Source organism: Tinamus guttatus, unplaced genomic scaffold (genome assembly GCF_059628265.1).
Source record: "Tinamus guttatus ecotype Peru unplaced genomic scaffold, ASM5962826v1 Tinamus_guttatus_pri_ptg000240l, whole genome shotgun sequence".
In the NCBI taxonomy this organism is placed as follows: Eukaryota; Metazoa; Chordata; class Aves; order Tinamiformes; family Tinamidae; genus Tinamus; species Tinamus guttatus.
In genome coordinates, this window is record NW_028288774.1 from 14,256,781 (window position 1) to 14,400,959 (window position 144,179).

The following is a 144,179-nucleotide window of genomic DNA, read 5'->3' on the forward strand; positions in this document are numbered from 1 at the left end:
TATACTTGTTTTCTAAAGAACACAAGGAGCTATAAGAAGACTTGTTTGTGGGTCAGTTTGTTTTTATGGTTATGTTTTGGTTTTTTTTCTGAGCAGATCAGTGTTGCTACTTGCACTTGCAAATGGCAGGTAGAATATTTGGTTCAGTGCTGTAGAGATTAGAAAGGTACTGTTACATTGTTATAAGGGTTCTTTTTTTCTTATAAACTTCAGGTTTCATAAACAGACCTCTTGGTCTGTGTAGAGGGCTGGATGGACTCTATCAAAGAAATTAGATTTCCACACAATTAAAAGGATGAGATTCTAATTTCAGTTCGCTGACCTCCATACTGAAATTGTCTGACAACATATATTTGTTATATTCTCAGTAGAAGTTGTGTAAATATGTATGTGCACGCATGCACGCATATTATTGAGGATTTGACTGTCTGAAAAGTTTGGTATGCATTGTGTTCTGGTATAAAATTATCTCTGCAATTATGTGAGGTGAAAACTACCTAGTTTATGGCACTGTTCACAATCAGTATGCAGTTATTGTACATACCAATTATGTTGAAATACACAATATTTATCTTTTCTAAATTCTATAGTGCTTTTGTATTACCATAAAATTAAGAGGTAGTCATGAGTATTAACATGAGTGTGTTGTATTTGTGTATTTTAATTCATGGGTATTCTTGATATCATTCTGAGAAGTGTTTTCACGTCTCTCTAATATTTGCAAGAAAATCAGCAAATTGGAAAGTCCAGTTTAAGACAAATACAGGGATTCTGGGCATCTCATATTTACTGGTTATAAAGATAATTTATGTATGGCTTTTAGTGCATACTTCAAGCTCTCTGAATTCGTTATTCATCTGTAAAATGGAATTAATATTTTTCTTCCTCTGTCTTGTTTCTGATTATGTAAATAGACTACCTTGTATAAAGAGTTTTAAATTTCATCTGATGTTTAGTAGCTATTTATATGTTTTTAATGGTATGAAATAATACAACTTTTAAAAACAAACTGACCATAAGTAGTGGTTTTTTTTCTTATTTCTCTTAGAAACTGTGAAATTTTGTGGAATTGAAACTTTGAATAATGATACTTTACTGGATAAAACTCCGTGTGTAAAGCTTCTCAAGCCTAATTTCGATTTTTACTTCCAAAGAAGAATGGAAAAGACTGATTCGTAGTGCAGAAACCAACTGCAGACCAATACTGAGGGGCTGCTTCTGAAAGGTAGGCCAGTCATCTTCCCATATAGTAGTGGTAATAATAATAATATTTCATATTGTGTATGAATGCCATTGACAACAATCTGCAATATCTCAGGTTTATTTAAATTTAATTCCTCTCTTTGTGCGTGTGTGTTTAGAAAGATCTAAGAAGATCTGTCTCTTCTTTAATGTTTCTGCCTGCGTCTATTTAGTACCAGAAGAGTCTTTCTTTCTGTCTGCCTTTGAACTAGCTTGAGCATCATTTACATCATTCAAAGTGTAAACAGATTATTTTTAGAAGTAAAGCCTGGATATGTTGTGAGGGTTTTTTTGGTGGGGTGTGTGTGCTGGGTTGTTTAGTTTATTGGGTGCTTACTGCGATTATATGATTGCTGTTTGTCTGAGTTCCACTAGTTTATATGTAATAGCTTTCTCCTGACAGGTAGTCAGCAGTAACTCTGGTTCTATATTTTCAGTCTTATGGCTGTGAGATTTGTAGTTAATGAAGTAGCATAGCATTGTTCCCATTAGCAAACCATTACAGTAGTTATGTGTTTAAGAACTGCAGCTCTTCTTTTTTTCCTTCAGATTCTTAATTATTTGTGTTGTTGAACTACATAATGAAAATCAGAACACTGATGTATTTGCTCTCTGAACGCTGCTTTTCATTAAGCTTTATAGAAATGGAATCCAATTTATGGACTTTCGAAACCAGCTTTTAATGTTGACATTTTTTACTTTCCCTTTTCATACTGTGCTTCAAGCACCCTGGAAAATTTAAACTGCCAAGGAGAGGCTTAAAGAAAGTTAGTGGAAAGGAGCAGTGGACCAGGTTTCGCTACCGCTAGGCGCTCCTCAACAGCGATGTCTCTTCCTGCTGAGAATGACAACATCACTGCTGTATTTGGAATCACTTTTATCGACTTTTATTTGAAGAAAACCAATCTGCTTAGATAGGCAATGGCACAATAATTCAAAGAGGTGGAAATGCCCATGTGGCCCCTGGGTCTGTGTGCTGTAGTGGGTGTCTCTCCTGTTGCGATACTAACTTTTTCGCTCTTCCTGAGCGCTCAGCCCTTTGACACTGGGCAGGGTAGGTGTTTGGCTTTCTTGGGTTGCATTATTAATTCATCCCATGGCTTTGCTGTGCCTGCGCCTTCTAGGAGGTCCTGGTGGACCTGCAGCCCTGCCTCGCTCTTCACACTGGATTACTTTTCTCATACATGTGAATTTTAATTATTTACTCAACTACTAGTCCCTTGGTTCTGTTAATTATTTTAAGCTTTGTTCTCTTTTGCAAAGTTTTGTCTCATTGAGAAGCTGAAAATAGCTAACATTTGGGAAAGAAAGAACTGTCAAGAAAAGACCCGTGTTCTTGCTCTGTAATGTTCTTCTGCGGGAGACTGTTTACCTCTAGCAACTGCTTCTCCACAAGGGTAAATGAGACTCCCTCAAGTGGAGGCTGTGATTAGTTATAAGCAAATGTCAGACAATCTTATAAACTCTTGTTAGCTGATCCAACTTCTGATCCATTTTCTAACTTTCTGAGACCTTTTTTTTCTGGCTCTATTGAAAATCAGCAAAATTAAAATGTCTTCAGGAGATAGATGGTTTGAAGAAGGGGGAGGGAGGCGGCTCTTTCAATACATGTGTATAATCCTACCGAGCTCTATGCAGTTAGCACAGTTTATGGGATACGTTTGCCTGCTGGTTGAACAATTCCTAAAAAGTGATTCATAGTACAGTTCTCAATTTTTTTATGTCCCTGTGGTTTGCCGTGCTATTTTGGCGCTGTGCAGGGAGGAGCCCCTTGAACAGTTCTGCAGCATGAGCAAGCAGATGAATAAAATGGAGTGTGACACACAGTAATGCACATGTTTAAACTCAAATTAGCAAGCGTGATTTCAGCTTTCTTAGCCAGTGTTACAAAAAAAGAATAACTGTATAATCGGAGAGTTTATAAATTGTATGCTTAGAGCATCAATATGTTTTGGGTTTGCCAAAAGCACAGAATTAGCTTCCTGGCCCCCTTTTTTTTTTTAATGGTTTTTGCTTATGAGTGTTTAGGTTTTGTCACTTCTCGCGTTTCCTATAGGTCTGTGCCAATATTTGAACAGAGCAATGAAGTATTAGCAGAGTGGGAGTGTACATAATGATGAAAGGTGGGGGATTGATCCCGCGTTTCCATGGCAGTAAAGCAATAACTCAGAGGATTGTGCTCTCTCGACAGAGTATTATGGTAACAGTGATATATGTGAACATTTGTGAAACAGCTTCCAAGAAAAACTTTAAAGGAAGGGGCATTGAAATGCTATCAGAAGCAGGGAATGAGTTCTCCTAAAATAGCTCTTTTCAATCGCTAGCTACCACCATCGTGGCATGGAATAACTCAGAGGCTCCCAGTTCAATATGTGCTTGAGCTCATGCCCCTTTTTTTTCTTTTACTAAAATACTGTTTTTGCAACCATCACACAGTCAAATGTTGGCGAATGTATTCTTTCCCCTGAAAGAAAGATAATCTTTCAAGTGCTTTGTTCGAGACCAATGTTAGAGGATACCAGGATTTACTTTCAAGTTGTTGTTGGTTTTTTTTTTTTTTTTTTAATTGGCATTTTTCTGCCAGACACAGCTGTTATTTTGTGAGAAATGTATTGATCAGAAATAACTTCCTTTCTTTCAGAAAGAACAGCCGTGCCTCTTTGCTCAGGCTGAGGGATAGGGTGGTTTTAGAGTAACAATCTGCCATCTTTCTTCCTTTCTGTCCTGCCTAACTTTGGGACCCTTTGTTTACTCTGCAGACTGTTATGTAGAAACACTCATCAGAGTATTTCAAATACGCTCTAGAGGTAATGCTTCCTTCTATCGCATAGATCCTATTCTGATCAAGATCCATTCCAAGGAAACTTGGAGTAGGAATCTAAAGTGTTATGTACTGTTTGTATGTACAGAGCAATCAGATTACTTAAATTCAGCAAGGCATCAGAAAGCAGCAAGAGAACCTGAAACTGTCTGATGCATCTTCCTGGGTGGCTTTTGGCCAGCACACCAGTCCTAACATTTAAGAGCAAAACTTGGAAGATTTTCCCATCAGTTCATTTTATGTGATCTGTTGTGCCTGCACAGTCTGAATATATCAAAAGAAGTAACAATACTCAAAGTTTTGTCAAGGTGATTCCTACTGCTCTAGCACTGAAAGTCTTTTGATGCTATTTCAGCTAAACAAGCAAGACACTTGGGTGGCATGCTAAGATGTACTCAGTTTTACTAAGATGTGGTGGGCCACCCACTAGAACTTAAAGTGAGGACTAATTAACTGACTATTAAATGCAAATAGCAGTTTAACAAAAAACACCTAACTACATAAATGTGTACGTAGGCATGTAGTAGGATTCAGAAACACATCTTTAAATCTTGCCCACATTATCTAAAATTTTCTCTGAAACTTTAGAAATTATTTTCTGAAGCTAGGTATCTGTTCAGTTAAAACTCAGGACTTCCCTGGCAATACAGAACAGCACAAGTTGCGCTGAGGGTAGAAAATAAAACACAGTATTGGAAAGTGGGACGGGTGTGAGTAGGTGGGGAGTTACCAGTCTAAAATGTGTTGGGCCAATGATAGCAACAGTTCATGGCTATTGCTTCTGCTTGCCTTGCAAAAGAGAGCACTTTCAGTGTGCCTTTGCCCTCTGGTGCTGCGGTAACATTGATTTGGTTAGGAAGAGAATAATTTTCACATTTTCTTATTCATCTCCTTATCTGAGTGATAAAGTGACAATGTCAGAAGACCGGGAGTAGGAGGTTTAGAGGGCTGCAAGCCATGCCTGGAAGTGCTTCTGGCTTTGCCATTAGTGAGTTACTTTTTTGCATATGAAAAGTAGTTCAGGGATAGCAAAAATATGGAATCTGTTAGATATTTAAATCTTGCCTTTTCAGTGCCTTTTCGGTTTGAAAGCATCATTCTGTCCTCTTCTGTGTCCAGTAGGCTTGAAAGTGTGTTTTGTTGGGTGTGCTGATATAGGAAGACAGCTTTTCTTTTTGTTGCTTATTTGGCTATGTACAAGACACAAGTAATACTGGCACAGTCATTCTGCAAATATATGAAAATCTAAAAACATACGTTCCTAATCATATGCTGTGATATCGATGGAGAGGGCTAGAAAGAAGCAGCACCATCTACCGACTAAAGTGCATCATTACCAACCCAAAGGAGCCATGGGGAGAGTCGCACTGCAATCTGTGCTCTAGCCATGTGACTGTAATTCCTAGACCTCCCTGGTTTATTAGCTAACTAATTGACTGTAATAGCTTTGCTTATGGGTTCTTACCGCTTAGACTATTTATCCATTTATTTATTTTTTTTTAACCTGCTCTTTTGATCTGGTGCATATTTAAAAGCTGATCTTGCAAATTCAGTTGACTGTGAGAACTTTTAAATAGCTACTTTTTAATGTTACATATAAGTTCTGTGTCAGCAATAGTCTTTAGTGACAGGAAAGCACTACAGTATTCTTAGAAATCAGTGAGATGGTAGCTAAGATAACGGCCAGAAACATGAAGTCTCAGATCCTCAGAGGTGTTCAGGCAGTTCATGAGTGATTCAGAGCTCATTTCTCATTGAAAATACTGGGAATTAGCTACCTTTGGGGAAAGGGGAAAGTTCTCATTGGCTTTAGTGAAGGTTTGAGACAATCAAGAGGACAGATTTGGCAAAATACTTCTGCAAATGCTGTCCCTTGCAAGCCAGGCTTATTCAAGTAGCAATAAAATTGTTATATCAAAACAGTAAAATATGAGAACTAAGGCAACAGCTTATTTACACGCCAGAAACTGGAGGCTAATCTGCAAAGTTTGTTAAAGCTCCCAAAGCTTTCAGCAAAGCCTAGGCTGCAGCTTGGGAAACATCTGAATCTGTTTAGCACCTTAGGTGGAAACCATAAGGAGCAAAGAAACCATGGAAAATGTTTGGATTTCAACTTCCAACATTTGATTTTGCAAATAGCAAGAGATGAGATGCAGCTCTAAATCACAAATGTTTCTGAAGTGTTCGAATAGTGCGTTTATGGACTTCTGAGATGAAAAGCAAACTCATATTAAAGACAAAAGATGAACGCAGTCAAATTCCTGAGAAGATGTCTTAGAAGAAATATTTTGGGGGTGATTTTTAATATACACACCTGCATGCTTCTTCGATAGGCACCTGGGAAATACTCTGGATTTTAAGAGTAGAAAGCTTTTGTTTCCATTGAGCTGAGCCACTTGTTTTATTAGTTTCTGATTGGCATAATGCTGAATTAGTGTAGGACACAATTTCCCAGTAACTGGAGGTGGTTGTCTCTTGGTAGAAGATTTACTAGCTGTATGAAATTACCTCATTCATTTAGTGACATTAATCATTGCTAGGCATAATGGCAATACAGCAGTAAAAATCTTTCACTATGAATAAGCCATTACCATTTCAGTGAGTAACAACTCAGAGAGCTGTACGAGTCTCCAGCAGCAGAGCAGTTCCTCATTTTAAAGCGAGATGTGCCACTTTTGGGCAAATAATTGTATTTTAATTTAAAAATTCTAGTGTGATGTGACTCCCTGGGACAATCTTTCCTCTCCGATGAAAACATTCTCTCAGTGTATTTTATAGATGAAGGACTTGTTTAGCATAGGTGAATATATCATGGTGTTTATTTTATTTCAAAGACACAAGATACCTCAATTGATCTTTCTGTCTTCCGCTTTTAAAAGGCCTCTTTTTTATGATATTTGGGATATTTGGACTTCTTGTGTCCATGATCCCAGTTTCTCGTTAAAATACCTGTGTATAAAGCAGTGGCAGTATATACCGTGTCCGAAAACTGGAAATCAACCTGACCTAACGTTACTTAGTGTTGCAGCATGTATTAATCCATTGGGCTGAGTCTTATCTGAACCCAAATAGTTTATTATGCAATTAGATTTTAAGGGTTTTATTTTTAGCAGTGCTCTCTGGCTGCACAGAGGAACAGTTTCTTGTAAACATTAAAAAGCTACTAAGAAGTATCAGGTGTTAATAAGTGGCACAGAAGAGACATTTGCATGATTTTCCCTGTCAAGCAAAGTACACGAAAATTTTGGAATGATTGCTACAGCGCTCAGCACGCTCTCCGGAGACCTGTGCGAGTCACGAGTGCAGCATGGCAACTTTGGAGAGACAAGCAGCAATGGTAACAGGTAAAAAAAAAAAACTTAGTTCACTGGTGTCTCTAGGATAACTTCCACTGACTCCAGTAAGAGCAAGAGTGAGCTCCGAAGCTAGGGTGGCCTTGCCTAAAGCTTGATCTGTTCCTTGAAAATTGAATAACTTTTTTTTTTTTTTTTTCCCCTCTGATTATTTCTTTCTTCATGGCCTACCTGGGGTTGAAAGTACAAATGCTAAAATGCAGTGCTGTGAAAGGAGTTAATCTTGTAGGTAGGTATTATGGTTCTGAACAAAAACTGAGATTATTTAAAAGCATATTCAAGCAAATTGTGCAGTCACTTTTGCAGGCTGCAGCTCCAGATGAGCTAGAGGAGTGTCTTGGCGCACATCCATAATGTTATCTGTCCGCTTAGGACTTTTTATAATCGTCAGCTGAATGAGCCAAGCACCGCTCTCCTCTGCTGTTTCTACTCTGAGCACAAATGTCCTCAGAATGCCTCCCCTTTCTCCAAATAGATTTCTTTGTGGGGTGAATCAATGGAAAGGGCTTCCTGCGTATCTTTTTGTGATGAACAGAATCAGACTGAAGTAAAAATATGGTGGAATTCTGGCAATTCAGTGCTTTGCTCTTCATCTCAATGCTCATACGTGTAGTTTGATAGCCATTGGTATTCATAATTCATTTCAACAAAGCATGTTGAGCGATTGGGAAAAGTGTAAATTACCGTACTAGAGAATAACATAAAACTACATATTATGAAATACAGAGTAATTGCAACTAATGGTAGCAATAAAAATACAAGGGCAAATTAATTGTTATTACAATAACACTTTATTTTTAAAAATGCCTGAAATATTATGGATATATACTACCTAATAAAAACACCACATTTCTGAACTATTGTAATATAAACAGCAATTTAATATTCCAGCAATAAGATGGGATAATAACTAGAGCACAAAGAAGCTTAAGTGATTTGGACATGCCCCATCTGATATCCTGGAAAAGGGTAATATTCCCTTCTGGGTAGTGACTTGAATCTCTTGTGGGTTTGTTTGTATTAATAGCCCAGGGAAGTATATTGACCTTATGGGTAGTCTGTTTGGAAATAAATCATTTATTCAACATCGTAAACTTTCAGATGGTTGAACTGAAGATTAGCCCCTTCATTAGCCCTGTGTGCTTTCATCTGTTTTCTAATTTGTACAATTTCTATTCAGTCCAGGGATACCAGAATCACATACAGAGTTGTCAAAAAAACACAAATTTGTTTAAATAGAAAATCATGAGGCTGGCTTTAAATACTTGGTATTGGTTGGCATTGCATCTTTTTCTGAAAAATTTCAAAGATATTACTAAGAGCATGTAAATAAATAGAGAAGTTATTGTCTCTTCCTTTTATTTAATTAAATATGTTTAATCTATGCAGGGAATATTTTGAAAAATGGATTAAGTTAGGAGAAAATACATGTACTTAGCTGCTTTTTACCCTTTTAAGAGTTAAGTTTTCCATTTAATTTTAAAAATCATTTTATCTAACCCACGATCCAGTAAAAAAAAAAGACTAATTTTTGTGTGTCTCCGCCTGCCTTTACTATAGTAAAAGGGTTTTTCATAATCATCATTCTACATTTAAGACTATGCATTCTATCATTTGCTCTTTATTTTATACATTTATGGCCTATATTTTCCTCTAGGCTTGGCTGGATGTTTCTTCATGCCATAAAATTGTGCAAAGTTGGATACATACGTTCCAGGCTGCTGGAAAGGGGAAGAAGTGCCAGCTGCTTTGGTTAGGAGCTTGCGCTCTAGTGTCGTTAGAATCTGCTCTGATCTGGAGTTTGTTCATTATTCTGCCTTGTTTCTCATAGGCATCAACTAGACATCTTTAATACTGGAAACTTAAACATCTGATGGGTAGGTGGTACTGGCTGAGGATTTTAAGAATATATGTATTTTAGGCACCGAAGCACCCATGTGGATTTAGCACTGTTTGTATAGGAGTCTAATGTGACAGAGCCCATAAATAATGTTCAGAGTTATGCATTACAGCATAAGGAAAAAAAGGGTTGCTTCCGATGAGGTATGCATCATTCTGCTGTGTATTGAATGCAGCTTAAAAATTGCTACGCTGTAATTAGAGATTGTCTCATAAATGCATATGTATTATTTCTACTTAAGTGCTGCCTAATGTACAGCTTACAAAGGGTACATTTGGACTATTTTTTAAAAAAATCTTATGATATTGGTTGGATTTTTATTGAATGAAGAATACCTATTTCAGTCTGAATGATGAGACTTATTTTAATCCAGAAATAGTTCTTATACAAGCAAAGAAATGTGTTATTCCTGCAACCTAAAGAGGCTCTTTCCAGCTGAAATGCCAGGCAGCTCTGAGCCAGCATGCTGGTACTGGGCAGTGTGGTGCTGCTTCAGCCTCAGCGAAGCACCAAGGAGACTTGAAATGCTAAGGAGTTCCTTCTTAACCGAGCTTTTATTTAGTGTTTTATATACATATCTTGCACATATTTTTAAGAACAAAACCCTCATTCTTCCCAAATATTTGTTAAATTCTTTAAAAATATTCAGGGTGCATTAAACATTTCAGCGTGCACTCTAAATTTCCTGCACTATGGCTGTGTTAGCATCTACCCTGTAATAGTGCAGCATTTGCCCACCATTATGCCCCCAAATGGGGCATTATCCATCTTTGGCAGAACAACTTTAGCAGATCAACTGTTCAGGGAGGAGGCAAGACCTACAGAAATCTACATGCCTGAACAAGAACTAAAACAAGGAAATGTAATTCATTAAAAATAAGAAAAAAATTACTTGGGGCACCAGTTACTCTAATTTCATTCTGCTTAGTTTTCCTCCCAGCGGAGTCTTTCTCTGGCAGCATTTCAGGGCAAGACTCCTGTTTTCACTACGAGGAAATTTTTGCAAATAACTTCTTTTTCAAATAGGTCAGAACTGACTGCAGTGTCTTTAACACCAAGTCTACCAATGTCACCTTAGATTTTTACTTTCTCAAACTGTTCATTAGTCATTTACATTAAAAAAAAATCAGAAAAATGCTGGTAAAATGCAAGGAGTTGATTCAAGTCATCTGATGACTTGGAGACTGCCTATTTTGCCTCACTACTTCTACAGAGTCATAGTTACTTTCTGCCCTTCAGCTTTCATCTTCTAGAAAAGAAATATTTTTCTTTAGCTTTGGGAGCATTCGGTAGCATAATCTATCTTTTTACCTCAAAAATGTGCAATGCTAAAATACTGGAAGTACCAGGGTGTGGGGTTTTTTGTTGTTGTTTGTTTGTTTGTTCTAACAAAGCAATTTCTCCTGGCCTTCTCTTGATTCCTAAAACCTAGATCAAATGAAAAAAAAATGAAAGCAAACCACTTTTAAATGCTGAATTAAGTTTGCCGGTGTAATTGGTAGTTAAATGAACACTTGGACATAGTGACCAGCTTCTACACTGGCCTGCAGCCGTGTAGTAATTGCTGATGTCTCTGCAAAGTGAATCTAAAAGGCTGCTATACATCTTCATAAAAATTGTGAGACTGCACAGGTGTACGAGTGAGTAATACAACATCTTGTGTCAGGTTAAACAAACTGGGGGTAAAAATCACTTCGGGACCACAGGTGCTAATCACTGAATAATGGAGCTGAGAAAGGGAGAAAAAAAAAAAAAAGAGAGAGAGAGAGAAGGGTGGGTGTCCTAATTCTAACTCCTAGTTTATAATTTTCATGGAATAAACTACTGACATCCTATTTACAGTTTCAGGTGCTCAAGTCTCATCCTGCTACCTTTCATAGCCATGCTACTTGGAGCAAGTTTTGGGGTACTTCCTCCTTAAGCAATATTCATAAATAAGCTTTAAGTAGCTGAAACTCTTTTAGAGGGAACTTTAAAGGTATTTTTATCTTTAATAAAGGTATTAAAGGTCTGTTTCACTTACAGCCACAAGCTCTAGGTACATTGCTATGAGTTACTTACTAGTAAGTTATTTGTCGTTAGTTATTATCAGTTTCTGATTCATTTTTGAATCAGAAAAGACTATTTGAATTTGTCTTGTGCTCAGTATATGTTAATGGTTGTAATTCAGTAGATGATTTTCTAAGTGTTTTCTCTGCACCTTCATTCCTTACATAAATTAACTAAATTGTGAGGAGCTGTATATGTGATCTTAAATTCATGCAATCAGTACCACCAAGGAATATATTAAGTTTCCACTCAAAGCTGAAATTTTTTGACTAATTTTCTGACAGACAAGCACTTTGCGGCTGACCACTTTTGTTTTCAGCTGTCTCCTATGATGTGAGATACACGGCTTTTCAAAATGCTTCATGAGCTGTGTCTTTGCAGAAAGAATTTTCTAAATGATCCACAAAAGTGTCATCCTTTATCAAATATTATTCAGATTCATCCTGTGCACAATATATTTCAATTTCAATAGTGTGTTGTCTTTTTAAAGGCAGCTTTCTTATTACAGTGAAAGAATATGTAAGATGTAGGCGGATCATTGTGCTTTCAATTAGGGTAGAATAGACCCAATCAAATATAAATCAAATATAAAGGGTCCTCCTTTTAATGTCCTCAGGTACAAGAGTGTTTGAAGAAGCCCAAGTGAAGCCATTGAATTTGCATCATAGGTGTAGCTCTAACACTTAATCTCAAATTTAAGGAAAAGTGGTTTGAATCTCTGTGAAGCTAAAACTGAGCGTTTTAATGGAATTTCTTGTTGGGTGGCCTCTTGCAAGGTGTATTGAGAGAAGTTCGTGCTGATGACTTCCAGAATCCAACCCTGCAGGGAGGATGGGCTTAGGTAGAAATTTGGGACTTTGTACCTTAGTGGAGTTTGCTTAGGGATGCCCATCATTTATGCTGGCTCCTGTCCTTGGAAGTGTCAAAGTACTGAAAAAATCTTAACAATAAAGATTACAGTAAATAAAATTGCATTTAAGACACCGTTTACGTAACAGAGGATCATTTTTCTGTTGACTTTAATGGAGTGGGGTTATAGTCATAACATAAAGGAATGTTATTTCCCCAGTTCCAGGTTTAAAATGGGTTGGTATTACCTGTGTACATCTACAAATATTTTTAAATACTTGCAAATTTCAAGTAGTTTCTGAGGATGAACTAACACAAATGTTTTATAGCTATCAAAGCTCCTGTCTGTCCAGAATTTATGTTCTGAAATCATGCTGTAGATATTTTTTTCTTTATAAAGAGTGGAAAGCCATAACACTGCACTAAGCTGACAGCATTGAGTTAGAAGCAAAACAACAGAGGTGTTTCTAACCATGCATTATATACAGTAAGACTTAAAAATAAATAAATAAATAACAATAACTGGAAGATTTATGTATTACACAATGTATTTTCTGCTATAAAATTTCATAGACTTTTTCCAGTGCTTAAGTCATAGGCATAAAGAAGGTGTTTGTCAATAGTTGCCTTGGCTATTTTTTCATAAATTGAGTCCACCATGGAACTGAGAGTTAACAAGTTGCATGTCACTAAGTGAAAGAGCATGAATTCCTTCATTCACTAGATATCCTGAAACTTCACTTTGCAACTTCCGAAGTCTCCGATCAGTAATAGTGAATACAAGAAGTAGATGATAATAAGGAGTTCTTACGGTGGATCTAACATCTCAGTAGAAATGAAAATTGGAATAGAGAGGCATTTATGTCGTTATTAAAAGATACTAAATTAGACACTGGCATGGGAAGACTATTTTTTTCTTTTATCCCCCATGTTTTTATTAATAAAATCATTTATATGTACTTATTCGTACAATATTGTGGAAGATTATTGTGTAAGCTTTATGAAAGGTCAGATCAGGATTTTCATGATCTTCATTCGAATAATTTAAGTGGATGTGATATCGCTGTATCTATCGCTGTACTATTTTAGTACAAATATACTTGACTTACAAGTTTAGATCCATTTCCTAACAACTCTAAAGATGTAGGGGAAGTTCAGCCTACATCAAATGTTTTGATCTTATTTTCATTAAGTTCTGACTAAAACTCTAAAATGAGCAAATTGATCAGAATCTGTTTATAATATTGCAAGAGCTGTGTTGAATATGTGTCTTGTTTTGCTTGTGGATAAGTTAATGGAAATCAAAGATGAACACAAGTCAAAAATACACGTGTTTGTAGGGGTGCAGATTATACAGTGCGTGTAAGGACAGGAATTGGTCAGCAGTGGTTTTGGAATTTGTGCTGCTGCCATGGTACATTTTCAAGGACTCTTTTAGCCCTGTTTCCTGTGCTTTCCAATATTTTATTTCTAAAACCTGAAAAGGTGACTCAGAAAGGTGATGCATGAAATGTGTGACCCAGAAAAAAGGCAAGTGGACTTCTGCTCATTCCGATCTCATGTGTTGCCCTTTCGTGTTACAATGGCTTCAGATGGCGAGTTGAAGCGGCAAATGGCATGATAAGCTAAACTCTCACAAACATAGTACGTCTCTCCCTGTGCTTTCTAAATTAAACTGATGAAAACACTTAGACCAAGAAAAAACTTGTTCCAAGTCAGCTTGACAGGAACTGTACAGTTTGGGGAAGTGTGTGAGAGTCCAGGGAGATTTGGGAGTGAAGGTGTGGGGATTTTTGCTTTCTTCCGATAGTTGTGCATAGTCTACTCTCTGTACTCTAAGAATCATTTCACATTTTTTCACGTAAGAGAGGTGTTGTAGAGGATATAGGGAGTACAGGTTTATGCCCTGCACATTTAATATTCTCCCTGGTGTCCTGCAGCTTTTGTGTTTGGTTTTCAGTTCTCTAGTTTTAAGTTTCTCTCAAAATATTGGAATGTATCTTTTGGCTTATGGGTGTAGGTGATGTAATAGAGAAATTTTTTTTGAGTTTTTTGGACTAAAAGCTTCCATTGCCTTTGTTGCTTAAAATTACATGGGTCGGAACTTAATGATGAAGTAGCTCTTTCCGGTTATATGTCCGTCTCAGGGCACAGCTCATCAAGTTTATGGCTCTGCATTATGCACAGTCTGTGGTGTTAATTATTTTTTGTCAAAGAAATGAAGACTGATTTCCTCAAGTATTTTGAAGTTCTTGAGTGTACAGCAGTTTTAAAAGTGTAATCAGTCATGTTAGAGTTTCCTTTTAGGACTGGAAGTTTTCCAAGCGTGCACCGCTGCCTCCAGATACCTTTGTGTCCCCATGCTGTCTCTAGCTTATGCGCTGCAGTTGTCAAGACTCCTTCTGCTCATCATTAAATCTCCAGATTTAATGAAGAGCATCACAGAACTCCTTCCTACCCCACTCGTCTCTTCAGATCACTACTGTCCTCATAGCTACTGTTTTTATAGAACTTTGAACCACTACTTTTCTGAGTCAGGTAGCCAGAGATAGCTTAAAGGCATTTGCTAACGTGCATATGATGATGCAAGGTAATGAGAAAGAAATGGTAGTGATGTAAAAGAAGTAGGTATGTGGAGTATTTTGCTTTTGTTAGTAGAAGGCAGAACCATTGACAGTCTAAGTCGTCTCTTGCACTTTGTCACCTCTTTCAGATGCTCTGAAGGCAGTGACTGGTGAGGGAGGTGCAGTTTGAGGAGACACAATCTAGAAGTCGGTGCTCAGGGTTGTGGTGATGTTTTTCTGGAAGTCAGTGAGGCCCAGTGTTAGGTCTGGTGATCTGGACACCGTTTAACTTCAAAGCTCTCGGGAACCCCAAAGACAGCTCATGAGACTCATTGTGTGATTAAAAAGGAAGAGATTTTTTTTAAAAAATTGTTTTCCAGTTTTAGAAATAATCCTGAGTTTAAATATTCCTGGCAACCCAGAATCTTTCCTTAGAAACCTCCTCAAAATAGACCGAATGTGGAAGACAAGCTCCTGTCAACACTTGATCTCTGAAGAGCCATTTGAAAGCAGCCTTTGTTGAGATCCTGTTGTGCCTGTGTCACGAAGGGCACTCTGTGAGCTGTTTTTGCCTCTCTGCTGTCTCAAACATACACACTTTTTATTCCATAGTTTTCTTAATTCAACCTTTTGCCCAGCAAAGCCCCAAGGAAACCTTAAAGGTGTATCTTTTTCCCTCTCTCCCTCCCTTTCAGCACTGCGGTGTTTCTCTAATAACATGTATGGTGCTCTGCTCACAAGGCTGTCCTTGCTGTGTAAATGAGCATATTTCTATATGATATTTCTGTTAATGCATTAGAAATGAAAACTCCCTCCACTGTCAGTGGAAAAAGTACATTTCTGCCATGCATGGCTACCCAGGCAAATGTAATTGAGCTGCTGGAAGCTTGGTGCTGGCGCTGCCTTGCGCGGGCTAACAGGGGCATGGGTGGTGCGCGGGCCCCTTCAAGCTCCTGCTGTCGCTGCTTCTCACCCTCTCAGCTCCCAGGAGAAAGGCAGTGGAGAACAGTGCTGCAGGGCCGCAAGAAATGGGTTTAAGTGTCTGCCGAGCCGTTTTTCTTGTTTAATAGGGCAACAGGTACCTGCAGGTCTCCTTCTCAACAGTCTTCAAAGACAGCATGGGATTTCAGGATCGTTACTGCAGAAATCCTATTTCTGTGACAGGCAGAGGGATTTTAGTGAAAACAGGATTTTTCTTTTATTGAAGTTAACGGGGAAAAATCCCATCTTCTGTAACAAATGTGACTGCATACGACTGCTGCAGGGAGGCAAAGGGAGCTTATAAAGCACATTAGGCCAGTAGCTAGATCTGCCGTAAGACATAAAGGTCCTAAACGGATAGACACATTTGAAAGTGCAGTCACCAGGTTGCCAGCTAATGCTTGCAGGCCCCAAAGGCTTTACTGTGGGCTGGTTTTCAGTGGCACTTGGTAGTCCTCCGAGGCACTGTTCCTCTGTCCAGCTTGCTGCCCAGCAGCACTATCCTCTTTGTGCTCTGTCCTGACAGTGATGAGCAGGAAAGCACCTATCTCATGGAGGGAGATCTTTGGGGGATGTTCTGCAAGCTGCATCTCCTCATAGGTAGCACTATTCAGAGTGAACTTACTGCAAGCTGGGATGAACAGGCTCTTGTGCACAAGTGCAGGCATCCTTCTCACCTGCCATCTTTGAAGGAGAAGACCTGTCCCTCTGATAGTGATATGTATTATTGTATTTTACTTTTGGCTCTATTTATTTTCTGTTGCATTTATTTTAAAGCTGGGCTTAAGCTTCCTGCTCCTGCGTTTGGGGAGGTGAAATCCTGCAGCTTTTAGGCAATCAGGCACTTTATGGCCCTGAGATTTAGGGCACCTGTCACCTTGATGTTTCATATGGGGGTAGTTTTGGTGGCCTTTGCTCCGTGAGCTGACTCTCCCGGGGGTCTCATAATTAGTTTAGATGTTTAAGTCAGGCTGTTTTATTTTGAACATTAGCAGTCTTAAAATCAGGAGTTGAGTGCCAAAGCATTGCATTGCACATGTCTCCCTGCAGGTAATTGCAAACTTCAAATAGGTATTTGATATCCTAGCAGCTGAAGGAGAGCAATAAAGAAAAGACACAGACATCACCTGAAATATTTTCCAGTCAGTGCAGGGATATTCTATAGTGGTTAGTGCTGTCTTTATCTAATTGTAAAATGAGCTTCGTCTCAGAAAATGCAAAAAGTAAAAAGGCTGCAAACCTTGTGAAGTGTTTGCTTGTTAGGAAAGCCTACGTTGGGAGAGAAAGCTCTCTGCAACCATCCTAGCTCTAGCCAGTGCAGTGTTAGCCCAGTGATTATGTCATGTCTAATAGTCATGGACAGCAACTTTATTCATCTCGGAAGGCGCACAAAGAGCAGCAGCACCACAGTCTCTAAGATACGAAGCTTTCCCTGCTAAATTTGCCATGGATGGTTGGGTTCATCAGTTTGCTTGTGTCTTTTGACTGATCCATCACGCTGGATGCTTTAGGCAAACACACACTAATTAGTAGAGCAAATAGAAAACCCTAAGGATGCCCATGCTTAATGACATTGCCCGTATTCTGAAACGGCTCTACTACAAATTACTCATTTCATGGCTGTAGGCAGTGCAAGTTAATTTATCTGTATCAATTGCTAAAGTTGAAGCCTTCGCGTTTCACAAGACATGCTGTATTTATACCTCTCCAGGAAACTTTCCAACAGCTTTTAACAAGAGAAAGTATTTGAAAAGGGCCAGGGCAATTCAGGGAGGCAAAAAGTAACAGATACTGGGTGTTTTGTAGGTTTGAAGAGTTGTTAGGACCCCCCAGAGCTGGGTCCTGGCTCCGAATGAAGAGAGTTTGTGCCGACCTACGCACCGTTCCCACTCATGTAGCTGTTTTTCAGTCTGTCTCGGCCAGAGAAATGGGAAGGTGGCTATTGAGAACGGGGCAAATGTGCAGGCATTTCTCACCAGTTGCCCCATTGTTTTCAGCTGTGCACTGGTTTGCCTTCCCTCACTGAGGAATTTGAATTAGGAGCCTGCGTAAAATGAACCTTGATTGGGTAGAACAAGTGACCTGGGCTGTTGTGGTCAAAGGGTGCTCAATAGTGCCTGGTATAGCTGGCCGATAGCCACCTAGCTCTCGAAACGGCCATGGGTCGCGGGCAGCAGGGCCCCTCGGCATGCCTACCCCAAGCAGCTGAGGAGGGAGTGGGAGGGCTGCTGCCCCGCGTGCACGGGTGAGCTGCCGGGGAGGGCGGCGTGGAATCCAGCGAGTCTGTGGAGAGCTGCGCGAGGATTGCTGCCTGCCGCCCGCGCCGACACGCAGTGTGTGTGCACAGGGGCAGCCAGGGCTCTGCTGCGCTCCGACGGGGCTCGGGTTCGGAGACGCTTGGTGCCCTCTCCTGTGCACAGCTGCCTGAGGTGCCCATGCCCTGGCAGGAGCCAAACCAGCTGGGTTTTGCCCTCCTCGGGGCAGGGCAGGGTCGGGCTTTTGCATCCAGCGTGCACATAGACATGGGGGTGGGAACCTCGGTCAGGTAATTTCACAGCCCTGAAGTCTTCCATGGGTTTAGATAAGTGCTCTTGCTGAGATAAGTGTCACGGTGCTTCTGCTCCTTGTCTGGAATCGTCTACGGCGTTGGCGGCATCTCCGCAGGCGAAACCACGCGCGTTGCTCCAGCATCTGGGCGAGCTCAGGCTTCCCTCCCCCCGCCCCTGCTCCCTCCCTACCTCCCCGCCCCGCGCTCCCCTCCTTCCCTGCTTCCCTGCCTCCCTGCGCTCCCCGGCAGCTGCCGCGCTGCTCCCTCCGAACTGGCCGCTGCGGCCGCGCTGCTGGGGCGCGGGCACCACCGCCCCCCGAAGTTGTGCCCGGCCCCAGCATGGGGCTGCCGCTGCGGCCCTTGGCCCTGCGCTTCCTCGCCCTGACCTTCCCCTTGGTGGCCAGGGGCTTTCCCGACGAGACGCTGGAGAAAGCCGCCAAGTCGGAGGGCTACTGCAGCCGGATCCTGCGAGCCCAGGGCACTCGGCGCGAAGGCTACAACGAATTTAGTCTCAGGGTGGAAGGCGACCCTGAATTTTACAAGCCTGGAAACAGCTATCGGGGTAAGTGGGCTGCTCTCCGCTTCCGAAAATAAGAATAGCAGGCAGAACAAGTGTCGCTGAAACTCCGAAGCGACACTGCCCGTCCCCTCCGTGTCCCTCCTGTGGGCTGTGCGTGCAAAGGACGCCGTGGGCTGCGGCAGGCAGCACGTCCCCGCGCTCCACTTCACTGGGGATGCTCTTGTGGCAAGTGAGAGAGAGTTGCGTTGCCCAGGATCACTTTACTCCCAAATCTCAGCTTTATGCCCAGAGGAAAATCCCCTGCCTTTAGTGGATTCTCACGCAGGATGGCACGTTGGTGTGGCACAGGAAACGCGCTCTTCCCCCTGCTCACCTGGCTCCGCGGGGTTTCTCCCTACCCTGCTCGATACAGCATGGTGGCTGGAAGCCTTAACATCCAGCAGAGAGGAGCGGAAACTCGGTGGTAGCTGCTTTTGCCCTGAAACGTGAATGCTAATATAATGAGTGAGCATATGGGCAAACAGTGATGCAGGAGGCTGCCAACTTCCCACACTTTCTACTTATGTTTATCCCCTATCCCTCCTTTTCTTTTTTTTTCCCTTCTTTTTTTCCGGGAGAATGAACAGATGGTGCAAACAGGGAAGAGGCAGAGATGGTGCTAATGACCACTGTAAATAAGAGATGGAGGCTTCATTATGTGCTGAGCTTTTCATATACAGTCTTTGAAATCAGCTTCAACTTCCAGAGCACATTTCAGCCTATTTTTCTAGCTAATAGGTACAGGCAACCTTCGGTCACTTGGTTTGCCTCAGCAGATGATGCTTTTTTTTCAAAGTAAACCTTCCTGGAATATGCTGTTAACTTTGTTTTTCCTAAGTACTTTGGAAAGAAATTGGGCACAGTGCATGAAATGATCAGATGATAAAATGTTCCGTTTTCTAAGCAAAATGAATAGTGTCCTGGAGAAACTGTTTTGAGCATTTGGATATAACTTTGTAGGGTTATTGTATTAAAATCATCTCTCAATAGTGTATTTTAATACATTGTGAGGAAATATCCATTCCCTAGAAATAAGTGAGCTGTTTCAGACATCAAAATTGGTATGTTGAGTCCGAAAGGCTTCAAGTTGCGTATCAGTTGGTAAGTGTTCAAGGTAGGATAGAGGCAAGTGTTGAGTTCTTTCACAGGGATAAACATGTGAATGTCCTTAAAGCATTTCATGAGTTATCTCCAGAAGAGTTACAGGATATTTTCGGTCATCTACTAAAGAAGTTTCTATTATATGGACATGTAGTGGGAAAAGAAACTCCCAATTGAATTAGCACAGAGAATTTTGCAGCTATATTAGGTTGTGGCATTTAGAGCTCAATTGATAAAAATAGTATACTGTAGCTTCTTAGAAGTGAGAAAGTTTTATTACAGATAATAGTAAAAGATTAAAAGGTAGATCAAATTAGTCCTGCAGGGTTTTTGTATTTAAGATGAAAGTATTCAGGTGGCACTGATGCTTATATCACTTTAAGGACACTTTCTGGTGGTAGAAAGAACGTGAGTGAAAGCTCCCGTAACAACTGTGTTGTCTATGGCATTAGTTAATGGCATTACAGAAAGTTTTAAGAGTTCATTTTAAAAGAAAATTCCACAGCACAACCAGAACTATACCTCTATTTTATACAAAAATAGAGAAAAGCCAACTAATAATAAACCTGCGGGAATACATAAATCTTTTTGATTTTTGTTGTGTTTTTTAAATCTTGTACAACACTGCAGAAGATTCTCACAACCACCATTGATTTGCAGCCAAATCTGCCTGTTCCCATACCCCCTGTCTGATTTAATGCCGACAGGGTCTGTGGCACGTTCCCTGGCAGGCTCTGGAGTAAAGTAGGTTTTATGCCAGGTGGATGGCACAGGAATTAACTCCACAGACAAAACCAGTGCTCCAGCCAGTTGAGGTACGGATACCTCCATTTATGCCTGCAGCACCATGCAAGACCCTGAGGAAGCCTGGTGGCGTGGGAATCAGAAGAGCTAGCTTGCAGCTGCCCCAGGCCTTTGGAAAGCTTTCCGGCCCTTCTTGCAGCTATTGACCTTCAGATCCGCTGGGACTGGGGAGTCTGGGCTAGGGGAGTGCTACCTCCCACCTCCCTGGAGCCATCGGAGAAGGGAAGGGCCCTGAGCACCGGCCAGTCCTTCTCTGAATAGATGTGCATATCCCCTCCTCCCAGCGCCAGCAGCAGTAAATAGGGGCATTGCTCTTATCTGGGGCATCTACAAAAGCAACACCGCCTGCAGCCTTTCCTCCCCGCGAGGCGACCGGCAGCCTAGTGCAAGCAGTGCCAGGCACCATGTCCTGCCAACCCAGCATCCAGGTCCCCTCATAGATCCTGGGCCATGCCAGGTTGCTTTTGGTTGTTTTCCAAGGGCGAAGGTGGGATTAGGCTTAGAAAGTGTTACTGGATAAAGATCTTTGGCAGTGGTCAGTTCTACCTTCCTTGACCTGCAGGGCTGGGTTGCTTGCTTGCACGAGATTCCCATGAAAAATGGAGTAGGTTTGTCCTCTTAAAACTATACATAAGAGTTCTGAAACTTAATAGCATGCCTGTTTCTTGTGACAGCATGAAATGCAAATAGTTTCCTCCATAGTCCTGAAATTGTTATTCTGCTGAAGACAGTAAGGATGTGACTAGTATAGTCCTGCTAAATATTCTCTCTGTGGCTATGCTTTCTATTTTTAATGGAGTTTTCACTGTAAGTCCGTTTATCTCCTCAGTTTTCAAGGCACAGCTCAGTCTATGTTGCATGCTTTGCTTGCTTTGGTTTGGGAACTTCTCATTGAATAATGTTGACTCTTCCTCTTTTCGTTCCTTCCTTCCTGAGAACATGCAAACAACTTTTCTATTGTGCATGAAGAAAGCCTCACTCTCTGAGGTGTTTTAGCACCTCTCGCATTGCACAGACTCTTGACAGACGGGATAGCACAGCCACATCTGTTGGTACGTGCGCAAAGTCTGACGCAGGCTGAGGTGTAACACGGGCCGTGGGAAGTCGGCCATCCTGCCGGACGCCAAGCAGCAATCGCTGCGTGATCCCGGCGGCAGCTGGGCTCCTGTTAAAGCGAAATCTTTGACTTGGAGCCTGGCGTAGGGAGGAGCCACAGTCTCTTGTAAAAGTGCAGCTGTAGCCTGGCCGTTTCCCACTCACATGGACACTGAGCCCCCTTGCTCTGCGTGGAAAACCTCAGCTTGGCCCATCCAGGGCAGAGCCCCCACCACAACCAGGCGCTGTGTTTGTGTTCCTCAAAGGAGAAGCTCAGCCCAGCGTTATCTTAGTGCCCTGTGGGGAGTTATTGTGGGGTCAAGCGACTGTGCAACCGCAGCGCAAGTATTGCTAAGCCCGGACATTCACAAACTGTGAGTCAGCGCTTGGAACGCTCGTCTGCTCTTTTTGCTGGTGAATTTTTGGCATTTCAGGCATCTCCTCTTTAGTAGGTAAGCGTTTTGCTTGGGCTTTGGGAAACTGCTTTGGTTTGAGCTCTAAATTTGTATATAATAATATATAATGTATATAAGAAAAGAATAAGGGAAACCTGTTGAGTCAGTTCATAGCTGGATTTTTCTGCTAGCATCAACATCTAAGTATTCCTGGTGTAACCTTTTATTCCGAGTGATTCAGACTTTTGAATTACATGTAATATATGGAAAAATTGTTGCCTGTACCAGATTTTTATGGGAATTAGCTTCTAGGAAGCAGTCTTGACGGGAGTGTAATGGGTTCATCCTCAGTGAGTTCAGGAGTGCTGTTCTCAATTACTGCCACCGAGAGGCCGGCCTAGGGTTTTTATTTAGATAATGTTGCAGAAGTTTGCAAAATTGGGTTAAGAATTAATAGGGAGATAATGGACTAATAAATGGGATCAGTACTTGAAAAGTAATTAGATATTTTAACCCTATTATTCTACTACCCAGTTTATGTAAATGTGAAAATGCTCTCCTCCCAAACGAGGAGGTCTGACTGTTTTATCAGGTTCCTTCAAGTGAATAGAGAAGTGTGCTGAAAATCACGGTAGCTGTGGGACTCGCTCGTATGCCCGCCGTGAACTGCATCTGTTCAGGCCCTCGCAAAGAGCAGTGACCCTGCCTGGGCTGATGGGGCGCGTTCATTCTCCGCGGCTCCGGACGGAGAAGGCGGCTTCACGGAGAGGACTGAAGCGAGCGGTGCTTGGCCCCCGCGCTTGACGCCTGCTTTGGCAGTCGCAGCCGGTGGCGCAATTTCGGAGGCTGGTTTTAGCCACGAGTGAAGCGGCGCGTTCAGTCCTGCCCTGAGGCCGGGAGAGTGTTGTGGCAGGGGTTGAGTGCCGTGCGGGGCGCAGTGCAGCCAGAGCCCGTGGGACGGGAGGCGTGCGCCTGCCTAGATCGGCTCTGGGCAAAGAGTGGCACCAAGACTGAAGCCAAACACTTCGGGAGGTGTCCCTTCGTGTCAGAAATTCCCATGGAGCTGAGCAAATTAACAGTCTCCTTTCCAAAACCAGACCAAATTAAAAAAAAAAATCTGGGTGAAAATAGCCACAATAGTTCCCATTAAAACTCTGCTAGTGCTTTTCTGCCTACAGGGAAACTTGAGCTGATCTTTCCTGGGTTCAGCTGGCACTTCTCCATGATGTTTGCCCTCGAGCTTTTGTTAATGCCAGCTCTGAACACCCTTTCCAAACTGAGCTGTGAAATGCCTTGTGCGTGGCCGACTTCACAAGTAGTATTGTTTCTTTTATTAATTAAATTATTTCTATTTTGTTTCTCAGTGACACTTTCTGCTGCCACTCCTGCTTACTTTCGAGGATTCACACTGATTGCCCTCAAGGAGGGTAAAGAAGGGGACAAGGAAGAAGACCATGCGGGAACGTTTCAGGTGAGAGATCTTTCCCTGGATGGTGTCTCCAGGACTTTACCTTCCTCTGTGCTTTCCTGAAAGGGGGACAGTATTTCCACAGCAGAATGCAGAATATGCTTGAGTAAGAATAAATATCTGTAGATGTTGGCATGATGTGAGGGGGTTATAATATATCTAATATTCCATGCCATCTCTCAAAGAGGTTAAGGCATTTGTAACTTGACTTCAGCTTATCCTCCCTCTATTCTTACGGTTAAACGCAGGCATAAATGATTTGCGTAATTGGAACTTTTTGTTAGTCAAAGCTAATATATGTATGATTTTATCCAAATCTTTTGCTTTATGGGTTGCATTTCTTTGTCTAGGTATTTTTGTCCATTCAAATGTAGATTATGCTTCTGCATATAAGTAAATTGTGCTTCTAAGATTCTTTCCACAACTGTAATAATTATTTTATCAGTCATAAATTAGATTCTGCTCTCTTAAAGATGCTCATTATTACTTTACTTAATGAACTAATTGAGTGGGATGAAAAGCTGTTTGTCATAATAAAAAGAATCAGAATTGAGAGGTATGATTCACTAAATAATATTTTCAGTTATTTCAAGTTGACATCACTGAAAGAATTCTGAATAAACCTGAGAATATACATCATATTTATGAAAGTGGATAGAAATTGTATAGGTTCGTGGTCTAATATTCTCACGTCACGTACTGTTTTTCTAGCTGTTTGACTTTCTGAATTTAGAAATATTATTATTTGTAATATTAGTTATAATTTACAGGTGATAGTGGTTTATGGAGAAAAGTTTTCACTTATCCCTAAGAGTAATTTCCATGTTTTCAAGAGTAATACTGAAGGATTTAAATTCTGAAGTGGGGGCAGGAATCAATCTAATCCTAACATCTATTCTGAAATTGTTTTTTGCTGTTAGCATATAGCGAATATGATGAGCAAACTTGGGCTACATTTGTTCTTTTTTTCCTGTCTATTCTATTTAGAGATTTCTTTCTTATTTTCATGCATTTGTAAGAGAATGTAGAATAAGTGATAACTTAATTGTTGGAATAATTCCACGTGCCCCAAGACGGCATGTTTTTCCAATATTATTTGGGGAAAATCTTTGAAATGGATGATTCCAAAGGAAAAAAAAATCCTCAAAACCCTGCAATAATATTAGGGAGTAGAAATGTTGGGCTTATTTAATTTTAAAAAGAATTTGTTACCATTCGTGTCTGTATTTCAGTTGTTATGGCTAATGGGAAGGATTTGGCATGTGCTTTGCTGTTATGGCCAGCTGCGTGTCTAACTCGTAATAAAGTGAGAAACTTGCTGGACTTTGCTGAAGGAATTTTAAAATCAACAGAGAGTGGGAGGCAAATGGAAATTCTAAATAGATCCAGAAAAATAAAAAAGCCTAATGGATCTCTGTGGAGGGAACATTGTTTAGCTTTATTACATGAATTGCGATCTGAAATCAGTGTTTTAATTTGCAGATGTGTTTCAGGTTTTCTGGATAACTAATTTTGTGGGTTTTGTGGCACAAGCAATGCTTGTTGTGCTCTTTCCACATTAGCACAATTAGCAGATGTTCATTCAGATAGTGCCTGCCAGTGCTGCCTGTGTTAATACAGGATTTAAGACTCTTCAGTATCTCATGAATCCTGATACCTCTTGAATCATGTCCTTGTGTAACCAGTCGCAGGGGCTTGACCTTATAAATTTCACAAGTGCTAAAGTTCTTGGTTGACAAGTGTGTTTTCCTGTACTCTTTCATACTTTTAGTACCTTTCTATTTGCCCTAAAGTAGAGAACCCTTACAGAAGGTTGTTCTCCATGGTTCTAAGTCAGCTCCTCACTGAGAAAACTGGGACTTTAAAGTCTGATTTTCGTGCAGTTTCTGTATCTAATGTGGCCAAACCTCTGCTCTGTCTCCATAAGCACAGTCAGGGTGTAATTTGGCTTCGAAATAAATTACAGTTTCCCACAAGCGCACAAGCATACGTTGACTAGCTAAACTGATTATAGCTGGGGACTTGAGGGTGCCAAATTAAGTCATGGAAGTTGCAGGCTGTAATAACATGGCTCTTAGGCCAGGGTGGCTGCAGCAGCCAGTGCCGCACAGCACTATGAAAGCTTAGGCTAGAGGGTCCTGCCTGGCCTCTTGTGCGAGCCCTTCCCAGCTGCTGTGGTGCTGCACCAGGCTGCTGAGCTTTGTGTTTGGTGATGTTTAGCAACTCTCTGCAAGTTGTTTGACAGCAATTTAAAGGCAAATTACACTCAGGGGCCACAATCAAGCACTGATTGAGGATAGAACAGTATCGGTACAGTCCAATCACTGTGCATAGCAAGTGCAATAGATTTAGTTTAGGAAATAATGCAAAATAATAGAAATTTAGTGCTGAACCTCATCTCCTCTGTCATGCTCTGAGGGAGAATAAATATTGTAAGAAAATTCTTGGTGGATTTTTGTTTTTTGGTATGCTTTTAAAAAGTTTTCAGGAAAAAAAAAAAGAATCCATAATATAACCAGGTAGCTCATTAAAATGCTTCAATATTTACAGAAAGTTTAAAGAAAAACTTAGACCTTTCCCAAATGTCTAAATTGAGTCCTTACTAACATTTTCATTTGGTCTCCTAGCAGGCAATCCTAAATGAATGCTTTTAAGATATTTTAAAGGTGTTTATTCTGGAGTTACCTTTTCCAGAGCTGTGTCTGTAGTCAGCGTGAGCCCTTCTGCTTGGGCTCATATCAAATCCAGAGACCATAATCCCTTAGGATATCGCAATCGCTTCCCTTCTGGCACACAGAATTCTCCAAGTGCACGAGAATTTATTGCAGCAGCGTCACAGCATTTGTGTGTGGTCCGAGATGAAGACCTAGATCCTTTCTTGCACATACAGCTGCCTCATTTTGTGTCTAGGCACATTATTCAATATGTAGGGTTGTGAATTTGAGTGAATTTGATCTTGACTGTGTTTTCAATTTATCAAGAAAACTTGGAGTTACAATCCTGTCTTTTAAAGCGCTCACAATTCCTTACAAATTGGTGCTGTTGCTGGGTTTTGTAAGTACTTGTTCATTTGATCTAACGGTTAAACAGCCTAAGTAATATTGTGTGCAAATGTGATCTTTCTCATGTATTTGGAGTCATAAAGGTACTTCTCTGACCATCTTCGGCATTATCAGCTGTTATATTCCTGTGTCACACCAGTGTTTTTAGGATAGTTTTGTCTTTTGCTGATAGGAGAGTAAGTGGACTTGCCTTTCTTTACTTTAGAGTGAGCCAGGAATATCTTAGTTTGTCATCGAGCTCACCACCCACGGAGGGAATCACCCATGGAAGAGTATAAGCAAGAAAATATTTAATAGAGTGAAGAGAGAAGAGTATAGAGTATAAGAAGAGCATAGAGTGTAAGCAAGAAAAATATTTAATAGAGTGAAGCTTTCATTAAAAGTACGACATTTGTAAAAGCTAAGAGGTATGTCCTAAAGAAGAAAACATGTAAAGAAGTTTGGAGTAGTAGTGGGTAAGTAAGGAAATTAAATGGTCCTTTACTCTGAGGCCTCCTGCAAGACCTTGCTTTACCGTGATCAGGAGTGCCAAACACTGCCTTGGTTTTCAAAGACAGGCTGCCTTGTTGTCATTGCTGTTGTTTTGATACTGCTTAGCTGCCCCATCTGCTTAGCCAAGCCCTTAGAAAGGCAATTTCTCAATTGCTGTGATCTGGCATTGCTTAAGGGTTGCAAGATGGTTTTTCAAGTGCTTGACATACTTCACTTTGAAAGTAGCAGTCTTAAAAGGGTTGTGGCAGTGTCTCATGACTTATCAGTTCTCATATGATATGCCAGTTTGGTTTGCTTTTGAAAAAATCTTAAAAGACAATTATTTCTTGAGTATTTTATACTGAAATAAAACTGTACTTGCCATGTTGCACTCAACCGTTCGGATTGTTTTAACCTTATATGCCAACGTGAGTACGTTAGGCTACTTGCAGATAACTCGAGATGTGTAAAATGATGCAGTTCTGTTTAACAAATGAGTTCAGAACGTTGCTAGCAGTTTGCTCGTGTTTGGCTGCCCTGCGCTTACTTTGCTAGCATCTTATGAGAGCATCTTATATGGCAGAGTCTGTCATATAAGCATAGGGAAGCAATGTTTTTTTTTGCTTTTTTGATGTGAAATGTTCAATCATCCAATGGCTTGCAGATCACATAAGATGAATTTCCAGTTCATAGTAAAACCATTAATTTAGCTTTCTTAGCAAAGCTTCCTCACAGGCTGGTGAATGAAAACAGTGTTTTTGTCTAAAATTCCAAATTTTAAAAATTCTTTCTTGAGGGAGGGCTGAAACATTAGAGGAGGGAAGTGTGATCCACAAGTGACATACAAATTGGCAGAAGGAAGGCAAAGAACAGACAAGATACTTACTGGTGGCTTAAAAACTAGTGGCTCTGTGGCCACCACATGTACACCTATATACCTGCATACCACATGTGTGCTTTTGGCAACCAGGAAAGGGCACAAGGCTCTGAGAACTACCTTCAAAGACAGGCAGGTGCAGTACCAAAACCACTGGCTGGGGGAGAGGGTTTGCAGTTGCATACAAGTCCCGGAATGAAAATTCTGTTTCTGAAGTTTTGATCGGTAGTTTCATCAGGAAACAGCTGTTATGCAGTCATTAAATTCACAGTCCAGCACCTCAATTAAGAGTGTATTAAAGATAAAAGGATGAGGAAATGCCAGGTATTTAAGAAGGGAGAGATGAATTCCAAGTCTGTAGTCTAAATGCTGTATTTGTCTCATTGTATTCCTGAACTTCTGCTAAAATACAATCTCTTCTTACTACTACTGAATGAGAATCATTGATATATTGTTCTAGATAGAACAAAGAATTGTATAACACTAATACAAGCTTTAGTTCACTTGCTCTTTAGGGTGGCATTGAGTGTCCTTGATAAAAATTTCAGTCCTTTCTAGAACTCCTTGACTTCCATTTCCTCATGTTCTGGGCATCAGTTGACACACGGTTTCTAAAATGAGTTAAAAACAAAGTAACTTGTCACAGCCATCTCTACTGTTCATTGGAAAATGTGAGCATTTTGAATGAGACTAAATACAAGAAGTGACGCTGGAGTAGCCTTAACCTGATCTGTGTATGGGCAAGGTGTTGGTTAAAAATAGGCTCAAGAGGTAATTAATCATTGCTTTGGACAGTAAAAGAGACCCATGCAAAGTAAGTGTGGTGAGTGCCAGGAACTTGCAGAAGAGGAACAGCTTCATGGTCATGACTACTTGCTGCTGAAGAGGCTGCAGTAAAAGTTAACTAGTTTTCAACCGTGCAGGGATTTCTGACCCTTTCTTTTCATTTTTTTTGTTTGTTCTGGTTTGAGTTATGAGTGAGGCAAAAAAAAACTTTATAATGCAACAGCTTCCATTTTTTGCATGAATGAATTGCAGGCTTCTTACACCTGGACAGCTCTCTCAGTTGATTGTTGTTCTGTCTTCTAATGACAATTATTGAAACAGCTAACCAGATGAAGTAAGAAAAATTGAGAGATTGCTGAATACTGCTTCCATGTGTAGAAGCTACCTAGTTAAATCTCCTGATGAATTTGTTTACTAGATCATTTATTTCTTGAATTAGCTCTAAATGACAGACCTTTCTGGTCACAAGAGGCTCTTGAAGAGGCTCCTTGTTGCCTATAATTTGCACTAACACTTAATGAATCACCTCTGCTTTGGGAAGACCTAAAGAGAAGAAATGACCCTGGAAGCTAATCTTCAGACACAACAGCTTTAGGACTCTCCTAATGGACTTTATGGGACTTGGGTCTCTGATGCCTTTGGGCCTTCTCCGTGCGGATCTGCTGTCCAGACCTGAGGCTGGTTTTGCATTTGCAGTTACTTCATTGAGAGCCAAAGAACAGTTCTGGAAGTGCAGATCACCCTACCTCTCTTTTTGTCAGTCAGTAGAAGTTGTGCTTTCTTCCACTTAGGCAGCATTTAAGAGGACACTCCTATCTCAGTGTCTCTGATAGGACATATTTCAAAGAGCTGATCCCTCCAGTCAGGGTAATCTACCTAACTCATTGTTATTCCAGGAATAGCCTTTCTTCAGATGGCTGAGGCAGAAATTTTAGAAGGCATTTAACCCTGTGACTTGATACTTTACCTACTTGACTGGCTCTTGAATGGCAGGTGTGGGGAAAATCCATTAGCATCTTTAGACGATAATTAGAGATCTTCAGTTTTGCAGGCTTCACAGCCAAGTGAGACAAATCAATTCTCATCACAACTCACTGCTGAATTCCTAGCTCCCAGGCTGACTTCACTGTTTGCTATGCCAGTTGCCTGGAGAACCACCTTCTGTATTGAGAAGGCAGTTTGTCACTACCAAAGCGTCAACATACTTAGCTCTCATTATTCCAGGGTGTACATTGCCTTTCTCGGATGTAGATGGAATCTACCCTGACAGTCCTGCTCCTCCACAGCTGTTCCCTTTCCAGTGGCGGTAGGCGGCTCGCAGTGTTTGCAGAGGGATACTGTTTCAGCTTCCATTGCAGGCCTCAGCAGCAGTGATGGATTATTTGCTTGGTTAGATAGCTCGTTCTCATGACCTAACAACCCAGCATCATTCGTCATCTGCTCACAGTTCATTTCCATCAGAATAATGTAGGCTTTGTCCAGAATTCCTCTCCTGTCTACCATGGGACGCAAACACAGGTAATACTGAATGACACTGGCATTTTTCCTTGCAACAACACTGGTGGAAGATCTTGTTTTTGGGGAAGTGCCCATATCTCCTGATTTGGTCTGGCATTTCCTAGTGTGATGCTAGGATCACTTCAGTACCAGAACAAAGTTGTTAATCCTTGGTTTGTGAAGTTTGGGATGGTAAGGATAGCTGTAGTTGAAAATACTTACACAGAAGAACCTCTTTTGGTGAGTGAATCAAGTTTTCTCATCGCATCCGTTAATGATCACCTGAAGATCTTTGCATTAACACCAGCCCCTGACAGCAAGGTTTTCGCTATTCCTCTGCTGTGAAATTGCCTGATTTTGAGAGGCCTCGCTAGGCTCTGCTCCTGTGAGCAGTCCCACTGTGGAGGCGGGAATACAGCCCTGCCTGTTCTCCTGCCACTCTTCGGATTCACCTGCCACCCCTCCAGCCTGGTTTTCCTCTCTGTTTCGTTTCCCTGGCCCACATGGGTGGGAATGGCACACAGACAGACAGCCTGGCTGCCTAGGGCCTCCGCAGTGTCCGTCTTTACACGTGGCTCTTGGAAGTGCAGCAGAACATGGTCATCTCTGATGGTCCTTTGGAAATGGTTCATTTACCAAGAGGAAAGTGATTGTGTTTTGACACTTAGTGCATAACATTGTTGCTGCTTTCTTTTTGCCTCATGAATATTACTGTCTCTTTGTATGGAATAACCAGGTAAACTGAATGGAGAGAACAGGATCTTAAGATTTCTCAGAATCATCCATAATATGAATCTACAGATGAAGATATATTTATTATGACTGGGTAGCAAGTGAGCAATATTAGTGTTGGTACATGTAAAACCATTCCAATCTGCAACTGAAACTGTAGGCAGTTCAGGTAGCTTTGCAATTAAACACCACTGTTTTCTGGCTTTATTCTCTTGGTGCTACCTCATGAGCAGTACAGAAAAAGTATTTTCCTTAGACCTAGTGGGGAAAAAATTGAGTGGAGGGGTTTTTAACTGCACAACATGAACCAACAAAAATGGTTGAAAGGACAATTTTCCCCTTAACTAGTATTACAGTTTTCCCCTTAACTAGTATTACAACTAAACCGTATAGAAATTTCCAATGGAAAGGTCATCAGAGTTGTATAAGTAGCCAAAAATGAAGTATATTATTTTATTGCATTATTTATACTAGATATAAAATATTGAAACAACTATTTGAGATGAAAAACCAAAACATTTAATTTCAGAATGGTTTATTTTGAATATTTTTAAGTTTTTTCCAAATGTTTTAAAATGAAGACAATTCTATTTTGACAGAACTACATTTTGAAACTAGAAATTGTGTGAAAAAAATGTTGCTGACTACCAGTTTAGCACTACTATTTGTACTGCTAAAGCCTAAATTTGAGTATAGCAGGAAATATTGCTGAGTCAGAAACTTAGTTAATTTTAAAATGCACCTTTGAAATAATGGAATATCTTTAATGATAAGAAGAACCACCTTAGAAGTAAAAGCAAAGTAAATAGTTTTTACTGCTTTAACTCAGAGTGTAGCAAAATTATTCCACTCTTCACATTCTGTACACGGTTGCCTGTTTGGCAGCGATGGAAAATGAGTAAGAAGATTCCTGATGCTAAAGATGTGCAATTTTAAATTTTTCATGCTTGTGTCAAGTTGATTTTAAAATTGATCTTCTGGTTTCTTAATGAATATTACAAAACTAAAGCTTTTTTTTTCCCCTTCTCTCCAAAGAGAAAGTACTTACCTCCCTCTCAGCCTAAACTGCATATATTGAATTTCTGCTTGTCCTGATGAAATTTTAAATGCAACAGCTTTCCAGTCTTGGCATCCATATTCATCAGAATTAACTCCCTTGGAGTTCATATTTCTTACAAAGCTGTAGTGCTCTGCCACCTGCATATATGGTAAGATTTGGAAAGTCTGTTTGGAGCCCTAAAGTTGTAACATTGAAAGAAAGCTGCTGTTGCAAAACAGAGCACCCCGAACTGTCAGTAGGTGCTAGCTCACGTGTTTTAGCTGCGTAAAGCCTGTGCTTGCAGATCAGCAGTATTTCTGTTTTAAATGTGGTTTTACCGGTGGATTAATTCTTTGTGAATAGATTATGTTTTGTACACAGTTGTCCGAAGGCTAAGGGAATTTGGTGGAATCTGCTTGAACGAGGTTGGGATGTATATTTTGGCACTGAGGAAGAACATGAATAGCACATGTGCCAAAGCTGCTGCTGCTGCTGCTTCAAAGCTCCAGCACCAATCAGGACAATAATGCTATTAGAAATATGTATTTTCTGTAATCCTTAAATCCCTTCTTAACTTAAAGGAGCTCCAAGTGAGGTAGCTTTCCTTGGCAATATGTTCGAAATGCTGAGTAGTGTAATGCTTTCTAAAATGAAGGATAAAGAAAAGCTCAGACCGAATAAGCATCTGAGAAATGCTGCGCCAGTAAAACCTGCAGACTCACATTTTAACTATGTATTTCAAATAACTTTCATCAGTTCAGATGTTTTTACCAACAGGTGTTGGTAAAAAACGCACTTGCTTTGTGTGTTGCTAACAAATTTTGTGTTATATTGTTTAAAAAATGCGTATCTCTATTAATAATAATAGCACTGGTTATTTGTAGTAAGGGAGTCCTGTCAAAGACGAAGGCCATATTTGACCATACCAGTGTATTGCCACTTTTAGGGGAACGCATCAACATTGGTGTACATTTTCTGGAGAAGATTTTTCATCCAGACTTCGGTTCTGTTTGGAGGCAGAGCTCCCTCACAAGTGGCAGAAGACTTTCAGTCTGCATGGAGAAATGCAGAAATGTTCTAGGCATTTCCAGCTTGTTTCCCACCGGAGTGTTTTGCAGTCCTAAAGATCAGCACAGCTATTTCAGGGGAGATTTCCCACCATCTCTTCCTCTCAGCTGCCCTTGCTTTGTAAAACTGGTAAACTGTTTTGCTAGGGCAGCAGGGCAGACGGGCTTTGTAACGTGGAGGTGAAGTCACCAGGATGAACAGAGCAGCAGTTTGAAGGTGCATCGAGGCTTTTGTCACCTGCCTGTGGAGCCCTCCTCTCTTCACACATATGAAGAGACTGGCTGCAAGTTGCTTGTTTTGCAGATGCTCCTGGGTCTGTCTTGTGGGCACCACGGCACCAGTTTCCAAGTGGATATGGGGCTCTGCATCCTCCATATCTCAAAAGTGCCCAGCCCCGGCCGTCCCCACGCTTGCGGGGCACCGTTCCCAGCCGCCCCCTGAGCCCGTCTCCTGTCGCATTTGAGCTATTGGCATAGGCACGCTGAGGAGCTGGCATCTCATATTCAGTCGTTTCCCAGAGAACTCCTGTTTATGGAGTCTGAGGCTAATTTGAGGTCTGACAAGCTGTTAAGGAGAATAATAAGTACGTTTTATAGAATATTTCATGTACCGTGTTGGAAAGGGGCTCAATGTCTGTACCCCTGCTTAGCAGGTGAGAAACAGACTACAGTAAAGTGAGCTGGGAAAAGTCGGCTCTCCCACGTTCTGCTCTGGGGTTGTATCCACATTGCCATATTGTTTTATTTTATTTTATTTTATTTTATTTTATTTTATTTTATTTTATTTTAATTTTATCACATCTTAGTTTGAGGAGAGTTTGTGGTTGAAAAAGAATGAGAACAGTTTAATTCGGCTAAGTACTCATATAGTATACCCTGTCTTTCTCTGCTTGTTTCGTGGTTCCATGTGTAAATTGTATTTATCCCATGGAATAGAAGTGAATTCCTATTTCTCTGAAAAGCAAGTTCAGGCTTTTGGCTACTACAGAATGTCATGGAAAATAAGAAACTCATGTGTTAAAACTGTGTAGTCTGATCTCAGTAACTTTCCTCTCCATGCAGGTCTTATTAGATTCAATTATACATCCAGGTGAACCAAGAGTTGTGCTTTTTCAGCTCTGGAGTTGCCCACCTCGCCCAGAATGGTCATGTCCCAGGAGAGCAGACCAAGGTTCAGTCCCGTGCAGCGCAAGGCACACAGCGCTCGGCGCCTTGATTTAGCTCAGTAAATACCTCATGGGACTGTCCTTTACGGAGCTGACATGTCTGGGGCCCCTAAGCCAGAGCTAGTTTGTGCATCCTCTTGGGCAAGAGTCAGCTGGCACGGTTTGAATCTGCGTGTGCCAAGGCAAGAAGAGTGAGTTCAGTCCTCAGAATAATTCCCCATCTCTGGTGAGGGTTGTTGGGTAGCAGTGGCTGCATTGAGAAGCTGGATGCTTTTTAAGGGAGTTCGTAAGAAAATGCTGCTCAAAAAGAGTTTGTTCTTTCCCTTCTGGATCTTAGTACTTTACTTCTTAGTATTAAAGTATTAAAGCTTTGGGAAATTCAAATGGGAAAGAAGAAAGGAGGAATTTTCTCAGACAAAACAGGTACTTGCTGAAGAAAGTTACAGATGGGATCAAAAAAGATTTGTACCCCTGAGATGAATGGCAGCTTTCCATGCTTAGTATAGTTTCTTTGCTAGAGATTAGGGAAGTAATATGTTGTTTGGGAAAAGGCCAAGTTTTGCAATATTCTGGAATTCCTCTGGTAGAGGAAGAGAAGTGCCCACGAAAGTGCTTATCCTGTGAGCTCTGCCTGGGTGCAGCGTCCAGCTGTTCGGCAGAGCACAGCTGCTGCTGCGGCTGGAAAGCCTCCTGCGTCCTCGGGACGAGGGCTGAGGCGCTGCTGGTCCTGGCCAGCAGTTTCAGCTGAGGAAGTGGCCAAGCCAGTCGCGGATTTGTATAACCTTTTGAGGCTCCTTTTGAGCGTGATCCTGAGCTCTCTGTTCTCAGTGTACTTAACTCTTTTGTCAGCATCACCATTTTTTTTTCATACTGGTGTAAATTTGTAAACGAACTTAACTGTGGAGAGGTCAGCTATCTGGTTGGGCTTATTTGATTACTAATTTCTGTAAATCAGAAACAGTGAAGTCTGTTACTCCAAGTGTTCTCTGTATCTGTCGCAATCCCGAGAAAACCAACCCGCTCATCCATCTGTTTGAGGACGCAGGAGTTATCCAGTCCTGCTTTTCAGGAACGCTGCAGCTCCTCCGGCCACCAGGAATGCCAGGAATGCGGGAAAGCCGGAGCCTGCAGCTGAGAGTTTCTCCCTGCTAATATCTCCACTTTTGCCTCGGAGACGTGCACACGTTCAGCCAAATTCGACTCTCCCTTATGCTTGTTCAAATCCAGATAAACTCTGAGAGCATTATTTGGGATTTACACAAGTTCCCCTAAGGGGAAAATTTGGTCTAATGGTATTACAATTGTACATAGGGAACAAAACCCAAAAACCTAAATAGCATTAAGATTAATGTCCGTGGCATTAGTGGAGTCAAAAGAGTTTGTCACATTGATATTTCCCCTTAGAGACCTTGGATTTCTTGACTAAGTGCTTATTTTAGGTTTCAGGAGTTTTGTCCAACGTACAGTTAATCGCTAATCTGTTCCTGTAAATGGGAGGCCTCCCATTAGATATAACCTAGAGTTTAGCGTGCTGTAATTTAGCAATTCGTGCATGTTGGTCTGCATGCCTTTTCCTCACAATTCTTCTGTTTGCACCTATGCAGTCTGACTTTATTCCAGAAGAAAAATCAGGTTTGTATATTATCTGAGGCTATGTATCTTTCTAACTGCAGAGTTGGCCAGGATACTCTTGTTTTCTCCTATGTTACATGTGAGTGCTATAATATAATTCACCATGTTAAAATACTGTGTCATTTGAAATTTTGTATTATAAGTAATTACCCTGTCTTCAGCATCTCCAAGAACTCATTTTAAGCAACAAACCTTGATAGACATGGCAAAAATTTAACAAAGAGATTTGAGATGAAATTATGTTTGCCTGACATCATTCCTAAAAATCTAGATATTTCTCCTGACTTTTATAAAACACATTAGAATACAAGGATTTTAAATCCTTTCAAATTTACTGGCCTTGAAGTTTTCCTGTCTAGTTTAGGAGTTTTTATTCTGTCAACATTAGGGGTCCTTTTTAAGAAGTTTGTTTCATTTTTTTCATCAGAGGAACTCTTCCCTGGCAGACCTTACTCTTCTGTGACCAAGTTTTCCCGGTAGATATTTGGTGACTGATGGAGGAAATGGTGAGGTAGTGTTGAGTCCTACCACATTCTTCCAAGATCTACATTCTGAAATGCAGCTACAGCTTTCAAATTATTTAATTGTGTTTGTGTTTTACTCTGTTGCTAGTGGAAAAAGACATACATAGCTCTCACATAAGGACTTTGTAACAGAGGTATTTCAGATTCAGTTTTTACAGGAGCCACTCACTAGATAAAAATGTTAACTCTAAGCATAGAGGCTTATTTCAGTTGGGGTTCTGCAAAAACATTCTTGGATGAAGTGTCTCAGACATGCTCTAAACTAGATTTGGAACAAGGAACGTATTTGAAAGGTTCTTTCAGCAATGATGAATAGCTTATATCTGGTTGGTCTTATTTACACTTATCTGTAATTACTTTCTTGACCTGACCTGGACGTGTTGTTAAAGCTTTTATCTAAGCATGTGAGATGTGATGCTAGAGCAGCAGTTTGCATCTGACAATAGAATATGGAACTGTGGTAACTGGTTCAGGAATTTGCAGTATTTGAGTTTTTCTAGAGAAGTTGCCCTTTTTTTAAAAAAAAAAAAAAGAGAAGAAAAAAAAAAGATTATCTCATAAAATCACTTTCAATCTGATTTTTATGTGATCATGTATAATACAATTTACAGTGGTGTTTTATTTTGCATAAGATGTGTATAAAATCATACATTCTTCACTCAAAGCTCCCACCAAATTTGGGATTTGATTGAGAATGAATTACTGTGGGACATGAGTAAAATGTCACTTGATAAGGTCTTGAATAATTGAGGAAACCTTTCTGGCAGATAAGTAAGTGATATTATTTCTCCTTTTGCTATTGGAGGAGTAAGGTAGACAGAAAAAGTACAACTGATGTACAAGACAGAATTGCATGTTAGGGATTTCTTAATGTTGAAGTTAAGTGCATTCAATCGTATAAAGGGGAAGCAGAAATAGTTCAGCGCCAGATTAACCCTGCACTGCCTCCCATGCTTCCAGATACTTCGTATTTATTGAAATCCAGCAAAATAGCAGCTACATTGTGTTTAGTTATACAGGTCCTACAGAGTGGTGAAAATATTGAAGGTCATTAACTGCTTTGGATTGAAAACCCATTAACTGTTAACCTACTGACCCAGGGCAATGGCTTGCCAGGCCATGCCATGGAAAACCAGAAATGTGTTGGCTCACCTAGCAGTATTTGGAAATGATGGCAGTATCATTGGGAGAACGATGCAGACACCTGCTTACTGAAAAAAAGATCTTGTCAATCTATAGATATGGCCTATTTTTCAGAAGGTAAAGTAGTATATTGTATCAAACTGCTGAAAGTTTTATATTTATTGAAAAGATAATATTCTGGTAATATAATCTGGCAAAAGTGGGTAGTTAAAACCTCACAAGCTCCCTCAGAGTTGGCCGTGATTATATGTTGATAATTGTAGATTGTTTCTCAAAACGGTGGGTTCACAATTCCCTGCCTGGATCTAGACACAGTGTAATGTGAATTTTGGCTTTATCAAATCAGTGTGGACCATCAAATAATTCCAAAGGAAAAAAAAAGTCTGAGAATCACAGCAGTGGCCTGTTTCCAAAATAAAACTCTACGTTCTGATGATTTTTTTGGTGAGATTTAATGAACAGAAGGCTTCAAGTCGAATCCATGACATAGATACGTAGACCTTTGAGTAAAGTGCCTTGAGCACCACTAGTCTACCTCAGTCTCTGGTTTTATAGGGTCTGCTAATTAGCAAGTATCTCCTCACCAGAAATGACATAAATGCTGTATTTCATGTCAGTTTGCACCATTTAAACCTTTCTGTTAACCAGAAATCAATCATATAAAGCAAAACTGTGTGCAAAAGGGCTAAATAATGGTCTCTGAATTGTAGATGAGCCCATTTCCCATCTCATCTGTCTTGACAGGCGCGTTAGCTAGAAAATAGCACTGCTGAAACAGAACTTAGTTTTTTAAAAAACAACAGTAGATGAACTAAAAACGCTTCTTCTCTGCCATGTTTCATCTGTCCAAACAAGCTTAATGTAATAATAATATAAAAGAATTATGCATCTTCTATTATTCTCAGTCTATAAATATTTACATGAAGCTCCAATAATGGGGATCTGCAAGCAAGATTGTTTGCAGCCACTTCTGTTAACACAGAACAGAAACACTTTTCTGTATTTATCCTGGTGTTCTCTTTTCCTTCTAGAGGTCTGCCTGCATATTATAATAGTGGTTTGTCGAACACTGTTGAGCTAAAAAGAGAGCCATGTAAATAATCCTATTGAAAGAAAACCTGCACAGACAAAATGTGTTCGAGCACCTGTGGCTGTGTATGTCCTTACCTTTTCACTTTCTTCTCTTTGTCTTTCCTTAGATTATAGATGAAGAAGAAACACAGTTCATGAGTAATTGCCCTGTTGCTGTTACGGAGAGCACACCTAGGAGAAGGACGCGGATTCAAGTTTTTTGGACAGCCCCTCCTACTGGTACAGGCTGTGTTATTCTGAAGTAAGTATTGTTATGCTTATTAAACATACAGTTACCATCAAAAGTGCTTAATAGTAAATCTGATATTTGTTACATTAAGAGCTAGTGGAGTTCTTGGATGGTTTTTTTCACCTTTAATACATTGAGCAAAGATAGCTCTACTTGCACAGTTGAATTTTAGCAACTGAAAGCCAAAGTGTTAAAAGTTGCTCAGTGTTATTAGATACTATTTGTGACTGTAACTGAACTTGTTAGGGTCTCAAGGCATTCATTTCCCCTGAAAATCTAAAAGGTAAGAACTTTGGGAATCAAAAATGCACCCACTGGGTTGAGAATTGAATTTTAAAAAAAAGTGACTTTAATTGAGAAAGGGCAGAGATCTCCTACAGTGTCTGGATTTTCTAAGTGAACGTTTTTCAGTAAGAACAGGTGTGTCTGTATGGAGGTGCCTGCTTGCACTGTGTAGAGCTGTTGAACTCTTAGTGATGGCCTCTCGTTCCTGCGCAGTCTGTGGCGTGGGTGCTCGTGCTGTGTGCAGGGTGGACACAGACAACTGGTTTTGTAGGTGCACTGTGTTGTAGGGCCACTCGCTGTCTGTAGATTCCTTAAGGCAATTCTTACTATGAAGAGTATCAGAAGAAAGTGTAGGAGGATCTGTTTCTGCCAGGGAAACATGTTCCATGTCCAAAGATTTTGCTTGTCATATTTAATGAAATGGATTGGTCAAATACTCATGGACAGCTGGGATTTCTTTGCTTGCTTTGAATTTGTGTCAAGGATAAGCATTTGCGATTGCTGCGATGTGCCCTGCAGTAGACTGAAGAATTTCAAAGAGGCTTATCAGCCTTGGGAATACCGTAGAGATATGGAACCGCTCTGGGCTGTTAAAGAGATACTGCCACAAAGATCAGTAGTTCAGGCCAGTTCAGGATAATGTAATGTTCAAATCCCAGCTGGTTCCTGAGCAGACCGCAGAGGTGCGACTGGCTAGCGGCTCTGCGCATGCTTTCCTCTCGCAGGGCTTCCCTTCCGTCCCTGTGCTCCCGGCACCAGAGGCAAACCCTCACCTCCTCCGCATCTGCAAGGGTCAGCTCGGCTCAGCTCTGATGCAGGCTGTGAAATGGGCCCAAGTCTTTGGCAGCCCCTTCTCATCGCTGCCTCTTGGGACCAGAAAAATAATTTGGTTTAAGATAGTCCATTTTGATGTGCACTGAAGCAGTCCAAGAATCCTCTACAGGCCTTTTTGCTCAAGGCAGACAAGTGGATTTCCAGTTGTAACAAAACTGGGTTGTGTATTAAAGTTTATATATTGAAATTTTAAAGAGTTCCTTCAGCAATTGAAGAGATTGTTTCGGCGTTGCTGAGTTGTTGTGAATATCAGTAAAGCTATTTCCTTTTGCCCTGTGGATTGTTTCACTCTTGTGTAATATATTGCTGTTTGGGCCATTTATTACTTCATTATCATGAAAAAATAAGGTGTGGGTATTTTATGCATCCTTTTAAACAGAAAACCCACCAGTAGCAAAGCGGTTTTAAGAAAATTAAGCTTTAATCCGTTAATGATAAGCGACGACACAAGTTTAGTGGATTTTTTCATTGCTGGCTCAACTGTAACTCTTATTACCAAGAAGAATGAACCAAGGCTCATTGAAACTTAAACATCTGTAGCTAATGGTAGCTCTGCCTGGGCTTTTTTTCTGCAAAGGAATGTAGTATAAAGTACTACTAACTGTAAAAATGGTGAGAAATGCTTCCTTCTTGCTTCTCTGCCAGGTCAGGTCATGCTGGTTATCCGACTCCTGTTAGTTTTCACACCAAACTTCATACTCCTGCAGAAGGTTCAGGAGATCCTCAGAGAGTCACAGTCTGAATAGCAAACACAGTGCTATACTTGCAAAAGTATGAAATTGCCACTGCCTCAAAGAATGTGTAGACTAAATCATCAGCATATAATCTTCTCAAGCTGCTGGATGAACATCAGCAGTGCCAACAAAATGCTGAAGTGCCACAATAGAGAGTTAGATTACTCGGCTGCCACCAGTTCCCATAATCTGTATGGGCAGCTAAAAGGACATCTTAGAAATTGAAGTTCATGGAAAATAGGGAGAAAAAATTGGGGCATGCAGGTATCTTGGATGCATTTGTTTTGGTAGAAGTGAAAGAAAAATCCTGTTAGGTACTTTCCAGGAAAAATTAACCGAAAAACACAGATTTGTGCCTAATATTTATTGACTCGAATGGCAGTTCACAAAAAGAATGAAGCAGCCATGTGCATGGCGATGTGCTGGAGCTGGGAGTTCCCATTCGGGCACTATACGCAGCAATCACTGATGTGTCTTCGGCCTTAGGAACTTTTATGTTTTTCCTTTTGAACGTGAAGCTCTGCCCATAACTGAATTACAGGGTTTACAGTAAGCCCTTCTTATAAAGATGCCTTATGGTCAGGTCCCACGGAATGGTGTACAAATGCTGGGCACGGCTTTCGCAGGCATTTGTGAGCGCTTCAGTGACAGAATAAAACCAACACTTCAAAAGCAGCTATAAATAGTACGTCCAAACCCATCGTGGGGAAATTCTGAAACCCTGTACTTGAAAGGGAGCCGCAGTCCCCTGTATGTGATGGATAGTTTTTATTACCAATACATAACCTGCTTCAGCTCCTGGCCACTCTCTCATCCCTTGCCGAATGATTCTTTTGGAACCTGTTAAAGTTAAATAAAGTCACAAGTTAAATGCAACTTTAAAAACTTATTACTGTTCTATGTGCCAAATGTTGTTCTTATTTAACTTTTATAAACTCAGAGTAAGTATAGAGGCTTCCAGGAAGTTTTTCTGCACTAGTGCTTTAGTTCTGTGGGTTTTTTTTTTTCTTTTTAGTGAAATCTGATACCTTTGATGATGGAAACTCTTAGTAGACTGCGTTTGGCTCCACGTTTTCTTACGGCTTTCTAGCACAGCACATGTGATCAGTTTGGTTGCGAAAAGCATAAAATAACACAGGAAAATAGTAAATGTGTAGTCTGGAGATTGTGTAAGGCACACTGGCGTCTTTTGGCACAAGCAAGTGTGTGTGTAACAGCAGCTTTCTGGGTGACTGCAAAATAGAAAGCTTGGGACAATTGACGTTTGTTTGAATCTGACCTCCTGTGAGCACTGCTTTGCCTTCTTAAACATGTCTTTCTGCATTAAACCTCCCCCTGGAAAAGAAACAAAAAGACAAATGACGATGATGGCCAGGAACAACTCGTCCTCTCTTCATTCCCAGGCACTGATTACAATGAAGTAGCCTAAAGGTCTGAATCCTGCCAGGCTCTTTATTGAAATGCAGCACTGTCAGTTCAGGGAATGTATCTGGGGGTGCAAGCAGCACTAGCCGAGCCGCTCTGCACTTCAGGAAGACCCAAGACAGAAGACCTTTGTACTTACACATTACAAACCAGGCTGGGAGATGGGGGGCTCTTTAAGGCCCTCTTTCCACTTGCCCGACATATGCTGGGAACCTGAGCAGGGTCAATCCAGTTGCAGGAAGGTGCACAGCGTCGAGTGTAATCATCTCCTGTACTGATGTAGCAGAGAAGATGGAGCTCTCGCAGGCATCAAAAGCATATTTACTTCTGCGACAGAAAAGCTAAGGGAGATTTATCTGCTTTAACAAGGGAGACCTTAAATCTCATTGCTGTGCGGGTTTTAATCAGTCATATAGACTATTGACTAAAAAGGGAATAAATATGTGTTGTGATTTTCTGCTGCTTGTTTCTGGGAAATTTTTTTTGTCCCAAGGTTAGGGAGTGTTTTATCCTTCTTGGGGAAAAGTGTGCGTTTTTTTTGTAGTTTTATATGCATGTGTAATCTTGTTGATATAAATTACATTGCTTTTTGGTTGTATATAGCAACCAGCGAGTTGAGGAGTTTTCCAGAGTCTTCACAGTCTTCTGAATAAAAACTACTGTCAATTTGGTATATCAGTGTACATACTGAAAAAAACTGAGGTGGCTGTGCCTTGTAGCAAAGTTCTCGTAGCTCCAGGAACAACTTCAGTGCTGAGGCATCGGTCTGCGCTCTAGGTATTATATTTAGTTTTCCAGCTTTGCGTGTGTTCTGGTAAAATCCTCTTATGCTCCAGCCTCCAAATCACTGCACGTGAATGAACTCAGGCTAGAGCTTTTTGAACATGAACTTTTTCCTTTTCTTCAAGCTTTATGTTCATTCAGATTGCTTGACGTCTCACTTGGAGCAAGCACTATATGAGATGTGGTGTCAAAAAGTTTAAAAGAGGAACCGCACACAAAGGAACAAAACCTCACAACAAAGACCACCTTGGCTTGAGTTCATAAGTATATATACATACATATCTATGTATACAAGCTTATTACAATACTTTAAAAAAAATACAAAACATTCAGAAAATATTGAAGTGGCTGAGCACAGTTGCGAAGTACTTTATGAAAGCTTTGGTCATGTAAATGTGCACAGTCTTAAGTGGACAGGGCAGAGATGGGAAATGAGTGGATTTGGATCATTCCTGTCGTTCGCACTGGGCTGTCCTGTATATTCTCAAATGCAAGCTAGGGCCTGTGATCCTTTCTAAAACACTACCAAGGCATAGAGACACGAAAGATTGTGTGCTAACATCTTAGTACTTCAGCTACTTAAAAATAAGTTAAATGTTGTTTTCTTGGTCCACTTGTTTTTTTACAAATCAAACAAGACAAATATTTTATACTTGCAATGTAACTGCAACTTGCAGCCCCTGATTTCATTTTTCAGGCAGAATATTGACAGGCTGTAATTGCATTAGGAAAGAAGAATAATCTCTGGTGTACTTTCTGTAAGGCTTCTGTATTTATAACAGCTCTAATATTAGATTGTAAAAATGTATACTTGCATTTTAATATATACAGTATCTTCCCTCTGGATCTACTGACTATAAACACACTTACATTTAAAACAAAAATCTAAAGCATTTCACTTTCTCACAGATTTGATAGTTTGTTTCATTGTTTAATGCAGCATAGAATATTTTGAAAGTATTTGTAAATACTTTAATATAGTTTTGTGCTTTTAAAAATTATCTTTTTCTGCAGCAAAATTAATGCAATAATCATAAAATCTAGCTAGATTCATTCATTCGTATGCTGTTTTGTTTATAGTGTTGCAAAGCAGCAATTGAACAGTCATGGTTCTGAAAGATAATTTTACTCCTTGAAGAGTGCGAAGCAGTAGAAAGAGCGAAATGAAAATATTGAATATAAAGATTTTGTATGGAAGAAACTCTTAATGTTGACCTCAGTGTGTTCCATTCTGTGCACTGTGCTTCAGGGGAAGGTGCTGAGGGGGGCTATGCCTAGGGCTTCCTTAGGGACAGGAAGGAGCTTTTACTGCATCACACTGTACCTTGAAAATGCATGTGCGAAGATTAAATATTAAAAAATTCAGTGCTGCAGCACATTTTGTGGAATAGGGGAACAACATGAACACTCTCATGTGTCCATATGGCTGTTATTTCACACAAATACTTGCATAACAGAAGCTGTTCTTAAAAAAAAATCCTGCTGTTTCAGGAAGTGCAGTGGAGTTGAAGGAAGCAGGGCAGCCGTTCTCCTTCTGACGGGCCCTACATTGCCCCGTTCCTTGGGGACCCCTCAGTCTCCAAGGCTCTCCTTTTCTTCATCAACCCCTTTCACCCCAAGCCTGCCTGCACTCTTTTCTCTGCATTACTCGATCCCAGCTCCTTCAGTCGTATTTCCCCTGGGGAAATGTTCAAGATACCTGATTTTCTCATTCATATCTTCTGAACTTTCTCCAAATACTCCCTGTCCTGGCCCTGGGCATCATCGCCCCGCAGGTGCCTCAGCTAGGGCCCCGTGTGCTTTAGGGAAGGTGCTTTCAAGTTACTCAGTTGCTGTTTTTTCCAGATCGTCTCTCATTTGTGAACTGTTTTGCATTTTAATCAACTTTGCTTGCGGTTAGCTTGGTGCTGACAGTAGTCAGTTCTCTCAGTTCCTCAAGTTACTACTGAGAATATTGAAGTATGCCTGGCCTTCCTGAAACGTGAGCTCTTTGGTGGGTTGCACCTGAGTGCCAGCCACGGGGAAAAGCGAATCTGTTTACCTGAAACATTTTAGCCTTGCAGTCTAACCATTCATACCATCTAATTTTAATTAAGTTATGAGTAAGTATTTTTAATCAAACAGTGAAAATTGCCTCATTTAATGTTACAGAGCATTTTAAGTCCTTAAAAGGCACATAAATGTGAAAAACAAAAGTTTATATTGAATAGCATTTTTATTTGCAATAACCTGTCCTGAAGAAGGATAAATCCTCAAAAAGTCATTATGTATATTTACATATTCTTGTGGAAAAAATCAAAAAGATTAAGGCAAGGAAAATTCTCTAAACTCTCTGGCAATGAACTTTGATGTTACCTGAGTTTTGGTCTGAGTAGGTGGGGAGAGAAATCAGAGTAAACTTCTGGCTCAGTCATATATTTCAAGTAGCCCTCAAATAACAACTTCATCATTTGCTTGTGTTTGCTGTTTGTGGCTGAAGATGAGTGTTAATTCAGGAGCCTGGCGGCTGTAGAAGTGCCACTCGGCGGCAGCTGCCAGCGGCGCTCCGGTTTGTTTTGCAAGCAGAGGTTTAATTTGACTTCAATGCCATTATCAATTTTTGAGGAGAAACAAAGAGAGGAAAGGAATGGAAATAATCATGATAGTCATAATTTGTTTCCTTTCAAACCATAAATCACCGTTGATGATTTCAGCAGTGTTTTCATAGCTTTGACTGTTGAATGCTCTAAACCATTTTTTTGTAATTACAAGAACTGAAATTAAGCCTTCTCAATGCATGGTAAGTCATGCTAAGGAAGTGATTCTTCTGTCAGAAATTGGAGGTATGTGGTATGCCTACAAAACCTGTAGACTAGCTTTATAAGATGCATATTTTAATTATGGCTGTTTCTTAAAATCACAAAGTGATTTAGTTTCTGTCTTCAGACTGGGGTATCGTGGGCCTGATCTCAAACGCGTTGTTCACTGTAGCATCATCACAGCCTCGTTCCTCAGCAGCAGCAGTGAGGGGCAGGTGGGTCCCGGGAATGAGGAGGTGAGATGCTGGAACCGCCAGGACCCTGCGGCTCTCTTCTAGTAGCCTTTCGATTTGAGTAATTTTAGTAACTTGATCCAGTGTATGACCAGTGACTGACATGGTTTAATAAAATGTGCAAGTAGGATCTTTTGGCAAGATCTCTCATTACTGAAAAATGAGTATAGACTCAGGAGATTTTAAATTAGCAGCCTATACTCTCAAGCCTAATGCCCTTTGGCAATTCTCAAATGTTACAAAGTCTATCTCAAATTAGTCATGAAGATGGCAGGTATTGCTGGTCATTTCTGCCTTCCTAATGTGATCTGATTAGGTATTTAAAGATTATATGTTTGTATGAGGGCATGTAAGTAAACATGTAGATGAATTTAAGAAGCTATATTGCGTGTGCTATTTTGCATCTGCTTTTCTGTATTAGCAGAATTTTCCTAGCTTGCTGAGTTCAATACTTGCTTCATGGCCATGAAAATCTCTGCAAAGCACATTTGATAGTTAAAATTTCTAGCGCAGCTCTATTTCAGGTTGAAAAGCAAATGACTGAATTAACAAAGAGTCGGATTCTACTCTCCTTACTTGTATGGAGTTTAACTTCTCTTGTGGATTTAAATATATTAACTGGAAACACTCCCAGAGCAAGGTATTAAATAAATAAGAGTCTCAGAAGCTGAACGTGGAGTTTATCTTGAGTCTTTGTTCATAGGAACACTACAGAACTAATTTCAATTTGCTTCCTTAAAGCTGCATGTGGTGTTACTGAACGTTTTTAGAAATGAGAGAAGGAAAAAAATCACCTAGAAAGGAAATGGTGTTTGTGTAAACTGGCTATTCGTTTGGCTGGCGATGTCTTTCTGCTTATCTGTTTTTTGTGTGTGTGTGTGTTCTTTTTTTTTTTTTTTTTTTTTTTGGAAGAGATTTATGACAGTATCGAAACAAAATGTTCAACCAACAATTGGAGAATTGGAGAGAGGACAATTCCTTTCATTTCCTTGCTACAATTAGCTACCTGCTTTTTCAATCTTCTCTGCCTCATTGGATATGCATTAGGTGTCTTTGCTGTCTGAGCAGCAGCGGGCTCGCTTTCTGCACCGCTCACCCCGAGAAATGGGGTTGTTCCTCAGCGAGTTCAGTGCTCCAGCAGAATGCGCTTTACAGCCTTGCGATGCATCAGAAAACACACTTGATTTCTTTAATAGTTTCTGGGTTTTCATTTGCTGCAGAGCAAATAGGTTTGTGGACCTGGACGCCTGCGTCTCAAGGAGGAACCAGCTCTGTTCGTTATGAGGGCGATGGGCTTGACCTTGGCTTGCTCACTGTTCAGCCACATACGTACAAACAGCTCCCTTAAGTTGCCTATTGTAATGGTTTTTTCATATATTTTGCTGAAGATGGAGCATACACTGGTTCCATACATGGGAAATCGGTGCCTTGTGATGCGAATGCCTTGCAATTGTTTGCTAAAACAAATACATGACGGGATGGGTAATTCATGCACAGAATAGAATACACATACGGTGTGTATGATGCTATATATTTGAAGTACCATCATTTCTGACAGTTCATGAGGAAATTTTCATGTTACTTTAGGCAATAAACACTAATAAACAGGCATTTATCTTATTTACTTGAATGAATCATAAACACAGCATTATCTTTAATAAACTGATAAAGACTGTTCTTTATTCTTGCTAGTTTTAACGTAGTGGCCTATATTTCTACCACCTATAGTTCTACCTAAGAAGTACTAAGAACGGTCAGAGTAGTAAATAAAATAAACTCGTGAACAGCAGGCAGATTTCAATATACTTGGAGATGTGTTTTATGGTTTACCTTTATCAGAAGAAAAAATGGCTTGGCAAGTTTTGAGTCCTGGTGTTTTTTATTATTATTTTTTATTTAGTTTTCCAGAGGCTACTTGTGCATCAGGAGAAATTAAGGCTCTCATTGATTCTCTTTCAGTTAAGTGAAGTAAAAGTTGGTGCTTGATTTCAGTGGCAGCAAAGGCGGCAGGACAGTCGCGGGAGGGTATTGTCACACAGACAGCAGGAGCATAAGATTGCAGGGCACCTGGAGGTTTTCTAAACCCCTCACCATCAGTTGTTTTTTATTTTCAGAGTGTGTGTTGTTTCTGTATCTCTTTTGCTCTGTAAATGTTTGGTGTGTGCAAATGACTGCCAGCTATGAAAAGCAACATCAGGTGTGTAAGCCTTGTATTTTGTCTTAAAGATCAAGAGATTTGTTATCTTTTTGCTTCATTTTAGAAAAATGAACCAACTACTGTAAAAGTTTAAATTGTGCTGCTTGGGTATCAATCTCAAATATGCAATTTAGTTAACTATTTTCTATAAATATATCTGAAGCAGGGCCCCTGCTTATCTTTGTTTAATCCATTGCTCTGTGTTTTTCTATATCTTAAATTGCTCTTGGTGAATCTCAGTGATGCGACAACATCTTCAAAGTAGGAGTTTCTGATGAAGTTAAGCACTTGCTGGCTTCCAGTTCCTCCTCCTGGCCTGCTCCCTAAAGTAGCTAGTACTGAGGGTAATGCATCACCCCAGGCCTTTCCCTTACTACTCACCGCTTTGCACAGTCCTGCTGTAATAGTTCTGTTCGTGTGCTCTGCTTGACCTGATGACTGAGGGTGATGCAGACAGTGCAGCTTTTGCTCAGTCCCTCATAGTTGTACTCACTGCCCCACCAAATTATGAGGTTTATTTGGGTCAGTAAGACTTTAGGAGTCCCATGGAGGCCGAAGGCTTCTTGAAATCTATTTTTCCCCCTATCATTGGTCTGCTGCATGTTTTTTTTTTAGGAAAGGCTTGTGCTCACTCTTCAGAGTCAGTCACTCCCTGGCGGTGTTTGTTACCACAGCCTGTTTTGGGGATCTGAGGTCTATAATCTTTCTGCAAGGGCTTCTGGCAGCGCCCGGCTGCACCTCCAGCCTCGCTGGCTCGAAGCTGTGCTCCCACCCCTCATAGTCTGGCATTCCCATGTACTGCATGCAATTAGAGCAGAGGAGGGAATGGGTCCTCCAAGCACGGCTGTCTGGCTTTTTCTAACTCCTCGTACAGTGTAATTTGTGAAGTTTAGTGTTGAAATCCAGGGAGATGCTGCTTAGGACAAAAAATTTGGCTAGCAAAATACCTGGTGAGGATAACTTAGCCCACAAGTAGTAGTGGGGGTTAAGGAACCTGAAATTTGCTCAAGAGGCCAAGGCAAACTCACTCATTTTTTAAATTTTTCCTGTGTTTTTGTTTGTCGCAAGTAAGAGGTGTGTGCTGTATATGTCAGAAAGGATCCTGTCAGAGTATTTCTACCTGAAGATTTTAAATTTAATATTTATGCCTTGTGACCATTCAGGCAAAGAACAGAGAGATTTTCTGAGGACAAATACAACATAGCAGCATATATAATTGTGTTTTTCCTTAGAGTTTTTTCTTCTATTATATATGATGTCCAGTTTAGTCCTGAAATCAGTGAGCTGCTCTGCATGCCTGCGATGGTGGAACTGAGTATGATATTAGTATGATAGGCAAATGTTCCAGCTCTGGTCATGCTTTATGAGACAAATTGGAGTACTTTGCTCTTCAAGTGGAGTTTTGCTCAGTGTTATTTTCTGACAGGACTGGCGAAAAGGCTTTAGGAGTAAAACTGAGGAAGAACATACTGGTGGGTATGGATGTGCTGAGCTGTGAGCGAGCAGCTTTTAGTGCTTCCAGCTGACTAACCTGTTGGAGAAAAGGCGGTCAGCATGGCAAGGCTGTGGAGCTTGGCATCAATGTCGCTCTGATTTAAGCAGTGGGGAGGATCAAGGCTGGATGGTGGGCCCAAGCCATGTTACCAGCACAAGGCAGAATGGTGGGCCCAAGCCCTGTTACCAGCAGACTTGAAAAAAAAGAAACAAAACTGTGTTAGGAACCGAAGTTCGGTATCAAGAAAGAAAGAATTTTAGACAAGTTTTTAATTGTACTGACCCCTGCTCATGACAGAGTTAAACTCTAGGGTAGTTGGAGCTTTTCATTTTTCCGTAGCTGATAGAAGTGGAAGAAAGAGGACAAGCTTTCCAGCTCACAGTATCTGCACCTGCTCTGGCAAAATCTCTTTTACTAAACTGTAACTCCATTATTGTACTTCAGGGTTTTGATATAGTCTTAAAAAATGTCATAGAAGCAATTCTTAAAGATACTCTTCCTTACTTCTTTTGTCACATCGTTACACCCACACACAGTGCTTGAAGGTAAAAGAGTATTTTTGTTGATGCTGTGATTTGACAAAAGGAGTAAGAAAGATGATCTAAAACTGTTTCTGTGGAAGAAAAAAATAAAAATACTCATAGTCCCTGGGGTAACTTGTAACCAAGCAAACCAAGATGGCACAGGGGCTCCAGCTGACTTGGTACCCGACCTGTTGGCATTGCTGACCTGTATTGCCAAGCCAAATGTTGCAGGAGCCGCCTGACATTCCTTCATTTTGCTGAGAACTGCAAAACAGAAAGAATAATAAACAGCATTTTTAGGATCTTTCAATTGATGTTTTTCTAATAAAGATGGGTGCTACTAGATATATGAAAAAGGAAATGAGTTTGGTTGTAGCATATATGATTTCCTTCCTTTTAAAATGCTGAGGCAAAAGCTTTAACACATGTCTCAAAGCATCATTTTGAAGGTAACGAAACTCAAACAGATTTTGAAGTAATTTTTCTTTTTTATTGCATAATATGCTGTGATGTGTCGGGGGGAGGGCTGGCTTTTCTTCTCTTTTGATGAGTTGATTTTCTTGATAGTCACTGAAAGAAGTCAGTTTAAGGAAATCTACTAAAGCTTTAGACACCTAGGGGGAAAACATCTGAATCTCCTCTTTAAGTTCAGACAGCACTTCAGGTGAGAAGCGCAAGAAAGGAGTTCTGGAGAATAAGTGGATGTATCTTGTGTGAATTCTTAAAGCCGCCTGCTTTTTCTGTAAAAATAAGCCACTCTTACTCTGCTTTTATAAGCCTCAAAGCTCAAGGCAACTTTTTTTAGTCAAAATCAGAACTATTGCAGCAAGGTTCTCACCTGCAGTGGAGCATCCATCAGCCTTTAAAGCCATGGTTTTGATCCCAAGAGCCACAAACCTGTGCACTTTGTGAGCGAAATGAAGTATTCCCCTACGTGCAGCTGTGAGCTTGCATTCTGGTGAAGGGAGCATGTGGGAATTGCAGTTTGCTTTTGATAATTTTATGGAATGGGATGTTGTCAAAGACGGATTCACATCACTTAACAATTTTAAGCATTTACGGACAGTTTTTTTTTATTCTTATTGGGCTAGTATGAAGAGGAGTGAGTGTAGGGAAATGGATATAATTATTTGATGTAAAGTTGAGGTAAGGGAAGAATCTGGGCCTTGATGTTTAGAGTTTTATGGACTGTCATCTTGCTCAGGTCATCAGAGAACAGTTAAGAGCCAGGGTGTTAAATTCAGGCTCGTAGCACCTGAGTGGTGATGGTGCAAATGTTTGATAGGAGACCAAAGAGTAGCAACTCCCAAAGCTGTTCTCCTCAGGGAGCTCTTCTCTAGTCAAACTATGTTTTTATGGGTCCCCCCCTCCCCCCCCCATTCTTTGAGTTTAACCAATTTCTCCTCTTTTCTTAGAGAAAGAGCATGAAATTTACATTTGAGTTAAATTAATGTAATGATATTAATATAAAGAACATTAATAAAATGTTCTAAAACAGTAGTTAAATTTAATGAGGCCTGCAAGGGGTCGCCTAAGCCCTTGGGGCTGTTCTGGGCCTTTGCAATCCCGGCTGTGCAGCGCATACGGTGCGGACTGCAGCATGGGCAGAGGAATAACATTGCAGCCTGTCATCATCCAGGGGAAGGAAAAGATTTTATTCTGATTTTAATATACTTCTTCAGATTTCCTTCAAAACAAAGTTTGCTATTAGATGAGATAATAGATATTTTAATACATACTCTTTGTGCCAGTTCACTGATGTCTGTGTACTTGATGACAGTAGATACAGAAAAGGCAGAGTAGAGTCAATCAAGAGCAACAAATAGTTAAAGAAACTGTCCAGATTTCCCTGCTGTCACTTGAGCGAAACCCCGGCTTCTGTTTTTTGCCAGCACAGTCTCTCTGCCTCTTGGGAGCCCCTTTAACTCCACAGCAGGGAATGGATCTTGTCCTGGGGAGTGAGTAGGCCCTGAAGGACAGGCAGGATATGCTCACGAGTGAAAGGGACAGCGTCTTTTAAAAAATAAGCATCTCATACAGTCATCATGGTTGGAAAATACCTCTAAGATCTCCAATGCAAAGGGGCCCGAATCTTCAAAATTGCTCGAATTTACTTGTTCAGTTATATATTTTTTCTGGTAGATTTCTGGCTTTGGATTTTACTGTGCAGTGGATATGATGCAAGGCTGAAGGAAGAACTTGGGTTTGTTTTTTTACTGACTTGGTGGTCTTTGATTTAAAAAAAAAAAAAAAGTTATTTCAGATGGGATTCTACAATTAGCATCTGTGGGGAAAAAATGCACACTAACTGATTTTATCTGTGTCATTTTCATATTCCAAATCCCCAAATAAGCTGAGTCTTAAAAATGTGCATTTTGTTTGATCCATAAGTCTCAATTGGTAATTCAGATTTAATTTATTTTAACATGGCTTGTTTTTGGAATTGCTAAATTGCTCTGAAAGACTTCAGCTTATGCCAGTTCTGTATGCAGTTGATCCCCTCTGCTCTACATGTTTGCCCATTACCGTGCAGTTTGCACTATACACCTCTGCTATTGTAGAAGGGTTTATCTCTTCAGAATGCTACGAAATTTCCTACAAATAGATGGTTGTTTCAGCTGTGCTGTTATTTGGTTGAGTGCAATTTTGGTATTTCAATATGCGATTTGATTCAGATATTTCATAATTGGCAACAATGCACTTCAGAAGTGCAGCCCCTTACCATAGGACTGTGATCTCTAAAGGTAACAACACTTTGTGTTTCTACAAAATGTAATGAAATTCAACTGCAATACTTTGCTATCAGTAGTATCAGAAGATGTTAACATACATAGATTTTTATTAGTCCATTTCTGTCCTTTTATTAGGTTGTGATTTATTAGCTTCTTTTTAAAGGACTAAACACATCTTAAACTTTTTTTTTTCTTTGTAGAGCCAGTATCGTGCAGAAGCGCATAATTTATTTTCAAGATGAAGGTTCCCTCACCAAAAAAATTTGCGAACAAGGTAAGATGAAATAAAGCAACCTTTGGCCCTCGGCCACCTTCAAATTTGTGATCTCCTACTCAGTTGACATTAACATGTATATGTCCTTAGCATGTACACTGTTCATGTGATTCTTTTTTGCCTTGCTTTCCCCTAAATGGGACCCTTTTGCCTTCTTCCATGATATGTGTGAAAACCTTTTGCTTCCAGCCATTATTGCCTAAATCTATGCATAACAGAGGTTTTAAAAGTCACATGAGGCATTAGTAACGGGTGGAATGGTCTTCTATTGAGAGTCTGTAGGTTTCTGCATATGTAAACTCCTCTTCCCCTGGAAGCCTGTTTCAGTGAAGGAAGTTAAGATAATCTCATTTGCTTGTTTTTCCTAGTGTCCTTTGCAGTAGTGTTTATGCTGGCTTCTTAAAACCAGTGTTGTTATGGCAATATATAGATATTTGTGAGGGAATTCTCTGAAGCACCTTAGGACTATAAATTGCCTTTGAAAACTATGGGGAATGTTGTCGCAAAATTCTCCAAGGACTTTATGAAATCCTTCATCAATTCGTAATACATAGCATATCAGAAATGAATGTCATATGAAAAGTGGCCCTTACTCCTTTTCTTAGTCCCTAAGTAAATATGTGTATGCTACAGTTGTAAATGCTGTGGTTGGGGGTCTCCCTTGAGCAGATGCTCCACTCTCACAGGAGGAGGAATCTGTCGTTAAACTCTGTTTAACAGAGTTAAACTACAGCCCGTTCCCTTGATACCAGTATGTGTGTGTCGACTTTTGATTTAACTTTCACATCACAAAATATAATTCTTTCCAGAAGACACTTCTTAAATTTCTTTGAAAAGTAATAACTTTGGACAGAAGGGCAGAGATCATTTTTAAGGAATAATTCCTATTTCTTCTCCCTGAACGTTTAGAATAGCAAGAAAGCTACTTCCTTTTTGAGGTGCTTACCAGGCTATCCTTCATTTTTAATAAGCTGAATTTGTGCCAGTAAAGCATTTAATTGTACATAATAAATGTGAAGTATATGACAGTAGCTGAGAAACTCATATGTTGTAATTTTTTGCTTTTTGAAATATGGAAAATGTATACTAGACTTTCTGAAGAATAATCTTGCCCATTCAGTTTATTCTAATGTAGCCCCAAATCATAGATAACCAAAACAAAATGTGCTTAAGTCGAATCCAATGTGTCTGAACTTTTATTGCTGCCTTTTCAGACTCGGCCTCAGAAGGTGTGACCGACAAACCAATTCTAGATTGTTGTGCCTGTGGAACTGCCAAATACAGGCTAACTTTTTATGGAAATTGGTCAGAAAAAACACATCCAAAAGATTTTCCACGTGAGTATTGTACTTTTAGGACCTGTCTGGGGGTTGGAGCTGGTCCTGTGATACAAAATATTACTTGTTTACGCCTCAGAGACATAAATTGTGACATATATGCAGTACTACTAATACTAAATTCCTGCAAGTGGTGTTTGTGCTCAGATTGGGCATCAGGTTTGAAGACAACTGCCTATGGATGAGATGATATCCGAAGATGCGAGGCTCTCTGGTTCCTAGGGGTAGGCTTTTGCTCTGTGGTACCTTCCCTTTCGGCGAGAGCTGTTACTGCCTTTGGTGCAGGCTGTGCCTGGGCGCTTGTGAGATGGACAGAGCTGAGGGCTAGAGAGAAGCAAGGGGCAGCCCAGGCAGAGCTCGCTGGAGCTGAGCGGCAGGGCCCCACTTCGGCTTGGCGAGCTGCCTCTGCCTTTTTAAGGTGCCATTATTAGATCTTCGATTAAGGAAGAGTCTTCTCACACTGCAGCCTCTCCAGCTAGTACATTATTGTAGGGTGGTTTTGGTGGTTTACACTTTTTTTCTTCCTCTCTTTGGGGCTTAAGTGCTGAGCAGTTGGTATGGGGTCTGAAGATTTCAGGTCAGCTCTTGCTCAGAGCACAGCAGGTTTGTTTTGGTGCAAGTCAGGCGCTGGGGAAGCTGTGCAGGCTCTGTTCATTATGTTGCTAGGCCATATCTTTTTATCTGTTTATCAGAAGATTGCTGCATTTTTCTAGGCTTTTTCCATACCACTGCTGTTTGTTTTTATTTCTAATCTATTTTCTGTGCTCCTGGGATTATGTCGGAAACATCTGAGTTTGTTCTATTCTCTACGCTGTCTTTTTCAGTTTCGTTGCGTCACCTTTCACATCTTAAATTTACATTGCTTTTGTTTACTTCATTATTCATTTTTCATTCGCTTACTGTACTTTCCAGCTCTGTTATTCTTTTTCTTCTGCGTGACAAAGAAAAATGTTAAACATTGTCTCATTCCATCAGCCTCCCTTATCCCCCGCACGTGCAGTCTTTGCACGATGTCTGCTTCTGTGAGCAGTTCATTCACTCATCCCCTTCCTTTACACCCATATGTTTCCAGAGTGCTGTTTATTTAACACTTAAATGCAAGCATAGATTCATTTTTATGAAATCCAGTACTGGTCTCTTTTTCCATCCCATTGGACTGCTGTAACACATTTTCTTTAAACCTATTCAGTGAGATAACCATCCAGACTAGAAGTGCTTTTCCCTGGCTCTGGAACACTATGAGAAATCCAGACAAGAAACCCTTACTGAAGAAATTCTGAAGAAATGCAGAGACATCAGAATTTGTGTCTTTGCTGCATTCCTAAATTACAGGCAAACCTTACTAAAAATTAAGAGGAAAAAAAAAAGAACATAGATGCAGTTTGGTTGGTGTGTATAAAATTTGAATATGTAGAAGCAGAGAGAATACCAGTTGTTTTCTGGCTTTAAGCCCTTTGTATCTCCTTGCTGTCATCATGCAAATGCAAACCTTAGTGTGCTGCTGCTTGAAAACAGTGTGTGTGGGTGGGGGGAGCTGCATATTCAGTTGAAATACAATCTTTCTCACCATTTCTGTGTTTTGTTCTTACATCTACTATTTACTATGTAGTTAAATGGTTTAGTTTTATTACTAAAAAATATGGCAACTGTTTTAGTGAGACCTGGTGGCAGGCAACACATGAAAATTCTCAATCCTCATTAAGACTGGGCACCTCAAAACTTCCACCTTAAGAAGTCTAAGAATTTTGCTTTGAGGTAGTTTTGGTGGTCACGAGAGTTGATGTTACAAAAGCTGGGATGGCCATCAACTCTAACCTTTTTTTTTCTATTTTTCCTTCTTGAAAGGACGAACCAATCATTGGTCAGCAATCATCGGTGGTTCCCACTCCAAGAACTACATCCTTTGGGAATATGGAGGATATGCTAGTGAGGGTGTCAAACAAGTTGCAGAGTTGGGGTCCCCGGTAAAGATGGAAGAAGAAATTCGACAGCAAGTAGGTGCAAATTCTCAAAAATGAGCAGTACATACCATAAAAAATGCATCCCATATATCATATATATCTGCATCTATATATGCATCCTATAAGATCTAGATCCTATCCTGCCTTCTAGGATAGCGACTGATTTGTCGTTGGAAATGCCCAAGCACCCAACTATGGTGTCTGATTTTCAGTCGGGCAGGTACGGAAAGCTGCTGTGTTCGTTGTGACTCTAGCAAACCTTTAGTCTGTAAAAGGACAAGTAGTATTTTGGACTTCCAAGATCTTTGTGTCAGGCAAAGCAGAAATCAGATATAACAGAAAAATTCATCTTTCCTGTCTCAATCATGAAGACACTTAAAATTTGTTACAGGAGCATCCTGAAGATGGTAAGCAATGTTTCTTATTCCTTCTCAGTGTGGCGACACCTAGTTTGAATGGTGTTTTTAGTATTTACAGCTCTTTCTTGTGAGCACCTTATTTGTGATTTGCCGCAGATTGATCCAAGTTAGAAATGCTGTTACAGGAAATTGAGATGATCACTGTTGTTAAGTAGGAAAAATGCACACAGTTGCACTAATAAAACTTGATGAGTCGGGTTTATGGCTAAGGGTAGAAGAGCATTTACTGCACATCATCTTAGAAAAAATTGATTCAGATATCTGACTTTCAAGTAGTTTGTCTAGGTTGTAACTTACAGTCAAGTAAGAAAAGTTAGACAGGTCTGGTTGACTGGAATCTCCGTCTGCTTCCTCTTTCCTGTTTTGCCCCCAAACTGATTAAATAAGTGAAAAAAATAAAAGAGCTGATCCAATGCACAGTTGTTACTGGCACCTCCATCCCTCGCCCCTCTGGCAGCCAGAGGGGCTCGTGGAAAGGCCAGCCCCCTTCCTCCTCCTCCTCCCCGGCTATACACGGCTGTCTATCTTGCAGAGCGGAGCTACCACTTCCTCTGGAAAAAGATCAGCATTTTCATTGAGTTAATGACCCCGCAGAGAACTCAAAAGGTGGTATGTAAATAGATTAAGTGCTAGAGATTCAAACATTTTCCACTGAACTTCCATTTAATGAGCACTTCCTGCAGAAAATTTTAGCTTGTCGAGTGTCTGAACACACTGAAGTGAGAAGTTCAGGGCCCAAATGCAATTGCATCTCTATGGAAAGGGCACTGCAGTACTGTGACCTTTAAGGCAGGCGTGAGGATATTTTGCTGTGTGGACCAGGTGCAGTGCAGGTAACATCCAAGAAACACAATTTGTCTTCTTGGGGTGCTGCAGGGAATTTGAGTGAGGTTAGTTATTTCTGAGTAAGCTAGCTATGGCTGAAGCTCTTTTTGGCTACTAATTTCAGGAAAAAGCCAGTTCTCCCATTTGGAAGATGAACTAAGGAAAACATTTAGACCTGTAGAATGAACACCTGTTGCTTTTTATTGTGCAAATACATAAATTGCTGTCTTTGCTTTTAGCCATTATTTATAAATCACAAGCTTTTTTTTTTTTAATGATTTTTTTCAGGTTATAGAAGGTGAGGGGGGAGACATGACAGATCCACTATCATCCTTTTCCTCCTTCAATAAAACTTGTCATATGTGGACATAGGAAGTAGGTCCTGATTCTGACTTGCTCTGGAAGCAGCAAGGGCCTGGGGAAGGTGTGGAATGAAATTAAAGTGGAGGGAGAACTGTGGAAGATTAATCTGAGCATGGATGACTTTAAGGAGAATGTGGAAAAAGAAGGCAAACCCTGTTTCTCTACTTTCCAAACAGCGTGCCCTCTGCCTTGGAGCAAGTGGCACAGGCTTGCAAAAAGGGGCTGTATTTATAGAGTGTGAAGGGGAATGTGGAGCAGGGGTGCATAAACCAGCTGGCTGGCAACTGTCTCAGGAGCTGCTGAGATGCCAGGTGAAATTAGTGAATGTAGCAGGTGATTTCAGTATCAGATCTATTTGGCTACAGCAGACCTGCATTAATTCTCCCAACAGTCTTATCCAGGCAGTGAGTTGGTGTTATAATTGGATACAGGCGAGCTCAGTGCAGTGTACCAGTATATACCATAGCATTTTTACTAAGTTTATTTGATCTTTTCCATGTTTTAAAAATACGCTTAAGCTGGACTCGTGCTTTGGTTGCTCTGGAGGTAGAATATGAGCCAAGAGTGTAAACGTAACACTAAATGTTACACCATGGGCAGATAAGATGGTGGGAAGATACTGTCTTATTGTCGTTTAATTTAAATGTCTCGGGGCCTAAGAGAACAGATTTGTTTTGGCCTTGTTATTTTAAGTCATTTTATCACGAACATTTTTGAAAACCAGGATGAATAATACTGTATTTGGTACCTTTTCACTGTCTCCAGGAAATATGACTTGTGTTCTCAGCTTTGTTGCTAAATGACATTGGTTACAGGTTAACCTTCCTGCCAAAGAAAATACATAGTTGTTATAACTGATTTGTTTTTATAAAGTAGTTCTGATTTTGATTTCTTTTTTTAATGTAGCTACTTTATAAAAGTTGAAAAGAGAGGGTCAAAATGAAAGTACTTTTGTTGTTGGAGTGACTCTTTTCTGAGAAATGGCAGGGCAGCCCTTAATGAACTGGTAAGTGCCTGACGCAGAACACCTGCCCCACACCTGAAGCGTGAGAGGTCCATGGGGCATTTCATTCCCTCTTGCTATAGCTCATGGGTGAGGTGGTGTCAGGTTTTCCCCAAAAAGGCTCAAAATTTTGCTTTTTTGATTTATCTGCTATTTTGTACTTGTGCAAGATAAAATTACCTGAGCGGATAGGATGAGGTGGGTTGCACTTGGGCATTTGGTTGAAGAGCTCAAGCTCCTCACGGAGCCACGGAGGCCTCTCCACGGAGCACGGGCCCTTGGAAGCTGTCCCAACTGCAGAGGTAACCGGGCTGTTAGTTAGTCTAGAGCTGTGTTGGTTTGAAATAGCTTGTCCTGATGGCGAACTGCGTGGAGGTGTGATGGCTTGGGCTTCCTTGCGGGTGGAGAGCAGAGCATGTAAGCACTAATTTGCCATGTGCCACTATTAGCATCTCTTTACTGCTCCTGTTGCACAAGTAGCCAGACACGACCCTGATCAAAGTGAATGTCCATCTCGGCTAGGCCGTACCTAAAGCTCTGGTGTGAAGGGTACAGCCAGCATTACTACTAATAGCCCAAAAGTGTGAACTGGACCTTTAGATTCAGTGCAAAGCCCTTAAATTTTAGAATATATTTTCAACTCTAATAGTGAACTAGCAGAATACTGTGCTAGCATGCTTGTAGTTACAGCCTGAATGCTTAATTTTAATGCTGCATTTACTTTCTTTCTGGATTGATCAGGCTGCTGATTGTGTATTCATATCTGAACATTTGTTTGGTCTGTTAGAACATGAATTAGTGCCTACCACGCATTGTCCTCCCCTGTGATTTATGGTACTCTGTATGCTGTTGTCAAATGCTGAGCAGTAGATTTCCATTCTTTGTTTTTGGAAAAGATTCCTTATCTAATAATGCAAAATCTCTGACATTTTTAGTTATTAGAAGTTTTGAAATGCCTGTTTCCTGCCTGTTAGTTTATGAAGTATTTGTGCAAAAAGGAATTGCCATCTACTTATTTTGGGAAGTTTTACCTACCGGTGAATAAGCGGGGCGATGGGATTCAGAGCACTAGTTCTGGGGCGACACTAATAAACTGCAGTAGCACTCTGTAAATGAGTTACAGTGGATGCAGCTTTAGAATATCTTAAAAAAAATCCTGTCATCCCAATTGCATTCTTTTTAAATACTTGGTGATAATAAAGGTTTACTTTTCCAATAAGAAACCCAGCTGGTGCTGAATGCTATGCTGTTTTTGTCTTCTCAGCATATGACTAGTTGTTGCAAGCACAGTGTCAAGGTAGGTCAAACTACAGAATTCATTTTGAAAAGACACATATTTAAAAAACGGCCCTTTTCAGAAACTGTTACTGTATAGTAATAGTTATTTTTGTCTGATACTTTACTGCTAAGGATTTCAGAGGCTAGTGCTTAGAAGCCACATTTTAGAAAGGAAAGGCAAGTTTATATATCAAGAAAGGAGAACAAGAAAGATAAAATTAATTTCTGTGATGTGACAACAAACAGTCTGTGTTTCTATCAACTCGTATTCTTCTGAGGCGCTTGCAGAAAAGCCAAATTTTGCTTCTCTCCAGTGAGCGTTACTGCCGCAGGCTCCCCCATGCCGCGCGGGCCGCGTGCCCGTCAGCGAGGCCGTGGATGGCTTCCTCGGGCCCGCGTAGCGCTCTCCAGCTGCGGCGCTTCCGCGAAGGCTCGGGCTGTTTGTGCAGCTGTTAAGCAGTCGTGCTTGCCTGTAAAAATAACTAAACGTGAGGAGTGTTGACTTTGAGATACCAAAAAGGAATTAAAGACTCTGCTGTGAAGGCAGAAAAATAAAATCTCTTTTTCTAGTAAATGCTCACTTCTGTTTCAGTCAGCAAAAGCTGTGTTGGTGAAAATGTGTCCTGTAAATATTGCCAAACGTGTGTCACTCTGAGGGACACGGTTCTGCCTGGCAGAAGGCTGCGTCGCTGGTGTTCCTGCTGGGGGCCCAGGAGACCCTGCAGAGCATTCTGGGGAAAACTTCTTCTGGTGACTGGTGACCTCCTTGTCTTGGGACACCCAGCATATGTCACATTGCTTTGGGTCAAAGCTTTAGCAAAGTAAGACTAGCTTAACGGTATTTTTCATACTTTTTTTTTTTCTCCAAGTTGCTGAGTTTTAGTAATAAAAGTAGGAAAATGTTACTGGAAACTCAGTCTATTTGTGAGCAGGGTGAAACAATGCAGTCACCATTGGTCTTTGGGCTTTGTTTTTTTCCATTTCTCTTTGTACTAGGTATGTGCAGAGCTAGGCCAGACGGTAGGGCACAGAGAAATGCGTGTCCTTTCTGCTGTTAAACGATCCTGCTGTCTAGGAACTTGTTTGCCACCCTGCAGTCTTGCACTGGTGGATACACATTTCCTGCCGACGTTTGTGATTTACCACCACTGACACAGTCATGCTGCAGAGCAAAAGCCAGCGGAGGGGATGGTGCGAAACAGCAAACAGTAAGTGGAGGCTTCCATCGTCTGCGTACCTGAGAGTCTAAGTTGTCTAACTAATTTGCCTTAGTTGTCATTTTCTTCCATATTTCCTATGTTTCTAATGTAACATGAGAAGAGATACAACATTTTAATGAAATCCGAAAATCAGATTTTCTTTGAGCGAACAAACAAAAAAATCCACACAGGATAGTGTTTTGGTTTTTTGTTCTTTTTTTTTTTTTTTTCTCCAGAAGATAGACCCTTAATAAAATAGTTCATCAGCAAATTCAAATGTTAAATCTTGAAAAACTACTCAGAACTCCTGCCTGCTTTTAGTTTCTATAATGGTTGAAAGGTTAGTATTAAAAAGAGTTATACTACCTCTTTTCTAACTGCTTAGATTACAGCAAATTAATGTTAGGGCAAGGAAGTAGCTGCTTCTGCCTTTAGTAAGCTCACTCATTAGGGCACTGTGCAGTGATTTTAGCGCTTCAGTACAGTGTAAAAGTAACTTGGAAGTCCCTTTATCCCAGGCCGTGTTGCTAGACATCCTTTGTTAATCTGAAAGTCTTCCAAAATGCCTTGCTTTTTGTGCTGCTGGTGTTAGCCCTCCTCCTAGCGCTCTGCTGTCAGTGCGTGGTGGCGGGTGAGCCCTTTGGGAAGATGTCATTAGCTGCCTCGCAAGGGCTTGTGCGGAGCCCGCGCCGTCGCCGCTGCACGGGGACCACTCGGTGCTGGGGGACGAGGCTCCGGGCAGCAGCCCTGAGCCCCAGAGAGCCCCTGGGGGGGATGTGGTTCTGCTTCGTGGTGCCTCATCGCGGTGCCTTCAGGGGCGGGGGTGCAAACGGCGGCAGCTCTGCAGCCCCTGTAAAGAAAACAGATGGAAGAATCCCTTATCGCTGAACGGCGTAAGGAAATAGCCCGCTGTGGTCCATAGATACTCAACTGTTTTAAATGCTTCCCTTCTGAAAAGTTAATTACATGGTTGCTGTGTTACTTAAGAGCTGAGCAGAATGTATCTATAATAAGCAGAATCTGAATAGATTTTTAATGCATCTTTTTTAACTGTCCCTGTGGCTAGGAGTGCTTATTGAGATATTCATTAACCGTAGATTACTGCTACTTTTTAAAAATACTTTCTTACCCTCCGTATTTGATGTGTTACTATTTCCCCAAGCATATTTTCCTGTTCATCTCAAACCCATTAAGATTAAACAGAATGGTCATTAGATCATAAAGAAATAAAATAGTCACTTCTCTGCTTAGTGAGAAAAAGCTGCCGTTATCTGTCAAATTTAAAGATTAACCTTACCTTCAGGTAGATTTTTAATGGCCTTATAAATATAGCCCTGAACCAGTGTAACACACAGTAATAGATGAAAAACTTTCTTCATTAGATGGTAGTATATCTTAATTAGGTGTCAGCCTCAGATTTTTTTGGTTCAATTCATCTTAGCTGTGAAGGATTATTCTCCATGGTTATCTGAATTCATGACAACAGTTGTACTGCAGGTTAAAATTAGGGAGACAGCTTGTACTTGATTGCTTGCTATTGACTTCTATAATAAGTTTTAATTAATATGTCAAGGATCATATTCTCCATATTTTTTGTTCAAATAACAGAGCATTGGAGTTTGTGGAGATATGAAATGATACAAGTTTCAGAAACATGAGGATAAATTTCATTTGCAGTGAAGTGCCAAAGCTGATGAAAGTGTGGTATTACAGATTGGTATGTGTTATCAGGAGTGGCTGCAGTCAGGTTTATTTTACCATTATTTTATTTTTAACGTTCTTGAGGCTCCAAAGTCAATGCTTGTGGACATTCAGTGGTCTGAATCCTACTGACAGCAGTGTTTGCATTAGGGCTTGGGGCTGGGTGTCCTGATATTGCTGAAATCATTTAAGATTTGGCTCTCCTTCAGAATAATTATAAGCTTTGCAATGTTCTTGCTTATTTTTTATTAGTTTTCTTAATGCCTGGGCTTATCTTAAAACACTTAGGTTTTTCACTGTGTTTACCTCTCCTGGACTGTACACCAGTGTTCAGTCAATTCTGCTGTATTAGATTTTAGGGCATTCTGGAGTTTATAGGCTCTATAGATTTATATTTTTAAAGTATAAGTTATAAAGTAAGTTATAAGTTACGAAGTATAAAGTTAGTGGAGGAAACCTTCTATTCATCCATAATGTTATATGGGAAAAAGATAGTATCACTGCCTTCTTTGTACAGATATAACAAAGTAGCTTGCAAGTCCTTTGCCAGTTTTTATTTCTACTTTATTTTCTCTCTGACATCTGTTAAAGGAAGACAAGGTTTTGCTTCAATTTCAACACTTTCTGGCCAGTGTGTGTTGGAAAAAAAATGGAATTTTTACTGTAAAGTGTTGTTGACATTGCAAATAAATTATTCACATTTCTAGTTCCTCCTAATACATTCTGACGGTCTAAATTTTAACTAAATTCTCTAACCTGTAACCACATCTGAGAGAAGCAAAAATAACAATCACATACATTGGTTACTTTTCATATCTATATGCCATATGTATAGCTTTCCTTTAATAAGAAAGAAATTGTCTTTCACAGAAGGCAGTAGCATTACTATAGCAGCGATAAGCTTTTTAATTTTCAGTAGGGCATTAGAGACACTAGCCAGCCTACTTGAATGCCTCTGGCCCAGCATGGTTTTTCTTTTACTAATCTTCTGCTGCTGGCATGCAGTAATGTAAATTCCTGTGAATACCTGCTGGACCACAGGCCTGACTGGTGCCGCTTGTTGTCTTTCACAGGCGAGCTGGCTACTTTCTCTTGAACAGGACAAATGCAAAACTAGCGAGTGGTTCTGCAAGTGGCTGTTAAAAACACCACCACCAAAAAGCCACCATGCTCCTGTCAGGGCTGAGGGCCCTAAGTTTTCCCTGCAGCTGTTTGGTTTTCGTGCTGCTAGCAGGAGAACCCTCCTTTTGCATCCCTGCTTTCAGGCAGGGCGCTTCTGAAGGCCAAGTCAGTCCTTGTAAGGAGATCTTGTATTTCATGCCTGCAAGAGCAGCAAGGAGCCCATCTCACTTCATTCTCTTCCAAGTAAGCAACAAGGCTGTTTTTGCCTTTCTTCCCTTCCCTGAGGAATTGGCTTATTTGGGGAAAAAAAAGTGGGGAAAAAAAAAACCCTTAAAATTAGAAACAGGAAATTGAAGTGTGTTCTATTCACAGGTGTTTCTGTCAAAAAATAACAGTAGTAAGAGGCATTTGCCCATGGAGAAAACCTTTTCATTGTTTTCCAGGTTTCCTTTAAGCTTCAGAACTTCTAATATGTCCATCAAAACCTTCATGTACAACAGTCCAGGCCTTCTTGTACTTGTTTTCAAATTGTGCCTGTAAATTTTGCAAAGAAAGTTAAGTATTTCTCAAGAAAAGAAAATGGTGAATTAGTCTTCCATTTGGCAGATCTGTTCTGTAATTATTTATTCCCTAAAACCCTTGTTTTTAATGTTGAGCTAATGTTGAGTAGAATTAAAGTTGGAGCTTTTAAAATCTTCCCTTCTGAAATAAAAATACCCCTTAAAAAAAGAGAAAGAAAAACCTTCAGCATAATTAGCTGCTTATCAGAGACATTTTCTTTAAGTTTTCACATTTATTTGATTTGAGTTACTGAGTTTAATAATGGTCAAGAAGCTAGTAGAGATATGAGGGGGGGAAAAAAGGCAGTAGTTAACATTGAGGAGAAATGTATTGATTTAATTAAATTTCTGTCCCATGCCCTAGAAAGAAATGTCAAATTAAAGCCGGTTATAATGCTTAGTGGTTTCAGATCCGACACAAATGAAGTCTTTAATAATTCCTTGATTTCTAATTGCTTTATTTGCATTGCAGCGTGCCATACCTCTCTGATACACTTGTGCTCTCGCTGCGGCCTTGGGCTGTCCTCCCTAATGACTTAGTTTCTTTTAATATCTCTATACGACCTGCAGGATTTACTTGGCCACTGTGCTTGCACTCTCACCTGAAGGGCAACTTGATGCTCTCCTTTACCCGGTGGCAGGGGAGGACAGGGCGCGAATGAAGGGACGTATCCAAAGGTCACCTGGGAAGACTTTGGTATAACAGAATACAGATCCATCCTTGCTATTGGAGGCTCCTTGGAGATTATTCATGTGCAGAAGAAAGACTAGTAAAAACCAGGCTCCTTGGTGGGGAGCCATGGTCCCTGTCCTGGTCAAATTGCAAAACTTTCTCTGCCCCATTCCTCCTAGGTCATTCCGTATTGTCTGGTTTTCTCCTAGAGATAGTTTTTCTAAAGTTAATCAGGAATTTCATTTTGGTAAAATTAGTGGGGTTGTTTTTATTATTTCTGTTTTTCACTATTGCATTTTACACTATACGACTATCCAGAAATGTTGAATGAAAGCCATGAATGCTTTATTTGAAATTTTGTAATATGAAGATTCAAAAGGTTCTTACTGTCTTTCTAAGTTGAATTTTTGGCTAAACTGACCCAAGTTATGAAAAGTTCTGGTTTTGGCAGAGCTGCGTTCTTTCCTAGAAAATGAATTTGGTGACGTTTCTGCGTGAGCTCAATGTATGGCCCTTCTGGATGCTTTCATTTCCAAGGTTAAAAAACAGACTGCAAGCTTGACAGTGGTGAACAGAGAGCAATGTGTAAGATTAGTGCCAGTAGTTAAATGAGGTGCTCATTAGCCAAGCCTTTGAAGTTAGAACAGAGTAGGTAAGGAGCTGCTGAAGGTCGTAAAGAGCCTTCAGGTCCTTAAAGAGGACCTGAAAAGCATGGAAGAAATGGGATTATTTTCATGGAGAAGAAAGAGGAGGATGTTTTGGTGGTTCGTGTCACACCGCGTAGATGTGCTTGCGCGCCGCGTTGCGAGGGCCTGTGCTTGCTGCTTGGCTGGCGTCGGCCCTCTGAACTGTCCCACCAGCTGATGTACGGAAAGGTGCTGAAGGCCATCCAGACAACTCTACCATAGCAAGTGTGACTGGGTCCAGGTCTGGGCCTCTCTGTTGGCACGTGTTCAGGCAAATATGGTGATAGATGAACTAGAAAGAGTTGTTTCCAGCTAAATAGGGAGGCTTTTCTATTGGGAGGGAACTAGAAAATCTCTGGTCAGTGAAGGTTGGGTTTTCTGAGACCTGGTGAGCTCTCAACTCTTTTCTGCCTAAGTCCACCAATTTGGCCTTCAAATATGTGATGTCCTTTGAAATTGGATTGTTGTGTGAAGGTTAGTGCCATTCGAGTGGCTTAATACCTTTGCTACTTGCTTTCAAATGTAATATTATGTTAATAAAGCAGGAATGCATTTATAGGTTTAGCGGTGCCTTTAAAGTAGCTGGGCTGCAGCCCTCTGAGTCATGAAGGTGTTTGCTGACAGTGCAGGCTAACGGCATGACGAGTTTCATAGCACTTGGTGAGGAACTGCTTCATTTGGAGGGGCTTTGGCAGGTTTTCATGCCCTTATCCATCCCCACTCCGCATGGCTGCTAGAACAGGCCTCTAGTCCGAGCACCTTATCTGCCTTCCTGACGGGGAACTTCTGCACATACATCAGTCCCTGACCTAATTGCTGCTGAATACTTCTCCAAACGTGTTTCCAGGGAAACAGGCTGAACCCAAAAGAGCTTTCTCTGAAGTTAAGGTATTTGTCGCCATGCTTCCAGTCTTTGCTTTAGGTTTTGCCTCAGCCACCTTCTCTTTGACAGAAATTACTGTTTTGAATGTCAGAGTAGTGCCTGATTAGATGTTAAGCGCAGCACAGGTGGCACAGCAAGGGAGGGACACTGCATGGGGTGAAGTGCGGTGTTTGGCCTCACCAGCGTTCACCCCAGGCTCCATTTGTGGCTAAAGCAACTAAATAAGAGCTGCAGGTGTATGGGGGGTTCCTGGGGACACAAGAAATGCGGCTGTGTAGCTTTGGTGCATGGCACAATTAAGGAATGTGGCATCTCTCTTAGCATTTGTTTTCTCCTTTTAAATTCTTAGATCCATTTTTATCTGGTCGTGTCTGACAGAGTAACATTACGGTTTAGAATACGAGCGCTTGTGAGCAACAGATTCTTTGTTAGGGCTGACAGATACCTTAGCTCTGCTTTCACGGTTTAACTGACTTGCAAACCTGTTTACTGCTTTTTATGCTTCAAAACAAATGGTTTTCTCCTCTATATACAGTTCTAATATAAAAATAGAGTTTAGCCAGGAGGCAAAAGAAGCTGATGATTTTCAAATGCAATAGAGTTCTACTGGGGTAATAACAGTAAATATCCAGGTGAGCAATGTGGCTCTCTTCTTACAACTGAAGAAAAATACCAGCCTTTAGAATTTTCACAGTTTTCTGGAGAAAGCATTAAATCTGAGGGGTTTGTGTCAGTTCTGTGCCAACCAGTGCCTGTGTTTTCCTAGTGTGGGCTACGCTGCAGACGGCTCCTGAGGGGCATTGGCAGGAGGGGAGGTGCTGAGCTGCTCCTGCTAGGACCGAAACTGTTGGGGTCTTTCTTATACAAAAAGAAAAGCATGAAGATCATCCGTCTGCTTAGGGCTGTAAGTAAAACTGCCAGTTGTGGTGGAACTAGAAGGTTTCTGATTTCTCAGCAGCCCACAAGCTGCATATACTTTCTTTCCATACTGAAGTGTAGCAGTCCTCAGTGCTATGCCAGCTACCACCTTTCCAGCTGTTAAACCCCTGCCTTATCCTATGGTGCCCATGGCTTAAGTAGACAGGAAAATACAGCTTGTCAACAGCTCTCTTTAAATTAGGCTCATCTCGTGCTGGTTCCAATACTGCATATATCTTCAGGGTGCTGTGAGTCTCTTCCTTATATATATATATATTTACATTTTATATTTTCCTGGTGAATGTATGCTACTTTATTTCACATATATATATTATAGGAGTTAGAATATGCAAATATAAATGAGATCCCAGCTTCTCAAAGAGCTTTAAAAGATGGTTTCCTTTTAGCATGGGCATTTATAATTTTCTTTAGCTGTGGTATGGTGCTTGAAGCGAACGGAAAGCGTGCTGAGCTCAGTGCTACCTAAAGCCAGTAAAGCAGGTTCGTGAGCATCCCGTCCAGTAACTCAATGACAAGAGAACTGGTTCTCTAGGTGTCACTTTGGACAAGGAGTAACGTTTTCTTATTTTCCATGTGCCTTCTGGAGAATCGCATAATATAGTTATGCGATGACAACACAGATTGGCAAAATTACGGATGCTTACGCGTTAGTGCAACCTTAACGGAACAGCTCAGCATATTAGTTCTTGCTTCTTGTGCTTTGGATAAGAGCTTTCAATTTCTTTAATCAACAGGTTTAGGTCATCTTATAATTCTCAGATATATCACTACTATTGCTGAGATTTAAGTTCTTCCAGTGGTTTTACTAAGCTGTCCTCTGAGGCCTGTTGAGTCTAAGGCCATATTTCAATCAGTATAAAAATATAACTCCAGTGGCTTACTGAAGTAATGTTCATTTATGTCAGCCAAAAATTTTTTTCCATGGTTAATTTTAAAACGATGCTGATAATAAATACAGTAAAAAGTTTCCTTTTAATTACAGACTCTTCCTTCTTCTCTCTATCAGTTTTCCTTTCTTTGTCATTAAAGTAAACATAGATCTTCAGGCTCACTCCTATTTTTTAATCGTGTTTACAGTTATATCATGTATGATATTTTTTTCTCTTAGTTTACAGTCAAACAACAACAACAAAATCTTCTCCATGTATTCTTATTTCTTTCCTTCTAATTTGATGTTCTCGGAGAATGTATATAAAACACTCTGTACTCCTAGAGCCAACACCTTGTACAGGCTTTTAAAATCTCATTTCATTTTAAAATTGTCATTTCCTGGGCTTGTTATGCCCTAGGGAGTCCCTAACGCATTTGAATAACAGATTTCTCAGAACAGCATTTCATATCCATTTCTTCAAGGTTTATATCATTCCTATTTATTTTTACATTCATTGACCAAATAGTATGTTTTCTTCAGCATTCCTTTACCTGCCCAAGAGGTAATTGGGATACTAATGACCCCATTTCTAATTTGTATATGTCGGGGTTTATCTAATTTGCTCCATTTTTTTGTAGATGGCACTGGATTTCAGTCTGTGCCGGAGGGCTCTCCAGGCCCTTTCTCCTGCACGCTCACGGGTTTTTCCTCGCTGCAGAGGCCAGAAGTTTCGCACTCGCAGAGCTTAATGCAGCTTCTCTTGGGGGGCCGCTGGGATTTGTCCCCTGGCCTGGGGCAGCTCTCGAGGAGGTGGCACGTCCTCATTGCTGGCGCTGGGCTGGAGCTTATCTGGTGCTCCCTTGCGGGGAGAGAGCAGTTATGAAATTCTCGTCTGTCAGAGGAGCTGTGACATTTTCCTCCTCTCGATTCACTTCTCAATCTCAATAGCTTATTGGGATGACAGGGTTTCAAAATGTCTGGAGAGCTAATACCATACATCAAGGCCCTGCGTGCGGCCGAGGTCTGACAGTGCTAACTGAACAGATGGATTTCATATAATCTCTGTCTCCTGAAAAGAATGAAAGGAAAATATTATAGCCTAACCTGTGATCTCGTGGAAACAGTGTGAATTTTGTCTGGGTGACGTGGTGGGTAACGTGCTGCTTCAGTTCCTACTTAGCACTACAGTTTGGCTTACGGAAGATGCAAATGTGCAGACATCCGTGTAAACTTACTGTGGAGAAAGCGTGCTCTAAGGCAGCGTGGGAAACGAGTATTTACTCATGCTGTGTAAAAGCTCATCAGACTGATGCACAACACTCAGCTGCTTTATCCAAATAGATTTGCTGCTTATCACCACGGAAGTTTGTTGCTGATTTGGTTGTAGAGCTGTCTGTGTTTGGGAAATCAAGAGTGAGATGTCAGGAGATTGGAGGGGATTTGGGCTGTTAGCAGCGTACTATTGCTGTTTCATTATCCTGTATGTGCTTTACATTTTACAAGCTAGTTTACCATAGATTGCTGTAGATTGCATAGATTACTTGCTTTGCACAACAGGATAACGCTTTTGTGCTGCAGCGTGTGCCTTGCCTGGACTATTGCATGTAAGCTTGCTAGGGAGGTGGAAATGCAGTGTCTTTTGCATGGGATTCCTCAAGCCCTTGGAGCTCACTTAGCGACACTGTTCACAGTTTAGAAAATCCTGGAGTGCCCTCCAGGAGGTGCCAGCCTGGTAAGTGTGGCTTCTCCTGATGTCCCAGCGACTTCAGGAGCCACCTGTGTCCTGTGGGCAATACTGCACAGGGCCTGAAGCTATTTCAGTACCAGCAGTACAGTATAAAATGAGCTTACTTGAACCAGACATCCCAGAGCCAACGCAGAACTCGACCTAACCTTTCTGTGTTCCCTAAATAAGCGATGCGTTGTTGCAGCACCCAGGCAGTCTCGCACCGAGACCAGTTTTTGGGTCAGGCTGTATTGCAGCAGACCAGCAGTGTGGGCACAGATGAGCACACAGAGACACACAGGACTAATGACCCCTCATTTCTTTGCGATTTATTGCTTCCTACTCGCAGCGGGGGGGCATGTGATTTACAGCTTCCTTGCCCCGCAGCCCAGCAAGCTGCATCCGTGAGTGCTTGGCGGGGAAGCCCGGCTCTCGGCAGCGGCTTTGCTGGAAGCGCCGGGGATCCCGGGAAGCCGCCCGCGTGGGCAGGGGGGCTGGGCACGCAGCAGGTAAGCGCGAGTGCTGCGAGGGGTGGGCACGGGGGGCTCGTTTTTAAGCTTGGGGGTATGCTGGAGCAGGGGTTGACTGCGTCACGTAAACACGAACTGCGTTCTGTGACCTGGCCGCGGAATTTTGGAAATGCTCAGTCCGGTGTGACCTACTCCATGAGTTCCTGCTGAGCTAGTAGAGAACGTGTGTTTGTTTCTCTGTATCAGGGCGCTGTCAGTGCAAAAAAAAAAATTATTCTGAAAAATTGTAATCTGTTCTTTCTTTTGAATTCAGAAGAATTCTCCATCAATTATGCTTTTCTGACAGCTGTATTTTTAAGCTCAGGGATAATAGGGGTGTTTTCCAGTAAAACTAAGCATTTTTTCAAATTTAATATTATTTAGTTGGTAAGTTTTCATTCCAAAGGACTGTAAGAGGGAAAGTAAGTAATACACTGTTTAGTAAGGGCCCAGGTTCCTGAAAAGAGAAGTCAGGACCTGTGGAGCAGGTTTACTATTTGAAGAAATGGCATCTCCTTTCTGGTAGCATCTCCTGTGTATGGCTGACTGTCTGACAGATTCCCGTTGCCAGCGGTGCCCATTGCAGTTAACTGCGGAAATGTCAGGCTAGCGAGTGCGCTAGCAGCGATTTAGTGACATTTCTGAAAATGTCTCAGAATCAAACAAGAACCTGAGTTAAAAGCATATCAAGGGTTTGGCTTTTGATATCAGTAGGAAAAAAAAAAGTGTGGTCTAATGGTGTTTGTTTTTCTTTCTGGTTTATTTTTATGACAATCATTTTGAACCCAAAACAGGGGTTCAAAACTTAGGGCTCTCAATGTAGAGAGACACTGTAAAAAGAGATCATCCAAATAGAATTCTGAAAATTCATCTTTATCTTTGAAAAAATCTTCTGATAGTGATATGGACTGGGTGAAAAACTAGTAGGTTGAATAGTGAATGTTCATTTAATAGCAAATACACATACATGCACACAATTTCTAACCATCTGACTTTGAAAAATTGAAGCAAGCTTTAAAATTCAAGTGGGAGTTATTCAGACTCCTCAATTTCATCATGTGTAGCAGGAGCAGACTTTAAGAACTGTATTGATTAGAGATGAGATAAAGTCTAGCTCCCTCTTTTAAGAAGCTTTGCAGTGTTAGGAGCAAGGAGATGAAATCAGAAAATTTATGGCACAAATATCGCTCCGAACATACCTAGCAGATCTGCAAATGAGAAGTAGACCTCTTACATATCTATATTATATATATATATAATCTTTATATATTCTTTTATATGTCTTTATAAATATATGATCTCATCCTAACTGCACATGAAAAACATACTGACTCATATAGCCTCTTAGGATTCCCTAGTAAAGTTGACTTCTTGTCCACTCTAGATTCTAGATTTGCTCCGTACTGCTCTGTACAGACCAAAAAATAGGCTGTTTTAGAAGGAAGAATTGGTAAAATGCCCAGAAATTAAAGTGAAAGGAAATTTCTACTCTTAAATATTAAATGCTTTTTTTAGCCAACCTTACATGAAATCCAATAAAAAGGGTGTATATCTAAGTATATCAGATCTTGCAAGCGCTTTCAATACTATTTTGATTCCAAAGCCTGTGAGTTCTCGTATGCTGTTTAGTTGGAAATGCTGCTGGTTTTAGCTTTCAATTTGCATAAAAATGTTTTCAGAATTGGCATAATTTGCTTCTGCTGTGTATCTTCCTTGTACTCTCTGTTTTATACGCCTACTGAGATCCTGTACTGCAATTACTGCCATATGGGAAAGCAAGTTTAATTTTACAGAGGAAAACCAACACTGGGTAATCGCATTGCATGTCTAGAAGCAGCAAAGTGTTAAGAGTCAAATCATCTTATTAGACCTATTGGCCAAATCTCAGGTAAGTAACAGAGATTATGATTTATTTGAGGCTATCTACAGCAACACTAACGTTATCCCCTGGATGCTTCCATGCTAAATGTGTCTTTTTGAATCTACTCTCCTCTTGGCTGCTCGCAGGAAAACCCTACCATGTGCCATGGCTCCCATCGCGAGGGTGCTCAGGCACCCAAAGTGCAGTGCTATGCGCCTCTTAAAGTCTGTAAAGTAGCATTGGTTTCCCAGGTTCTCAAGCACACATATGTAGGTATGCTGTGTGGGAACGACTTAGAGAAAGACTTTTTAAAACATTGTAATTAAGCTATTTTAATGTGGATAATATATAGGGATTCAGAAGAGGCCGGCAACTCCTCTCTGGAAATAGATCTTACTTCCCAGTTTGTGCAGGGAAGAAGCATTTCTTTGAGCTTTTCCCTCCACAGCCACAAGCCCCAAATCGGGGTCAGATTGGAGGTGAACATGAAATCTGTGGCCGTGCCCTGGATTTTAAAAAGGAAAGGACAGATTAAGAAATTCAGATTTTGATTTTTTTTCTTAATTCTTTCTTTATTATCTTAAATTTTTAAATCATAATTAGCATGCACAGTCCCAATTCTTTTGGAAGTCAATGAAAATCTGTATTAATATATCTCATCATAGCAACAGAAAGTTTATGGAAGAGCTGCAAAGTCCTTGGGAAGATCATTTTTCAGCCTGATTTTAGAAGATTTGAGATTGTAAGTTTTATATGCTCTAACAAAGTGTTTTCCAGTTAATGAAAATGAGTAAAGCCCTCCATTCAGTGCAGAAACACCTATGGGAAGCCCACTCGGTCCATGGGCTGTACAGGGGGCTTTGCAGTTCCCAGGGGGAATATTCAATTCTTCTCTATTTAGCATTGTAGCATATTGGAAATTATGGTCTTTGACATCAAAGTAGCAATATTCCCAATCTGCCTACATGCAAAAAATGCTTTTATTCATATACTACAAAATTTTCTGAGTGCTGTCTTTGAAGCATACCTGCAGTGGCCTAGGTAATACTCCCTGTGAGTAACAAAGGTAAAATGTGGCCTTTAATGATTTAGAGCTCATTTTGTTGCACCCTGTTCCTTTCTGTTACATTTTAGCTATTGAGACCGAGGCTATGGGCTAGAAAGCTCTGCAGGAGATTGACTCCTACATGAACCCTCGGGCAACTTTGTTTGAACCTGATCTGTTTTTGCCCTTTCTCCTCGGAAGGGTCAGTGTTTTCCTGCAATGCTGGCAGGTGGGGAGCAGCAGGGGTGCCGCCTGATACCAACCTTTCAACAGCAACAGAAAAAGCACGGGGAAAGAAAAAAAAAAAAGAATAGTCAGGGAAGGTGCTGTTTTTCTGGAATAATGGCCTGTCTCCAAGGACGTGGCTCTCAAGCTGTGGCTGCCTCCGGGGCTGAAGGCCTTTCAGGCCCTGGGTTTGCCTGCAGCTTGGCAAGGTAGCGGGTAACCACTGTGCCAAGGCACAAAAGGAGAAGTCTTGAGATATAGTAACTTTTCCCTCTTTATTCCTGTTTTCCCTTAACCGCATTAAAATGAATGTTGCTGAACGTTTGATGGAGGCAGTAATTCTCAACATTAAAAAAAGGAAGAAGTGAGGCCAGTTAAAATTTGTTGGGTCATTTTCTGTATGAGTGCAGTTTTTGTCATTTGCTCCTGCAGCTCATAAAAAGAACAGTGCAAATACTGAGGTAGTGTTAGTGACTTGCAGCCTGTCATGATTCAGCCCATGCACCATATGCACTGGCTAAGAACTTCCCTAGTGATAAGTCCGCTTCCCTCACCTGACCTGCTTCAAGATTATATTTCCTGATTCCTTTCCCTTTCTTCCCCCTCACTAAATTTATTTCCTTTATTTGCCTGAAACCTCTGTTATCTCCTTGGTGTTTTCTGAGTTAGACGTTTTTAATCGCCATCTTTCCAAACAACCCCAGCCTGTTTAAGGGAAGAATGTGTAGGCTGGTGATACATGACGCAGCTGATACTTGCCGTGTTTGTTAACAACATGTCCTTGCAAATAATTCCAGGTCACAGCACTGCCTTTCTCTGTCATTGCATTTCTGATCCCTGGGTAGATGTAGTTTAAAATTTTCTTATGCTCAGAACTGCTTTGGTCTGGGAGTTTTCCTTTTTCGAAGTTCTGTGCAGTTCTCTGCTACTTGAAGTATATTTGACCCATTCATATTTAGCTGCTATAGAATAAACCTGAGATTAATATGGGTATTGATCTGAAGATTATGAAGAGCTTTTTAAATTTTTCTGAATTGCATGTTGTGTAGTGATGGGTGACCGTGTGACTAGGCATTGCGAATAGCAGGATCGGGGTATTGGGATGTGAGTGATGTCTGTGTTAGCTGCATGGCTTCAGAGGAGCCTTCCAAGAGCTCCCTTCCTGCCATGCTTAAACTTGATGGCTGTCCTGCTCTGCAGTGGTTTTGCTGAGCAAGTGCAAAGTTAGCCCCTGGCAGGCAGGCGATGCGGGGCTGTGGAAGGCAAGTGTGGTTATATAGCGAGACGCGGTTATTAAAACAGTTCGCGTGAACCAGAATTAAGTCGGTAAAAACCAGCATAGCTGCCCATGGAAGCATTAGCTGAGGGAAATGGAGAGTACGGACCCGAAAAGGCAATTCAATGAACAAGTAGTTAAGCACTAAAAAAAAAAAAAAAAAAAAAAAAAAAGTATCTTCATAAAAGGCAGTTGTGAGCATTACAATGCAGTTTAACATTCAAGGAACTATATTTCTCACTGCAGGCAAAATGAAGATCACTATCTGATGTGTGTGGTGTTGTGGGGTTTTTGTTGTTGTTGTTTTTTGTTTTGTTTTAATATTTTAAGTGAGACCCTATTAAGTCCTGGAGAGATTAGACCAAATTGCTATGTCTAAATTGCAGTGAGCCATTGTACCCAAGGAGAGGCATTCATTGCTCAGGAAGGTTAGAGATGGGTGCCGAGGACATGAGCGAAACCGTGTGAGCTGCCATGGAAATCGGCTGCCTTCCTAGAAGGCAACAGCGAGGTGCTCGTGGCTGTGTATCATGCAGCCTTTGCGGGGAGCTCTATTAATTTGACTAGTTAAATCTCTTCAAAGCTCCCAAAAGGAGGATGTCTTCTAGTTTGTAGGGTGGGCAATAATACCGACAATATTATAATGTCTTTATGTAAAACAGCCTGCATTTTACCTGCAACGCTTGGTTCCTGGGGAACATTGCTGTTCACAAAGCATGTGAGGATCCTGCATGTTCACGCAGGCTGAAAAAAAGTCAGTCAAATGCAATGACTGTAGCTCCTGCAGGGGAGTGATTGGAAAGAGGCCTTGCTTTCCGAGTGTGCCATATGCAACAACTCCAACACCTTAGGGCTCTTGTCTGAATGAGGTTGAAAAAAATGGTCAAGTGATGTGACCTTAGTCACATCAAGGTGCAATATGAAGGGAAAATCAACTTCTTTTAAATTTAACTGTCACTGAGTGTCCCAATTTAGTACAGTTTGTTTTGGCAAAAGTTGAGGTTTCTTGTCGTCATTTTTTATCGTTCAGCTATTGCGAGGTTCTCATCTGCAGCCGCATCTAAAACCCTTCCTGTTGGAGAGGATAAAATAATGCCTTCTATGCAGAAGGTTATGCAAGCATGCGTCCTTACATTTTTTCAGCCTACATGAATAATGGATTAAATTAAAAGGCTTAAAATACCAAATGGATTCGAAAGCAATGTTTGCTCAGCAGTTTGTCTGCACAATTCATTGTCGGTGTGACCCTCTATCAAACCCTGTTATATTATAAACAGCTCCCTCCTAAGCTGTGCTTGGGGTTTATTTTAGAAACGCTTGCTCTGCAGCCAAGGTGGGTGCCGTCACGTAAGGGCCCCGAGCTACGCAGCGCTGGCCCTCGTGCAGCCCTCCCCGGTGGCCTTCCTGGCGTGACCGCCTTGGTCTGGGCACACTGGCCCTCTCCTTTCTTTCGCTGCTCTTCCCTTTGCTGGCTGATGTCCCTCTCTTCCCTAAGACTCTGACAGTTTTTGACTTCATTTTGGATATTCAAATGCAGATTTTGTCTTTGTAGCTGGTGCCGAGGAGAAGGCATCTTTGAAGAAATGCTAATAAGAGCTCTGCGATAAGGCGCCGTTCCTTAGACTTACCTTCCTCCTTAGGCACAAACCTTTGAAATCTAGATGGGAAAAAAAAAGCCATTTTCCTCTTACCGGCATCACTTTCATGTGCTCAGAAAGTATGTCTCTATAGAAAGAGAGCGCTCCACAATGGGTGACGGGAGCTTTGTATCTTTACATTCGCTGTGCTGCCTGTGGGAGGGTCTGCTTCGTGCCATTCAAAAGTTCAGGCCATTAAGGGGTGCAGATAAAAACATCATTTCTGTGTTGCTTTTCTTCCTCTTTATGATTTAGCGTTGACTGAAAGGACGCAGCAGCCCCGCATGCGCGATAAACAGTGCTGAGACGTGGTTTATAGCCTACAGTATGGCCTGCAATTCCCAACAAAGGCACAGCTTTGATGGGAAATAGCATCCAGGTGGTTTGAAATCCAGCATCGAGTATTTTCCTTTTAAAAAAAAGAAAAAGAAAAGAGCATAAAGACTGTAAAGGTGACTATTCAGTGCGATTTGGGAAGACCTGAGAAACTGCAGACTCTGGAAGAATCTCTTTCTGTCTCTTCGATAATGAGCAAAACCTTTTTTATTGAGAAAAGATCAGTGAAGAGGGAAATGTCACACGTGAGCCAGGAGATGCTGTGCGGTTTGTGCCATTATCATCAAGTTACACAGTCGTACCTGTCCATTTCAAGACAGCTTAAAGGTTACTTCAAATTCCTCACAGCTTTATTATTCTCTCTCAAAAGCAGTTAAAATCCTTTGAACCATCTTCAGCGCCACTTTTCGTGTGAACCCCCTGGAGTTAAATGAAGATATTTGCCGGGATAACTCAGTCACCCCAAACTCATCTTCTGAGCGACGCTGAAGCCCATGATAGTGCCCATTGTCTGAGCTGGGTTTGAGAGGCACCAGGCATGGTAACGAGAAGCTCCCTGTGGCCTCTGTACTCCAGGAGGAAGGCAGCGCAGAGGGAGCGTTCTTAACATCTCAGTGTTTGCAGTGTATAGACTGCATGCAGTGTTCCATGCAGTGAGGAGTAGATCCTTAAAGCACTGATGTGTCCATGAGCTATCTGAATTGGCTGAAGGTATATGTGGCTTTTGGATGATATCCATCCAGTGCTGCGAGTTTTGTTGCCGTTGGGTGGTTGATTGTTGAATTCAGGATTTTCAAAGAGCGTTCTTGGTTAAATGCCGCCACGGCCGGTTGTGACCAGCCCGCTGACAGGGGGACGGGGGAGCTATTTCTCCTAGCCGGTGTGTGGCGGGATACCGCTCCAACGAGCCCCGGCCTTGGGTAGGGAGATGCAGGCCCACGAAGCCCCCGTGCTGGAGAGGGCTGGGGCAGAGCGTCACTGCAGAGGTACCGCTGCCAGCCACGGCCTTCCCGCTGCCCTGCTCCTCCCTGGAGGAGGAAGGGAAGAGAGGGACATCACCCAGTGAAGGGAAGAGCAGCTTGGCCAGCCTTTTCCCCCGTTTTCTGCAGCATCTCTAAGGAAGTCGCTCCTGAGCCATCGCGGCGCTTCAAGCCCATCTTTGAAAAAGAAAGAACAATGTGAGAAAAATCCGTGGAGTTAGCAGGGTGCTTTGCAGGCAGATGGCTCCTGGGAAGTGTCCAGAGCCCAGCCGGCCGAGTGCCTGCAGGCGTTGGGCCTTTTGCCTTGGTGTGACGTGGTGGCATAGCTATATTCAACAGCCTGGATGTTTCCTTCTTGCAAGTTATTACTAGGGTGTGACAAATAGCAGAGACTGAAAAAAGTTGTCTCAGTAGTTCCAGTTAATTCCTCAGAAATATTCTCATGGTTCTCATATACCTAATTATCCCATTTCTCTCAGGTTAGTCATTAAACCAGAAGACCGGTTTGCCGCTGACCAAGTTGCCTCCCAAGAGAAATATTTTTGTGATGTAGCACCACGAACATCTCTTAGGTCAGAGACTGATCTCATGAACAGATCTTGGTTGCTTGCTGCAATACAGCAGTTTAAAATGATGTTTTGTGCATGTACAGATAAGCTCTCTGTAGCAGCAGGAAGAAGAAATACTTTCCCCTTTCTTGGCGTGAGACCTTAGGGGCTCCTGTTGCTGCTGTCACTAGCTTTACACCGTGCACGAGCTTTGAGAAAGCTGACTGAAAAGAGTGGTACAGGGTAACTCGGAGTACCTTTTCAGTATAACTCTCATGTTTACAACAGACATCCTCTTGTTCTTCCCTCTAGCAGTTTCATTATTATTGTGCTTTTAAATCCCTTCAGATGCTTTTCAGTAAACTGCGTGGATAGGTAGAAAGCAGACAGCGGGCAGCTTCTCAGGGTGTAAAAGCAGCGTCTTGTTGCTATGGCAATGCCATAAAATAATTGCACTGGTAACAACCTCCTCCAAATGTGGAAGGAGGCGGCAGAGGAGCTGATGCTGCTGGCTCAGTTGTGCACAGGGCGCACTGACCTCCTGGCAGCTGGTCGAGGTGCAAGGGCCGAGGGGTCCCTGGAGTAATAGCAAGAGTTTAATCCTAAACATGCTTTTATGGCAGCACCAAAGGGGATTTTTGCAGCAGGTGCCACTGAGCAACCTGCTGAAAAATGTGATGAGGGCATGAGATAGCCCTTCTGGGAGGCAGGAGAGAGGGAATCCTCTGCAGAGGAGGAAATGTCTGCGGAATTGGCCTCTTTTTTTTTTTTTTTTTTAATATCCCATGTTGGAGATTGTTAGGTCCTAAATTATGTGATACAAATGGCCTAGCACTGGGCCAATTTCAGTGCAGAGCCTAAACTGCCTCAGGGAAGGGTAGTATCTCATACCATTTATATTCATTTTTAGACAATTGTGCTATAATGAATGTTTTTTCTATACTTAGTACAGTTCCTGAACTGAAGAGTGCTTATGTTAACCCGTTTCGTAGCTATTTCAGCCTTTGGAGCATGGATGCAAGTCTTTTTTTAATTGTAACTCTTGGCACTGACCTCCCTCTGCGCGTCTTTTGGAAGCAGCCCTCATAAAGCCCCATATGACTCAAGACAGTTTACTTCTAGAGTAAGTTTTAAGAGGATTTCTCTGGAAAAAGGACTTCAGAAACAGTGTAAAAGGTTTAAAAAAAAAAAAAAAAAAAAAAAAAAAAGGGAATTTAGGAAGAGCATGCCATGCTTGTGAACCAAGGCTTCTAGGAGAGATTTAAACACAGGAAATATATCTCAGTAGCAGAACTTGTCCTGAAAGGTAGTTAAGGCATAGGGAAGCACCAGAAATTCATAGTTCATGTCATAGTCAGTATATGGCAACAGCACAGAAGTTTTCACAGGTCCACAGACACTTTCCAGTCTTCGGAGTCTGTCATCAAATCACAATGCTAGGTCTTATTTAAAAAAAAAAAGAAAAAAGAAAGCTTTAAACAGACCAGTGTTCTCAAATACGGGCCTGTGGGGTTTGGCGCTCGCTCAGTGATTTCTTTGCTTAGCCTGTGTGCATTATAGATGAAAGGCCATTGCTCCATGTGCCATGCCTGCAGTTTACATGTAATCTTGCATGTCATCAATGCTAATATTCTCCTATCCAAATAAGAGTGTCTGTGATACTGATGCCAACCAATTTTTCTAAATTATAACCTCCATTTCAATGGTTTAAATGCCTTTTTGGCTTGGTTGCACGTAGTATCTAACAAGAATTTTTGTTGTTGCTGTTAGTGAGAACAGGTAGACAAATAATCCACAAATCACCTTGGCAGAAATAATGGAAATGATCAGCAAAAAGAGTTTTCAGTGCTGCAGTCAGGAAATTGGTCTGCATGCGAGGCAGGGAGCCGACGTGGTAGAATGGCAATGCAGTTATTTGCAAGCTAAAATGTAGGGAGATTTCACCTGCAGCATTCAATCCTTATTTGCTCTATATGAAATTTTTAGTTACGTTTTTATTAAATTGCCACAGCGATTTGTTTGGCCACAGAATCTTGCTTGCGTAAAAGGACACAGCTAATATGTATGAAGTGCATGAAAAACTATACAGAAATATTACAACATATGACAGCTAATTAAATGAAAAATTCTTTATTAAGGTGATGGATATCTCAGGAAACGGGGACGAAGCAGGAAAAGGCGCAGATGGGCCCCGTTCCAGCTGGAATTCAGCCCAGGCTGGCAGTGCTGGGAAATGGCACATCATCAACTGGGTCATATGCTTATTGGAGAAATAAATTTTGTATTCTCAGTCAATTCCTAAATCACCACCCCAGCTTTCAATAATTAATGCCTGTGGTAACATCCCAGAGAAGAGGCCAGTGTTTGAAGAGTTATCGGTGATAAAGGTTTCTCTCATTTTTAAGAACAATACCATGTTAAGTTGGAAAAGCTGGATTGCCAAAGAGAAACACACAATCCCCAACTCTGCTGGCCATGCTCTGAGAACAGCTTTAGCGGGAGAGGAACAGTGGAAATCGAATTTCAGGACCGACCAATTCTCATCTCCATAGTACGCCAGGCAGGAAGACAGGTCCAGGATGCTCCTGGAGCTGCTGCCACAGCTCAGGGGGAGCCAAGAGACCATACTCAAAGGAAGATCCTTATTTCTGGAAAAAAAAAAAGTCCGTGGCAACTTCCCCTTTTGCAAGAAAAGGGTCAACTCAAATTCCTTCAGTTGGGATGTATGTAGAGGGAAAAGGCAAATGGACTGTTTTCTGCCTGGTGGTGCGGAGCTGGCTTGGCTGTTTCCCCGCACCTCGAGCACCGTGTCTGCCGGGGACGATCCAACAGCGAGAAGTGTTTGGGGGAAAGGTTTGATCTAAACGGGGAGGTGTCTGTGTGAAAATGCAGGCTTTTGAGGAGAACATATGTCGGGTTTGTGTGTATCTAGAAAACATAAAATCATCTAGCTGTCTTTAGATTTCTCAGGTGCACCATTGGGCATATTTAAGATATGTTAAAAGTTAGCTACTTAATTTGCTCGCCTCCTCTGCACCAGAATAACCTTCACCCAGTTTCTGCAGAAATGCATCAGTTATGCCAGCAATTCTGTTGTACTGGAGCTCAGCTATTTTATGCTCAAGTGGTTCTTGGTCCAGCAGGGAGGTTTTCATAAATACATGGTGGGGCAGATGTTGCAGTGATAGCTGCTCAGTGAAAGCAGATTCTCAGCTCCTCATCACTGCCCCTTGGAGATAGGCGCAGTGAAAGTCAGGGGTAGTGCCATGCCATTAAGTCCGGTGCTGCCGCGTGCTGAGCATCTGTATCTCCTGCTATGTTTGTTCAATGCTATAAACTCAGACTAACGGTATGGAAACAGTCTATATTTCTCGGCTACTACCATGTTTCGTAAAGAAATACAGCAGTGCTCCATGGCAAATCCAATTATTGTAATAGCTATGTGATACAGTCCATTTGGCTGTGCTTAAAGTACTGATAAATAAACATACTTGTTTTATTCCCTCTGGTTCTCCCCCTCTCCTCCTCTGCCATGATGTTTCATAGTCAGGGCATTCCTGTGCCCAGCGTTTTAGGTTAGGAGGCTAAAAACTTTCTTTTTGAGATACAATTCTTGAAAGTGCAGCAGCTTTTCCTCCCATCCTTCTGTCCGTCCACTCCTCTCTTCTAAAGAAAAAACACTTTTAGAGACTGCTTATTAAAAATATTTAGTGTGAAAGTTCAGAAGGAAAGCTTGGAGCAGCAAAATCTTAAGTCTCGGGACTTTAATGACTGGAAAAAAACCCAAATAACTGAAGTTCTGACAGGGTACCGCGTAGCTGGATGGCATCTCTGGGAAGCGCAGGCAGGGACCCCGGTGCACAGCACTGTTTGGGGAACGGTCGGCACTGCGGGGACTAGTAGAGAGGAGTGTTGGTCTCCTGCTTAGAAGATAAACCTTTAAGCATTTTTTTTCTACAAAATATGGTTAAATTTTGTTACTTGGTTGGTTTTTTGCTTAAGCAAGAGATGAGTGAGCGCTTGCTTGAGCAAAGGTTCTGCTTTGCTTAGTCAGTACCTGAGCGCTCTCATTTACCCTGGTAGGACAGGATACATGCAGGACCCCAATTGAGCAGTCCAGGGACAGGTGATTTGCTGTCATTTTGGTTGTACCAATATGCTGCTTGTGCTTTTGGCAAGCTTAAATGCGTTTTCATAAAATAAACGATTTTTCTTTTCATGTCCTGCACTACGGTCTTATGACTGTCAAAAAATCTATCTTCTTTTTCCAAATGCCCTGGTAAAAGCCAAAGCATTAAAAAAACATTTTATGAGCTATTACCAAGCTTTTGTTATCAGCTTTTATCCATTTTATAAGCTTTTAGCTGGTATATTTAGCTCTGAATACTGACTACATTGATTTTTGTTTTAGAAGCATTAGATTAAATTTGTTGGCTTTTCCTCTTGTAAATCGCAGTTATTAACGAACAGAAAACTTAATAGTAATAAAACTGAATCTTCATTTTTAAAACAATAAAACAAATATAATAGGCAATCTTGGGAACCCAGGAAGATATAATAGCAATCAGGATAGTAATAACTGGTAACTTCATAATAATCAGTGCTATAAAAATGGTCCCTGGAAAAAAGAATTGAGAATTTGCTGAAATAGCGAATTACAAAGCTGAAAGAAAAATACCTTTTCTTCATATCTTTTTTTGGCTCATTTTCATACAGTTAGACAGCAGGTGCATTCATTCAGTTGGTGAACACGTTACTTAAATTCTGCAATCGATGAGCTATTTATTAAAGTCATTCTGACTGGCAGGATAGCTATACAAGGGATTATTGTCTCCATTCATTTATTTTTCTTGAGCGATTAGCTTGTGATACAGTAATTCATTTATGAAACGGACTTTTATTTGTAGTAGTCTAATTAAAATCAGATTGGGAAGCAAATGGGAAAATTTACATTCAACATATACTGTTGTGTCAAATGCATTTGAAGGTGTGTTGGTTTTTTTGTTCCTTTGTTTTTGTTTTTTTTTTAGCTTAGGATAATTAATTGGGAGTATTTATGTACTAATATCACCTAATTACCTCAGCAGTGAGGTAATTAATTTAGTTAACACTTGGCCAAGAAAAACCTCTGTGTAGAGGCATAGGCAGCTGAAAGGCAAGTTTGGTCCAGCCTTTCCAAGACATAATTTTAGGATGAGGCATGGAGAATTATGTGTCAGATACTTAATTAAAAAGCATTTGGCCTGGCTTACTACATGCCAGAATGGAGTTGGTCGAGATTTTAATGGCGCACGAGGTGCATGGGGAAGTCGTTGCACTCTTCCTACAGCTCCCTGGGCCTGGAAACGCCTGCAAAAGCCCTGCTCTTTACAGCTGGTTTAAGTGCTCTTGTAAGCAACTCCTGCTGCACCTTTCCTAGTTATCATGATCCATATCTCTTCTGTAATGCTTTCTATTCAGTTCTTATATATTCAGCATATTTAAGTTCTTTATTTGCATTGCAAACCTGTTCCTGTTTTTAAAGAGAGTGCGAGCGAGGAAGGCACAATTCTAGTTTACTTATAAAGGGTAGAAATGGAGAGGTTGCTTCAGAGGGGCCAGGATCATACTTGGATTTAAAATCACTAATACATACTTACCTACTTATATCGGCTTATGTTATTATATTATTACTGACTTATATTTTGGTTTCTTTCTCTTCTCCTTTTCCCCTCTTCCATGTTGGGAAGCCAGCACTAGATAACAATAATAGTCCATCTGAAAGAGCTGGGAATAATGTTATTTCCTTACATCTATTTGATACTTACTTGATGAGAAAAACAGACTAGTCTTCAGAGTTTATCCTACTTGATTACCCAGTCTGTTTCCAGAATTAATTTTCTAGGATCCGGTTTCTCAGACTGGATGGTTTACATGTTTTATTCCTAAAATGCAGGTATGCTTATATTTGAATGCATTTAGAAATCTCTGCAGTGCCTGAACCTAACTTAACCAGGTTACCTTGCAGTACAGCTGCTCTGTGCTTGACCTTCTGCAGTCAGGTGCCAGCTCTGCATGCATTTTTTTTCTAGCAGGGGTTGCGCATATTTGTTCCAAATCACTGCTAAAGTTATATGTAGCTGTGTGCTGCAAGCACATTCCTGTGGCACCCTCTGAATGTAATTGGCTGGTTGATGATTTCCTCTTACATTTTGAAATTTCTGGGAAAAGGTAGAGATGCGCAGCATGGAACTTGCTGTGTGAGCAGGCTGTTCCACCTCCATGCTTGTGTGCTGGGGATCTTGGGGTTGCGTAAGTTTCATGTATTACAGTAAATGAAGGACACTGCGTATTATTTACGATGTTCTGAAAATTCTTACCATTGCTGTATTCAAGCATCACTCGCATCAATAGTTTTATGAATCAGTGTAGTTTCTTGTTGCAGGAAAGTGTTGGGATCTCTGTGTTTTCACTAGCTGAATATTTCACTGAATACATATTTCATGCCGCCACTCAAGCAGAGGTTGTGGGATGGGGTCCTCAGGCAGCAATCACTCCTGGCACTGGTGCCATCTCAACACTTCTTTATTTTTCCGTGCGTATTTCAGAGGTTAAGCAGTCAAAATGGTGTAAACCTGCAGCCAGCTGCCAAAGGGTTTATCAAGAAGATAAGGGGACCTCAGGGACCGAGATCAGGGTTCTCAGTGGTTCACCTTCTCTTCTTCTCTCCAAGTTTAAGCTGCCCAGGGGTTATAAATATTCATAATTGTTAGTTACTGCGTTGGAAATGCACTGAGCTCGTTGAAAGCAGTTGTGACTGCTTAACCTCATGGGTCCCAGCTCGGAGTAAGTCAGATGGGCTACTTTTAAATTTTTCAGTTCGCAAGTAGGGCTAGAACGAGCTATTGATGTCAACTCAGTTTTAAATAGGCAAACGTGTGCAACATAAAATCTCATCGTCTTTCCTGTTCTGCTTTCTGATGCTGGCACAAGCCAACATCTCATGCTCTGCTGTTCACTGCTCAGGAACAGTCGGTCTGCACCATCATCAGTCTGTGATGGAGGTCGCTACCAGAAGAAAAGCTGAAGAGAAGATGGTCTTTCTTCTCTCTCTGTTTTTGTCTCAGAGCCACTTCCTTGCAGCACATTAGTGAGAAATACATTTTGTCTGCGAGTAAACTGATAGCACTGATTTCTGTTTGTTTGTGTGTTTGTCTACATGTGTCAGTACTCTACTGCTAGGATCTGGGGCTTGAACGCAGAGCAGACGCGAGGGAGCCAGCACGCCGCGTGCAGCTGACGGAGTTCTGAGCTTCTGTAGCTGCTTTGGAGTCAACATAAATGTTTCTACTTATCCCAGGGGAATAACTGCCAACGTTTTCTAGTGGAAGTTCTTAAATTGAGGGTAGTCTCCACAACAGCTGATCAGAACTTAAATGGTCACCTGTAAAAACTTGCTGTTTTCAGTTGGTAGTCAAGTATTTTCTGTACAACTCTCAGATTTTCTGTAAGGAAGAAATACAGGATGCTAAGGCATCTAATCTTAGGCAGCATTGCCTTTAGCGGGAATGACTGTGTACCGGAAAAAAAGTCAGTCTCAGGCTAAAAACATGTCCTAACCATTGGTGTTTTATAATCATTATGTGGTGCAATAACCTAAATGCTCCCATCTGGCACAAAGAATAATGAATATAAATGATATTTTCATGCTTGTGGAATTTATTAGTGTCTCTGTGTAGAAATGGCTGGAAGTGGTTTTCCATTTGCCTTTTTTTATTTTTTTTTAATTATCTGCTTTCTAACAGCAATGATAAAAACATGAAAATAAACTAATGGGAATTTTAATGGGAGTTTTAATATATCTCAGAAGCACTCTGCTAGCAGGGAGGTTGGAGATGTACTGGGAACAGCAAACCCAGAACAAGTGACTGGACTCCATTTTAGGATGTTATATCCATGCAGGGCCCATCCACCAAGTCTCCCTGTGTGGTACCTCGCTGTTGGGAATGGGTTTTCACCCACACAAGGCATCCTCTGAAGGCTGGAGCAGCACTTGTGTTCTGGGGTCGGCCCAGGTGCGGCTCTGATCTTGGAATATGGACACAGATTCTCAGACTCAGCCAGGCTTGGAGCAGAGCCCTGGGATCATCTCTGCTCTTGCTACGTGCACAAAGACAAATTCTAATGCAACATGAAAAGTGAATATGGTTTTCATAACGGTGTGGGCTTTCATCCTGCAGCTGCAATCCAACTTGAAAGCATCGTTTTCATGTCAGTCTCCATCAGGACAGAATTGCACTTTGTCACTCTTGCATTCAAAAAAGGAAGATGTAGCTTTTCTGTGATATAAACCATGTTCATTCACAACGAGTTTTGTAGGCAAGCGGGGACAAATATTCTTGACCTGGGCTCAGATTGTGTCAATACAGCTCTGCCATTTTGGTGAGTTTCCCATCCCATTAGACGTGTACTTCATTGGGCGTAGACAATGCTCTGCTGTTTTGGTTTGCTTTAACAAGCTCAGATATATGTTAAGCTGAAATATAAACTCTTACATAATTTCCAAGAAGTAGAATGCCAGGTTAAAAATCCATACTTGTAAAACAAAGTCTGCATCTTGTTCTGCTAAATATAAATCGAAATATCTATTTTTAACACTTCTGGGATGCCTACAGTTCATAACTCTTTCATCTATAGAAGCACAAAATGACATATTGCTATAGATTTTGCTTTCCATTTGGGTTGAAATGCTTGATCTTTTAGTTTTCTCAGTGTGAATAAAATGAGACAATATCCATCTGACATTTGTCACTTTTGGCTCTGCTGGTGTTCATACCAGCAAGAGCAATCATGGGTTCGAAAAGAAATTTTCCATGTTAAACAGGCATAAGCTTTTCTGTGCAAACCTGTATCTGAATTTAGAGAAATTGCAAGTTCTGGTCAAAGATAACTAAGAAAAGAGGTATACCTGGCTGCCTTTCCAGCCAGCTGTTGTATCGGGACAGTCAGAAGAGGCAGAAGGCCAAAATTCATTCACAAAACTTCAGTTTATTGAAAGCGTTCTCAACACAAGTTCAGACTGATCATTGCATGCAAGGTCTTCAGTGCATCTTCAGTGAGAGTAAATCCAGGCCTCTTCATAGTGTCACAGAAGCATAAAGCTGCCTTACTGTAAAATAATAATTAGGTGCTTGGGTTTTATGTTCACTCTGCACATTCATACTGCGGCATGGCAAGAAAAAATTCAGAACCATTGGAGTTACAAAGGAAAAAATTTCTCAGTTGTGGGGCAAAATATTGCCCTCAGTAGAAGAGCAACAGTTTTTTTTTTTGATGAAAAGTTTCACTATACCAAATGGAATCCTACAGAAGAACAAAGAGAGAGGAACCAGGGGCACAGGGGACCTTAAGGGCTGTCTGCACTGCTGCGTGGGATGGGGCTGGTGGCTGGAATGAGCTACCGGGCACTTTGCCCCGTTGGTGCGTGCAGAGAGGCTGCCCAGGAAGCTACCGTATCCTGAGTCCCCATATGGCTCATGGTTATTTTTTCCCACTCCCTTGTTTTCTGTTGTGTTTGCTTTTCTGTTTTGCGGGCTTTATTTTATTTACGTGTATGGGTCATCACTGAAGGATGTGAATGTTTACTCTGTTATCTGGGGAAAAACAGAATATTAAAAGCAATGCAACTTCATTTATATTACAGTAAGAGGCTATGGAAATATAGGTGTATAGTATTTTCAAGAGGAACATTTGAAGCATTTATGCATGATTTTGGAAAAAAAATAGCAAGCGTTTTATGGTGTTTCAGCATCTGATGTATTTGAGTTGATCCAGTGGAGGGAGTTGTGCTAATCCTGATGACTGAGTGTGCCTGGGCCAGTGCCTACACTCAGAGCATGGCCTAAAATAAGCGTGTGGGATAAGACATCTGCATTAGCTCTTCATGGCTGCAGCACAGTATTTGGTTTTCCAATTAACTTGATTATTTTCCATGCCTTGTTTTGTTGTTTTCTGGTGGGGTGGGTTGGTTGGCTGACAAATGACCTAAGTTCACCTCCATGGTAGAGCAGTAGGGAAAAGCAAAAGCCACGGCTGAGCAGAAGGCTGAGGGCTGCTTAGAAATGCATTCAGTTTGCTCCTGGATTTGCGGGACCTTTAAGTTGTGCTTTATTAGGAGCCACTAATTCCCGGGTGGATCTAGTTGTAATAACCTCCCTTCTCTTGTGCATTGATTCTCCCTGCCGCAGCACCGCAGCGCCATAAAGACCTGCTCGGTGTCTCTAGGCATACAGGTGTTACATGTTTTTATAGGCATATACAGCAGAGATAAACCATGCCCTAGGCAGCTGCTATTAAGTCGAAAGGCAGCAGGATATTAAAAATATATGGGGAGAAAAGGGGACAAGATTGTTAAAATTACCTATGAGCCAGAGGAGATCAAAAAATAATAGTGAAACTGGAAGGTGAGGTTGCATTACTCTTCCTCCTGAGAGGAAGGCCCGTTGTGTGAAAATTAATATTAATCTGCAGCAGTGCAGGGTGAAGCGGGGTTGTGGTGGCCTGGGCAGGGGGGCAGTAGCAAGAGCCCCTCCTTGGGGCGCCGCAGCGGGGGCCGCGCTGCCCTCGCCTTCCCAGGCGTTAGCGAGCGGAGACGGGCCCAGACGGGGCGGTTAGTGCTATTGAGGGTATCGAAAACCAACAGCAAGAAGTCACCTTCCGTCCTGCCGCACAGCGCTCCTGCAAAGCTGGGCGGACGCTGGCAGCTTGAAATGAGGCCCTGCAGATCAAGGTGCTGCGCGTGTCAGCTCGCAGCTTTAAAGCCCATAGCAGCAAATCACTACATTGTTCACTACATTAAAGCTTTCATGAAATTTTTGTATTTTTTTATTTTAAAACTTTCCAAAAAATGGTATATATATATATATACACACACACTTTTTTCTTAACAGGAAGGTGGTTTGCAGGTTTCTTTAAGCAGGACCACTTAGGATAAGGTTGCAATAAAAAGAAAGCTGGTAGTCTATTTTCAGTTTTCTAGTAATAAGTATTATTAAGTAGGATTTCTGGTTTCTTATGCACTCTAATACACTCCGATAAAAACTGGAGTGTTTTGGAAATGTAATTGCATAAGTTATTTAAAACATATTTCCTATGAAATAGTTGAAGGAAAACTATGAATTCATTTTCAGCATAAAATTAAATATTTTTATGTCTTATAGACCACCTTACCTTTGGAGACTGATAGGAAGTTAGTGCTCAGACTGGACCTTTAACGTTAAAACCTCTTTTCTATCTTCATAGTAATTACGTTAATGTAATGAAGACTACATAATGGACGTTTGCTTAGATTTCACTTCTGTTTACCTGCTCTTGTGGCTTGCATGGAGCATCACGGCGTGTCCCTGCCTGGAGGGGACAGCGCTGCCTGGAGAACATGATCTCTGGCTGGCAGATGGCAAATCGCTCCCTGAAGCAAACCTGTTAACTCCAAGGCTAGGTATATATCCGATCAAGTCAGGTACAACCTTTACTGAAGCACACATGTATGCAAGAAATGCAATTGAGATGCTGACTTCATTCTGAAGACTTGGAATAGGCAAACACTGGTGCAAAGTCCCAAGCACTTCACTTGTCCAGGGAATACCACTGTATATTTTGGGGGTGATCCTTTTGTGTGTGAAGCATCCTACAGGCCTGCCCTGTGGTTGTCTCAAAAAGCAGCATCTGGCAGGTGCAGGGGCAGAGGCACTTTGTTTTTTCCCAAGCGTAGCTGCAGAAGAGAGGGAATTAGGAGCGTCTGGGGTCCGTTCCTGAGATTTCCAAGGTTTCGGGAGGCTGAGCTTTGCTGCTGGTTACACGAGGAGCCTGAGGCTGTGCTGCTGCTCGAGGCGAAGCCATTGGGAACGGGCAAGCAATTCTAAAGGGGAAAAAATCATGACCTGATCCTGTCAGGCCTAGTTGTAACCTAGGACATCTTCTAGGAAATGTCTGCTCCTGCACCCCCCAGAAAGCTCTATATTGACAATTTTGCATCTGTTCTTGGCAGGATGCAGAACCTGTGCCGTGGTGATGCAGGCTTGCTCCAAAGTGTCCGTCTCCAAAGGGAAATGGTTTCTTTCAGGGGTGAAGTTGCCTGTAGCATCTCCATGAAGGCACCTTTGCCTGCTTCCTGCTGCCCCTTGGCTCATTGCTCAGCTGCTCCTCTTCTCACACGTGTCCTGTCCAAACCTCTATTCCCTTTGTCCCATGGCAAAAGGAGATATTAATGTTTGTTTGAACCCACCCGCCAAAACTTGCTATGTAAAGGGTGGCACATACTTGAAGGGAGTAATTTGCACTGTACTTGTGTTAAATACCATAGAAAAGAAACCAGTAATTTGCCATTGTTTGTAATTCAGGGGCTTTGAAATTCTACTTAAACAAAACAAGAACATTAACATATGCTATAATGGCAATGCTATAATAATTTTGTGTACTTAAGTTGTATAGCAAATCAATTAATTGCATATAAGGAATACAGCATTATAACTGCAGGCTGAAATATTGTATAAAAAACTACTTTTATGTTTTATATAAAATAGCAATGTTAGCTTTTAGATACTACTAACAGCTGGTACTCTTACCTCAATAGAGAGAGGGTTGATTCTTGTAACTTAATTTGTCAAGCTATTGGTCTGATTACTTTATACTATACATCAGTCTGCACAAGATTAGTTCTAATTCAAGCTCTCCATGAGATTAGCTCTAATTCAAGTTTCCCATTAATCAGATAGTAAGAATTTTATGATGAGAACTTCGCCTACAGCTTGCACAATGAATATATGAATAATTCTTGACAGTCAATGGCAATATATTCCTTATTGTGCTGGATCTCTCCATTTACAGAGTAGCCCAGAAATGTCAAACATTTTGGTATAAAAGCTCCTGCTGAATTTTAGTTCTTTCAGATCCTATATACATTGATGAGACCAAGTCCGTTACTGCAGAAGATCCCATCTTGCAGCATTGCAAGCTAAAAACACTTATTTTTTTTACAGTCACACCTTATTAAGAACAGTAAGATGTGCTAATTTAAGAACCAGATTTTGCAAAGCCAATTTCCACTTGTGTAGCCTAGAACAAAAGCCCAGTTCTTTTTGGAGAAGTACACTTGTTAAAACCAGACATTCAAAAAGCAGGGTCGGCCACTTGTTTCTCCAGAGTGTGCGGTTTCATCCAGTGGACTTTCACTAAAACCCAAAAAGGAATAAATTTCTAAATGAGTTTAAGACCCTGCTCCAGATTTCCTTTTAAGATACATGGATCCACAATTTTCTTCCCTTTAAAAAAAAATCATGCAGCTGGCCTCAGTAATCTTAATAGTTCTCTGATTTTTTTTTCCTTTTATTCCTCTCTCTACGAGTGAATCAAGTTTAATCATTTTAGAAGCCACTCAGAATATCTAGAAGGACCTGCAGCATGGTAGAAGGAGAAGAGGGCAGGATCTTCAAAAACAAGTAATAGATCTTTTATTCCTCATGCCTGCCAGCTTGCTAAATTTCATGCGTCTAGCCAGGCAGTTCTTGCTCATGGGCTATGTACACCTGCATGTTCTGACCTTCCAAAGAGCTGGAAAACACCAACAAACCTGTGTGCCTCTGCCTGCCTGGCTGAGCACTTTTCGTGTTGTCAGAGTAGAGCCCAAAATGCGCCAGGAATTCTCCAAACACAGAGACAAATCATGTCTTAGACTTTGAGTCACACTATCAGCAAATGCATTACAATTTGCCTGGGAGTTCATCTTCACAGAACCAGGTGCTGATGGTGCTTAACAGAGTTTCATGGGACTAGATTTCTGTGCTCACTGAGACAGAGCTCTTTTTCCACCTTAAGTGTTTGTTATTGCAGAAAAGAGTTTCACTTGGACGTGAAAACCTGCTGAATGGTCTTTTTTTCAGAACGTTGATGAAGTGTGATGTGAGATCGTGGTGTTTACGTTTATCTTCTGGGTGATTCTGCTTCAAGTCATGCATTCATAACTCATTTCTAGGCCATCGAGGTTTCAGTGACGCATCAGAGCTAGCATTGTGGCATGGGTTGTTGAGGAGAGTGGTCTAGCGAGCTATGGAAACATTGGTAACTTGCATGAAGCTTGCTGTGGGCCGCAAGGTGATAGAGCTCCAGAATACCCCTCCTTTCCCCACCGAGGCAAGCACTCAAATGAAAAGATGCAAAGGTAGTGAGCACTGCAAGAGCTCGCTGCTCTAAAACGGGCAAGAGATGGTAACAAGAACAAGTTCTGAACCTCTCAGTTTTGGTGAGAAAAGTTGCATTTTATACAGCTTTCAGTTTCAGCAGAGAGAGACTTTTATCTAAAAGCAAGAGTTTAGACCACAAGTTGAACTGACTACATGTATATGGCATTTATCTGAAACCAGTGGAAATGAAATCTGAAGTGCAAGTGAAATCTGAAGCTAGTGGAAATGCTTATAAATGTTTATCATTCATAATTACACTGCTCCAGTGTAATGACAGTGCATTAAATATTTCATAATGTTTAATCTCTGGTGCTTCATACAATGCCTGACGTGTCAGAGCAACAACATTCCCAGGACAATTTAGCAGGAGGCACTGGGTAAGAGCAGGTCGCCAAAAGGTGGATAAACATGTCATACGGTGCAGTTATGGATGTTTTCTTGCTTCACGTTTGCAGAGATAACATTTCTGCGATGGTTGTGATGCTTTGTCTTTACTGAATATAACTTCTCCCTGGAGAAATACTGGCCAGCTTACCTAGGTGTTCATTTTTGCCCCAGATGAAGCATAAATGTGCTCCTGCAGACAAGAGACGTTATGCTTGCATACCAGAGCATAAAAATGGACCCTGTACTACGATCAAATCTCTAACCTTTAATTTTGGTGAGCCCTGGACTCATGGCTTGTCTCTGCAGCAAAAAGAGAAAACTTGCAAAACAATCTCTTGGACTTCTTAGAGAGAGACAGAAATTGGTATCTTTTGCACTGCCCTGCAGGTCCTATCAGCAGGAATGTCCCAAGAACGCCCTGCTAGAACATACTTCAAGTAAATGACAGTCTTAATCATCCTGCCAAAATGTAAAGGATTGGGAAGACGTGGTAAGATTTTCAACACGAACTTATTGTAGGAGGTTCTTTTGTTGAGAAATTGTGAATTAAGTTGTCCTCTGTTCTGGGCTTTCATTTGAGTTCTGGCTGTAAGCTAGAACACTGGAGGACACGAGGCCAATAACGCTGGATGATTTATTGCAGAGGAAATGTGCAGAACTAATCAGTAGAAATGTGGAGCTGAAAGTAAAAGAAAGAAACTGTATATATTTAAGGCTTTCTTTCTTTCTTTCTTTTCTTTCTTTTTTTTTTCCTTTTGTTTAAGCCCTGCTGAGCTAGGAAGGAAGGAATGATTAATTGGAGAGGCTTTGAGAAGTGCTGATACAAGGAAACCGGTATTCCTGGTCAGAAAGGGACAGGTATTCAGAATAGTTTTGAAATCTTTGTTTCTGGGAAAGGTACCAAGAACTATACGTAAAACTAGTTGAAAGAAAAAAAAAATCCTGATCACTTCAGGAGCTGGGTCACATCCTGAGGAGAACTGAAATCATCCTCATGTAACCGTTACTGACAGTACATAGTACCTTCCTTCAAAACCAGACATAATTTTTGTCTAATAATTATGCGAGGGTGAAAATACCTTCAGCTGTGGATAACGAGACCTGCACTGTTGTACAAAACCGTTCTGACTTGGAAGAACAAAAATGAGTGAAGTGCAAGCACATGTATTTAGGGACCTGGACTCAACTGTGTGCGAGGGGGTGGTTTTCCTCCCGGACCGAGCTCATCCCTTCGGAGAAAGCAAGGCCGGGGTGGGGGCGTAAAGCCTCAAACCTGGGGTCGGCGGTGCTGGGTTTCTTGCCCAAGTTCACTGCAACTTCTGCCTGGCAGGCAGAGGGTTTGCAGGAAACGCTGGTGCTGCAGATGTTGGGCATGAGCCTCCGAGGGCACCAGGCTGCCTGTGCTGCTGGAGCCAGGGCGGGAGCTGGGAAACAGGAGCAGCTGCTCGGGAGCAGAGGCAGGGACAACAGGGATTAAAAGGAAGACGGATTTATGGAAGATTACGGTGCGTTATAAAACTAATCTTTCTGCTGAGTTGTTACCTTCTCAATTAACTGAAGTCATGAGTTTTTGTTATGGGGCTTTGAAAATGTTCTGTAGATTGGCCTAACCCTCCAAATCTATTCTGCTGGAGATGGGTCTTACTGACTATGTGATTTCTTACTGCTTGTCCCTTGGAAGGGAAGAAAAGGATAAGGCAGAACTAGCTGGCTAAGAAAATGTCTTTTGAGTTGTGATTGTTTTTCTAAGTGCATGCTGTAATCATGGCAGCAGAGGATGAGATATAAACATCTTTTTGCTTTATAGATATTATTAGGGGAAATAAATAATTTAGAATCCCTGTCCATCTTTCCTAACAAGGTGTCTTCATTTTGAAAGCTCTTCACAGTAAGATACCAGCTGAAAAGACCTATGTATGTTCTTCAGGGCAAAATGAATGCCAACTATAAGGGTCTGTTTTATAAAACTTCTTACAGATAGGGTTTTTGGTTTCTGAAGGTGGGCTTTTGAGATGGTCACTGTACGGTAGCTAGTGTTGGTTAATAAAAGTGAGTGTATTTCACAAGTCTTCCTCATTGGATTAAGTAATCCGTTTAGGCCATAATTTCAAAATGAGATTCTCAATGTAGATGATGCTATATATGCATATATTAATTTGGATTACCTAAAAACGGATTAAGAAGAAAATGCTTAAGTTGTCAGCCAAATCTCAGGTCGTTCCAGAGCCTGAGTCCACGAGGACTGATAGTTCCTGCAAAATTGATGTAGTCTTAAAAGCAGTAGTGATAAAGGCCATTTTACCTTTGGCCTCCCCTTTTCGAACCCAACTCACTGTGGGGCTCTAGGCTTTCTCTCTCACTTAACCCTCACCCTAGCCCTAGGGCAGAGCCTGAGGTGCGGGGGCCTAGTGCTGCCCAAGCCTGAGGAAAGGTGCCAGCACCAGTCTGTCTATAGGGCTACATTTGCTTTGGGCTGCCTCTTCCAGCCCCACACGCCGTGGGACTCCAGGCCTTCTCTCTCTCTTAACCCTGACCGTAGTCCTAACCCTAAGCCTAGGGCAGAGCCTGAGGGGGCCTAGTGCTGTTTAAGAGTCAGCGAAGGTGCCCCACTCTACTTGAAACTCTCAACTCTTTTCCTGTCTTAACCCTATCCCTAACTCTGACCCTCGCTATCTGCCAAATCTCAGGCCTGTTTGGAGCTTGAGGCCACATGGACCAGTCCTTCATGAATAATTCATGCTGTCCTAGAGGCAGTAATGTTATAGAGACACTTTACCTTGGAATGCCCTTTGTAATCCCACTCTCTTAGAGCCCTAAGCGTTCCCTCTCTTTTCATCCTAACCATTGCAATCAGATTGATCGCAGGGGTCTCAGGAGGCGCTTGGGCCTACTGCTGGCTCAAAGATAAGTGTTATCCTAGAGTCTGTCACCCTACATTTCCTTTGTCCTGCCCTTCCAGCTCCACTTCCCATGGAGCTCTAGGGTTTCTTCCTTTCTTAATCCTATCCCTAATCCTAGCCGTCAGCCAAGTCTCAGGCACATTTGGAGGCTGAGGCCACCAAGTGCATATAGTGCATATGTTATCCTAGAGCCAGTGTGTATGGAGTTCTAGGTTTTGTTCGGCATGCCCTTTGTAGCCCGTATATCCATGGGTTTATGGGCTCTTATCTCTCTCTCAATTCTCTACCTAATCCTAGCCCTGTAGTTACCAGAGAGGCCATTCAGGAGTCTGAGGCCACCAAGCCTTATGCTGTGTGACAGGCAGATGTTTTCTTAGAGCCAACCCAAAAGAGCACCACATTTCCTTTGGCATGCCCTTCCTGGGCCCCACCTTGGGGGCCCTTGGCCTTCTCTCTCTCTTATCCCTATCCTTGGCTATTGGCCAAATCTCAGGCGGGTCAAGAGCCTGAGGCCACCAAGCCTAGTGCTGGCTCATAGACAGATGTTTGCCTTAGAGTCACTGTGCATGCAGGGTTCTTTCTGTTTGGCATACTCCCTCTAGCTTCCCTCTCCATGATGTGCTAGGCCTTTCCGTTAAGCCTCACCCTAAGCCTTACCCTTACTGTCCGCCAAATCTCAGGTGTGCCTGGGGGCTGAACCCCCCAGGCCTCCTGCTTGCGGAAGGGCAAGCTGGGCCCTAGAAGCAGTGTGGTTGTGGCACTGCATTTCCCTTGGCACAGCCTGCGGAGCTCTCGGCCTGCTCTCCCGGTTAACCCTGCCCCTGGCTGTCAGCCTCATCTCAGTGGGTCCAGGGGCTGAGGCCCCCAATCCTAGTGCTGGGTGAACAGCAGATGCTATGGTAGAATTGTTCTAGCTATAGATATAGGATTGTCTGCCAGCGTTCTGAGCTGTAGGTAAGCTTCAGTTTGCTGACTGGGCCTCAGTGTTGTCTGTAAGAACTGAATTTTTGTTTCAAAGCTCTTTTGAATTCCTTGAGGCAAGGTACTGTGAAAACATAAAGAACTATTAATTGTCTCATCAAACTTTAGAGAATGCTGCATTAATTGCATATTTAATAGTCTTTTAGCAGTTAGTGTGGTGCAATAACTCAGCATTTTGGTTATATGCAAACATTGCCAGCAGTTTCATTCTGTGAGCAATAGCGGTGTCGGGAGAGAATGGGATGGAAACTGCCCTGTGTGTTTCACATCCTTTCATATCAGGAGCAGGAATGTTGGAGTCATGCATCCCGGCCAGGCAGAGGGTGCTGCCCCTTGAACGTTACCCGTGAGCAGAGTCCCAGCCCTGGCTTCCCTGTGGCATCGGACACACGTTGCTGCTCCGGTGACTCGTCACGCTGGAAGCCGGCCCTGTCGCTAGGAAGCAGTTCTAGTCTCCTTGCAGAGTTAAAAGAAAACAACCTCATTTTATTTTGAGAGGCCTTAATTGTTTTTATTGAAGTGTCTTAACACATGGAATGAGGACTTTAGTTGGGACCAGTCCAGCTTTCTTGTTTGTTCTGTACAAGTAAAGGAGGGAATGATGTTTATGCTCAGTGTCGTAGTGTAAATCCCCACAGCTAAGTCTGGAAGGTGAGAGGATTCACGGAAGAGGGGAAAAAAAGAAAAGTAAATATTGGGCAAACAGAACTGCTGATTTTGAAAACATGATTATAATTTTAAAACTGTAAAACTCTGGTGGTTACAGAGGATCACCTCTGAAGAAGAAAAGAGGTTATTAGAAACACAAAGAAATCCAAATGAGATGATGAAAACATCTGTTTTCAGGTCTTTTTTACTTCTGTAATACCTGTTTTCCTTCTGCGATCATAAGGTAGGCTTTTTTTGGCTTTGAACGTGTCAGAGAATATTCAGAAGGGCCGTTTCATGGCATAGCAAAAGAATGCTGCCTTTTTAGACTATAAGCTTCTTTTTATGTTCCTCAGTTTGTAATTTTGATCATAAAATAACTTACGTGAATGCAACACTGAGCAAATTAATCTCTTAGGGATCTTTCAGAGTACTTTGGAGACACTCCTTAAGAAAAACACGATTCTTTGTGCCTACTGCACAGACAACATCCCCGATCCCCGCAGAGTGTCACGCACCATTGTGGCTACAGGGTTTACTTCTATGCTCCGTTTTAGCTGAAAACTTAGTGCTGAAGAGATTATGGGGGGACGGGGAAAAAATATATATATAGCCTTTCCCCACTTCATCATCAGAGTAAGGAGTTAATGTCACCTAGCTTGGGCCTGTAAAATTTCTAACTAAGGTAAACAAGTATTTTGGGGTCATTTGGGCAAATTAATGTCAAAGTGTAAATCAAGATACTACACAGGGCCAGAGAAGGGTTCCCCAAGGGCAAAATCCTGTTTGTTGTGGTGATGTCTAAAAGTGTGTGGGCAGAGAAAGAGTTTGGAAGTTGCTTTCTTCAAAAGAACTATCCTTTCCAAATTGCAGAAAATTAGTTCATGATAAGATCCTTAATTTGACCAAAGGCTGCTTTTTGTTGTTGTTGTTGTTTTTGCTTTGTGAAGGAATGGAAGAAGGTGGCTTAGTTACACAATTTCTTTAGTTGGGGGAAAATAACGTGCAGTGGTGGCCTCCATACAGTTAAAGCACATTTAGGGTACTTGGGCTGTACATCCTGGGTGAAAAATAAAACATAGCATTGATTTTCCAAAAAATGTTGTCAAGGCTCAGAAAAAAATCGACCCACTTGTCTCATTTGCTGGTTTTCTTTAAAAATATTTGTTCTTAACAGAAGAGGTCTTGCAGGTAACAGAAGAGCAAGGTCTTGCAGGTGGCTAATGTCACAGTGGCAGTGGGATGGCTGCTTTTCTGCTGTGGACATAATTTCCTTCCAGATCTTTTCTGAATTCACAGTGAAAGTAGCTTTCTAGCACCTAGACTGACATTTAAAGACCAGGTTACTTAAAAATGTTGATGAGAGAGGAAAAGTTGAGACAACAGCAGGAAGAAAAGGCATTGCTAGAGAAACCCAGTAAGCAAAGGGTGAAATAACAACCATCATGGTCAGCTTCAAAACTTGATTTCCTCCCCTACTTTAAAAAGTAGCTGTTTATAAATATAATAAAAAGATTGTCCCTAGTTTTTGGCAAAAATAATTTAGAATCTGCAATGCCTAGTACAGCAGGGAATGCTTTATGTGGAATGAATAAAAACACGTAATAGAAACGGATCTCGCCTTCAAGAAGCCGAGTCACAAGGGTTGCTTTTCTGCTGCAGCATCCTGCTTACCCAGAGCAAACGGGCACTGAAAGGTTCAGGACGCAGCCTGGGCTCCTTAATCCGTGTTGCCGAGCTTTATCCTGAGCAGAAGCGAATGGCTGCTTCATTGGGAGCCTCGTTATGTAACTGCCCCCAGAGGGAAGCACATCGGGCAGCTACCACTAGCAACGCGGCCGCGCTTAATCCCGGCCCACCTTGCCCTGCCCCTCGAGGTGAAACACTGAGCTCAGTGTAAGGCACGTTTGTGTATCCTGCATCACCACGTGTTCATTTCGGAAAGCGCGGAGAACAGGTAGCATCTAAACATGGGTAAGTCCCAACATGGGCACACTTCGTCCTGATAAAATCCCCGTGATGGGAACGGATGTTCAGCCTCGTTTAAAATAGCCCCAAATCACTACTAATGGCTCTAAGTGTAGCCTGCCTGAAAATAAGGAGATCACAGAATTAAACAAAATTCAATAGCCAATGCTAGCAATAAGTTCTCCTCTTTAATTATGGCTTGATTTCTTTTTTTCCTGATGAACTCATTGGTAACTAAAAAACTTAACTTTTTCCAAAAGAGTTAAGTATAGGTACCCGTAATTGAACTCCAGAGCAAAGAACGATGTAGATGCTTTTAGCATTTGCTTTAAATAAAGCATTTACTTTTTTGCCAGAGAGCAGACAGCTATTCCCTTCTTTCAGAAAATGTTTATACTTTACCATAACGTGCCTACATCAACATCCTCCTTTTATCCAAATGCCTTTGTGAAACTAAGGTAGACAAGGCGCAGGTTTGATGAGGCAGGAGAAGACATGCCATGTTCCAGCGAACATCCGTGGAAGTCCGCAGCGCCTGGGACATCGAGGGCTGCACAGTTTGCATCCGTGACTGCTTTACAGGAGAAAAGGCTCTTTATTTTGCGTTTGGGTAAAAGAGTACTTTTAAAAAGGAAAAGATGATCCTGCAGGAAGGATGCTGTCTTAAAACTCAGACATCAGCTGTGAATTGAGGATAATGTTGCTTTTCCTGCAAGAAGTCTGGCGTGGATTGAAGGGCGTGCAGATGGGTCTTGTGGAAGAAATTAAATGTTGTCTGTTCTCAGAGAATCCCGTGAATGCCAGCCAAGAGCGGTGGGAAAGGAGGGAAATTAAGCTCTGGCTCAAAACAGGTGTTTCTCATTCTCACAGTTGATGGGATCTGACTAATTTTGCTGTCAGGTAATAACACTGTCACTCGTTTAGCTGAACTGAATTGAATCCCTATTACAAAGTGCTAAATGATCTGCACCGTAATGTTTTATAAAGTTACTCTGTAGATATATTACAAAGATAGTAATAAAAATGCTCATAAAAGTAACTTTCAGCATTTAACAGATGCTAATCACATGGGTTATCAAAAAGTAGCAGGCACATGTGAAATAGTTTGTGTGGTTTTCCAGCTCCTTCCACTCTCTTTTATTCCAAAAGTATTCAGGTGATTTCTACTGAAAGCTTTCATTACCTTTGAATGGATATTACCCTTTAAATAAGTTGTGTCAAACTCTGGCTTCAGTGCTGCCATTTGAGCCAAGATGAGGAATGCATTTTAATCTTTTCTAACACACATGGCTGAGTGATCCAATTTAGTGGTGGTTTCATAGTACGCGGTGCTCCTTGGTGCCATGGATTGACTTTATTCTGCATGCAGCTTCATTTGTACACTGCCTGAACAAATGGTTATAATGCAAATTCTTAATTTATACCACCTACAAAATGTCAGTAGAATTGTATGGATTAGAATGACATTATTATTTTTTTAAATTGTGCTATTAGGACTTGCTGGAAGGATAGAAGTGTTTTCACTGGGAAAAGCTATTGAGTCAACCAAGTAAATGTGCAAGCACCTTACCTCCTGAGTATCCATCTCTGTGACAGCTGACAGGCCCCAAACTGCCATCGTCTACACATGCGAGGCATTAAACCATTTTTTTCCACTTCTTTTATTGTTGGAATACGTGTACGTCAGACTTCACCTAAGGAATCTTTAGGCCTTTGGTGCACTTTCCTTCTTCAGAAATCATTAAGTTTCGACACTCAAATCCGGTTTTTAGATCAAGTGCTGCTGCTTTGTCTTTTTTGCTGTAAACCCTATTCCTCTCATCCTGAAGCGGTCCCACTCACTCCCTTCTTTTGTCTGTCTTTACAGAGCGACGAGGTTTTGACGGTCATCAAGGCCAAAGCGCAGTGGCCGGCCTGGCAACCGCTGAACGTGTGAGTACGGGCGCCGCGGCCTCGCTGCGCTGAGCCCCCCGCCTCGCGTGGTCACGTGCTCCCATAAGAAACGACCCCAAAACAACCTCTATAAATGAGGTGCTTTACAAGTATAAAGATTCATCCCATTAGTTAAGAGAGCCAAACTGAGTCCTTGGAGAAGCAGGGCAGTTGTTCTACTGCAGTATTGTAGGGACCAGGTAGTGCCATTTCCTTTGCAAAAAGCGCGAGGGAAAGAACTAGAGGAATGTGCCTGGTTTTGTTGTCTGTGCTTTGGAAAGCCTTGAAAATTTGAAGGTTAGTCAGAAAGAAAGCTGCAAGAAATGTCGTTTTAGAAAACTCTTGACTGTAAGAGGCTTAGAAGCTCTTAAGAGGCTTAGGACTTTTCCTCCTTCCTCTTCCCCCCAAAAAAGAGGTTAAGTGGTGACTTAATCACAGCTTAAATAGTGAAAAGGTTTCTAATAGTTGATCTAGATAAAGAAAGTTCAAAATCCCCACAATCACGGAAGGTGATGCCAAGGAAATTCGACCAAAGGTTTGGGGAAAATCTTTACCTAACCTTCAGAACAACTTACTTGAGTGTGAGTTGGGTTTGACATCCTTTGAAGATACTTTTAACTCTGGAGCAGGGCTGTAGCATGGGAATCCTGTCTGGAGTGGGTGCTTTTTGGCTGCTGCTACACCAGCAAGCAGCCCGTGAGGATGGCAGGAGGGGCATTCTTTATTTAGGGTGTTATTCCCCAGAATAGTGACTACTTTCTTCTTAAAGGATGTTCAGATAACGAACCCTGCTGCAGGTGGTAGTCTTTGCCAGGCAGTAGCCGTGAATGCCAGGTTTTGCGGGTTGTTTTTTTCTTTTGCTTGCTGTCTACTTCTTATTCACTGCAAATTGGCACTGTAAAATAGACACTTCAGTCCACCTGCCTGCTCTGCTATGGTAAGGCCTCTTTTGCTCAAACAAACCCTCCAATTTCAGTTACTTTTCTGAAGCAGCACTTACATGTGGTACTTTTTAGCAAAGCGAACGAACACTGCTGGTAGGAGGTGACTGTTCTGGGGACTTGCAAGGCTTTGTCATTGACAAGAGCAGGCTTGTACTTAGCACACTGCAAGGTGGGGAGAAGATCTCTTCCTCCAAAGTTAATTCGTCATCTTTCAAGTACTTTCACTATATGCATTGCATAACAAAAATCAAAGCTAATTATTGTATCCTGTCTCTGGATCGTTGATACGGATCATCCCTTTTGGAATTTAGTAATAACTAGTTTAGTGCATCACTAAGAAGTTCACAAAAAAAGTCAACTTCAGGTATTTTCTAGGCATATTCTTTCACAGACATGTGTGGTAATGCATCTGCAACTTCTTACTTTTTTCATAGGGCGCAGTAACACCAAAAGGAATATATCTAAGTATTTGTGGCTTAAAATGCTGGCAAGGGTTCTTCTGACAAACGATCCTTTAGTTTATAGGTATTATTAAATTTTTAGCTTTTAAGTATTTTTCATCATGTTTTGCCTTGATGTTCCTTTTAATTCTATTTTGAAATAACATTTCAGCTCCAAAGTAAGACAATTTCTTCATTTCCCATTGCCTTCTTGTGTTAGATTTGCTGTTCGCTGATACGGATCATCCCTGTTGGAATTTAGCTTGTAGTTGTGCAAGGCTTGGATGATGCTCAGGACAAACATTCGGTGCAGTGTCGCACACAGGATGGCCCTCGCGCTGCCTGGGAGCTGGGGGAGCCCTGGGGATGCTGTCAGGGCCACGTCTGGTGGCGGCTGAATCAGCTGCGCGTGGTGAAATCCCAGCCCGGCGGTGTTGTCACAGCGCTTGCTGTTTGTACAGCTGCCTGTTTTCTCATGGTCATTCTGTGCTCAGTGCCCTGTAATTCCTCACCATCAGGGAAAGGCTCAATCACACGTATCTTTCTTTACTGTAACAACATGCTTGTCACGATGATTGGGAGGTAGAAGAGAGCAGTCTCCTGGTGAAGCTCTGATTTTCCAAAACTGCTGAGCTGCCAAACCAAAGTAACACGTGAGAACAAGGAGCATCATTTCACCCTACAAAGCTCTGAAAAAACGCTAGAACTGAAAACAGTTTAAAGACGATATTGATTTGAGTATGTAAGCACTAATGGTAAAAAGTGGCTTTACCTTCTTTCCTCAAAACCTTGCAGGTTATTAAAACCAGCAAGAAGAGCTCATTTGCCTGCAGAAATGAGCCTCCTATTTCCCATTGTTTTCCTGACAGCTTCTCGGTCAGCAGCCTCAGGTAAAAGGAGGAATGTGTTGGGGAAGAGGTCTCTGGCAGCATGTCCGTAATTATCACTGGGCATGTCGTGTGTTATGTAGTTAGTACTGGTTGCCATATTTTCCTGCATATTTGATCTAGGAAAATATCACAGTGAGGTTAGCTGACTGTGAAAGCTTAGATTTTTTTCTGAAATATGCTCCAAAGTCACTTTTCATACTCTTCTCTCATTGCTTTCCAACCCTGCCTACTCACATTTAGTTGCAGCCACTCTATATCAGGGTGATAAGGGCAAGTTCTTGGCTATAATTTTGGACTGTCTCAAGTTTGGTGAAGTCACCTCTCCTCCCTTGTGTCCCTCATTTTAGCCCTCGCTGCGGGTGGAGGGGGTGGAGGGGTCCCCGTTGCCTCCCTCTGCCTCTGGATTGTGGGCAGCTCTTAGTTTTTCTATCATCCATTTAAGCAGCTCTTCCCCATTTTCTTGGAGATTATCTAAAAAATACTTTGGTAAGCACTCAGGAAAGCAGCTTAGCAGAAAAGGAGGACTATGGCTGCGTAATTCAGATGGGGAGAAATATTTAGTGCAGCCAATTACATGTGACATCTACCTTAGCAAGCTCACTGTAAAACAGCTTTTCATTCTCTGCAGTTATCCCAACAATCCTCTTCCATTTCCAATTTTACATCTCCTTGGTATCTTCTGTGACTGTGAAAAGATCAGGGCTGTTCCTCGTGGCTCTCAAGGAGGATATCAGAAAATGAATAGGATATCCCCAAATATGTTTTTCAGGATTGGGATAGCTAGGCAACAAAGTCAACTGTCTGAGAAATCGAACAAGTGTAACAAGGTGGCAGGAAATACAAAAAAGGCTCTAATCCCAAGTATGTTGATGGGTCATATTATCTGGAGAAAAAAAAAGACACATTCTCTTCTGTGTGGGTTTTTTTTTTTCTGTCTGTTTGAAGTCTCCCCCAGTCTTCACTTCCTTACAGAACACCTCAGCTGCAGTTTGGGAAAAAAATGTTTGGTTGATGTTTCTTTCTTGCCGTTTACCGTCCCTAGTGTAACAGGTGAAGCCGTGTGCCCCTGCCTTTGGAGAAATCCATTTTTCCAGGTATTTTCTGCACACTCAGTCAGGTATACTGATGATTTGGTAACTATTTTACTGCTCATCATACAGTCAAGCAGAAGCTTCATCATGAGCCTCCATGTTTCTCTAAGGCAGAGAAATGACGTGGAGAGGAAGGATGAGAGGGTAGATGGCGCAGAAGATGTTTAAACAAACATTTAACACACACACACACACACACACAAAACCTTTTTCTGGAAGAGACAAATCTCTAAAATGTTTCGAAAGCACCGAGTTACTCTGTGTTACAGACTCGGAGGGCTGTGTGTGAGGCAAGTGCAGGTCAGTGCCTGGTCTCATGCCCTGCGCGGGGGCACTCGGCGCTGCACAGACCATCGCCGAGGCTGCTGCCTTGGGAGGAGGCTGCTCCTGGCCAGCAAAAATACCTTGTTCTATCTCCAGGTTTTTGCCCTTTCTTTTTTTTTTTTAATATCTCATTCTTTTTAAATAGAACACATGAACTAGTTACATTTCCAGGGGAAAAAAAAGCACTTAGACTGGATGCTTTTCTTGATGACTTACTGAATTCAATTTCATTAAACAAAGTTCTTGTTCACCCAAGACTGCATTTTCAAAGCAAACAGTAATGCAAATAAGTTGCTCGGTTCCACTTGAAATTGATTTTCCCATTATTTGTTTCATTTGTCTGCACTGGAAATGGCACCAAACTGCTTAAATTTGCATTACACTTACAATAAATGGAGGAGGTTTTTAGAATGAAGATTTCAAGTAGAGATTTCCTTTTGTGCAGAAGGAGAATTTCACCTGCAAAGCAAGTCCCTTGCGGAGGTCGGTTCTGGCGCTCGCCGCAGGTAGCGGCGCCGGGCGCGCGTCACGGCCGCTTGCTGCCACCGGCTGGTCGAGCGGGGATGCGCCTCATCGCCAGCCCCGAGCAGCAACATCCCCTAAGGCTTGTGGTCAAAAAGCAATTAAGGGTGTTAGCATGTTTTTCCGCTGGGAAAACCACATGTTTTACAGTGTCCGACTCGCTTATAGGGTCAGCCTCAAATGTGCTTCTCTCCTAAGCCCCTGTCAGCCCCGAGAAGGAAGATTCAAACCCGTGTGTCCCCCAGCTTTGATCACACATGTTCAGAGGTGTTTGTGTGTGTGAACACACGTACTCGTGTCGTTGGGTTTTCCCTGGCACGCTGAATGGGCAAATACAGACTTACTGTCTTTACTGTTAGTTACTGACTTAACTGTAATTAACCAGTTATATCTGGCACATTACATTTTGTTGTTTCCTCCCAAATGAAGAGAAGCGTGTATCAGAGCCCTTTAATCATCTACCCATGTATATCATTAACATTTCAGTGTACTAATTGTTCATAAATACTATGATTTTGAGAGAGTGGGGTCCAGGTATGTGCTTGCTTTCAGCTTCACACTTCTGTAGTCACAGTTGACCCTCCAAGCACCTGCTAAGTTTGGACATATCACAAATAAGTGTCTTAAAATAGAGAAAAGTGTGCATTTTAAGTGTCTTTGTAAAGTCCTTTAAAGTTTTACGTGCCTTTCCCTTCATAAAAAAGGCATAGTGTGTATTAAAGCCAGTCAGCAGCTAACTGGAGACACATGAAGGCTGGGACGTGGTTTTGATTGAAGAGAAAACACCGCAGGCGGCACGGACGGTTCTTTGCCGTGAGGTGGGCGCAAACCCAGGCCTCAGAGCGGCTGCTGCAGCTCAGGTAGGTGCAGTGGCTCACAGGCCTGTTCAAAAACCAGTGTTTTGGACATCAGTAATGTTTTGATGTTAAAATAGCTGGGTATTTTTCTTTTAATAAGGATGTAGAACTGTGATTGCTTAAGATAAAGTGCCGTCTTTGCAGTATTTAGTACATCTGAGTCTTTCTCCCTTAAGTCCAAGAGTACATTAGTTGTGGGATCATTAGATATAATGCGTTACAAAGTGAATTGCAGTGCCACTACAGTTTGTTTGGCAAGAATGCTGTAAGTAAGAAAGAGTAATGCAAGCAAGAATACTGTAAGGATCCACAGAAGCATGAGCTTTATTCACCAAATTCAATATTCCTTCCACTGTGGATTATTTTCCTAAAAAAAAATACCACTTAAACATCTCGTCTACAGTAATTCTGCCAGTGTACACACAGTAATACCATTAATGTAATTGATTTGCTACAAAGCAAGGGGCCAAATGATTCCATGTGTGCCCGAGACATTTCATACATTTAACTGCTCTCATGTAGAGTTATGCAGATGTGACTTGTTAGATCAAGTGAGAATGAAATGGGGAGCGTGAACAGTTCAAAAAGAAATGTAAATAACTATCAGGCTGAAATGGCTTCATTCTGCTGCCTGAAGCAAACCTTAAGAACCATTTTGGGGACTCTAGGGGGATAAAAACAGGTTATAGTATTAACTGCAGCTAATATCTTACAATATCAACAGATGTTTAAACCCAGTAGTAAGAGTATTACTTGTATAACACAACCAGGAAGTCTATCATAAAAGCCAGGCTAGTTATTTTCTCTGTAGTAGGAATGTTAATGCACCTGAAGTGCACTGAAGTCACAAGAACATGATTTTCACTGCAAAAATAGCTGCATTCAGGAAAATAAAACTTCTAGAAAAGAAATAATTAGATTTGTACAGCCTGACTGTCTCATTGATAACAAGTCATCACGAACAACTGAAAAGAAAAGGATATAAAATTGCTAGTAGCTAGAGCATGAAGAACTGAAATGAGGAATAGGCTGATAAATTGTCTGAGTTACAAATTTATTCTCAGAAATGTGGTTGTATTTCGTATCCCTGCATCTTTGCTATCTTGAAAGAAAAGGAGTCTTTCTCTGAAGAATTATGATGTGCTTTTCTTGTGGCAGATGAGTTGATTTAAATTTTGAGACGCTCAGAAGTATTTTTCAAATCCCTATGTCGTTCTCTTTGAGTAAAGATGCACTTCTATAAGAATTTCAGGACCTGAAATTGCATTGCATGGATCATACACTCCCTTAGACACTTTGGTAATATTTTCAGAATACTTTGTGCACAGTATGGCCTGTCCAAACTTGGACAACAATGGGATCCTGGCTGCATCAGGAGGAGCGTTGCCAGCAGGAGGAGGGAGGGGATCCTGCCTCTCTGCTCAGCTCTGGTGAGGCCGCACCTGGAGCATTGGGTGCAGTTCTGGGCTCCCCAGTGCAATAAGGACATGGAGCTTCTAGAGAGGGTCCAGTGTAGAGCCACGAAGATGATTAAGGGACTGAGGCATCTATTATATGAGGAAAGACTAAGCAAGCTGGGCCTGTTTAGTCTGGAGAAGAGAAGGCTGAGAGGAGATTTAATCAACCTGTTTAAGTACCTGAGGGGTGAAACGTAAGGAGGATGGGACCAGGCTCTTCTCTGTGGTGGCCGGTGATAGGATGAGGGGTAACGGGTGTAAGTTGAAACACAGGAAGCTCCATCTCCATATGAGGAAGAACTTCTTTCCTGTGAGGGTGACAGAGCACTGGAACAGGCTGCCCAGAGAGGTTGTGGAGTCTCCTTCTGTGGAGATCTTCAAATCTGCCTGGATGCCACCCTGTGCCACATGCTCTAGGTGTCCCTGCTGGAGCAGGGGGGTTGGACTAGAGGATCTCCAGAGGTCCCTTCCAACGTCAACCATTCTGTGGTTCTGTGATTTTCTCTCATTTTCCATTTACTTCCTATTTAAAACGAAAATGCTACCAGGCAAGAAAAAAAAAGTTGGGTATTAAAACATAGAAAAGACTTAATAACAGTCCCCGAAAGAACTTTACACAGATTGTTCATAGAAATTAATGGCCACCCAGTTAAAACAAACTTACTCATACCATTCTTGCTTTGCTTTGGTTTTCCTGGTGTGTTCCTCCCATTGGCACTTTCTATTTTATGATTATTTCCCAGCCATCTGTTGTCTTTTCTTTAGCCAAAATAATTTCCCTTTATAATTTTGTGAGTATTCATGCATGTGTTACTCTCACACAGATATCTACTTACTAATCCTATTCATATATAAATAATCACCAAATAATTGGAGCAATTTGTCAGGGTTAAGATATTGTGGGTGAACAGAAATCTGTATGCGAAGCTTGAAAATGTGCATTGTAACTTCTTCTTGTTGATAGGGATGTAATAGATATAACTTTTTGTTCAGTTGTAGATCTTCACTTTATTACTTCTCTGAAGCCAGTGCACTTTCCAGGCTGTCTCCCTTTCCAGGCTTTAGTCAGTAAAGCAGACGTTGTGTAGGTGCTGCTGGTAGGCAGCAGGGGTAAAGTTGGAAGTTCAAGGGTGTGAAATGTGTTTTTATTCCCTTCATGCTATTTGTATCGACAGCAAAACGTTCTAAGCTGAATAAATGCAGCCTCCGTGGGGGGAGGCGTGTGGCTGAGGTTGTGCAAATCCCTGGACAGAAGCAGGCCAGTTTTGCTGACTACAGGTGTAACACTAATTCATAGGTGTTCTCCCTAAAATATGAGCATTTATAATCTATATTGAGATAGTTTTTGAGCTAAAAAGGAGTAATATTGCTACTTGATTGGTAAATCAGCACCAAGAGTGCTGATTGGCTTGCACAATACTGTTCTCTTAAATGTCAGGATTGACTGGCATTTATTGAGATTTAAAAGAGGGGAATACTGGAGGCTCATGTGGTGACTTAAAATGTGTGTTAAAAGGCAGCTCCTAGTGCTGATAGTGTGGGTGTTTCAAAGGAATCGCAGAGGAAGTTTCTGGCGTCTTCTAACCAATTGTTATTTGATTGCCAAAAAGCCTTGGAATTTTTACCTTAGAAAAAAAGGCTTTTGCTCCCCACATAATCCTGTGGGATGTCTGCGCTGCCTTTCCAACTGCACACATCCCCTGCATACGAAAAACCTTGAGTGCAGAAGAGCTGCAAAGTAAGAAGTAGCAATGGGGCGATCAGCCAGGTTTTCCTCCCAGAATAAACTATGTTAAGGCTTCCCTACCTGAACTCGGCGTTCGTATTTTACATTTTACTCCTATGATCTCTATATATGGCTGCTTAATCACTTCATTGTTTTTCTTACCCATTACAAAACCACAACTTGAATAACTGAGAAGTGCTGCCTAATGGCAAACCTGAACGGGGTCTTACTGGTTTGAGCTAGTTGGCATCACAGAGGCAAACTGCCTTTTCCTAGTGTTTTGCGTGGATACTAATGGAAGATTAAATCCAAAGTAACCTCAAAGTTTTAATTGTGTAAAATGCAGTTATTAGTATTTCTGCAAGATATTTCAACATTTCTCTCTGTGATTTACTGTGTTTTACACTGATTCCAGTAAAGCACAGCGGTACATTCAGAAACAGGTCCTGCAGCAATACAGTTTCCTGTTGGATGGGCAAAGGCTTTTTTAAAATAGAGCCCCATCCCAAGTACTGATAGCATCAGCAACTAGTTTTTCATTTAGGGAAAACCTTGTAAAGCAAAAGCATGTTTGTGTTCTTGTAAGTTTTTTTTTTCCATCTTTCTTTCTTTCCTCTAAAGTTAGGGAAAAGTACATTTTCTTATCCTGATCTATCTGCTGTCATCCCTGTAATTCATGATTCAAATCATGGCTAACAGGCAATGAGAAAATAGAAGAAAACCAAAGAAAATGGAGAAAATTAGAATGCAGGACACTCTCTAGGACTCTGCTTCATTCTGTGTTATGTGAGGGGCATTGTCAGCACGCTGATCAGGGTCACAGTGGAAAAACACTGTGTGCTTGTCCCAGGCAAAGCAGGAGCCTGGCTGCGCCTCGAGGACCGACACTGTCACCTAGGACTTACCTGAATGTTTTGGATTTGCTTTGCAGCTCAGACTCCCCTGTGGTTTTACACGTGCAGGGGGAGGAGCAGGGGCACATCTGCCTCTTGCAGAAAATCAGTCAGTTATGAACTTCAGGCTTTTCCTGTGGGCATTGCTAGATACTCAAAAGCTCACAGAAGAAAATTTGCTTAGAATTTTAAGACCTTAAAAATGGCCCTATTTGCTAACATAATGGAAGCATTATAAAATGGCCGTTTGATTAGGAAAGGCGGCTGTGCCGTATAAGCCTGTCCCCCTGCCTGGATAGTGGCAATATGAGGTTTCCTTTAGATCAGCCTGGCTCACTTCCTTGGTTACTGCAGCGCAAGGGGGACTGGGCGCCTGTTGGCAACATGACATGAGTGTGAGCCGAGTTTGTATGCACACTGCTTACATGTATCCATGGAGAAATTAATCAATGGAGTAGGACAACAAGCTCTACAAAAACATAATGTGTATTTTAATATATATTTTAAATATTGCATTTTTTAACCCCATCTAACAGAAATTTTAAAAATGTCCACCTGAGAGCATTATGGTGCCCAGCAGCCAGATCGTGTGCCCCTGTGCACACGTGCACAGGAGTGGCGTAAGGAAAAGGCAAATACCAGCCAGTCCAGCGGTGCAGCGGAGATGCCCCCAGGGAGGTCTGGCTGCCGCCTCGTTACAGCAGAGCTGGGACATGAGCTGGGGCCAGCAGAAATCCCGGCAAGCCCAGAGCCCAGCTGAGCACCTCGCAGACACTGACCTGCGCTGGGGCTTTGCCCAGGGAAGCCAGGGCCCCGGGGAATGTGGAGAGCCCTCAGGATCACCCAGTGGCGAAGGGATTTGCTGGACACACAGCAAGGTTGGCCCTAGGAGGCTGAAGTGGGAATGATGTGAGATTTAATCTTTTCCTGTCTTTCATCATCTATCAAACAGTCATAAAGCTAAAAAACAACTAGTCTCCCTTGCTTAAATAAAAAGTAGAAGGTAGGTAACGCTTACTGGAGATGGAAAAGGTTGCTGAGCTGGATCATGTGCTGCTGAATAGCGGAAGTTTGTAGGCAAAGATGAGCTCCTACTAAAGTCTTCCTTCACGCAGTTTCAATATTGATATAGTTAGACATATAGTGTGTATTTAATTTTGAATTATATTAATAACATGATTAATATTTACTTTCTTAACAAAGCATGCAAAGACTTACAGCTTCTGTACCTCTGAGAGGAATAGCAAATGACAACAGGTTCCCACTACCGTGGGTCTAGAGGAGTCTTCAGGTGGTTTCTAGGTGTCTGCCCTGCAGGGCTGGGACACGTCTGTCCCTGCTGTCTGCGAGCACGTCCCGTCCGTGCGGAGCGGTGCTGCCTGATGCAGTGCGACCCTGACCGCCAAACTGAGCGGTGCTTACCTTCACGGGGTGATACAAAATAAGCATACCCTTGTTGTTTTGGCTGTGTGCTGTCAGCCCTGAAGAAGCAGCTTATTTCTCAGCATTAGATATAACATTCCTATAGGGAATTCTTAGAGCATGCTTCTTGTAGAAAACCCTTTACAATGTTGAAGTCAGCTGGCAGGCTTTTGAAGAGTAATCACTGCCATGTACTTGACAAATACATCAGAATATTGTATTAGCAGAGAAACATAGGTACCTTCATTATTTTATTAATTTACATTAGGAAATTGTTCCACTGAAATCAAAACAGAGCTCCATCTATCATAATAAAAGTCATTTGCATCTCTTGCTTGGGCAGGCAGGATGAATGTCATCAAACAGTGGGAAACGCTTCTGCTCGGGATTTTAATTCGATAGAGGCCAATTTACACAGTAAGAAACAACCCCCGAGACTGCAGAGCAGAGCTGGCCGCAACATTGCAATGGTTATGAGACGCCCGTTTGTGCAGCCTTCCTCGGGTTAAGGGGAATGAGGCCCACCCTACGTTAGAAGTCTTGCAGGTGGTTACATCGGAGTCCCTCTCCGGAACGCCGTCCTGGAGCCGTTCTGGTTTGTTAATGTGCCGAGAGCACAAATGGAGCACGGTGTGTCTGCCGCAAGGCGGGTGTTAACGTTTACACCCGTCCTCTCCCTGAGCACAGCGGCGTGTGCATGTGCCGTGTGTCTGCGCGGCCACTCAAAAAGGCAGCATGAGTGACTGTGTCCTTGCAATTATCCACTGGCATCCTCCCTTACAGCCTCCTTCCCGGGTTCCCTGTCTCCCAGCGGGAAGCTCCGTTCCGCTGCTGTTCAGTAACAGGCTTGAATTCCGCTGTTCATTCTGCTCTTGTTTGCAATTTGCAGGAGAGCTGCTCCCTCTGCTGAGTTTTCTGTGGACAGGCACCGGCACCTCATGTCCTTCCTGACCATGCTGGGGCCCAGCCCCGACTGGAACGTGGGGCTCTCGGCGGAAGAGCTGTGCACCAAGGACTGCGGCTGGGTGCAGAAGGTCGTGCAGGATTTAATCCCATGGGATGCCGGCACGGACAGCGGTGTCACCTATGAGGTGTGTGGACCATGAGGAATGTATGCAAAGCATAAGGGTTGCCTTAAAACTGGGAAAAATGAATGCTGTTCCATGCATGATGATGTCCTGGATGTCTTTATACTACTTTACTAAAGATATTGCTTATAACAAAGCTAATTTAGATACTGGCAGCAGATACTGTTCCTCAGTGTGTCTATGTTCCCTGAGAGTTAAGGGAATAATATTCCATTACATTCCTCTGGGATATGCTGACACTTTATTTTTAATTCGTATTTATCTTTATGATTGCAGTCTCCCAACAAACCTACAGTTCCTCAAGAGAAGATCAGACCACTTACAAGCCTCGATCACCCCCAAAGTCCCTTTTATGATCCCGAAGGAGGTTCTATCAAGCTGGTAGCCAGAGTGGTAATCGAGAGAATTGCCCGCAAGGTAGTACTGCAAATAATCCCCAAGTAACTCTTCAGAAAAGGAAGATAAAATAAAATAAATAAATAAGTAAACCTTAACCCTTCCACAATCATTTATTTCAGGGGGAGCAATGCAATATCGTACCTGATAACATAGATGATATCGTGGCAGATCTAGCACCAGAAGAAAAAGAAGAAGGTACTTTTTAAAATAAATTTGTGCTGTTTTATATTTTGTGCCATTTCTAGGTAAAGTACAAAACTGACTAAGGAGCAGAAGTCCCACTTGATGTGAAAGAGTGATTTAGTTTTTAATTTTTCACTTTTTTTTGCTACCTTCTTTTTAGCTTTACCTGCTTGAGTATGTGACAGCTGACAGTAAGACCAAAAGTAATAGAACAGAAGCTTTTTAGGGTTAAAAAGTGTGTTTTTTTTTTTTTTTAAATATTAAAGTTGGCAATTAGCTCCCCCCCCTACGCACACCCCCGGTTTACATGGAGAAGTAGCGTGGAAGCAACTTACTATATTAACATGTAATCAGCAGCAAAGAGAAGCAAATGGAGGACAACATATATTTAATTTCCACTGCCTTCTCTTATTTCTAGATGACACCCCAGAGACCTGCATCTATTCCAACTGGTCTCCCTGGTCAGCCTGCAGCTCCTCTACCTGTGAAAAGGGCAAGAGGATGAGGCAGAGGATGCTGAAGGCGCAGCTGGACCTCAGCGTACCCTGCCCAGATACGCAGGACTTCCAGCCCTGCATGGGCCCCGGCTGCAGCGATGAAGGTAACTGGGGGAAAAGGTGGAGGAGACGAATGGCCCCTAGGAGAGGGAAGAGCTTCTCTTCCAAGTTCTTAAAGCACTGGCTGCCGTGTGACTTGAGCTAGGGCAAGCAAGAGTAGTTGCTGGAGATGGCACACGGGCCAGGAGCCTGCGGCAGCGTAAGGAACGAAAGGAGCGAGGTCAGAGCCACGGGGATGTGAGAGGCAGCAAGGAAGCAATTCTGTTGCCAGCTGGGCACGTGCAGATTCAGCAGGGAGGCGGGCAGTGGTCGTGTGAATATTAGCGATTGAAACGGTCCTCTGTATTTTAGATGGTTCCACTTGCATGATGTCTGACTGGATTACCTGGTCCCCCTGTAGTGTGTCCTGTGGCATGGGAACGCGCTCTAGAGAGAGATATGTAAAGCAATTCCCCGAAGATGGCTCTATGTGCAAAGTGCCCACTGAAGAGACTGAGAAATGTGTTGTAAATGAGGAGTGTTGTAAGTATTGCGTTTAGCTCTGCAAAAGCCGGTTGAGGCCAGGGGCACTGCGGAGAGCGTGTCCGAGCTGAGCTCGCCCAGTGACCCGAGCCCCCTGCCGTCCCCAACAGCCCCCAGCAGCTGCCTCGTCACCGAGTGGGGCGAGTGGGACGAGTGCAGCGCCAGCTGCGGCCTGGGAACCAAGAGGCGCCACCGAATGATCAAGATGAGCCCCGCCGACGGCTCCATGTGCAAGGCCGAGACCACGGAGGCCGAGAAGTGCATGATGCCCGAATGCCGTAAGTGCCCGCGGCCACACTGCCCTGCCAAGCAGGGCGACGCTCAGTACCACTGTCACAGTGACACAGAACTGCCAGGAGCAGCTTCTGGGTTGAACCCCACGAGTGTGCTCGCCATACGGTGATGCATGTAGTAGCATGGCCTGTGTATGCCGTTATGATCTGGGGGCTATGAGATGTATTTAATGAAGAGACTAGCATAGGAAGGTACCCTTAACCTTTTAGAAATTGTGGTTGTGCTGCACCAGTCAGCCAGGCTCTCCCATGGCACTTAAAGTCTAAAACGTGGCATTTATTTATTTAGCACATTTTATCTACTAAAATACAAGTTTTTACTATAGTACTTGCTGTCTCTGAGGAAAATCTTAGGAGACTATTAAATGCTATAGGGGAAAACTCTTTATGAGACCAATACATAGTTTCAGATTAAATATATATTATATATATAAAATTATAAATTATATATTTTATGTATAATTACATATATTTATGTTTACATATTAATATTTTAATATGTAAATAAAACCATACATTCCTAATTATTTTATAATTTTGTTTTTATTCATATATTTTATATTACATATTCAATTATTTTTATAATATATTTTTATATAGTTTAAATATCATCTAATATATACAGCAACATAATTTGTAGTTGCAGTTGTAGTAATATAATTATAGCCTATATACATACAGCTTTTTCTAACTGAATTTATTTTTCAAAATAAATTTTTGTTTTCTTTTTCTTTTCATTTTAGATACTATTCCCTGCCTTCTGTCTCCTTGGTCAGAGTGGAGTGACTGCAGCGTAACCTGTGGGAAGGGAATGCGAACCCGGCAGAGAATGCTGAAATCTGCTGCGGAGCTCGGAGACTGCAACGAGGAGCTGGAGCAAGTGGAAAAATGCATGTTACCTGAATGTCGTAAGTGTGGGAAACACTGGGAAAATGAAGGCTGAGTTAGGAGCTTTTATTACTCTGTGCGCTCCTGTTAGGTGATGCAAGCTCTGTTCTTTCTGGCAGTGTTTCTACATTCCCTTTGGATTTAGTTCATTTTCCCCGTTTTTATTCAGGTTCTCTGAATGCTCCAACCTACTGATTATGTTTGCTTTGTGCCCTGCCAGCACCCCCTTGGAAAGGGGGACTGAGGGAGTGGGCAGTAGTATTTTTGCTGGTGACCGACTCCTTGGGGAATAGTGCTGGGTAGTGTCACAGGTTTTGCTGAGAAGCTGGGGACTTAGGTGGCTTTCAGGTGTTGGGGTGCAGCACCTCCCTGCTTTCACTCGCCTTTCTGCCGCTTTGCAGCCATTGACTGTGAACTAACCGAGTGGTCCCAGTGGTCCGAGTGCAACACATCATGTGGAAAGGGCCACATGATCAGGACGAGAATGATCAAAATAGAGCCGCAGTTTGGAGGAACGGCCTGCCCAGAAACTGTCCAACGAACCAAGTGCCGAGTACGGAAATGCCTGCGTGGCCCCGGCCTGGAGAAAAGGCGATGGAAAGAGGCCCGGGAGAAAAGGAGAAGTGAGCAAGCGAGGAAGCATGCCGACGGTGAGCAGTACCCAGGTGAGCGCGACGCCCCCGCTCCGCGTGCTCGTGGGTGCTCCACCGTTCTGTGGAGCAGCTCCAGCTCACACCATGGTAACACATGCTGGTATTACAGTCGAGGCCCATTTTAGCAGTAAAGTAAAGCTGCTCTCAGTGCTTGCCTGTCATCAAACAGGAAGTGACACAAAAGCTGCACCCCTGATGTAGAAAGTTTTTGTTTAAAGTATTTACTCCTGGATCCGGTAGGAAACCTCAAAACTGAGCAAATTCCCATCACAGTAATATCAGTCAGATCTGCTCAGACTTTTTTTATCCACAAGGCACAGGAGTATCAAAACCTGTTGCTTCAGATCAACAAAATACAGTATTCTACGATACAGCTCACATTATCCAGATGTGAATTACTATTAATTTGTGGTGCATGTTTGTCCCACTTTCAACAGCTCATTACTTTTATCTGCTTTATAATGTAATTTTAATTACCTTATATTATTAGATTATGATGTAAATTGATCTTTCAGTATATTTTTTTCAGTATTTGTCAAATGTGCCATGATTATAGTTGTGGGTCCTTACCTGCTACTGTAATAAACTATAGGCAAGGCAGTATGTTATACTCAAAGCCTGCAAAGGAGATAGATACATACCGACGTGTGCAGGTTAGTCCCACAGACTGGGAACTGAATTAGATGCTGTTTTGTTCAGTTTGCAGACTGAAACCATGGACTGCTTGGACAGAGTGCTCTGCGCTGTGCGGAGGCGGCATTCAGGAGCGCTACATGATGGTGAAGAAGAGGGCCAAGACCACTCAGTTCACTAGCTGCAAAGACAAGAAGGAGCTAAGGGCGTGTAACGTTCATCCTTGTTAGCAGGACAGGAGGCTTCCGCGTGCTGCGCTCTGAGCTAAATGGAAAGTCAACCTTGGTTTGTTTTTTTTAAAACAAACAAAAATATATAAAGTGTATATTAGTTTTCATTTTTGCAGTGTGGTTTGCTTTTTAGTCTTGCCAGTGCAAGAAATGTATTTTATAAATATTTCCTCACAGATATATGCTGAGAGTAAATCTGATACTCCAACTGGCCCTTAATGCATAAAAATAGTAACTCATTGTGAATCATTTAACTGAAATACAGACATATCTGTGGACATGGAATAGCCATATACAAATAGTACTTGTAAAGACATGGGATGCATGCATATTAACATAACTAGGTTAAAGTGACATGTTTTGTACGTGGAAGGATTGCTCTCTTGAGTTGATTTCAAAAATCCAAAGCAGTGCCTATGTGATTATGTAACTATGCCAAGGAAAAATTCAGTAATGCTGGTTCAGACATTTTAAAGGTGCATATTTATCTTTTCACACTATTCAGTTGAACTGATATAATTACCTTATACACTTTTCTTCTAAAAGATGTTATGATACCTTGCAAAATAACTTTTGGTTTTTTTAAAAATTAAAAAGGAAATAATTTGTGCAGCATAATAATGATGTCTGCCCACTGTATAGTCATAGCCAAAATAGCACACACAGCAAACATGTGAATATCATCATGTTTTTAGATGCCATATGCTTCTATTTGGTCCATCCACTGCCTCTCAAAATGGATCTAGAACTACTGAAATTGGTCCAAATGCAGTCAGCTTCAATAGTTTTATAACGGAAAGCCCTATGGGAGCGAGTGAAAACTAGGGTTTGTTTAGTTAATAGGCAGTAAAGAAAGAGTTTTAAAAATGATAAAATTATCATAAAAATAATAGAAAAAAAAAAGAGCCAAGTTTTCATACATCTCTACTAGCAAAGGGCAGGGAGTCTAAAGAGAAATGAGGACAAACTCTCAAAATATTAATTACAAAGATATTTAAAGCAGTGGGTGGCATTTATGTTTTTATACTTGGGAGTTCAGAAGAAAATCTGGAAATTACCAAATTTATGAGAATTGCAGGGCTGTGATCTGTAGATAAGAGTAGCCAGGATAAATGTGTTCGCTGAACAAGCTGGCTCCCACCAAGCTGCCTGAGCTCAGCAAATGGCTCCTGAACAGTTCTAGCCGCTTCTGCTGTTTTAGACCTGCTTCTGCAGAATTTAGTTCTCAGCGGAGCTGGTGAGTGGGTAAAAGACTAGAGAGCTTGGCCCTCACTTGCTACTGCGACATGAAACTGTCTCCTACGTTTAACAGTTGACCATTTAGGAAGAGAGATAAAGGTGGAGGGTTATCTCTCTGTGCAGGTAAGGTAGCATACACCTATGTCTCTACATGAATAACAATGCACTGAAAACAAAGACTGTTGCTGATAACACTTAAAAACAAGCTTGAGAGAAATGAATGGAAAAATATTTTATAGTCTCTTTAAACCAGCCTTAACTAATTGACTGCCATCCCTAACCCATGATCACAGTCCTCATAACTGGACACGCAGGTTTTAATCCTCCCCCTTCATGTGGCCACTGAGCCGCGTGGGCTCCGGGCTCTTCGCCATGGGCTCCTCGGGGAGCCTCCTGCTGCCTCCCGGCACCTCGAGGGCGATGTCGGCGGGGCCTGCGCTGCTCCGCAGGGCGCTTCATGGCCGCTTCTCCGCCGGATGCTCCAAGGGTGGCTCAGGACTCCAACAACCGTCACATCCCACCCTCCTCTGCAGGGTTTTACTGTTTTTATTAGACCCACAGTGAAGGGAGGCTGCTGAAATGATGGACCCAACTGCAGTGCTGAGTGCCTCCCGCTCCTGCTAAGTGACAGGGGTGCAGCCCAGAGGGAACCACACCAGGAGGGAATGTAAAACAGTAAAAGGAAAAGTTTAATGTTAAAATCTAGACACACTGCATTTTGCAGAGCTTCGCTCACATGAATATTAGTAATTGGATCGAGTGCTTCCTTGTGCCCGCTGGGAAACTCTGCTCTGTGTGTGTGTGTGTGTGTGTGTGTGTGTGTGTGTGTGCGCGTGTGTGTAGCAGTGGCATTACAGTGCACCTGCTAGGCTCCCCTTAACCAATATATTCAGGAGCTTACCTTGCATGGACCATTTTGTGGACCCAAAAGCCCAGGTTGGTGGAATAACGCTGGAGCTGCTGAAGCTGGGAGGTGAGCAATGAGGGCAGCCCAGCTCCACATCGGCAAACGAACACTGAGGCTACGAACCTGCGACCCACGGAACAGCTTGGAGGGGGCAAGTATAACTTGAAAGAGCAAAAAATAAAGTTATCACTTTAGGGACTGTATTTTAGCTCCTCAAGCCATACCGCGTACGCTAATCCTGTCAGACCATGCCTGCTTCTGTAAATAATCATAATACTAAGCAGGCTTCATCTTTCATGTGTGTTCAGTTCATCAACTTCTTTTGTCTTCTATTTACTCCCGTTGCCAAAGTCTGCATAGTCCAAATAAATCTTTTAAGTATGGATGGAATATATAACTTTTTGAACATGCCCACAAAAATCTCCATTAAAAAATCTGGTATTCATTTTACTCTGGTTCTTACTTATTGATGCTCGTGTACTTCATTTCCCCTTTGGTAGGAGGCTGTTCAGTGTCATTTCCAGTCATTTCTCTTAGGCTCATTAAAGCTGAATGAATGTTGGTGGTTTTTTGTTTTTTTTTTTCACCATGTTAATACAGAGTAGCTTGCACTTCGTCAGAAATGTGTGATCCTACCTGTCTGGGTTCAGCTTTTTACACTGTTTTTCTGTTGAAACATTTTACAAGTCACCTGTTGTCTTTCTTCCAACTTGATACAAAAAAGAAATATTTAAGCTTGTTACATTTTGTAAAAAAACAAACAAAAACAAACGAAGAAAAAAAAGAGGTTGATTTTCTATTCAGAAAAAAAAAAAACGCTGATACACAATATGTAGAAGTATTGCACTGTTGCTTTAAACTTTTAGTAGTGTAATAACCACGGGCGATCAGTCAATAAAAATGAGAACTGTTATCTCTATTAGCTCATACCTAGTACTGCTGAGCTGAAAGCACAGATAGCATTTCCAGTTTTGTAGACCTCAAATACCAGGTTTTAGCATTGTGTGTATGTTATTTTTTTCTAACATGCAAACTGTAGAAATTTAACACACACAAAAAAAAAGAGTTAGGGGCTTAACAAATGTATAGTAGGAGTCTGTGCAGCATACACTTTAAAACAAAATACAGTTTGATTGCATTTTTAGATTTCCTTCGTTGTTTTTGTTTGCTGTGGAAGTATGAAAAAGCTACCATGAATATTTCTTACCAAAGTCTCGTGTAGATGTTTTGTAGCTGTCCAGCTAACACATTATTATTTTGGAATAAAGACATCTTTACTATGAAATTTATACCTGTTGCATGAGTGTCTATTCAACTGCTATCCTTATGTGCATCAAAACCCATACTGTGTCCCACACAAGGCATTAAGTCATGCTCTTATTCCTAGTTTTGTCCTGTTCAAGCTCATGGGATTTCTGGAATGAGCTGGCTTTTACTAAAGCCAGTCATTATTACCCCTTGGAAATTACCTGCCTTGAGGTTTCTGTTGGAGCAAGCGAGAGGCTGCTGCTGGCTCCTCACAGGCTCGCCGAGCTGAGGGTTGTTCCTCCCCTCCTGCTGCCCGCAGCGGGAAGAGGTTGAGCTGCACTCAGCCTGCTGAGCCCACTCGTCACACACAGACCTTACCTGCCTGCACTGGTATTTGCCCGCTGCACGTTACCAACATAGCTCACGAGTTAAATACAACACCCCCAGAATGTTTTCTACTTACCACATCCTTGAGCAGCGAGGAAACAAACACCACCAGAGGTTTAAAAGGTTAAAAAAGAGAAGGGATCTAGATCATTTAAAAATGTGACACAATGGTCTCTCCACCAAGAGCTCAAAAGGCACAAAATTCATGGAATGGGTGACCACCCCCAGCCCCAATTTCCCCCCCATTTACCCAGCAGAGCACAGGGGAACAGGCTGCAGCACCCGGTGCTGCCCAGCTCAAGAAAGCACCTGTGAAAGTTCTAACGGTTAGAAACATCTCTCTAGCACTGAACTCCAGTTTAGGAACACAGAGGCAGTCAGCACATGGGCTATATCTATGTGTATAGGGCTCACTGTTTATGTGCTACATATCTGTAGGTCACTTCAGACTTGAGCATACAGTATCTGCAAACAGCTTAGTCCCCAAAGGACAGAGCAGGGTACAGAAGGCAGTACTGAAACCTTGGCCTATAAATACACAGGCCTATGATTTCTTTATTGGAAGCAACACAAAGCGCAGCTACCCGGAGCACAGACGCAGAGCCGCCAGATGGCACTGGAAGGCAGCAGCGGGAGCCGCGCGCCGCAGCACCGCGCACGCGCGCGTCCAGCATCACGGGGTGCCGCGAGCCGCACCGAGCCGTGAGCCCCTGCGGCGGGAGAGCTGCTGCCCGCCGTGGGCACGGAGCCGCTGTGGCAGCGCCCGGAGCACTGCCCCGAAGGAGCGCAATGGGCACGAGACGCCCGCGTGTTCCGGGAGCGCGGCCGCTCTCCGCGCTGCACGCGCGGACACATTGCTCCAGACTGTGTTTTTCTCGTTGTGACACAGCCCGCAGCCTGTGAGCAATGTAAAGCCACATCTACCATGCTAAGAAAATGCACGTCTGGGAAATGCCATGGTGCACGTCAGCCCTTGCTTAAACTAAGGTAGGGCGGCAAACTGAGGCACTAAAATGCACCCAGGCAGCAACATAAGGACACAGGGACAAATGGAGCAGTGCTTGTAGGTTTTTCACTTTTTTGATCCAAAACAGTGTGCATTAGGCTATATGTTGTCTCATCTAAAAGAGATTATTTTAAAATTTTACATTTATTGTGTTTCAAGACTAGATTCAAGTTGTTTTATGTAATTCCTGAAATGACTGATGAAAATACAAGCTCATGCCACCAACTGGGCAAAACAGAGGATATGCCAGGAATATATATTAATTCTTTTTATATATATATATATATTGCTAGAAGCTGACGTGTCATGTTTACTATAAAGTAAGCTAGTAAAAAGAAATAGGCTGGAGCTTGGGCAGCCTAGCTTTTATTAGTCTATTTAATCATCTCTTTAGATATATATGTAAATAATAATTTGCCCTCTTGAAATGTTTGCTCCCAGACAGATGAGTATTATAGAGATGACCATTTCTGTGGTAGCCAAAATGAGGTATCACCCTCATACACAAAGCCACGCACAGGACATAAACCCCATTAACACCCCCCCCCACCCCCCCCCACCCCCCCCCACCGGTCAGAAGCAGCGACCTTTGTGCACCGATCGAGGCTGCAATCTGGTGCCAAGCATTCTTCTCATCACAAACAAAAATCTGCATCATGATGAGCACGACATTGAAAGCAGCCTCGGCAGCACCCCCAGTGCCCTCGCAAGCTGCAGGGCCTGGCAGAGGTGCTGGCTGCCTTCCGCACGCGAAGGGGCACACGAAGGAGCACGCGGCAAGACAGGCGGGGGGGGGGGGGGGGGGGGGGGGGGGGGGGGGGGTCTCCCCAGGAGGGCCTTAGGAAGCCAGCGCAGACCTTCCTTCAGGCGCCAACCAAAACCCGGCCCCACTCCTCATGGTCCTCAGAAACCAACTCTTTAGAGTGAGTTAGGCTTCTTATTTAAATAAAACCATATTGTGGAGCAAAATTATGTTGTCCCAGGTCCAAAGCAAAGGTAATGATTAAATGAGAAGCACTGTACCTTTTACATTCCCGGCCTACAGCATGCAGCTTTCACCACAATCCAGGCAGTGCTCTCCCAGAACGGTGCAGAGGAATCCGGCCTTTTACAGAATATCCTGGAAATGACAAAACCAAATCTGAGGATAGGATCAAATTTGATGCTTTATACTCAGATCAACACCTTAAGTTGTAGATGTCCTGACTTGCAAATGAAAGCCAGGGCAGATGACGCCTGTCTTGGTTTAGCAGTCAGCTCATGCTTGTCTCCTGGAGTATCAGTCAAAACGTATTTTATACTTAAAATCTTGTGCATACAGAAAAATAGATGAGTACATTGGATTAAAAATTAAACCATCCCAGATTAACATAGTATTTGTAAAAACAAACTGTCATCTAAATCTTCAGCAGAAGGAAAAGAATAATAATAATAAAAAAAACCCACAAATGTCAGCGTTCTTTTTTAAATGTAGACAAGCATAAATAACTCTAATGAATCTAGGTCAGCTACAGCTTAGTGTAGCATCCGTTTCTGGGAATTCAAGTCAGTGCTGTGTGGTGACAGAGCAATCAAACCATTATTCAAGCAGAGGATGAGTCCATGTTTCAAATATTCATCCTGCTTCTGCTCAAATGCTCATTAAGCACTTTTATGCATGTAAAGCTTAAACAGGCCAGGAGACTACCCAGGCTCTCTAGCATATGCTCACTGATAGGATTGGAAGTAGCTCCAGAATTCTGTAAGACTCAAGGTCTTACAGCACTGCCCCCATGGAGCTACTGGTTTAATTCCCTACGCACACCGAGCTCCACGTTGGCCTTCCCTGCTCCACAGGGAGCGGCCTTTCCCAGCCCTCCTCTTTGATGCCCCACGTGCCCTTAAAGAAAAGCTGAGACTAAACACAGGGTGGCTGCAGAGACCACGGCACTGGTGGGACCAGCTCCCTACGCCTCCGTGTTTCTGCTAATATTTTCATCTCCAACTTGTTTGTCTACTTAGATGTAGGGAGGGAAGGCACAGAGGAGGATCAGGCACTATTTTACAGTATACCCCTTAGCGCAATGGGTCTTTACAGCTTTTTCATGCAACAGATACTTCTTCAACATACCACCTCTGAAAAGTGGCCTTTGCAAAAAATGACTCTTCTCCATAGAAAAGAGGCCTGACAAAGTGAATAGATCATACATTCTTCCCCAAAGAGAGTTAAGATTGTGGACATTTTGAAGCCCATTAGCAAATTACATTACACAGGCCAACATCTCTATTTGCTACAGTGAAATTACACATTAACCCCCTTTAAAAGTAGGTCGGCTCACGTCACCTTAAAGTACTGCATGATCAATCTTAATATCATTATCAAGTAATCTGCAGAAAACTCTTTGGCAGATGATGCACTTTGTCTCCATGCCCAGGGCTCTTGCTTTGTGATTAATGGCTGTGCTATTCCCAATTTGTCCCCTGCTAAGTTACAACTATCCACCGCTTAAGAAGATTTCATCAGAAATTCATGGAAGCATTAACATTGTGAAAAGGGAAAGAAGAAAAAAAAAGGGTTTTTTTTAACATTATTTAAAGGCAAAGTGGCCAGAAGTTTGCACTTCTGACTTGCTCTTGGGCCATCATGAGCCCTGGGAGCACTTCTGGTTTAAGAGTTTCTGGGTATATACAGTAGTTTTACATGCATTTCTCTGAACATATGCTTTATATTAAAAATATATATTTACATATTATTATCATTATGACCCACTAGAAGAACAGAGTTTGCAGTTCAAAGATCAGACCAGAGTAGGCTGCAGGTCTTCAAGTACTGCCTGTAAATCTGTGATTTGCAAGTAGCGAATCCTTGTGTGATGCCGTTTAACAAATCTATATATTTTATCCCATCTTATCTTCTCAGAACACTCTCGAGTGAATCATTGTTGTGTGATTTACTGCTGCACGTGAACTGTCTCTTTTGGCTTCTGGCTATCCCAGCATTGCACACCCTCTAGATGCAGAAGGCCAGCAGAAGGCTCATAACAGCTCAAATCTGTCTGCCCTTCAGATGGGATTTATGGAATACGGACTGCATTTTGCATGAAATGCAGCTGTGAACATCATTAAGGATTAATATAATCAGCTGTTAAGAGAGTTCCTTCGAGCTGTGGTTTCCTATTCTCAAAGCTAGGTGTCACCAAAGCTTGGTGACTTAAAAGCAGGGCCCTACACGGCTCGTGTTTGACTGAGTGCTGCTCGAGCCCACCCCGGGGGACTAGGCTCAGAGCACTACCCTGACCCGAAAGGAAGGCAGTAACTGAGGGACTGCCTGCTACGCACGTGGACAGAACCAAAAAGGTGGGTGGTAGGCGCAATCCTAACACGAGATTGTCGCAGGACACTGCGTTACAAAGTGGTGGCTTCTACAAACACAAGATAAAGAGCACTCAAACGCAGAACAACAGTCACACATCAAGTATAGCTTCATATTAACAAACACCTACAGCCATGTAAGCCACCTGCTCCAGGACCTGCAGCAACAGCAGCACTTGGGCAACACAAGGCCAGAACATGCAGAATTTTGTTCTCGCATGTAGGTACTGAGGCATTATAGCATTATGCACAGCTGGATTTTGCTATATTTGTCTTTCCTAACAGAAATTTTCTCCAAACAGCTTACTGGCAAAGAGAGTGTCACTTACTGGCTGTTCAAGAGTAGGGCTAGCTCCCTTCTACCATGAGCAGAATCACTCACACCTGCCTTGCCCTCAATAAAAGCCTTTTAGTTTAAAGGCGCTACTGGTCAGAATTGGAGAAATACAACATATCCACCTACCCCTCACTTTCCACCCTTCTCTTCCACAGAAAAGTGGCTTATTTCACAAACCAATTTTCCAGTAAGAAAGCAGTATGAATTCCGTGATTCTCAATTAAGGAATGTGAGTTTGCTTTCCAAATCCACATCATAAAACACAACATGTTTTTTGATGAAACACTTGTGCCCTGTGCAAAACTCTTTGCAGCCTCATACAGAACTTGTCCTATATGTGTTAAAAAAAAAGGTGGCATCTAAATGTCTAGTCAGCTGTGTCTGCCAGAAGGCCAATTCTATGAACATGATTCAGGTGCACTTGGGAGGAAATCGCACAGCAAGATCCCCCCCAGCCTGTAGTTAAGAGGCTGCTTTTCACCAGGCCCATTTGCACGTCCATGCAAAGGATGGGACGGACACCGTCCTGCCACGGAGGCCCTGGCAGCGGCTCCAAGAAGAGGAAGGCAGGAAGGCCGGGCTTGCAGCGCCGCGCTCCCAGCACCACGGAAAGGCTGCGCGGCGCGAGGCCAGATGGAGGAAGAAGCCTTCAAGGAGAGGCCGAGCAAATGCTCGAGAGCGTGAGAGTGACATTTCCTCCTCCTGGCCCTCTGAGCGTGTCTGGAAGCCATGTGCTGAGCCCTGGATCTGAACCATCTGTGCTAGCTCTCTGCAAGAATATTCTCCTGTTTTGTTAGGCTATAAAGTTGGAAGTAAACAGTAAGAGCAATAACACGTGACAAAAGCCAAAGAAGTGACAAAACAATTTAAACAGTTGGAGAAAACAGAGCAATTGCATAATAAATATGACCCTCTACATTCTGCATGTGCCAGTAATGTCACAGATTAAAACAAAACAAAACAAAAAACTCATATAATCTGCAAAAGTTTTAAAGACAGAGCTGTTTTTTTCAGAGATCTGACATTTTTTCTGGAGATGCTCTGTTTTGTTACATAGGGCACAGAGTTCATACAATTATGGATTTATTTCACATGCAAAACCAAAACGCTAATCGCAGCTGGGCTTCTTGGCCTCACAGAAAGGCCAACACCAAAGGCGGCAACAAAGGCAACAACATAATTCCCTACAATCTGCTCCTATGTTGTGAGTAGCTTTAGCAGATAGAAAGAAGAAATAGAGGGAAAACGGGAGTTTGCACAGATTTCTATTGTGAGCTTTGCTTCTGAGTTCCTGCCAAGACGCAGCCAACACGCACCTGGAAGCCCCTCAACAAGCGGCGGCCGGAGGCGGCTGCAGCGCCCCGTGCGCACAGGTCTACGCAAACCCCGAAGGGCTCCTCTACCCCCTTGCTACCCGGAGGGCTGCTGCTGCCATTGCAGCTGCTCCCAACACTACCTGTCTTCGCTACAGCTTAGAAATCAACGCTTAGCACTAGCACTGCTTCATATGTAGACAGGTTCATGGGGAATCCCTCAGATCAATAAGCCTTATGCTTATACTATAATAATTACTTGGTAAATTAGGCCCCTGCCTATGCTGCATGAACATTACAGATCCAGTTGCATTTCTATAATAGTTTATTACTATAAGCCCAGCGCCCTTAGGAATAATGAACACCTCAAAATGCCAAGTCTATATGGATTTCAAGTTCAGAAGTGTCCTTTGAGGATGTACCAAACGATGCCATTTGCCCACATTTAACTGCTGGAGCAGATTTGCACACCATGGTGTTGGCTGTCTCTGTTTGCTTCCCCCCACCCCAGAGATAAGATAGACATTTTAACTCTTATTTTGTATATTTTTCCCAAGACATTTTATTGCAAATGTTGCACGCTGTAATTTCTGGAACAACCTGCTATTTTCCCCCTCAGAATAAAGCAGAATAATAAAACAGAAAAGGGCCACTAGTTTATATATCTGATATTAAGACGCAATTATGTAAGTGACCCATTTTGTAGCCCTTTTGGTTGGAAGATCTCAGCGTCTGGATGCGTTAGTGTTTCACTTGGAGTACAGCTTTCTCTTCCAAGTACTTCTGTGTTTACTCAGAGAGCTGGAACTCTCTGGCTTCCTCCGAGACTCTGCCTCAGCCTTCCACGCTCAGCCCGTTTCTGTCTGCACTTTCAGTCTCTCTTTCCTGCCAGCTCTCTTCAAGCTACACACTGGCCTTGCATATATTACAGACAATCATGTTAAACTGTGAAGGCATATTAATAATATCAGGGTAAAATACTACAAAATTAATCACTCCAAAAGAAAAGTATTGCATGGGAGATATAATTAAGGAGAAAATCATTTATCACAGGAAATACTTGCGAGGGAAGAGGCTGTGCAAAGAAGCAATGGAGATGTTTTTCTTTTAGCCAAGTGACGGCCCCAAAACAAATGGACACATATTGTGCATCCCACCCTCTCCTCAGGTGTGACTGAGCACCCCTAACATGCAGCTAAATCTAGGTTAGGGACAATTTTAAAGCTGCCCTGGAGTGATGTCACGCAATAATCAAACAGCTGTGAGCGAGGAATACAGTGCATGTTGTAACCAATGAAAGAAAATCAATATTTTCTAACCATGTTCCCACACACCACGATGTCACCAGAGGTGAAAAGGATTTAAGCAACCAGAAACAATCCAGAATTGTTTAGATGCAACACAGGTTTAAGTGCAAAGCTTAAGTGCTTTAAAAATAGAAACATGATTTATGCTCCTGTGAAAAAAAGAGTAGGCAGAAAGGAGACTTGTTTTCATAGAAGAACACATTTAAGGGACAATAAAGTCTTAAAAGTGAGAGCTAGGAAGCACAGAATAAAAAGCTTATAGTTCTTTCCAATAAAAGGCCACGATGAGATGTAATAAGTAAGGCATTCTTCTGATGCTGTAAATACTAGGTAGAACCTGGTTCTATACATATAACTTGTGGCATATCTGTGCAGAGGTGGGTCAATTTACTCTGCCTTCCACTGCCCACACTAAAAGTAAATACTGTTGCAAAGAAGTCAGCGACACAAAGCAGGAAGGCAGAAAAGGGATGGGTAACACTAAAGAAATAATATTAATCTGCAAAATTTTTATTTTACATCAATATTAGAACATACCAAAAACACAGGAGAGCCACAGAAGCTGAACCACAGCCCCTTACACACATTCTGGCCCTTTTCTCCTCTGAGAGGCTCCCTCGTTCCCCCGAGCTATTTGCCATCCTGCTCCAGAGACCACTTTAACCCATCAGGGCAGAGAGCCAAAGCTGAGCTTGGCTCTGGGTGCGCTCATACCCGCCCTGCTCCCGTGTTTTGTTCTCAGTTGCCGCTGCAGTCAACATCTCACACTTAGCAGCGACAGGAGACATGGGTGCAGGCAGTGCTAGACCAACATGTTGACCTGACAGATTTGATACAAAAGCAATTGCAGACATTTCACTTCATTTGCTAGGTCCAAAAAGTGGAATCTGTAGCTTTCAAAAGATGCTGAAGTACTCTATCATGCTTTCCCAGTGATTGAAGTTGTATTTTCTAACACAGAAATGGCTCTTGGTGCTAGAGAAAAGCACGCCGCAAGATTAGCTCTATATATTTATGTGCAAAATACTTCTATCATTCCATCCATTTCTGCTGTTTCCAATGCAATTTGATTTTGGTAAGTGAATGTGATTCATATAATAACAATTTCATCTTAACCCTTTTGAGGGCATCTATCATTCTGGTCAGGACCGTAAGTATTAGTGCACTCCAAATAACTAAATAACATACTTAACTGAAATGTTCACCTGTTATGTACATATTTTCCATTCAAATAGCTTCGCCTAATAACTCATGAAAGGATTTAGTGCATGAAAATGATGAGATTCAACACAATACCTTTCAGTACACTTGCTCCCTTCTATCTCAAAGGAACCGTATTAAAGCCATTTAGCTAAAGGGCTCTCTCTAATGCCTCCTCTGCTCAACAGTTTCACTAAACTCTCCACCCCTAGCAGAAATAAGGCGCAATTTCAGACAGAAACATTCCCATTCCATTCAGAAAGAATTTGGGAATCCATTGTTATTACTGTGACGCAGCAAATTCCTGATCCCTTGGTCTGTCATAAATAAGATGAGTCTCCAGATGTGCCCAGCTGCTCCGGAGGCTGGGCTCAGGTAGGGAACACCACGCGGGGCCTGTCAAACCAAGCGGTGCTGGGGACCAAACTGTACAAGAGTTACGGTTGCCTGTGAAGATAACACCGCTACATCAAGCTCATATCGTCCTTAAATTTCATGCCCTGCACTGTCTGGAGCAGACATTGGTTTCAGAAGACTGAAATAACATGAGCCAGCTTTCATCACACCAAGCAAATGAGGGAATATTTATCCCACCAAACTGAGAAGGCCGGCATGGAAATACATTCTCTGCTATAAAACCAACAGCCTCACTTCTAGCATCTACCAGAGGAGTGGAGGTTGGCTCACTGTCTCTGGTTGTTAGAAGTACTAAACGTTTAGACCCAGATTCCTGCCCTTTCACCCCCAGCACCCATGTTGAAGTTGAATCGTCGCTGAAGAAAAGCAGGTACCACTGTGGCATGAGCCAACTTCTTCCATTCAGTGCACAGGGCTCTCCTCAATCAGGTATGTGCAGGTAGGTGGCATAAATCAGGGCGTCACCTTTAGATCACAACAGGTGAGGAACAGACTTGCACAGCATCAGGTAACTGATGTTCTGAAATGCCCGGCACAGCTGAAACTATGAGGGCCAAGTGATCTGCCACAGATCACAGACCAACTCCGAGCAAGTTCCTGGTCCTTTGGCATGAGTCTGCCTGTCCACTGCATCTATCTAGCCAGCCTGCCACTGAACTCCCCTCTTTTGCTGTCCTTACATTTAATCTGTTCCTGCCTTTAACTTTTTGCCATCGTTTGTACAGAATCCAGTTAGACTCAGAGCTGTGGGGAATGGCAAAGGTAAAAGGCCCCACATACTGACCAAGATCTTACACTGCAAACAAGAAAAAATCTCCGTCTGTCTTGAGAGATGTCAAGTATATCTTCTTGTGCCAGTTATGTAGAATATATTATTATATGTGTAACTAACTGGCGTAGGTCATGTTCAATGATCTACAGCAATAAAACTCTCATCTCTTACATTTATACCTCTCTTATTCGCTAATTCTTCCTGCTTTGCTTCATACTCTATGTCCCCTCTAGGTGGAGGAAGAAATCATAGAATCATAGAATGCTTAGGGTTGGAAGGGACCTCTAGAGATCATCCAGTCCAACCCCCCTGCACACGCAGGGTCACCTAGAGCACATGGCACAGGGTGGCATCCAAGCGGGTTTTGAAGATCTCCAGAGAAGGAGACTCCACAACCTCTCTGGGCAGCCTGTTCCAGTGCTCTGTCACCTTCACTGTTAAGAAATTTTTCCTTAAGTTCCTGTGGAACTTTTGGTGCTTCAGTTTCCGGCCATTTCCTCTAGTCCGGAAACTGAATTATTAAGGAAACTGTATTATTTTTTCCCTCTAGGACATACAGATTTCCACCTGCATAATATCATCTGCCATGTTTTGACAGATACTTGAGTGAGTCGAAATTACCTCAGTCAAAGCTACATTGTAACCATATCTACTGAAACCTAACACAGCAGCCTTTGGAGCACTATGATTCTCACATTTTAAGTGCTAAATATTTTCTGAAGGAGAAAAAGCTCTCCTTTTCACCAGGAGAACGCAACAGTAATTGCTGAAGCTCCCCCAGTGAAGCACAGAGCCACTGAAACACTTAATTATGCCTTCTGAGCACTGCTCAAATACCACTGTTTACCTCTGAGACTACAACTAAATTGCATGTTTCTTGTCTGGTGGAAAGAGCTTTCCAGAGTCAATATTCACACCGCTGTGTGGAAATGCATCTAATCTCTCCATAATCTCTATATAATTTATTATTAATATTTATAAGACAATATAGTGGGTAAGCTGTATCTGAAATAACAGCAGTTTCATCAACATGCAGTGCTAATGAGAAGCTGATTTCAGAGAGCAGAGAGTCACAAATCAGCTCCCTTAATAGGAAAGGATGAACACAGTCGCTTCCCACCATTTTAAACAGACCTGAAACTGAAGAGTCTGTGGAAAGTAATTTATTACAATCCTCCCTAGCTTAAAAACATGCCCATCACTACAAGCCTATTTTTAATATATAGTAATGTGTTATATATACAATGCATACACAATTAGTATTTCAGAGTCTTTGGTTTCATATTGATTACAGGTATGAAATTCATGACCTTACGATCTATTTTATGAATGGAGTGTTTTGTTCTTGATGTTTGAAATGTTATATGCTGCACAAATAAATGTCTGTGATTCCAAATAGGATAGAATCCAACATTTAAAAAAGATTAAAAAGAAAGCCAGGGAATTCATGTCACTCGTCTTACAGAAAGATATCCAATAACTGTGGCCAGTTCAGAATTAAATTCTTCCCTTGCAGCAGGCCCATGCACTTGTTTAGCCCCACTTCATGACTGTGTAGGGGATTAAGCAGGCTAAGAAGGTACATAGATGCAGGGATGGCTTTCTGACCACAGGGTATTTTACTCTCAGGAACTTCTTATCCTTGGAACAGAAAATCTATATAGTTCCAATGGCTAAAAACTCAAGCAATCATACCTAAAACAGAAGTCAAAGGAGAAGCTACTGCACCACACCAGCAGGCTAATCAAACTTTTTAACACACATGGAAGTCAAGAGGGAGCTTCCATGATGAACTAAAGAAGCCTTTCCTGTCCCTCACGTTAAAAGCTAGACACCAAAGCCCTTCGCTGACACATTTTTCTCCAGGAAAAGTTGTGCAACCATATCCTTCATTTTCCATTTCAGGAACAAGTTTCTCCCCAAGTCATAAGTTAAAAAAGCCTCTTGCAAACCTATCGCACACAATCAGAGTACTTGCCTCTGCAAAGTCACAGACTAGATTCACAGAAACCATACTTGAAATGCATGTTCCTAAAAGGGAGTTTTCTCCTCAGCATAGGAGACTGCTCCACACAAACTACCTCCAAACTAGCACAGTTCTTGTCTCCAGGAACAACCCCCATCGCAATAACCACAAAACTTGACCTAATATCTGTAGAGATCAGCCACTTTCATATCTGTAATTTGCCAATCTGGCCAAACACACACTAAATACCTGATCCTTTTTTCCGCCTCTTAGTTCTGTGCTGTTCTGCTGCTTAGATGCTAACCTGTTGTGAAGATGGCCTCCTACACCTGACAGGAGAGACTAACCTACAGCTTCAATATATGTCCCAGATATAGCAGATGGTATAACAAAATATGCTACCTATCCTTCCAGTTGTCTCTTTTATTACCTCTTAATATAACAGCTACAACCGAACTATACTCTCAGGTCACATATTCTACACTTTTCTACAAAAGTAGAAATGCTGAAGTGACAGGAAATACATTTTTAATCCCCACAGTTTACTCACCAAGCACAGTGAATTTCTGGGACAACTGTTTACAATGCAATAAGACACACATGAAAGTTGAAAACAAAGAAAACTAAAACCAGTGGGATGTGTTTGACACAGGCAAAGGATTTAGAAAAAAAGCAAGAACCAAGAAGCCAAAAAAGCCAGGACACTGATAAGGAAAGGCAGTGAGTGGGTGGGTAGGAGCCACAGCAGTAGGCGCCCTGGCTTGCCAGACATGGGTATTCTAGTTCAATGCTTCTCTCCTTATCACTTCATACACATAAAAACCTTATAGGGAGCACAAGCACTTATCTGTTGGTCACAAAAATTCAATTTCTAGCAGTAAACTATATAACCTACAGAACCTATTCAAAGCATTTTTAGGAATCTCGCTAGCACAGCATAGTGCTCAGACACAAACCCTACTGTAGACTAAATGACTAAAGACAAACGCACCAGGGCAGGGAAGGCTGCCAGGAAAACAGGCAATCTGGCTGGGACAGTCCTCATTTGCCCTGAAAAACAGCAGCATCTTCAGCTACAGAGCATTTGCAGCCACAGTATATTCGCTTCTCCTTTTAAATCATACGACCTTTTATTTTATGAAGTGAACTCATGCCTGTGCCATCCTATTTCACGAGATGCAAGTCTGGCACTGATTTCAGTAAAGGTAATAAATCCACCTTTCTTCAGAGAGCATTTTTGAACAAATAAAGACAGGCTGTTTCTGCTGGATGAGGACTTATGCCCTAAAACACTGCATAAACATGTTCTCTCAACTGACCGTTTAGCAGCAGGAGTCTTAATACAAGAAAGAATCTTATTGCAAATGCTTTGACTGCTGCAGGTCTGCTCTTCATCTTTATATAAAAATAAAAGTTAACGTGTAGTTCTTCCATACAGTAGAAGCTAATTGCTTGGAAGAAATCCTCCAGTTAGCCCACTTTAATAATTTACTTCAGAGAAAGATTTGACTCCTCTCTGGAACAACACAGTAATTCTACAGCAAAGGTAGCAGTGGAGCTGCCTGGTCTGTGTCAGGTGCTGTGCTGAGAGCAACAGAAACAAGCTGTGTTCACAGAGGCACTACGGGGGGTAACAAGCTCTGATTTACCAACATAAAACTGTAGGGTCTCAGGATTCAGAGAACATTACGTGTGCATACGCACACACCTCATATATCTTGGTTTTGGTCAACTGATTTTAATCTAAGTTTACACTCTTTGAGGCACCTAGGTAAAATTAAACGGAAAAAAAAGTTGCTGTGTAAAATAAAAAGACTACAAGCAGCCACTCAAAACCTACTCTGTATCTTGAAACACCACAATATTATGCATAAATACATTTTTCAACAGGGAAAATGGAGTAAATAATACCAACAAGCAGCCCCATGCACGCTGACACATATATTCTGACACTGAGGTCTATATATCATTTCTTATTACTTCAATTCATTCCATTTAAGGGAACCCGACAGAAACAGGGGACGTTACAAAGTACAAAGGAACGTTACGAAATCCCTTATCAGCTAGTAAGAAAAGGCAGGAGAAACATGCTATTCTAAACACTCCTCAGCAGCAACAATAACCACTCCAAGCCTCTTAGGTTGCCTCGGCCTTGAGCAGAAGGAAGAGCTTTGCCCAGGCTGTGAAAGAGTTTGCATGTTTCTGTCTGCTAAAGGAACCAACAGTTCCTGCAGACAATTCTCAGCAGAAAGGCAGCTGTTAATCTTGAATTAGTTTGAAGTCAGGCTCATTAAACTCAGATATGAGCTACAAAGATGTTGCAGGAAGGAGGAGTGAGGGAGAAAGTTAATCAATTTTTAATTACTCATCAAGAAAGGGTTATCAGGGGAGGTCTTTTTCGCAGCTATGTAAAGCAAAAATATAAAGCATTTATAGCTGGTTTTATTTATAGCAATAAGATCTAGCATTTGAAGGGAGTGCAGAGATCAAAAAAGGCTTGCTTCAACCAATTTTTATGTAATTTACTGTCTAGCAGCACAGAGATGGAAAAAATAAAACCAACAACATTCTGTCCTTCTTAAAGGCAATAATCCGTGTACTTACATTCAAGTAAAAATAATGAAACCTTCTGTTCAAATCTTCTTAAAACTTCCTCACACTCCAACTACATAAAGATACTCTTTGATCAAAATCTGGCATTTGTAGAGCAAGTTCAGCTGTTCTAACTACACATTATTGCTTGTAGTGGCAAGGCTTCTCAGTGTATGTTCTGACCTTAAATTTGGCTGTGCTGGTTCAGTGAAATAAACCCAATTTTATTACAACAGGTACAAAATGATTTCCTGCAACGCTCGCTCACGGTGCTGTTGTTTGTGGCGCTCGGCGCGCGGTGTCTTGGCGTGCTCGGGATCTGGACGCTACCTCGGGGCAGCTGCTCCAAACCTGCCACGCTTCCCAGGCACAGCGCACGGCCTGCCGGGGCACGACGAGGAGCAACAACAGATGGAGCAGAAGCCCACGCCGCTCGCAGCGCTTTTCAGGAGATTATTGCTTCCCGCACGAGCCTTCATCCATTCCCTTCCCCAGCTTCACGTCCTGCGGGTAATCCAGAAATTCCTCTTACCCAACTTTAACACTTGCAACATGATTTTATTTTTAAACAAATGTACATCACAACGTGGTTTTTGTCACGAGCAAAGTATAGCTTTATGCCAGATTTTGTAACGGGGTGTCTTCCCTCTCCCTTACCGATTGCTGTGATCAGGACCCCTTGTATAATTGACCCTGAAATGTAAATACAGCATATGACACAGATATTTTCTCTCCAAAACACGGGTTGGGCTTTACCAAGGGCTCCTCCTACACTGCAAATGTATTTTAATCTGATCAAGGGACTTCCTTGCATTAACTAAACCCTTAATACAGCCATAATCATAGCATTAGTGGGCTCTTGAGCCCCTCTGCAGCAATACTATCAAATCTGTAATACCATGGCCCATTAGCACTAGGCTGGTCTATGTAAGACAGCAGCATAAATTATACCCATCATCAAGCAAAAGTGGGTTGTTGTTTTCAGCAGATGACAGGAAGATGCCATTTCCTCTGGCTCCAGCTCTTGCAATTAACCCAGAAGCCACTTTACAAGAAAAAAAAAAGCTACCTCCTCACCTTTGCTGTGAGCATTGATCCCAGAAGGGATGAGATTGGACTGCAGAAGGGGTTTGGAAGCAGCAGCTCCTGCAATGGATAGAGGCAGCTCCTGCAGGAGCTGTGGGGAAAGGGAGAGAGAAATGATGAGGACAAATATGCTCAGCTGCTCAACAGATGCTCCTGTTTCTGGAAGGGAAAGATACACCCGGCAGGACAGTGAAGAAAACTGGCCAGATATGACCCAGTACTGGCTACATAGTACTGGCTCTCCTTGTTAATGCAGGAGAAAAGCTTATTTTTTCTTCTTCCCCAAAGCATCCTTACCATTCACTTCCAGGGAAGGAATCCACCACCTGATACTCCTAAGTTATGCCTGCCACACATGAGACTATGCAGGAGGTAGTTGGAAAAGACAGGAAATGAACCTAAAACTTTAAAAAAATAGTTGTCTTTTACAACTGAGCTAACATTAAGAAATGCTGAGTTGCAAAATATTTTTTCTGCACTTTACAAGGGCTTGTTTTAGGCTTCAGGAAGGATAATATGACAATGAGAAATTAAAGGTCTGTAATTCAGCAACAGAAGCTCCACCATTCACATTGTATTAAATTCTTTGAAGAGTACACATCCTCAGATATTGCACAAATTGTATTAAAGAGCTACATCCATATAAATTATCTGCCTGATGGCAATCTGAGGAAAACCACAGACACTTAGCTAGATATTGCAAGAGCAATCCCATATATAATCCCCTGTTTGAAAGACGCAGCGTCGTGCCTTGTGCCTTTAGGCTCACTGCAACAAACAACAGCTGGAAATTAATTAGACTCATTTTAAAAGAACCAAATTTTGGTTTCTGAAAGCCCTTGCAGAAAATGGAGTTTTTGAGCCTCAGAGAAAGCATGTTAAAATGAGAACCTTTTTCTTGTGAATAATTATTTTGTCTAAGTTAGATTAGTTTCAGAAGAAAAGTCATGTAAACCTACAAAAGGCCGGCCTGACCCTCTGGCACAGAGCATGAAGCACCTGCGGGACAGCGGGGAAGATCTCCTGCCCTTTCTCCCTCCACAACCAGCCTTGTTGGCGACACTATATCTGCAGCTGAACCCTCTCACCTAACAAACTTTGTCCTTCCTTCACTTTCTCACTTTAAAAAACCCAAATTGTTAGTATTCTTCTTCCAGAGCAGGACAGCAGGATATGCATGCCAACTCAACAGAAGGATTTCAGAACCTATCAGTACCTACAATGTTGCATGCCACATTTGCAAAACATCCCTAGATATTTTGAAATGCATTTCGAAGACAGGTGGGCCTAGCAGGGCAAAAACAGGTTAGCTGATCACTTTCAGTAAATACTCTCTGAGATGTGAAACTCTGCCAACCTATTACTGGAAAATAGATCTTCTCCATAAGATCTAAGATTTTAAACTTGGAATATTTTCTATATTACTAAAAGTACTGAGAATTAAATGTTCTGATTAGTTCAATCCCTGTTTTAAGGCTTCATATTTATCATCTTTCTTTATAATCCGAAACAGAATGAGAAAATGAGTGAGAAAATGAGTTTAAAGAAAATAAGAAACACTTAAGCAGAACTTCAGCATTAGGAAAAGAATCTGCAACTCCCCATGTAGCTTTTTAAATGCAATCCCTTAATAAATTTCTCTTCTATGAAGTTCCCGGTGAGAAAAAAAAAATAAGGTCTCTAATAAAATGACTCATTAAAAAAAATCAGTAAGAAATTTAAAAGAGATTCTAGTGTAGATATTAATTACTGACAATATCACCTCTTTCTACTAGAATTTCTGAAGAGGCTACCAGAAATCAAATACTCTTTAAGGGATAGGATCAGCTCTGCTACAAAAATTAGTCATTACAAGTGATAACTTTAATTTTACTTCAGACAAAGATCAACACAGCATTTTTATTGTAATGCCTCAAACTCAGAGGGCTTATCATTTCATTCTAAAAGCTTATTAGCACCAAATTTGGGTAGGTAATAGCGATTTTTTTTTTCATTTTTACTTACAACAGAATTTTAAAAGATGAACTTGTCTGGGGATTTTTAGATTCAGAGCCAAAGATTAACATAGGTTTTTTTTTAAAAATGTGAAGTGCAATTCACCTGGAAATGCAGGAATTCTCCTCGCCTAAAGGATGCTGTAGGCAATACACTACAAGGCATATTTTTTCTCTTGCTCTCTTTTAACTTTGTCTTGGCGTAGGCATTCCCACACCTCTCTTTTCAGGAATATGATTTCAGCACCATTCTATGGTAATAGGGTCAAATGTCCAAGTCCTAAATCTGGGCTCCGGATTCCCTGCTTGTTCAAGAAAAGGTGTCAAGGTTAAGTGCCATAACACTTAACTTCAAGGTACTCTGGATTTTTATTTTATCTGATTTTGCAGTTAGTTATGAATCCATGAAATTACTTACATTTTAATAGAAATGTGCTTACCTGAAGTACAGAAAAGGTAGTATTACAGCTAACAAGAACAGAGCTTACTTAGACTTAAGATATAAGTATTTTAAAGCTTTTCCCAGATTGCAGAAAGTCTGCTTCCCATTCCAACAAGATATTTGGTCGTCAACTGCTCCAGCATCCTACTCAAGTCAAAGTCAATGGCACTCAATGCCATGAGCTGCCCTCACCAGCATCGTGTCTTTTTGCTTCATGTGAACATGGAGCAGATCACATGCAGGGGTAGCTGCATTGCCTGCTAGAGCAGATAGTTCTGAGTAGAAAGTCTCACTAGAGAGAAAAGCCAAGCCATGCCAGGGTGTGGTGGGCTTGGTAAGTAAGGGGAAAAGCCCTATTGCCCCCTCAGCAGCAAATGCCCAGGAGTCAAGCGAGGAGAAAAGCACTGTAAAGGTCTCTGGATGTGCCCATCTGACCAGTGAGTCCTGCCCTCGAGGGGAGAGGGACTAGGGTTTGCACAAAATGAGGCAGGACTAACAGCTATCAGCAACTCAAGGCGTAGCAGTCGGTGGGGAACCCGGAGCCTCAGTGCTGCGTATCCCTCGTGCACTCCTCGCTTGCCAGAAAGGTGGGCGCAACAAACAGCAAGGGGGCTACTAAATCCTACTTTTTCAGTCTATACTTCGTTTCCTTAAACCCCAGGTTGATCAGCTTTATATTCTGTCAGTTAAAACACACATATCTCTCCAAAGGCACACTGTTATTAGCGTCGCTCCTGACAGGGACGTAGTTCTGTGCACAATTCAGTGTTATCTGAGTATCTCTTTTGTCATCTGTCATCTCAATTTTTATACCGCTTTCCAGACCATTAAAAGGAATTAAGGTTCATCAGCAAATAATTTATTTCACTGTAATTTCCTTTGCTGGCAAAAGCAGAAACAAAAGCTCAAACTCTTGACATGGAAAACCCAAGCATTAACAAAGACAAGTAGTTAGTCAAAAGGCAATTTTTCTGCTGAAAACTAATTGAGCGTCTACAACATGTGACACTTGTTTTGTGACGGAACTCAAGCAAACATCGGGATGAGAATCCCTTTGCACTGGGATGCAACACAGAGATGAGAATCATCCCACTTGTTTCCCAAACAGCTAGCCATGGCACCCACTGCACAGCAGGCACTTCACAACAGTTTCTCTTGGATATCACAACAACCTGCAATGTTGTGGTGGTTTGTGGCCTTCTTACGCAGACAACTAAGCCCTCCATTTCATTTAACTCACAAACCCTGCTTAAACAGCCACACGTGTGGGTGCCTGATTCCATCTGAGATAGATCTTTGCTTGCTTTCTTGAAATCAAGAGCTATTATTGTATGACCAAAGCATAGAGGCCTGTTGAAACTGTGCCTCCTCCAAGCTGGAGCAGCCATCACTTCCTTTAGATAACACAATCAACATCCATGGGAAACAAAAGTGGCACATCAGGGTTTACAGCATACAAACAAGTGCAGCCTCAGGGGCAAATGAGCACTTTAGGCAGAGCTCACAGTACCCATGGTGTCAAGATGGAGAACAGCAGTAGAAATTACTCCAAAATGTAATTTCATTTCAGCATTGCTCATTACATGCCTGAAGAAAATCACATTTCATTGTGAGTTATTAGCTTTGCAATAGAGTTACTGAATACAGTTGACAGATTTAATCTCAGTATGTAAAGAGATGTTAACTTCACTTACAAACCAGATATTTTATATATTACAAATTAGATATTTTATGGTTCAGTTTTAAGGTTTTCCCCATCACCAAAGACAAATGAAGTCCTTGAACTGTTACTGCTCTTACAAAATGCTCCAGAAGAACCTAGTAACAAATAAAAGGACGCAGAGGATTAAACTCACGGGAAACGATGTGCTACAGTTTGAAACACAAGAGCTGCCACCTCCGGCCATCACTGAGCTGTCGTCACCACAGCTGTCACTGTCCCTGTGTTCCCCAGTGGCACCGGGCAAGCGGAAGCAGCAGCAGCGAACGTGGCAATGGGGCAAAGGAGAGAGGCCAGGCCAGGTGAGTCGAGTCGAGGCACAGCCGGGGCTGCCAGGAGCCAAGCGGGCAGCTCGGTGAGCGAGAAGGCCAGGGCGCGTCGGAAGGGCCTCCCTGCCTTCCCGCGGCAGCCAAAGCCGGGGAGCTAAGGGCCGGGCTGCCTTTGGGCTGGCACGAGGCCTGCTTAACACCTCGTGTTTCTTCCAGCACCGCTATAATGCGTAAACAGGTGCCAAGCCTTACAGAAATGATGGTTTTCCTAGTTCCTTGGCCAAAGACAAAACGGTGGGAAAACGTCAACTCAGCACAGAAACCACTTTTACATTTTGTTACAATTTGTTAAAAACTCTTCCCCTTGCTATGAAGAAATTCAGCAGTTAAGGAACAAAGAACAGCTCCTAAATGAACAATTTTGCACATATGCCCTACATTTGTCGATTGAGTAGGTTTGATAAAAATGACCTTTACATAATGACCTAAATACCTTTGCATTAATGAACTATTTGCCCAAAATAACCCCCTGAGATATTCTGAGATATGAGATGTTCCATACTATTAAATGCTCTGCTACTATTACTTTTAAGTCCCTCTACCATCCCACTTAAAAAACATAAAACTTTGTATGATATTTTCAGAAATTTCTGGAAGGCAATACGTTTTTAACTATTACTATATGATGACATGAAGTATGTGTTGCATTAGTCATAACAGAGCTTAGACATTTGCAGCAGATCAAATGTTACTAATCTAGTCTGACATCAGAGAACTGAGGTCTAAAATGTTTTCTCAGAGGAAAAAATGTCTGTAATAAACTGTATTATGTTAAAAGGTCTGAGAGTAGCTGTTTTATCTTTATGACTATTCCAGCAGCCGCCCTCAAAGTGCTTCTCTGCAAAGGGACTTCATCAGCATTTTCTTCATTCGGCAGTTATTATGGAAAGAGGTTTTATCCCACAGTAACTAGCACCTAGAGATATTTGCTTGGAATATATTTAATTTAAAAAAAAGAAAAAAAAACACCCCACCACACAGTATCTCTAAAAATAATTAATTCAAGTATAATTCAACTGATACATTAGGGAAATTCTCTATCATCCTTTGCTTAAAAATAGGACCATTGCTGCATTTAGGAGGCCAGTCATACTGAGCAAGGACAGTTACAGCATTGTCAGCATCTACCTGGCCATGCTCCATAGTCTCCATTGGTACAACTGAAGTAAGAACTAAGATGAAAGATGGTAAAATATAAGTGTAACAGCTACAAATTCTCCTATTCCAGCTGCTTCTTCCTCACTTTATAGTCTAATCCTCAGTATATCCACGATATCATATACGATTTCATTGGAACTGATGAAGACGTTACACAAAAATGAAAGATTCCCAGAGCTGAGAGAATCCTGGCTCGTGTACGGAGAGAACAGATGAGTTAATCCGATCCTGTATGTAAAATGAAGAAGCAGACTGCATGTTTGACAAAATAAAGTACCAACCAGGACACAAATTATTCCTCTTCCGGCTTCCCTTGAGCTATGCTGACTTACACCAGTGAGGATCTGCACCACAATTTAGTCCTGCCTACAAATGATCAAAATTTTCATTACAGATTATTAATTGTGTGTAGGCATTCTGTTCTATAAAGGTCCGTACAATAAGCTCTTCTTCACAGCATCCATGTTTTTAAACATATATATGACCTCTCTGCTCAATTCCTCCAATGTCGGCCTTATATCATAGTGACTCTCGTACAATAAAATCCTATTTGAAAAGTGAAGTATTTCTAAAACAAAAGTTATTTAGACCTCTCCAGCCATATTTGCTTTAAATATTTCTTCCCTGTTTCCTCTTCTAAATAGTTTTATCATTTACCATATTTATCATGCAATGTATTTTCCATATTCTTAAACTCCAGCTGCAGCTTTTTCACCTTTCTGTATCTATGGTTTCTACATACTGAAGTAAACGGCACCGTTTTTTGTGAGCAATGCTCTGAAAGGCAAACAAGAGATTTTCAGCTCTTTCATATCACTGGTTTTCTTCAGCTTGCTGGCAAATGGCTGTACATCTCATTTTACCATAAATGTCGCACCTATCTCCTTGTATTTTTCTCTCCAGACATATCAGAGAAGCTACAAATCAAGCAAGGACAAAGGACACAAGCAACTGCTGATACACTCTCTAGTGCAATATCAACCATACAGCGAACTAGCATGATTCAAGCTTATGAAATCAATTCTTCAAGGAAATAGCAAA

The 144,179-nt window shown here is 41.8% G+C and overlaps 1 protein-coding gene across 1 annotated transcript; it reads left to right on the forward strand.

The window, feature by feature from the left end:
* Window positions 1-18,543: 18,543 nt before the first annotated feature.
* SPON1 (spondin 1) lies at window positions 18,544-119,177 on the forward strand. The gene is made up of 16 exons (XM_088525903.1): window positions 18,544-18,869; window positions 23,626-23,732; window positions 38,925-39,058; window positions 53,287-53,360; window positions 54,575-54,697; window positions 56,543-56,691; window positions 102,291-102,355; window positions 113,811-114,012; window positions 114,286-114,426; window positions 114,528-114,603; window positions 115,010-115,192; window positions 115,500-115,670; window positions 115,781-115,948; window positions 116,707-116,871; window positions 117,253-117,516; window positions 118,204-119,177. The coding sequence occupies exons 1-16, from the start codon at window positions 18,647-18,649 to the stop codon at window positions 118,365-118,367; spliced, it is 2,409 nt and encodes an 802-aa protein (XP_088382029.1). The 5' UTR covers window positions 18,544-18,646; the 3' UTR covers window positions 118,368-119,177.
* The last annotated feature ends 25,002 nt before the right edge of the window (window positions 119,178-144,179 follow it).

Bases quoted from the DNA above. Each gene is read 5' to 3' on its own strand.
- SPON1 (XM_088525903.1), top strand. From the start codon at position 18,647: ATGGGGCTGCCGCTGCGGCCCTTGGCCCTGCGCTTCCTCGCCCTGACC. The intron at 23,733-38,924 runs GTGAGAGATCTT...GTCTTTCCTTAG, and splicing joins ACCATGCGGGAACGTTTCAG to ATTATAGATGAAGAAGAAAC. The intron at 114,604-115,009 runs GTACTTTTTAAA...TCTTATTTCTAG, and splicing joins ACCAGAAGAAAAAGAAGAAG to ATGACACCCCAGAGACCTGC.